This window comes from Sciurus vulgaris (assembly GCF_902686455.1).
Source record: "Sciurus vulgaris genome assembly, contig: HiC_scaffold_633_arrow_ctg1, whole genome shotgun sequence".
NCBI lineage: Eukaryota > Metazoa > Chordata > Mammalia > Rodentia > Sciuridae > Sciurus > Sciurus vulgaris.
The window spans coordinates 8,402,366-8,546,544 of record NW_027632389.1 but is presented as its reverse complement, the minus strand read 5'-3'; the positions used below and the strand labels follow the sequence as shown (position 1 = coordinate 8,546,544).

The 144,179-nt window shown below is 36.0% G+C and overlaps 2 protein-coding genes and 1 long non-coding RNA gene across 3 annotated transcripts; all 3 read left to right on the top strand.

The window, feature by feature from the left end:
• Positions 1–45,032: 45,032 nt before the first annotated feature.
• Positions 45,033–105,149, top strand: LOC306652887 (uncharacterized protein; the record flags this gene model as incomplete). The annotated part of the gene is made up of 6 exons (XM_079125524.1): positions 45,033–45,273; positions 89,517–89,590; positions 97,064–97,109; positions 101,976–102,049; positions 103,224–103,343; positions 105,105–105,149. Exons 2-6 carry the CDS (start codon positions 89,534–89,536, stop codon positions 105,147–105,149), a joined length of 342 nt encoding a protein of 113 aa, XP_078981650.1. The 5' UTR covers positions 45,033–45,273; positions 89,517–89,533.
• On the top strand, positions 56,903–115,742 carry LOC306652875 (uncharacterized protein; the record flags this gene model as incomplete). The annotated part of the gene is made up of 7 exons (XM_079125521.1): positions 56,903–57,045; positions 64,566–64,611; positions 69,495–69,568; positions 70,743–70,794; positions 72,620–72,718; positions 77,162–77,253; positions 115,665–115,742. The coding sequence occupies exons 1-7, from the start codon at positions 56,989–56,991 to the stop codon at positions 115,740–115,742; spliced, it is 498 nt and encodes a 165-aa protein (XP_078981647.1). The 5' UTR covers positions 56,903–56,988.
• A 7,873-nt stretch (positions 115,743–123,615) lies between these two features.
• On the top strand, positions 123,616–136,326 carry LOC306652878. The gene is made up of 3 exons (XR_013761565.1): positions 123,616–123,843; positions 124,888–125,047; positions 135,426–136,326. It is a non-coding gene; the product is annotated as an uncharacterized lncRNA (long non-coding RNA).
• Positions 136,327–144,179: the final 7,853 nt, after the last annotated feature.

The window sequence follows — 144,179 nt, the reverse complement described above, 5'->3', positions numbered from 1 at the left end:
GGAATTTCCAGGAGCTCTGCAAAGTAGGCTTGAAAGGTTTAACTTGCTGTTTATCCCTCTTTTTCTGTAAGCAATGGATGGTAAAATAATATTGAGATGTAGATGGGCCCTTGGTGATCTCAACATTGGAAAACAGGATTGAATGACAATAACACCCTGTAAAAACATTTTTAATATAATTAACTATATTTTTGTGACCCTTAATTCTAAGTGGGAGATGATAGATTCACCATGGCCCTGACAGCACTCAGGATGGCTGCTTTCCCCACCCCACTTTGCTTAAGAAGACCTGAGCCCAGCTGTCACCCTGCACTTATCTTTAAAATCCTACAGTGTTTATCCTATAAATAAGAACATATTCATGAATATATATATAAATATTTATATAAATAAATAAATATATATATATTATAAAGCATGCATATGATCCAGAATTACTATTTTAATTCTGAGGCAGAGAAGTAAAAATTTTAATGCCATCCTCAATAACTTTGTGAGAACCTCTTTCCAAATATAAATAGAAAGGGGCTAGGGATGTAGCCCATTAGTACAGTACATCTGGATTCTATCCCTATCATATTTGCACATAAAAATTTACATTACTATGTACATATACAGGATAAAAAAATCAATCTGTATAAAATATATGATTCATTTAAAAGGTGTATCATTTATACAAACAAGTAAAACCATATCAAATTGTATTAGCAATAGAAACAAGAATAAGCATATCTTAATTCCAACAATGTCCTAATTTGTGAAGTAATGGAAATTGTCAAATATTCATAAAATATAGACAAAAATAAAACAGTGTTACATGAAGTGAGGAAACCTCTCCTACAACATAAAATGTAGTCTACAAAATGAAAGAATAAAACGAAGGAAAATTTAACCAATCATGGATATATTATTTACAAATGCTTTAATATAACTACAATCTGCAACTATGACTACATACCACAAAAGAGCATTTATTGTGAAACTTGGCTTTCATTTCACAGAAAATCCATAGCAAACATTTATTTATAAAGAGCACATGTAAGTGAATTTTAATGAATAAATATATGAATATTAAACTGCTTTAGGATATTAATTTATTAAAATGGCTTGACCTAGAAGTTTCCAAAAATGTGCATATTATCACCTGGAAACCCAAGAAAAACAAAATATTTCAGGTCATGCTGTTGCTCTCTAGCAAAGGGGAGCTGGGTGGTTAATTTAAATGAACTGCGACATCACTGTAAACACACAGAAAATTGTAAGATTTTTGAAACATGATAAACATAGGGCAGTACATATTCAATGATAACAGGAGAAATAAACCTAAGGTTCTGAAAAATCTTTTCTGCCAAATAACTTCTCCATCAACATTTTAAAGTTTGGATTCTTCCTTAAACTTGGGTATGGAAAACCGCACCTTCTTTGCCCGGCTGCTCCAAGCGGCTCCGCAGCTGCTTCTCTTACGGCCTGACCAGTGGGAGGAAAGACACATACACTTCAGAGGTTCATGAAGCAGCTTCTGCTTTATTCAAATAGCACCCTCAATATATAAGCAGTCTCATGCATAAGCAATTGTAACCAGATATATCCATCCGATTCTGTAAAAGGTAAGCGATCACTCACTCAAGCATACATGTAAAGTATATCTGTCCATGTGCTAGGCAGCTGAAATGATTATCATGCAGCCAATTGTAAATGCTTCCTGCCGTTCTCCAGGCATAATCAGGATGCCGTTTGCTCTCTGCCAGTAGCCATCTTTCAATGCACGTGGTGTTACCCTGGGCCTCGGGTTTTGCCCGCCACAACTCCCCCTTTCTGTTTATAAAAGGACCGTGCCTGTCTTAGGTTGTCCACAGCACAGCAACATCCTTACCTGTCATTGGACAATGAGGCTCTAGCCCTCATTTCCTGTCTTAGGTTGGGATGATCTCCCCATGAATCTTACCCATCATTGGCTACTGGTCCAGCATATTTAACCAGACTTGGGGGGATGGGCCAGCATCAATTGCAACAAGAGCTTGGTGAATAATGGCTGTTTCTCTGCGTGGATGTATATGCATTTTGTATATGCACAAGACAGATACAACACACAATAGACCTCCCACAGACAAAAACCCAAACCATTCTTTTCCCCATAGAACAGCGGACTGCAGAAATGTGGCCAATTGTTGTGAAAATAGGGGGATATAGAATAGAGGAGTTGGTAAGGGGTACAGGATAGGGCCACATTTTCATTATCCCCCATAGTTCATGCTAGTCTCCTTCATTAACTTGGCGAGAATTCACCAGCATCATCAGCGGGAGAAGTCTCCTCATCTTCTTCCTGTTTTTGGATCTCTGTTAAGGACTTGACCAATCTCTCCGGCACCCAAATTGGCAATTGTGCATCCTGTGGGAAAACACAAACAGACCCTCGGGTCCAGATTAATAATGGATTTGGGCCTTTCCATTGTCCTGATAGAATGTCCTTCCAGAGCACTTGAGGTAGATGCTTTTTATTAGGCTCTGAATGATGGTCAGCAGCCGATCGGCCCTCAGAATCAAGATTTAAAAAATTTATAATGAACAAGACAACAGACAATTTGTCTTTTGGGGATCTGTATGATGCCCCTATTCCCCCTTTTGGTTTAAAAAGCATGTTTTTAAGCATTAAATGGGCACACTCAACAATGCTTTGTCCAGTAGGATTATAGGGAATTCCTGTGTTACGTTGAATACCAAAGGTGGAACAAAATTGTTTAAAGGCCTGGGACGTATATCCAGGACAATTATCTGTTTAATTTATTTGGGAACTCCTAGGATGGAGAAAGAGTGTAAACAGTGAGTTATTACATCTTTGGTTAATAGGTTCTTTTTGGGTGACTTTAGGAAAACTTATAGGATGTTGACTCCAAAATTGGAGAAGATCAGATGGCAAATGATTGTCAAACACAGCAGGAGTAGTAGTAAAGACTACAGCCCATGAATTTGAATTATTAATAAGATATTGTATCTGATCAGTAGTATATGGAGTATTGATACTTGAGAGAAGCGATCCAAAGGTGGAAAGGGATACTTTTAATGCCTTAAGGATTAATTTTGTCAGATTCAGTAAACAAGGCTAAGACCTTGTTAGGGGCATAATTCATGTGAACCCATAGAATAGGACCCTTTTGCCAAAACACTCCTGTGGGTAACTTATTTGTGGCCAAGACAATGAATGATAAAAGCTTAGTTAGGTCAATATGATCAAGATGAGCCTTTTCCATAGCTGTTTCAACAAGCTTGAGAACTGTTTGAGCCTTAGGGGTAAGCACTCGCTTAGAAAGAGGGTCAGAATCACCTTTAAGAATATCAAACAGGGGGCCCAAACTTGAGGTGGGTAAATGAAGGTAAGGTCTAATCCAATTAATATCACCCAAAAGTTTTTGAAAATCATTTAAAGTTCTAAGCTCATCCACCTGAATGGTAAATTTTGTGGGTTTAACCATAGTTTGATTTATGATAGATCCCAGGAAGTTTTTGGTGTCTGTGATTTGTACTTTATTAATGGCAATATGTAGGCAGGCACCATCTTTCAAGTGACTTTAGTAAGGAATTATAACATTGCTCTAAGACAGGTTTTTCCTTATGAGCTAGTGAAATATCATCCATATAATGATAGATTAAAAGTTGAGGGTTTGCTAGGCATATAGGGTCAATAGCCTTGCCTACACATATTTGACACATGGTAGGGCTATAGGCCATGCCTTGCGGGAGGACTATCCATTCATATCTTTTATTAGGAGAGTGATTATTAAGTGAGGGCACAGTAAATGCAAACCTCTTGGTGTCTGAAGAATGTAACGAAATGGAAAAGAAACAATCTTTTATGTCAATTACAATGGAGGGCCAATTAACTGAGATAGTCGATAAAGTAGGCAATCCTAATTGAATAGGTTCCATGGACTCCATTATAGAATTTACTGCTCTTAGGTCATGGAAGAGCCTCCATTTTCCTGATTTCTTTTTTATTATAAATATTGGTGTGTTGAAAGGAGAGGTGGATGGTTTCACGTGTCCGGTCTCTAGTTGTTCGTTAACCAATTGCCTGGCCGCTTCCAATTTGTCTTTTGAGAGGGGCCACTGAGGGACCCAGACAGGTTTATCAGATTTCCATGTTATTTTAATTGCTTCAGTGGCCCCTAATGAAAATCCAATCCCTTTCTACCTTGTTTTGGAGTAACTAAAATGGGTGAAGTAGGTCCTTGACTATTTTTCCCAAGACCTTTATCCATAGGTGCCTTGGGCTAACATCATTTGATTAGCTTTTGGATTACCAAATGGGATCTTGGATGTGAGATGTAAATCCATCTGTTCCATGATATCTCTCCCCCATAAGTTTACCAGGAGATGTTCAAGGATAAAAGGTTGGACGACACCACTATGACCTTCTTTATCCTTCAATTTTAATATGGCTGCACTCTTGTTAGGATTGGAAGCTATACCCAATCCTCCTAAATCTGATCTGCCTGTTGTAGTGGCCAGGCTTTTGGCCATTCTGTAAAATTTTGATAATACTTTTGTCAGCCCCAGTATCTAATAAGCCCCCAAAACTTTTGCCTTCTATCACTAACTTTATCATAGGCCTATCTTTTAAACCCCATGTTCACATGACCATATTTTGGCCAGTAGAACCTAACCCTTTATTTCCCCTAATAATATTTTTGATGGATATTATCATAGCAACTGGGTAAGACCAACAATTGTGCTATGTGATCACCCTGAGCTATTATTGCTACACCTCTTCGTGAAGAAGCAAGGATTTTTATTTCTCCTGTAAAATCAGGGTCTATAACTCCAGGGACAATATTTAATCCTTTTAAAGCAGAAGAATTCTTCCACAGAACTAGTCCCACTGTTCCTTTAGGTAATGGGCTGACAGCCAAAGTAGGTATTGGCTGTAATCCCATCTCTGGAGTTAATACTGCTGTGGCGGAGGCACAGAGGTCCAATCCTGCGCTTCCTCTTGTTTGTCCAATTGAGGAGTCCAGGGGTAATGGGTCTGAGGCACAGACTGGATAGCCCCATACCCGTATATTTCTGGGCCCCGAGGCTGGAGGCCCTGATTCCCATTTCTTGGAGATATAGGGTTACTATCTTTATCTCTAGTTGATTTACAGTCACTTGCCCAGTGTTTCCCCTTTTTATATCAGGGACATAGTTTTGGCACAGAACCTTGGGGGCAGTCCTTTTTCATGTGTCCAAATTGTTTACATTGATAACACTGTTGGCCTGGACGGGAACTGGTACTCCCTCTAAGACCCTGTGCAAATGCTGCAGTCATCACCTTGAATAAAAGTCTCATTAATATCCCTACAGGGCTTTAAGTAGGCTCCAAGGTCTTTACTTTTCCAAAGTCTTATTGCCTCTTTACACCATCTATTTTCCTGTTCATAGGCAAGCTGTTTGACTAAGGGATCACCTGGTCCACATCTCCAAATATACATCCTGCTGTTTGAATCACTCTGTCTACAAAATCAACATAGGGCTCATTATGACCTTGAATAACTTTAGATAACTGTCCTTGAAGATCACCAGCACCTGAAAGTATTCTCCAAGCTTTAGTGGCAGCAGCATTAATTTGTTGATACACACCAGGGTGGAAATTAATCTGATTACCTTGCCCTTCATATGGTCCTTGGCCTGTCAGCATGTTTAGATTCCACTGAGGATTGCCCGCAACTGCATTACGGCAGGCAGTATCAGAACATAACTCCTGGTTAGCCACCTTCCACATGAGATATTGTCCCCCAGATAAACATGCCTTTGCTAAATTACCCCAATCAGTCAGAGTGAGATTTTGACTTGCAACATTCTCTAATAAAGAAATGGCAAATGCAGCTTGTTCTCCATAGGACATAACTGCCTCTTTTAATTGTTTCATTAATTTTATATCTAATATTTGATGATATCTCTGATTGTTTTGATCTTCAAATACTGGGAGTATTGGGAACACTGATTGAGATTCTACATCAGCCCACTGTCTGGGGGCCTCCCTTGTGCAGCAAGTACATGTGCCCTTACAACTTGAAAAAGAGTGATGATCTGGATTACATGCCAGAGGGCATGGCATGGTAGGGGTTAAATGCCACTGAGGTAACTTCTTTTCCGACTCTGCTTCAGATTGCTCCTGTTCCTCAGAGTCTGAACATCTACTTTCTCTTTCAGAAGCTTGATTTGATTGTTCTTTTTCTACAATTTCTAATATCTTTTCCCCTTCTCTTAACTGTTTTTGAGATTTTGGTTTTTTGGAAGTCAGACAAAAATGAACTAATGTACACATCACTAGAACAACAACAAACAGAAACCAAACAAGAAAAGGTAAACAAACAGCAATTTACACATATTTGTTATGGGATGTCCTTTGCTGTCTCTTGGGACAGTCTTTCAATATATTCTCTCTCTAGGAGAATCTTCCGTTAATATTCCCTCTCTAGGAGAATCTTCCATTAAAACCTTAAGGTGACCATTTCCTCAAATAGGGAAACCTTCTTGTTAATTACGCTAGTGAAACTGTCTTTTATTTATCTGAGCACTCACCAATTCCGAGTTTGATCCTGGGAATTGGTCCGGGCCACCATTTACAGAAAACTTCGGCTTCTTTGCCTGGCTGCTCCAAGCGGCTCCACAGCTGCTTCTCTTACTGCCTGACCAGTGGGACGAAAGACATGTACACTTCAGAAGTTCATGAAGCAGCTTCTGCTTTATTCAAATAACACCCTCAATATATAAGCAGTCTCATGCATAAGCAATTGTAACCAGACATGTCCATCCAATCCTGTTAAAGGTCAAACGATCACTCGCTCAAGCATACATGTAAAGTATATCTGTCCATGCGCTAGGCAGCTGAACTGATTATCATGCAGCCAATTGTAAATGCTCCTGCCATTCTCCAGGCATAATCAGGACGCCATTTTCTCTCTGCCAGTCACCATCTTTCGATGCATGTGGCGTAACCCTGGGCCTCGAATTTCACCCGCCACACTCTGGGCTTCTCAACTATGTCTTCTTATAAGTGTAGGGCACAATATTTTATAACACTGTATACTCTCAGTATCACTTTTCTAAAGTGAAGGATATATAACCTACCAATAAATGGACAGATTAAAGATTAAAAGGAATGTCACTAACATTTTATTTTTACCAAAATGCCCTGTTTTTCTTGAAAGCACAAATCTGAAACTAATTCTTATACAGAAATTCCCAGAAGATATTCATCAAGGGAAGAAAATTAAACAATCATAATTAATTTAAAATTGATGGGAATTTATGCATACCCAGGAAGTCCAAGTTTCTGTAATTCTCTAACATCACATCTTTATATAAGTTTTGTTGAGATGGCTGAAGGAATTTCCACTCCTCTTCAGTGAAATCAATGGCCACATCACTGAATGTCAACACTTCCTGAAATAAAAATAGGTCAATAAATAGTACAGAAGAGAAGGTAGCAGCCTGAATTTCATCTGACAGTGCCTGTGGACGGTGGATTGACTGGAGGAGACTCTCAATGCATCAGGCCTTGGACTGCCCAGAGAACCTCTGTTGAAGAGGTGATTTTCCACTGTTAGCTTGCAGACCAACTGCAGACCACCAAGGGATCACCAGTTGCCTGTTGCCTGGAAGCTCATTGCCACAGTACCCACAGGTTTGTTACATGTGGCTGCCACAATTTTGAGGCAATAGGCAGGACCTATAGGACCTGTGGGTGGACTGACAAAGCCCATCTGCAGGACCCCTCAGCCCAATTGACTGCACCCTGACAAAGGAACACCCAGACCAACTGACCACACACCACCTCTGCAACCCCTGAACCACACAGACCACACTCTGCTCCAGGACCCCTTCGAACCAGCCACACCCTTTCTCTATGACACCTGGCCAACTACACCCATACACTGAGCTGCAGCTCCCCTTTTGTCAGCATACTTGTAAGCCAGTGTGGCCATCTTGGATTATCCGAGAAGTGGAAACTTCCATTTTTAGGTGGGACAAATCCAATCCTGAGACATCTGCTGGAAACTGGAAGCTCATTGTCATGTACCTCTCATGCAGCAGGCTACTGAAGAATGGGAGATTTGAATAATATATAAATGTTATAGTGCAGGATTTTTTTCTCCTTTTTGAAAAATTGTAAGTTTTTGTTTCTTTACTTTTCTGTCTCTACTTTCCTTTCATTTACTTGTTTTATCAAAGTGTTTTTCTCCCTTTTGTCATGCTAACAACCAACTTTTTTTGATTGCACTTTCACACTTTCTATGATCTAGACCTTCTATATGCTCTTTTCTTATCCCATTAACAGTTACATCCTACACCCCTCCCCATCCTCTTTGTCCTCCATTAGAAACTGCAGACCTTATTGCAAATCTATCTGTTATATTGTAGATAATAATTGAACTCATTCTCTCTTTTTATTATGACAATATTTGTAATGTCTTCAAAGGGGCTATTTGATTTAGAGCTCCATATTATCTGTACTGGGTGCTGCTAATATTCATCTCTTCCTTAAAGAATAGGTTTTGGAAACCTATAGGGTTACTACAAGCCTATAGTGGGGAAACTGCATCACCAAAGATCTGTACTGCTATAGGGGAAGATACATGAACAACATGAAAAAACAAGGGAAGAAAATGTTCTAAACAAACCTAGATTCTATATTCAGAGAACCCAGTGACAGCATGGTACATAAAATGTCAGAAAAGGATTTCAGAATATGCATAATTAAAATTTATGAATCAAGTGATGAAATAAAAGAGCAAATGCAGGCAATGAGTGATCACTCCAATAAGCAGTTGAAAGAGCAAATGCAGGAAGGAAAAGATCTCTTCAACAAAGAGATAGATATTTCCCCCCAAAAAAACAGAAATCCTTGAAATAAAGAAAAAAATAAACTAAATTAAAAAACTCAATGGATATTATCACCAACAGACCAGGTCAATTAGAAGAAAAAACTTGATAATGAAGACAAAATATTTAATCTTGAAACAAAGTTAACCAAACAGAGAAGATGGTAGGAAATCATGAGCAACATCTCCAAGACTTCTGGGACATCATGAGAAGACCAAATTTAAGAATTATTGGAATTGAGGAAGGCACAGAGATACAAACCAAAGGAATTAACAACCTATTCAATGACCGGATATTAAAAAAAATTCTACAGCCTGACCCCTGCACCAAGGTCAGGCACCATCACATTTTGGTTGTGGTTCTGAAGCAAGTGGGCAGGTGAGTCAGGTGGCCTGCATCTCAGAACTAGCCCTCAGACACCCAAACCACCTGCATTGCAGAGCAAGGCGGCAGGCAGGCAGCCTGCCCAACCAAGAGCCAAGGTCAGACACAATCACTGAGCAACCTCACCTGAACCCAGCATCGAGGTCAGGGACATCACTGAGTGACCCCACCTGACCACCACACTGAGGTCTGTCACCATCGTGAAGCAAGCCAGCAGAAGAACCAGCCCACCTGCATCATGGAGTTAGCCAGAGTCTGCTTTATAGGCTGGTGCAGGCATTTTTAATTATTCCTGAGTGCATGAACATCATCATTGGAAGGGCAGCTCCCTTCCTGAGACAACTACAGGTGACTAGAGGACATTTGACAAGATCCAGGAGTCAAGAACAGGAGGTATTGAGAGACTCGGGACCAACTCAGAGCCACCGGGTGAGTCTCTCCCACTGGGCGATCTCCCCAGATGGGGAAGTAGTCCCAAAATGCAGGAAACATTGTGGAGTAGAGTGACCAAGTGAGACTCCCCTGCTGGAGCCTTGAACCCAGTCAACTAGGAGAATTGCAGAGGAGGCCTGCACAGCCAGAGGCATCAATGAAGAATGAGGGTCCGAGGCCCAGGTGGTTGCTTCAGTCCCCAAGGAACATAGCAGAGGAGGGCTGCTCAGCAAGGGAGTCCCTCACAGGGCCAGGCTCCCCAGCCCAAGGGGTAGGTCAAAACTCCTGGGAACACTGCAGAGGAGGTCTGCCCAGTCCAGGTGGTAGTTCTGGACTGAAGGGAACTTCTGGGAGGAGAGCTTCCCAGGGAAACTTTCACACTGGGTGAGTTTTCCCCACTGGGTGAGGCTTTCCCACCAGGGCAGTAGAACCAAAGACACAGTCCCAGGTCAGACATGCCCCAGTCTGCAGTCTAGTCCCCCTTTGGCAGACCATCAGTCAACAAGTGGAGGGGCCTCTGCCCCTGAGAGGAAATATACCCCACCTGAAGACCACCACCCCTAGAGGGGCAGCTTCCTTGTGGAGCACCACATTATCAAGTTCCTAGAAGACATCAGGCTACTGAAGGCTAAGAGGTTAGTTATTGGAAATCTAGAGCGACAATATTAGTCAATAGAGGAAATCTACAATATCCTGAAGTTTCATTATGAGAGGGGTAGATACCTGAGCAATATGAGAAAACAAGGGAAGAAAATGTCCCCAAAAACCTAGATGTTACAGCAATAAAATCCAATGACAGCATGGCAGAAGAAAGGTCAGAAAGGGAGTTCAGAATGTACATTATTAAAATGATCAGAGAAGCAAATGATGAGATGAAAGAGTAAACGCAGGCTTTGAATGATCACACAACTAAACAGTTAAAAGAGCAAACACAGGAAGCAAATGATCATTTCAATAAAGAGTTAGAGATACTGAAAAAATACAGACAGAAATCCTTGAAATGAAGGAAACAATAAACCAAATTAAGAACTCCATAGAAAGCATAACCAATAGGATAGAATACCTGGAAGACAGAACCTCAGACATTAAAGACAAAATATTTGAACTTTAAAACAAAGTTGACCAAACAGAGAAGATGGTAAGAAATCATGAACAGAATCTACAAGAATTGGGAATATCATGGAAAGGCCAAATTTAAGAATTATTGGGATAGAGGAAGTCACAGAGAAACAAAGCAAAGAATGGACAATTTACTCAATGAAATAATATCAGAAAACTTCCCCAAACTGAAGAATGAAACGGAAAATCAAATACAAGGGGCTTATAGAACCTCAAATACACAAAATTACAATAGACCCACACCAAGGCACATTATAGTGAAAATACCTAACTTACAAAATAAAGACAGAATTTTAAAGGCTGTGAGAGAAAAAAAAATCAAATTACTCTCAGGGGAAAACCAATACAGATATCAGCAGATTTTTTCAACCCAGACCCTAAAAGGTAGAGGGGCCTGGAACAGCTTTTTTCAAGCTCTGAAAGAAAACAGATGTCAACCAAGAATCTTACACCCAGCAAAACTTATCTTCATATTTGATGACAAAATAAATTCCTTCCATGATAAAGAAAAGCTAAAAGATTTTACAAACAGAAGGCCAGCACTACAGAACATTCTCAGCAAAATATTCCATGAGGAAGAGATGAAATTCAATGATGTAAATCAGCAAAGGGATGAATTATTCTAAAGGAACAGCCAAATAAATGAGAAAGCAAGTCGTGTCAAAAAACAAAATGAGCCAAAAGAACGGGAATACAAATCATATCTCAATAATAACCCTGAATGTTAATGGTCTTAATTCATCAATCAAAACACCTATATAGACTGGTAGACTGGATTAAAAAGAAAGATCCAAGAATTTGCTTCCTGCAAGAGACTCATGTCATAGAAAAATACCCACAAACTAAAGGTGAAAGGATGGGAAAAAACATACTAAGCACAAGGACACAGCAAAAAAGCCAGAGTTCCCATCCTCATATCAGATAAAGTGGACTTCAAGTCAAAGTTAGTCAGAAGGGATAAAGAAGGACATTTCATACTGCTTAAAGGAAGCATAAATTAGCAAGACATAACAATCATAAATATCTATGCCCAAAACAGTGGCTCTCCATAAACATCAAACAAATTCTTCTCAATTCCAGAAATCAAATAGAATACAAAACAATAATACTAGATGATTTTAACACACATCTCTCACCACTGGACAGATCCTCCAAACAAAAATTGAACAAAAAAAAACATAGATCTCAATAACACAATAAATAATTTAGACTTAACAGACATATATAGAATATACCGTCCAACAAAGAGCTAATACACTTTCTTCTCAGCTGCACGTGAAAACTTCTCTAAAATAGACCATGTGTTATGCTACAAAGCTACGGTTAGCAAATACAAGAAGTATTCTTTCAGATCATAATGGATTGAAATTTGAAATAAATGAGAGAGTAAAAAACAGAAACTATTCCAACACTTGAAGATTAAATAATAAACTATTGTATGATGAAGAGATAACAGACTACATCAGGAGGGAAATTAAAAATTCTTAGTGGTAAATGAGAAAGAAGAAACATCATATGAAAATCTCTGTGACACTATGATAGCACTACTTGGAGGAAAATTTATTTCATGGACGTATTCAGCAAAGGATGAAAAAAATCAACATATAAATGACCTAAAACTACGGTTCAAAACCCTAGAAATAGAAGAATAGAGCAACACCAAAAGTAGTAGAAGACAGGAAAATGTTAAAATCAGAGCTGAAATCAATGAAATTGAAACAAAAGAAACAATCAAAAAATTGACAAAATAGGTGATTCTTTGAAAAAATAAACAGAGTGGATAAACCCTCAGCCACACTAACAAAGAGAAGGAGAGAGAAAACTCAAATTACTCAAATTCAGAATGAACAAGAAAATATCACAAAAAACATGAGTGAAATACAAAACATAATTAGAAGCTATTTTGAAAATCTATACTCCAACAAAATAGAAAATCTTTAAGACATCAACAGGTTTCTAGAGACATATGAGTTACCTAAATTGAACCAGGAGGAAATACACAATTTAAATAGATCAGTTTCAAGTAATGAAATAGAAGAAGTCATCAAAAGCCTACCAAAAAAGAAAAGTCTGGGACCATATGGGTTCTCAGAAAAGCTCTACAAAACCTTTAAAGAAGAGGTAATTCCAATAATTCTCAAAGATTTCATGAAATAGAAGAGGAGGGAACCCTCCCAAACTCATTCTATGTAGCCAATACCACCCTGATACATAAACCAGACAGAGACACAATGAGGAAAGAAAATTTCAGACCAATACCCCTAATGAATATTGATGCAAAAATTCTGAAAAATCTTAGCAAATCACACACACACAAAAAAAAAAAAATTAAAAAGATAGTGCACCACAATCAAGTGGATTTTATCCCAGGGATGCGAACTTGGTTCAACATTTGGAAATCAGTAAATGTAATTCAACATATCAACAGACATAAACTCGAGAATCAAATTATTATTTTGAATAGATGCAGAAGAAGCATTTGATAAAGTACAATATCCCTTCATGCTCCAAACTCTAGAAAAAATAGGGATAGTGGGAACATTCATTAACATTGTAAAGGCCATCTATGTTAAGCCCATGGCCAATATCATGCTAAATGGTGAAAAGCTAAAAGCATTTCCCCTAAAAACTGGAACAAGGAAGGGATGCCCTCTTTCACCACTTCTATTCAACATTGTCCTTCAAACTGTTGCCAGTGCAATTAGACAGACCAAGGAAATTAAAGGAATACAAATAGGAAAAGAAGAACTCAAACTATCCCTAATTGCTGATGACATGAGTATATATTTAGAGGAACCAGGAAATTCTACCACAAAACATTTAGAACTCATAAATGAATTCAGTAAAGGAGCAAGATATAAGATCAATGCTCATAAATCCAATGCATTTTTATACATAACTGATGAATCTTCAGAAAGAGAAGTTAGGAAAAATACCCCATTCACAGTAGCTTAAAAAAAATTGAAATACCTGGGAATCAATCTAACAAAAGAGGTGAAAGACCTCTACAAGGAGAACTACAGAACACTAAAGAAAGAAATTACAGAAAGCCTTAGAAGATGTAATGATCTCCTATGTTCTTGGTTAGGCAGAATTAATGTTGTCAAAATGGCCACACTACCAAAAGTTCTATACAGATTCAATGCAATTCTAATTAAAATCCCAATGATGGACCTTACAGAAATAGAGCAAGCAATCATGAAATTCATCTGGAAGAATAAGAAACCCAGAATAGCTAAAGCAGTCCTTAGCAGGAAGAGTGAAGCAGGGGGTATCACAATACCATAACTCAACTATACTACAAAGCAATAAAAAAAAAAAAAAAAAAACAGCATAGTATTGGCACCAAAATAGACAGGTAGATCAATGGTAGAGAATAGAGGACATGGACACAAACCCAAATAAATACAATTTTCTCATACTAGACAAATGTGCCAAAAATATGCAATGGAGAAAAGATAGCCTCTTCAACAAATGGTGCTGGAAAAATTGGAAATCCATATACAACAGAATGAAACTAAAACCCCTATTGCTCACCATGCACAAAAATCAACTCAAAATGGATCAAGGACTTTGGAATCAGACCAGAGACTTTGCATCTCATAGAAGAAAAAGTATATCAAATCTTCAACATGTCAGCTTAGGACCAGACTTCCTTAACAGGACTCCCATGGCACAGGAAATAAAAGCAAGAATCAATAACGGGGATAGATTCAAACTAAATAGCTTTCTCTCAGCAATGAAAACTATCAGCAATGCGAAGAGAGAGCCTACAGAGTGGGAGAAAATCTTTGCCACTCATACTTCAGATAGAGCACTAATATCCAGAATCTATAAAAACTCAAAAAGCTCTACACCAAGAATACAAATAACCTAATCAACAAAGGGGCTAAGTAAATGAACAGACACTTCACAGAAGATCTACAAGCAATCAACAGATATATGTAAAAATGTTCACCATCTCTAGTAATAACAGAAATGCAAATCAAAACTATCCTAAGATTCCATCTCACCCCAATTAGAATGGTGATTACTAAGAATACATGCAACAATGTGTTTTGGGAGGATGTGGGGAAAAAGGTACACTCATACATTGCTGGTGGGACTGCAAATGAGTTCAGCCACTCTGGAAAGCAGTGTGGAGATTCCTTAGAAAACTTGGAATGGAATCACCATTGACCCAGCTATCCCACTCCTTGGCCTATACCCAAAGGACTAAAAATCAGCATACTACAGAGATACAGCCACGTCAATGTTCATAGCTGCTCAATTTGAAATAGCCAGATTGTGGAACCAACCTAAATGTCCTTCACTTGATGAATGGATAAAGAAACCCTGATATATATAATGGAATATTTCTCCACCATAAAGAATAATAAAATTATGGCATTTGCAGGCAAATGGATGAAATTGGAGAATATCATGCTAAGTGAGATAAGCCAATGTCAAAAAACCAAAGGACAAATGATCTGGGTGATAAACCGATTCTGACACATAACATGGGGTGGGAGGGGGCAAGAATGGAGGAAGGAGAGACTTTATAGAGTGGAAAGAGGGGTGGGATGGTTGGGGGAAGAAAAAATAACAGAATTAATCAAAAATTATTACACTAGGTAAATGTATGAATATACAAATGGTATGCCTCTTCATGTATAAACAGAAAAACAAGATGTATCCCTTTGTTTACAATAAAAATAAATTTTAAAAAGAAATAAAATGCAATATTGAAAATACAATATTTTAATCTATTAATAAATATTCAGTGTATGGTGTTGTAACTTTAAAACTCTGTTATGAAGCATGATCTAACATTTATATGTCTAAGAATTTATGTAGGTATCATTTATACTTGGAAAAGAATATTCAATAAAGTCAAATCACCATAAATTAGCAAAATAAGAAAATTCTCCAAACCTGAAGAATGAATGTGGAAATAAAATGGAAGAGAGTTATAGAACACTAGATGCACAAAATTACAACAGATCCACACAAAGGCATATTATAATGAATATGCCTCATATACAAAATAAAGATAGAATTTTGAAGGCTACAAGAGAAAAGCATCAGACTACATATAGGGGTAAACCAATATGGATACCAGCAGATTTCCCAGCCTAGACCCTAAAAGTTAGAAGGGCCTGGAACAATATATTTCAAGCTGTGAAAAAATGTAGTTGCCAACAAAGAATCCTATTCCCAGAAAAAGTAACCTTCACATTTGAAGATGAAAAAAACTCCTTCCATGATAAACAAAAGTTAAAAGAATTTACAAATAGAAAGCCTGTGCTACAGAACATTCTCAGCAAAATATTCCATGTGGAGGAAATGGAAAACAGCAATGTAGGTCAGCAAAGGGAGGAATTACCTTAAAGGAAAAGCCAATCAAAGGATATACCAAATCAAGTTAAAAACCGAAAATAAACCCAAATGTCTGGAACTACAAATCATATCTCAATAATTACCCTGAATGTTAATGATCTAAAGTCATCAAAAATCAATAAAGGGACAAGGGGACTAAACAGATCTTTCACGAAGAATAGAGAAATGTTCAACAAATATTTCAAAAATTGTTCAACATCTTTAGATATTAGAGAAATACAAATTAAAAGTGCCCTGAGATTACATCTCAATCTGTTCAGTATGGTTAGTATCAAGAATATAAGGGGCTGGAGATATAGCTCATTTGGTAGAGTGCTTGCCTCACAAACACAAGGCCCTGGGTTCAAATCCCTAGCACCACAAAAAGACAAAAAAGAAAAAAAGAATATAAGTAGCATGTGTTCATGGGGATATGCAGAAAACAGAATGCTCACACATTGCTGTTGGGACTGCAGATTGTTGTAACCCCTCTGGAAAGGAGTATGGATGTTCTTAAAGAAATGTATCCACCATTAAAATGAGAGAACCCACTACTTAATATATACCGAAAGGACATTAAATTCAGCATGCTACAGTGACACAGCCACATTAATATTTATAACAGTACAATTTAAAATAGCTAAGTTATGAAAGCAACATAGGTGCTCTTCACCAAATGAATGGATAAAGAAATTGGGGCATATATACACAATGCATTGTTAACCAGCCATAAAGAATAATGACTCCATGACTTTTACAAGTAAATGGATATATCTGAAGAATATTATGCTAAGTGAAATAAACCAATTCTCAAATCCAAAGGTCGATTTTTTTGCTGATACATAAAATCTAAACCACATAAAGTGGGGAGGGTAAGAAAAGTTGTAAGATTAGACAATGGTGAAAAAAAAAGGGGGAGGAGAATAGAAATAGAAAAGACAGTAGAAAAATCTAACATAAATTTCCTGTGTATACATGTAAAAATACGTGTGTTCAACCATCATGCCCACCCACAAGACAATTGTCATTCTAATTAGAATATATTCCATGCTTGTATAGATTCATGAAAATGGATTCTACTGTCATGTAGAACTAAAAAGAACAAATAAAATTAAATAAAACTGACAATTGTTTGAAAAGCTAGATGTTGATCCTGTTATAAACATTATACAATATATACATGTACCAAAACTTTATTGCATAAATATGTATAGTTTTTATTTTTTATATTAAAATAAGTTTAATTTGAAAAACAGAACAAAATATTCAAATGGGATTTTTGTTGGTATTTGATATTTTAATAACATGCATAAATACCATAAAATATTTGAACTCAAATTCACTAGTAAATGTTTCCTTCATGTGGTCAACCTCATTGCCTTTCAAAAGTTTCTCTAATCCCACTGCGGTCTTGTAATTGCTAAAGAAATTGTTATATTTTCAGAAAACACAGCTCCATCCCAGAACTATTGAATCAGATTCTTTATTTCAGTAATCTCTGATTCATGGTTGTACAATTATATCTGAAAATTCCCTGCACTTTGATTCATTGTACACAAACGGGGTACAACTTCTCATTTCTATGGTTGCACACAATGTAGATTCACACAGTTCATGTAATGATACATATACATAGGGTAATACTGTCTCATTCTACTATATTTTCTTAACCCACCCCTTCTGCCCCACTTTTCTCTACACCATACAAAGTTTCTTCATTCTTCTTTCCCCCACTATTCCTCCTTATTATATATCCTCATTCACTAATAAGAGAAAACATTCAAACTTTGTTTTTTGGGGGCTTGGCCTATTTCACTTAGCATGATAATTTCCAACTTCATCCATTTACCAGAAAATGACATAATTTTACTCTTCTTTATGTCAGAATAATATTACATTGTGTATATATACCAGTTTCTTTTTCCATTCATCTATTGAAGGTCATCTCAGTTGGTTTCACAACCTAACTATTGTTACTTGAACTTCTATGAACATTGATGTGGCTACATCACTGTAGTATGCTGATTTTAAGTATTTATGTATAAAATGAGAAGTGGAATAGCTGGGTCAAATGGAAGGACCATCCCAAGTTTTCTGAGGAATCTCCATATTGCTTGTCAGAGTGGCTGCACCAATTTGCAACTGTACCAGCAATGTATGAGAGTGTCTTTTTTGCCACATCCATGCCAACACTATTATTGCTTGTGTTATTAATATTAGCCATTCTAATTGGAGTTCGTTGAACTCAGGGTCATTTGAATTTGTGTTTCTCTAATTACCAGGAATGATGAGCACTTCTTCATATATTTGTTGATCACCTGTATATCTTCTTCTGTGAAGTGTCTTCCCAGTTCCTCAGCCTATGTATTGATTTGTTTATTTGTATTTTTGGTGTAAAGTTTTTTAAGTTTTTGTACACTTTGGAGATTAGTGCTCTATCTGAAATATGTGTGGAAAAGATTTCCTCCCACTCTATAGCCTTTCTTTTAACATTATTGATTGTTTCCCTTGCTGATTAAAAAGCTTTTTAGTTTGAATCTATCCCATTTATTGATTCTTGCTTTTATTTCTTGCACTATGTGGGTCTTGTTGAGAAAATCCTGTCCTAAGTCACCATGATGGAGATTTGGGCCAAATTTTGTTCTATTTGGTGAAGGGTATCAGGACTAGTTCTTAGATCCTTGGTCCATTTTGATTTGAGTTTTGCACAGGGTGAGAGATAGGGTTTTAATTTCATTTTACTGCATATGGATTTCCAGTTTTGTCAGGACCATTTGTTTAATAGTCTATCTTTTCTCCATTGCAAGTTTCTGGTAACTTTGTCTAGTATGAGATAACTGTACTTATGTGGGTATATCTCTGTGTCTTCTATCCTTTATCATTGGTCTTCTTGTCTATTTTGGTGCCAATACCTTGCAGTTTCTGTTACTCTTCCTCTATTGTACAGTTTAAAGTCTGGTATTGTGATACCTTATGCATCACTTTTTCTGTAAATGATTGCTTTTTGTATTATGGGTCTCTTGTTCTTCTACATGAATTTAATGATTGTGTTCTCTATTTCTATGGTAAATGTCATTGGGATTTTAATTGGAATTGTGTTAAATATGTATAACATTTTTGGAAGTATGACCATTTTGATAATATTAATTTTTAGTATCCAAGGTCATGGGAGATATTTCCATCTTCCAAGATCTTCTTCCATTTCTTTCTTTAATGTTCACTTTATTGTAGAGGTTTTCCACCTCTTTGATTACATCGATTCCCACATATTTTATTTTTTGAGCCTATTGTAAACACAATTATTTCCCTTCTAGTTATTACATTGCTTATGAATTAAAATGCTTTAGATTTATGCATGTTGATTTTCTATTCTGCTATTTTGGTGAATTTATTTATTAGGTCTAAAAGTTTTCTGGTGGAGTTTTTTGATACTCTAAATATAGAATCATATCATTGACAATTAGTGACACTTTTAGTTCTTCTTTTCCTCTTTGGGTCCATTTAATTTCTTTTTTCTGTCTAATTGCTCTGGCTAGTATTTCAAGGATGATATTGAACAGAAGTGGTGAAAGAGGGTATCCATGTCCTTTTCAAGTTTTTAAAGGGAATATTTCATTTTTTCTCCATTAAAAATGATGCTGGCTATGGACTTAGCATAAGTTGCCTTTACAATGCTGAGGTGTTACTACTGTCCCTATATTTCTTATTGCTTTGACTATGAAGGGGAATCTTCTGATCTCTTAATTTGATGTTTCAAAGCATACTACACTCTCATACTTTCTAAATGCAGGTCTTTAAATTTGCAGTTATTTTTTGGACTTTGAATTCTTTTGGTGCATGCACACATGTCCTTAAAATAGAGCCAGATTTTCTCATAAAGTTTATGTAACCTTGAATAACACCTGTTGCTGGGCTCCATGTGCTACTTGTTGGATGTAGGCAGGTATTTATAAACATGAATTCAAGTAGTTCCAAGCCTCTTACTCATAAAAAAAAACAAAGCCTTTTTTTTTTTAAACAAGTTTCTCACTTTTAAATGGTCATTGGTGGATCTGGGGTTGTGGCTCAGTGGTAGAACACTTGCCTAGCATGTGTGAAGCATTGGGTTCAATTCTGAGTGCCACATACAAATAAATAAATGAAATAAAAGATCTGTCAACATCTAACAAAGGATTTAAAAAATGTCATTGGTATTAACATATCTGACACATATAAGCATATTCCTTTCTTCCTTAGGTAGAAAATTTATTAAATAAAATCTTGTGACATATTGATTTAGTAAAGCCTTGCCACTTTTCTTGAATATGTGTTTAATGTCATTAAGTATGTCATCTGGAGACTGGGTGTAAATCAGTGGTAGAATGTTTGCTTAGCATGCATGAGGCACTGGGTTCAATACCCAGGATCACCCAAACACACACACATGCAAAGAGAAAGAGAGAGAATAAAACAAATTCTTGTGAATAATCTATTAAAATAATTTTATTTTAAAAAATAGAGATATTTTATTTTCTTGTAATTTTTCAATGAACCTCTAAAGACACATACTTCAAGAGTCCAAACTGAGTAGGAAGTCTAACAGTAAGTAATCCTAGGGTATCCCTGCCTGTCCTTGTTATCTTCAAGGGACCAGAACAAGAGAAGAATCAAGCCACCCAGTGAGAGGCACTGACCATTCCTGGTTATCACCTCTAGGTGGGTGAAAAGGTTCAGGCATCCACTGATTGACTCCTTTCCTTCTGTTTTTAAGTAGTTCCAATGGATTCCATAATCAAGGAGCTCAAGATCTTCCCTACATTATTTTTTTCTCATATTGATTGACTTTAATTATCAGAATGATTTGTACATTTCAAGCCTCAATACTTGTTTTAGGGTAAAAAACAAGCCAGAGGACTTCCTTCATCTAGGCTCTGTCTGTACACCAAATAAGCTGAGAAGGGGGACAGATGTCCTGATAATAACCCAAAACAGTCAATCTGATATTCCAATAACAGAGAACAGGAAGATGTTGCTATAATGCAAGTAGTTTCCCACTGTACATCATGGAATGTGGGCTGCCACACACTTTCTAAACACCAAATGGTTGAATTTTATACCAAAGTTCAGTGATTTGAACATCCATCTGTGAACCTGAATAATGGATCACCCAGATCCCAAATTATACACATTTTATTTTAACAATTAGATAATTTCATCTGGTAGCCACAATTGGTTCCTTTCAACCTACATGTTAGAAGGTAATGTGACAAATAGGCTTTTTGAAAGGGTCCATATATTTCTACATTAGGTATCATCACTCACCTCAGAGCTAATGTATTTTGAAAGTTCTACCTGGTTTTGAAGTACAAATTCCCATTAGATTTTCTTTCATAGGGTCTTGGTTGAGGTATAGTAAAGAAGAAGAAAATGATGAAAAATTTACTTAAGAAATAAAGAAAACATGCTGATGATTCATTTTCTCTCAGAAACAAGATGATTCCCTTTCCTGTTTTCAAGGTTTGCTATGGCAATTCCAGAAAGTCCTAAATTCACTTTTAGTTCACCTTATTTTTTATATTTTTATGTGTTTTAATTAGTTTATGCATGACAGTAGAGTGTACTTTGCTACATCATATATAATGGATATGATTCTCATTCTTCTGATTCTACATGTTGAATACCACCATCATACTGTTACATATGTACCTGAGGTAATAATGTCTGAGTCACTCCACTGTCCTTACTACCCCATACCCCCTCCCCTTCCTTCACTCCCCTCTACCTAAAGTAACTCTGTTCTTCCCTAGCCACCCCTCATTGGGAATTAGCATCTGCATATCAGAGAAGACATGCAGCTTAATTTTTTTGGATTGGCTTATTTCACTTAGCATGATGTTCTCCAGCTCCATGCATTTATTGCCATAATTTTATTCTTTTCTGAGGCTGAGCAATATTCCATCATGTACATTCATACATATATATGTATATCACATTTTTTAATCCATTCTTCTGTTGATGGGCACCTAGGTTGGTTCTACAGTTTAGCTGTTGTGAATTGAACTGCTTTAAACATTAATATGGCTTTGTCACTGTAGTATGCTGATTTTAACTCCTTTGAGTATAAACGAAGGAGTGGGATAACTGGGTCAAATAGTGCTTCCATTCCAAGTTTTCTGAGAAATCTCCATACTGCTTTCCAGAGTGGTTGCACCAATTTGCAGTATCATTGGGAATGTATCTTTTCCCCCACATCCTTGCCAACATTTTATTGTTGCTTGTATTTTTGGTAATTATCATTCTGACTGGAGTGAAATAAAATCTTACAGTAGCTTTGATTTGCATTTCTCTAGTTGCTAAAGATCTTGAATATTTTTCATATATTAGGTGACCATTCATATTTCTTCTTCTGTGAGGTGTCTGTTCAGTTCCTTTGTCCATTTATTGATTGGGTTATTTTGTTTTTTTTGGTGTTAAGTTTTTTGTGTTCTTTATGTGTCCTGGAGACTAGTGCCCTATCTGAGGTGCTTGTGGTAAAGATTTTCTCCCAATCTGTAGGCTCTCTCTTCATGCTATTGATTGTTTCCTTTGTGAGAAGAAGCTTTTTAATTTGAATACATCCCATTTATTGATTCTTGAGTTTACTTCTTGTGCTTTCAGAGTTAGTCCCCCTTTTTAAAAACAATAATGATCTATATATGTTCCTCAGGGTTGTGTTTGAAAAATAGAGGATGTGTTACAGTATCTGACATGCTTGTAATTTAGAGGGTATGCATTAAAATTTACATAGTTCTTTTTTCGAGGAAGCCAAGCTCTGTGGTTCCCTGAAACACAGGTTGCCTTAGCGACTTCCCTGTTGCATATGACTCATTCTGTCCCAGATTTGGTCCACCTGTTTAGAGGATCACATACCTATTAGAACTAACCTTGATGCTCTTCTCTGTAGAAGTTTACTAGTAAGGAATTTTTATGACCCTACCTGTGTTATTCTTATCATTATGAATTTTGTGTTATAAACAGTTTTAATAAAAACAGGACATGTAGTATACCCACACAATTGGGATGGATTAAACTAGTGAACTACTTGGCTCACTTAGAATCTTATTTTAAAATCTACTCTCATCTAAAATTCCTTCTTAGAGACTTTTATGTCTCCTGTAAAGGGTTAAAAGAAATTTAAAACAATCAAGTGCTCAAAGTTTGACAGATGTTTGCAGCACTGTGTGTGATTTCCTGGTGGTCTACCACAGAAACAGTGCTCATGGTCAGAGGTATAACACCCCAGTGAACATATATGTCAGCCCTTTAGGGAATTTTGCCATTCAGAGGGCAAAAATGAATCATTTTTGTGATGTATCTTAAAAGTAACTTAAAAAAATAATTTTTAGGGAATTGTTAGGTGCATCGACATAAGAAACACATAATTTGGAGAGAAAAAGGAAGAAATTAACAGAGAAGCAAATTTATGGGGAAAATGTTTAATCTAACTTTTGTAGAGAAATATAAGTCACTATTTAAGCATGTCAGTACCATTAAAGATTATAATAAAATAATATTCATCAAGGTCTTATGTGACATACACTCAAGTTATCTTTTTCATCCAGTTATCTCATTTAATCCTCAACGGTAATTTTACAAGTTAGAAACCATGACTATGCAAATTTTCAGAAAACATAATGTGAAAATAAGCAGTATATATAAATAACCCAGTCCTGTACCCTAATAAGTAATCCAGAGTTCAGACCGTAGGCCAGCTTCACTCTCATCAGGCTATGCTTTTGTACACAGTACTACCAACAACATGAATTCAAGAAGTAAATCACTGCTTATGTTTTTTCAAAGTTCCACATTTTAACTTTCAGAGTTATCATTCAACAATCTAGTTTTCTAAAATTTGGACAAAGAATATATTTTGTTTGGAAATAATAATGCTTCCTGTTCTTCCAATTATTTAGAAATCATTTTTCAGTCAAAAAATAAATTTGATATAATTTTTTTTTAATTTTTAAATTTTAATTCATAGTACAGAAATGGGGTACAACTTCTGTTTCTCTGGTTTTACATGAAGTAGATTCACACCATTTGCATAATCAAACACATACATAGGGTAATGATGTTTGTCTCATTCTCTTATTTTCCTTCCCCTGTCCCCACCCCACCCCACATTTCCCTCTCCACAATTCATTCTTCCTCCATTTTTGTCTTCCCCCTCCCCATTATGTATCATTATCTACTTACCAGAGAAATCATATGGCCTTTGTTTTTTTGGGATTGACCTATTTCACTTAGCATGGTATTCTCTAACTCCTTCCATTTATCTTCAAATGCCATAATTTTTTCTTCTTTATGGCTGAATAATACTCCATTGTGTATGTAAGCCACAGTTTCTTTATCCATTCATCTATTGAAGGGCATCTACTTTGGTTCCACAATCTAGTGATTGTGAATTGAGGTGCTATAAACATTGATGTAACTGTGTTACTATAGTATGCTGATTTTAACTCCTCTGGGTATAGGCCAAGGAGTGGGATAGCTGTGTCAAATGGTGGTTTCATTTCACATTTTCTAAGAACTCTCCAGAGAGATTCTGCTTTCTGGAGAGGCTGCACCAATTCACAACCCAACCGGCAATGTATGAGTGTACCTTTTACCCCACATCCTCACCAACACCTCTTATTGCTTACATTCTTGATAATAGCCATTCAAATTAGGATAAGATAAAATCTTAGGGTAGTTTTGATTTTCATTTCTCTTATTACAAGAGTTGTTGAACATTTTTCATATATATTTTGATTGCTTGTAGATCTACTTCTGTGAAGTGTCTGCTCATTTCCTTAGCCCATTTATTGATTGGGTTATTTGTATTCTTGGTGTCAAGTTTTTTGAGTTCTTAATAGATTCTGGAGATTAATGCTCTATCTGAAGTGCATGGGGCAAAGATTTTTTTCCCACTCTGTAGGCTCTCTCTTCACATTGTTGATTGTTTCCTTTGCTGAGAAAATCTTTTTAGCTTGAATCTGTCCCAATTATTGATTCCCACTTTTATTTCTTGTGCTTTGGGAGTCATGCTAAGGAAATCTGGCCCTAAGCTGACATGATGAAGATTTGGACTTACTTTTCTGTTTATTTGATGAAGGGTCTCTGGTCTAATTTCTAGGTCCTTGATCCATTTTGAGTTGAAATTTGTGCAGGGTGAAAAATAGGGGTTTAATTTCATTTTACTGCATATGGGTTTCCAGTTTTCCCAGCACCATGATCTAATTTGTTATTAGACTAATTCAGAAAAATGTTGGAAATTTTTGGGAAGATTCATACATGAAATAGATTCCCTTACTTTTATTTAATAATAATCAATTAATAGAAATTACTAACTGTTTATTTTAAATTTTACAATAATTTTTGTTGAATGGAATGATCATGTTTTGGCTGAAGAAGTGCCAATTCATTCCTTAACTGGCTTAAATTAACCTAGACATAATTAATTCCTCATTATAATTTTATCCATTTTGGAGAAAGAGAGAGCTGATTTAGTTTTTAAACACTTTATTTTTAGTTCCTCTTTAATTTTCATGCAACTTGTGTAAAACCTAATCCATCCCCTATAATGTTCTTCTAACTTATTCTACAGTTTTTTTGGGATTCAGAATTACAATCATGTTCCTGAATTTCTGAGTAACCTTGGGTAATGTAGCATGTTTTCCCCTGTATGAAATTATGGTTGTTTTCTAGAGAACACTGGAAAGTTATTTATTCCTTCTTTTTAAATAAATTGAGTATGTCATTGTTTCCAGAGAGACTACTTACAAAAATACTAATGCAAATGAAGCTAATTGAAATACAGTGTATCTTGTTCATTTCACTAATAAAAATTGATACCGATATTCTCATTGTATTATTTTAATCTTTCAGCTAGTACCAGCATCATTAAAAATGCTATTTATTGGGGCTGGGAATATATCTCAGTTGGTAGAGTGCTTGCCTCACATGCACAAGACCCTGGGTTCAAATCCCCAGCACCACAAACAAAAAATGCAATTTATTGCCACAGGCCCACCTTTCATCAAATTCCTTGTTAGCATTTTCAGGCTTTTCTCTAACACAATTCAGCTTACTGGTGGTTTTGAGAAAACTTTCCTGTTTCTTTCTAAATCATGCCCATTTCAGGTCCAAAGTACAGTAATATGATCAAAGACTATCAGAGGAAATTTACAGACTCTCCAAGGTATCCTGTGTTTGTTAGCAGAGGTCAAGAGCAAGCTCCATGGTCACCAGCATACCCAGCCTCACTACCAGTCCTTGCCTTGAGCTGACTGGCAGTCATATCAACATGCCCTTGCTATGAGTTATATTCCCCAGGAGACAGACCCTGGGATAAGAGTTTCTTTGTGCATTGTTCTGGTGTGATCTTGAGAACATTCTCTTGAGCTAAAAGGGAAGTAGATTTGGACAGAGGAAGAAGCCAAACTTCAGGGCAGTAATACAGTTGAATTGCAATTGGGACTGAGTCTGCTGCCCATCCTGCAGAGAGCTTGGTGCTAGATTGCCCTCCAGTTTGTCCTGCCTTCAGGCTTGGTGAAGATGAGCTGTACCCTGGAGTATGATTTGGGGTTGAATGACTCTGATGGCAAATCTGAGAAATGGATTCTTCTGAGGTCTGTCAGATCCCAGTGCTTTTAGCAAGGAAGAAAGTGAATACCCTTATCCTCAAGGGAGAAATGGGAGTGGCATACCATGGTATTTGCTGTAGTCTGTATTCCCACAGCTTGAATCCAATTGCTGTGTATCTTAAGTTCATTGTCTACCTGCTCTCCTGTCCTCTCCATCCCTGCCCAGCACTTCTGATTTACTTGGTGGCATAATTCACATCTTTCACTGAAGCATCTGAGCCCCTGGCCACCATGACCTTCAGATACTCTGGGTGATGACCTATTGATTTGCTATCAATTTTGGCCAGGAACATTTAGGAGACACCTTGGTGTGCCACTTGGGTGCCAAATATATACTTTCCTGTTCCCAGAATCTAGTAACAGCCTTACTGCTTCCAGTGATCAGTGTCAGTGACTTCATCAGGGAAGGTATCTTAGCATGAGGAGTCCAAGTGAAAGGTAGTCAGAGCTTAAAGTTTAAGAGGACTCTTATAGCATCTCCTGGTGCAAACCTCACTTTGGAAATCAGACTCTTTAGAACCACAGAATTTAAACTGGGGTGTAGAAAATGTACAAATTATACAAGTTGGTCACTGGGAGTCATGGTAAAAGAAATTACTTCTAATTCAACCTTTTAGTTCCATGTATTCAAACTGTTGAGGACAAAGCATTTTATAATGTTGCCTTCCAGGAAGGCACTTGATCTTGACAGTGTATCACCTCTAATCTAGTGTTCCAGTCATGTCCCTCCATCCCTCCATCAGGGTATCAATTTATGGACTGTATAATGTTCCATCCTCTTCATGAAGTTTGTGATTGTGTTCCCATAGTTATTTTTGTAAATGGGTTTCTGGTCCAATTAATTGGATGAGGACTTGTTTGTACATAAAACATTCTAGATGCCCTCACACAGTACTGGCTGAGGATCTGAAGGTGGGGAAGGCAAACTCATACCTTGATATGTTGATCCCAGCCAAAGTGAATTGCTGGCCCTCCTAGAGTGGTCCTATGGCTGGTTAGTTTTCTTAAAAAATGGATTATATTAGAGGAATCAAGATATGTTTCTTCTGGCAACAGATTAGACATGGCTGTGGGACTAACATACTGATTTTAATGGGAGTTTGTGCTGTTGGGTGTAACCAATATCTCAATCCCTCCATTAATGCTACTCCATTATTGACTCTTTTGTCATTCCTGGGAAGGCTGAAGACAGGCTGGTCATCATGTCTGGATAAAAATTCAGTGCCTTTTCCATGGTGTGTTTGTGTGTGTGTACTCTCTGGCAAGTGTTACCATGCAAGATTAAGACCTTCAAACTCCATACTAACTCTTACCAATCCAATAACCTGCTATTGCCTCAGACCTCCCTTTCCCTGACCTTCCAGATATTCCACTCATCTCCTTGTTCCTGACTGAAAAGAAGCTATTGATTTTCCTCAGAGACCCACATATTTTATTCCCTTGGCCAGTTTTTTCTCCATACACAGTGGAGAACCACATGCACTCCTTCACTGCAGCTCTGCCTATCAGAATTTCTTTTCTCTGCAACTTCACAGCCCTCTGTAACTGTCCTACAAACCACTTGCAGATTCTACTGGACTCTGAGGCAACTATTTACAAACTGAGATGTACATTTTCTTCCTGGGTCGCTGGTAGGGAGAGCCCCACACATACCTCATCTGTGGCAGTTGAGGGTGGTTGAGGGTGAGGTACCATCTCCCCTGCCAGTCAAGAATGACTCACTTGTACCCTCTAGACTGACTCTTGGATCCCCCATCTTAGGATGGATTTCTTCTGTTCTGCTTGACATTATGACCTGAGGACCTCATAGAATTTGATCCATGGTGGTAAACTCTGACTTCATTGGGAGGGATTCCTTCTCTACTAGAACTGTGTTTCTAGTTGTAGTGTTCTCTGCTGCATATGACAGGGTTTGATTCAGTACCCTGCAAGTCTTCATTGTGGTTCTGCTGCCCAATGCTAGCTTATCCATCTCCCTTGTCTCTCAATGCACAGAGAAGCATTCTCAACTGTGGAATATGCAAATCCCATAACCTAAAAAGGCCAGTTTGACAATGGGTTTCTTGTCAGTGTTGGGAAATAAAAGATGCCATGATTTGTCCTTTTTTGTAAATGGGCACCTGTTAGATTGCTGGGGCCATAAGCACTTCATCAACTGAATCTTTGTTAGATATATATTATACCTCTCAAATGCAGATATCTTTCCAAGGCCTCCAAAATACTTACCACTTCTTGCTTCTCTGTTCTCATCAGGGTAATACCATCAACATAATTTTTTTTCTTTATTCTTTATTTTTGTTCTTTTTAGTTATAATGACAGTAGAATATAATTTTAGTTACTTATACAAACATGGAGTACATTTTATTCTATTAGGATCCCCATCTTGTGGTTTTCTATGATGTACAAATTCACAGTGGGATATTTACACATGTACACAGGAGAGTATGTCAGAATTGCTCCTTGGTCTTCTCTGTTCCCATCCCTTCTCCCTTCCTCTAGTGCCCATTTATATAATCTCCTGAACTTCTCCCACCCCCACACTTCTGTGTTAGCATCCACATATCAGAGAGAACATTTGACCTTTGGTTTTTGGGATTGGCTTATTTTGCCTAGGATAATAGTCTCCAGATCCATTTTTCAGAAGATGTCAAAAACATTCTTTTTTTATGACTGAGTAACATTCCATTATATATGTATGCCACATTTTGTTTATCCATTCATCTGTATGAGCATACATTATAACTGTGATGATCTGAGGGATGTCCAATTATACAGGTCCCTTCAGAGTGCATGAAAATGGACAGCTGGGTTAACACAGCAAGATTGTAGATCAACTATTGCTTCCTTATCACTGGAAGGTTAACTGCTCCAGATTCTGCTTCTTCTAGGGATGGAGAACACCTGTGTCATGTCAAGGTCTTCAAACCATGTCAAAGTTATCCAAAATCTTGAGACCAGAATTGTTTTGGAATTTGGGGTATCTTGGGATATTTACATATTCAAAGGAATATGCAGTATTTGGGGATGGGACCTAAGTTTAAACACAGAATTCACTTGTTTTATAAATAGCTTATACAGACAGTCTGAATGTGATTTTGTACTAAGGTTTACATTTTGATTATGACCTGTCATAATGTTACATTTTGATTATGACCTGTCACATGAGATCAGATGTGAAAATTTCCATTTAAAGTGGAATATTGATCCTTAAAATGTTTCTGATTTGGGGGCATTTCAAGTCTCAGATTTATGGATTTGGGATGCTGCACCTGTATTTGAGTCTGTGTTAATCTCCTAAGGCCAGAATCCTGCATTGTGGCATAGGAGCTACAGTTGGAAACATTACTTGTTTTGAGTTTGTCATTGTCCACTGTCAACTTCCTGAGTCACTTATAGGGTCCACACTGGTGAATTACATGGAAAATGATGTAGACAAACAGCCTCACATCCTCTGATTTTTACCATTCCCTCCAGAATACCATGTTTTGAATTTACTACTTGGATCATTTGAAGGAAGAAGTTATAGAAAATTCCATTTATGTTTCCCACTTTATGAACTCTTATACTAGCCAAGAAGCCAGAACATTTCGGTTCCCATTATACCTACAAAGATGTGGCATGTAAATGAGAGGTGGGTGTATAGAACCAAGAGAGCATCTGGGACGGGACTTCTTTTGTGACCTGCCATTATACTTGGCCACTCGAACAGTCTGCTATGGAGCTTCTGTCCTTTGGTATCAAATTAGATACTGTAGAACCATCTTGAAATGTTTGCCCAATCTTTTCTACCCAGGGCACTTTTTCTCCAAGTACATTGCCATAGATCAAGTACATTGCCTTTAGGTGAAAGGATTAGCAGGGATGATTGCTACATAGACTTGACTTGCTGTTGGAGGGAACTCCCTTGAGGTGAACTAGCCTCTCTTTTAGTCCTTGCTTCTGAGACTAAGAACTGCATCAGGTCCAGAGAGTTGGCAAGAGATCATGTCTCTTTATGGTGTGAGTGCCCTGGCCCTTGTAAAATCACTAGTCCAAGGATTACTAGTTCTGTGCCCACTTCTTTCTTACTGTCTGACAGTAAGAAAGAAGTGGCAGTTCTGGAAATCCTACAGTAGAGTGAACCAGTGTTTCTCTAGGCTTTGAAAAAACAATCTATCTACATGGTAGTATGTCTCCCAGGTCCTTGGTGGAGTGTTAATTCCTATGACATGAGAGATGTCTTCTGCACGAGCTTTCCCTTATCCAGCCTAATGCTTCACTCCTTGATCCAGCACTCCTGGGATCCAGCCAATATGTTCTCCCTCAGCTCCTGCTATGAGTATTACCTAGAACCTGCATGTGTATAGACTATTTCTTCCCTTCACAAGCCAAATGATGTTTTATGTTGACCTTGGTTTTTGTTCAGAAGGCAAGGAGGGGAGATGGAAGTGCTTATTATCTTGCACAATAGAAATTTCGGATCATCAGTGTGATGTGAGGAGAAAAGACCCTTCTGGGACTCAGAAGATCCAGGTCACTCTTAGGATTTAGTATTTTTGAGTGTGTCAACCAAAATGTCCCTATCCTGCTTCCTTTTGCAGTGATCATGTATATTCAGCATGTTCCACAAAGAACATCTGACCTCCAACCCTCCCAAATCTTGAGTCTTGGAGTTTTTCCTCAGCAGTGTAAACTACACAGTTTCAACTCTAAACCTTGCAGTCATTTCATTTTCTCTTCCAATGCACCTCTAGCCTCTCAATAATTCCATTTCTCTTCATTTTCCAAATTTAGAGTCTAGCTACTCTCACTACCCCAATGGCCACCACCATAGTCAGCATCACCCATCACCTCTCACCTGGATTTTTGGTATACTCCCTCATCACTTTCCCTGCCTCTGACCCCTTGTGGCCTACAGCCTCCTCCCAATACAGAAGCCAGTGTCACCCTACTAACATGTAAACCAGTACGTATCACTCTCAAAATGATACAAAGCTTTCCCATATCACTCAGGGTCAAAGCCCCTAATGAGGTATGTATTTCTCAACACTGTTTGAACCTGTTATTTCTCTCACCTCACGTCTTGCAGTTCCCCACCAACTCACTCTGCTTGAGGCCTCTGTGCTGGTCCTAATATGTGTTCAAACAGTGTGACCTCAAGAACTCTGTACTGAGTATTCCTTCTGCATACAATTCTGTGCCCCAGTCTTTCCATATGCTTTCTCCCTTATCACCTTTAGATCTGGACTAAAATTTAATTATCTTGATGGGGCTTTTCCTGATCCCCATCTGCTGTGGTTTGGATCTGGTTTGGGTCATCCCAAAGTCCTCATGTTAAATATTTGGTGCCTAGCTGGTGCTTATTGAAGGTGGCAGAACTTTGAAGCAGTGGGCCCTGCTAAAGATTTTTACCATGGAGGTGTGTAACCCAGTCAGGAGATAAAGTTTGGCCACAGTGCTGCCACAGTACACATTCCCTTGCCGCAGGCCTGTAAACAGTGGTCTAACCAGTCATGGAAAGAAACCTCCAAAACAGTCAGCCAAAATGAACCTCTGCTCTTTGTAAGTGGATGACCTCAGGTATTCAGTTACAGTACCTAACATAAAGCTGACCAACATGCTATCTGAAATTCTGACCCATTTTTACCACACATTCCCTGAGCCTTCTTTATTTTTTTTTTTACAAAGTACTTATCTTCAAATTTTATGTTTCCTTTTTCTGTATAAAAACTCTAGGAAGAGAATCTTTTTTCAGCTTTAATCAATGTTTTACCTTTATTTAGCACTAAATATCCATTTAGTAAGTGAGTACTTTCTTAAGTATATAACCTGAACATATAGGAAGGACTGTGAATGTAAGTTGAATGTGTGAATAATTCTTGAGTTTTGTTTTACCAAGAGGTATGCAAAAGCAGTAAAAAAAAGAATCAGTTACACCAATTAATAATCACTATCAAAAATAGACATTTTATTTGTTTTGTTTTTTTCTTAAAGAATCATGGTATGGGAAGTAAATGTATTCAGACATGTTTTCTTACTTAAAATAATTTACAGATTGGGTAATTATGCTAAATGTAGCATGGAAATCATTTGAGAACATAGGCAAAATAAACTCTTAACTAAAAAGTCACTTCTCTTTAATCGTACTGTATTCTTTACTTAATGCATGAAAGATGTCATTCTATTCCTAGGTCAAAGAAAATGTCCCACACCAGTATCTCAACATAATAGTATGTTATCCTGTAAGAAAAAAAAAGAAAGCTCATTTGTAATTCTAAACCAAATAAATTTCATGAGTGGGTTTCATTTATGGCCTCTACAAATACAACTGATCATTTAGAAAACTTTTTATAATTGGCTGTGATCATTTACTGAATTAAGTGATGACTGTTTAAAGAATTATTGAATACTATGATACAGTTAACTTGAAGAACAGTCTTAAATTATAATTAATAATCCAGAATTTAGGTCCAGACTGGCTGGGTTCTAATGTAGATTCCCCCACTAATGGCTGCTTGATAATTAATAAAACAACCCCCTAATCTTCAGAGATAATAACCCCAACCTCAGAGTTATAAGAATTCAGTAAATTGACACATGCAAATAATTTAGAAGACTAGTTGGCACGTTGGGTTTGCATTCAAAAATTCAAAAAATTCAGAATTAAAAATACTTAGAAAATAATTGTAGTTGTACCAAATCTGTACAGACTGTTTTTCTTACTAATATTCCCTAAACAATGGAGTCTGAAAACTGTTTACATAGCATTTATATTTGGTATTATAAGTAATCTAGAGATGATTTTAAATATATTGAAGAATAAGATAGTTTATATGTAAATTACTTGTAACTTTATATAAGACTTCAGAATATAGATATTTGGGAGGGGAGGGGAAGGTTCCTTGAACCCATCTCTTAGAAATAACAAAGACAACTGTGCTCACTTACTCTTTCCTGAGGATCATCAGCTCCACCGGGTTACACACCCACACTTGATGTCTGGTCCTTTGACTTTGACTCTGTAAGTGCTGCTGGCAATCAAAGGAACTTTCAGTTCACATTATCCAATGCTGCAAACTGACCTGCTAATTAATTTTCAGTAGGTTTTTGGTTGAAATAAAACCCACATGCATAGAAATACACAAATTATATATGTATAGCTTTATGAATTTTTGCGAGATGAACACAACCATGAAATCACCACCAAAAACAAAGACATGAAACTTTTAGCAACCCAGAGGTTCCTTCATGATAAACCCGGTCACACCTTACTGAAGTAGCTGATTGCCTGTCTTTTCCACAGAGATTAACAGTGCTGGTGTGCTCCATTTAGACTCATGTATTGTTCTTCTGTTGTCTGGATTCTTTCAACTGTAAGTTCATGGAATTAATTTGTGTTATTCTGTTGGCTTTTCCTCATGCCTAAGCATCAGGTGTTCTAATAGTTTACAAAGTTCCACCCATTTTCCTGTCAAAGGACTATGTGATAGTTCCCATTTTGGACAGCATGTTCAGATAATTCAGCCTGGAGTCCCCCAGCACTGGGCGAGGCTTTCAGCTCCTGCATCCCACCCCCTAAAAATAGATATGCAAAATGCAGAACTGTTGCTCTGGCCCAGCCCAGCCAGCAGCTGCACCTGCCCAGGTCCAGGGTACCCAGCAAGCACTGGTGTGGGCAGCAGAAGAGGGGCTCCCTGATGGACCCCAACTGGCTTGTGGGTGTGGGGGGTGTGGAGGGGCTCCCAGGTGGATCCCTGCTCGTCCTGCACAGTGTGGGCAGCTCCTAGCAGCGCACACATTGAGAGGATCAAGGTCCAAGGGCCACCAGCTGCAGCAGGGGGGTGGGGGAGGGGAGCTCAGCGTGGCGGGCAGTGCAGCACTTTTCCCCTAAGGGGACACTTTAAAACGACCATCATGGGAAAGCCCAGAACACTTTAGACCCTTTAGCGAGGAACCTCCAAAAAAGCGTCTTGAAATTCTTCCTGCCAGGCATGACTCTGACCTAGAAAAGTAAGCTGACAATGCCCAGTACCGGGAAGCCCAGTCCCTGGGATGCAGCGGGGATGCTGAAGCACCTGCATCCCCGGGACCTCCACAGCGATTCACCCTTGACTATGCAGTGCCAGCATGCTCGCAGGCATCCCCACATGGGCAGGAGGGCGGGAGGAAGGGCTTTGCTCTGGCGGGTTCTTCTCTCCAGAGGCGCCTCGGGGCCCTAGAGCAGAGCTCAGTGGTTTGGGGTTCCCGACAGGGCAAGTTCAGAGTGGGCGGAGCCACGTGGGGATGCACCCAACCCGCCGGGGCCTTCTGCATGCTCATTTCCGGGTGCAGGAGCAGGAACCGTCCCCCGCTTGATCACTCCCGGAGGGCCAGAGCTGTTGGGGCGTTGGCGTCTGGCTGCATCACAGCTGGAGGAGACCTAGTACCTGGATCATGTGTGAGACCGCACTCTGCCTTCCTATCAGGTCACTGCTCTTGGGTAAAGTCTCCACCCTCTGAGAAGGCCGCCTCCCTTGTCAGGCCGCCCTGGGGTAAGGCCTCCACCCTGTGCGGGGCCTTGGTGGGTGTGTCCTGGGGCAGCGGAAGTGTCTTTGGAGACCGACCCCAGGGGTCTGGGCCTTGAAGTCGGGGATCCTAGATAAGGAGGCCTCTGGGGTTGGACATAGCTGGACTGGACTCCAGGGACTCCGGGTGCTCAGCCAGTCCTGCACCTGGGTCTGGGCTGAGGACAGGGAGCCCAAGGACCTGGCAAAGGCCAGGCTGAGAGTGCTCGGTCTGTCCTGCGGCTGGGGTCTGGAGTGGGAACCTGAGACGCCAACGCTGGCATGGCAGACCCCTGCGCCCCAGCCTTTTCAGATCCTCCAGTGATTCTCATTTTGGTTTTGTTTTGTTTTTAATACGTTTTTAGCTGTCGATGCACGTTTGTTTTATTAACTAATTTATATGGGTGCTGAGAATCCAACCCATGGCCTCGCACATGCTAGGCAAGTGCTCTACCCCTGAGCCACGACCCAGCCCTACTTTGTTGGTTTTGAAGGAAAAGAATCCAAAAGACCTAGGGCTCTGGATGCCTGGGGCTGGGAAGGGACTCAGAACATTGAGAGCAGGTGCTATGTTTTCTACCTTTTTCTGGTTGTGTGAGTGAGTGTACATCTGTTGGTGATCAGTGCTGTACCTATTCTATTGCTTGGGATGCTGTAAACACCAGCTTAGGGAGGACCCAGGAGTAGAACTCAGGATTTTCCTTTCAGTTATTACTTGTTTCCGTATTTCCGGTCTTTATTTTTGAGAAATCATAACTATGTTTTGAACAAATTAGAAGAATTTGGGATAGGGAGGAATGCATTTTTAAGAATAGTTGTTTTTTTTTCAAAGTACTGTAAGCTCTTTAAGAAAAAATGAAGCTGCCAAGAAAGGAATCAACTACCCTTTCCCCTGTCCCCTCATATTTCCTGTTTTACTGGGTAACCAGACTTAAAGTGTTTTTGTCATTCAGGGTTTTTTTTTTTTTTCCATGTTTAGTATATTTTATTCATATATAGTATATTCTTTTATTGGCCAACTATAACCACAAATATCCCTCATTTTTATTAACATGCCTCATTCTTTTTAAAAGCTGCACAACTGTGAAGTTATTATTTTTTTTTATTGCTGAGCTTGGATTATGTTTTTTATCATCAGTTGTTTTTAAAAGGCTAATATTTTGAAACATAACATGGTGAACTTTCAGAATTTCCAAGACCAGATGTGATACTATTATATGAAATGGGCTGAGTAATCTGTTTACACAAATCTTAATGGTCAGTTTACATGTGGCTGGATGCCTTCATAAAGAAGGTTACTAAAGAATTTACTTTTTTTGAGTACTTTTTTTCTAATTTAGCATATGGTCAGATGAAAATATTTAATCCCTTGAATATAACGTGACCAATTTTTGAAAGACAGGTAAAGCAGAAAACCAGTGGTGGTATGGGAGAAGCACCTGGTTTAAATATTTTTAAAGCAAGCCATAGATAGTTAACCCAGAAGTGAAAGGATGTTACTATACTGCTTTGTATTAAGACAGGAACCAAATCCCTGTTGCATTCTGTATTTTGTGTGCAGAGAACTGCAGGCTTTGTTGGTTTAATTGCTACATTGTGTTTTTAAAGATGTACTCTTGTGTTCATGTTAGTGCTAGATTTCTGAAATTTCAAGAGAAGCAGAACTGAGTAAATCATAAACAGCTACTTCTAAGCACTTATAGTCTGAAATCTTACTCTAAATTGTGTAGCATTTTATGTGGGAACTGTTCTTGAAAAGATTCCAAAACATCCATAGCATTTTAGTTCTTATTCTTGATAATAGTAGTTTTCCCATAATACCAAAAGAAGTAGCATTTTTCCTATTCTATAGATTAGTAAACATGCTCAAAGAGATTAAATTGTTCAAGATATTCTCATTTATTTTAAGTGATACAAAAAAGCATTTACCTCCAGGGAGATTCACAGGAATCTCAAAACATTAACATTTTGAGAAATTTGAATCTGCTACATATAGATTAGTGAATGCCTATAGTAAAGAAAATATGTGGACCACTGTCTTGTATAGAATCTTTACTCATGCATGTTGGGGGCTGTGCCATGTTGGCGGCGCCAGGATGGTGCCTGATCACATCGGCAGCGAGGAGGTTAGTTGACATAAGCACACTCAGGTGATTTTCTCGTCCATGCACACAATGTATGCGCATGTGTTCTCGAGCACTAATTGCCTGCTCGAGCGTCTAACCTAATCTTTGTGTAAGAGGCATGGCCCTGCTCTCCACGTCCTGGAGGTGATATAAGCGTAGGCAGCACAAGACAGAGATATAGCAGCCATTAGAAGCAACCAGAGGGAAAGGCACACAGCGCAGCAGTAGCCAGAGAAGAAGACACACCACAGCAGCCATTAGAAGCAGCCAGAGGGAAAAACACAGCAGCGAGTAGGGGCAGCTGCGGAAGGCAGATTGTGGAACGGAGAACTGAGACGCATCACTAGGGGACCTTAGGTAGACACACCCTTAGTTCACAGGATGCAGGACTTTAAGGCGTGGCAGGCCTCTCTCCTTCTAAGCTCTAAGAAAAGCCTGTCATTCTTTCAAAGTTTCTCTCTTAAGCAAAGTTTCTTTCTCTCTGATAAGCGGGGTCTCTCTCTCTCTCCTCTCAAAGCAAGTAACAAGCAAAAAACAAAGTCTCTCTCTCTCTCCTCTCAAAGCAAGTAAACCTCATTTCATCTATCCTCTATAAACAAGCAAGAAAGCAGTGCACCAAAGAGAAAGATAGAAGTGCCTCAGTTTCCACTCCACCACCCATAAGACCTGTGCAAGTTGTTGCTGCAGGCGGTGACAAATATCCACAGATTTTGGAACCGCAAAGAGCCAGCAACAATGCAGAACTGAATTTTGGTAATTACACACTAAATAAACCCTTGTGGTAGCTTTTCACTATCCAAAAAGTAAGTTCAGTAATTAGAATGAACTCAAGTTTCAAGCTTGAAGTTTATGTTTAGGCACAATTTCTCACAGTGGTCTAAGATATCAAAAATGCGGAGTTTTTAAAATGGGAACAGTATGTTTGCATTGCTTGACAATTATACCAAAAGGTGATGGTCTGTTGTGTTTCAAGTTGGTACTTAAGTAAAATTGAGAGTCAGGGCTTTCATGTTCTTGAACAGTTTATCTCTGGTGCCATTGTTATTTCAGTTAGAGGACTTTAGGCCATTTTAAGAGTATGACCATGCATTATGTATAAGCAAAAATGAATTCCTGTTTTCATCAAGCAATGATGAAAGCATCTTTATTGCTACACTTCCTTGCAGGATCTTTAGTTCTTCACCTGTTTCCTGAATGAGAAATGGGAGATGTAGGGATGAATTTAGTCAGCTAGTGTACTTATTTAAGATGAATTGTGTTCATTTCCCCATGCAGAACAGTGTTCCACTAAAGAGTAAAGGACAAATATGGTTTGGGTAGTCTGGTAGGTAAACAATGCCCCTTCTTTCCCCAGTAGGTCCATGTCCTAATCCTCAGAAGTGAATGTGTGATCTTTTGGTAAAGAGAAATTAAGGATGCAGATAAAGTATGGATGCTAATCAGCTTACAGTAAGGTAGAAAGATTATTGTGGATTATCCTGATGAGCCAAGTATAACCTCACATGTGTCCTTAAAAGTGGAAGGAGAAACAAAGTTGACAGAACCAGAGAGAGAGCAGAATGAGAAGGACCCATTTCTACCTGTCTTTGGAGTTGGAGGATGACTGTGAGCCAGAGTCAGACATTGCAGTGCAAGGGAACATTCTTCCCTGGAGTCTCCAGAAAGGAAGAGTCCTGCTGTGACACCCTTACTTTTAACAATCCAACAAGACCTGTATCAGACATCTGATGTACATAACTGTAAGATAAAATACACTGTGGTTTTAAATCAGTAATCAATTTGTTAAGGCAGAGATAAAAGGAGCAGAGGTAAGGATGTTGAAACAATTTGGTTGTTTAGGTATCTGGTATCCTCTTAAGGTGTGAGAACTCAGATCATCTTGAAGTTCATTACAGTAATCTAGGAAAAAAATGTTAAGGATAGTGACAGAAAGGGATTTTCACAAAGGCCAGTGAACGTAACAAAAGGTGGTTTGAAAGTTGAGGCAGGCCATGTAGAGGGTTTTGGTTTCAGATATACTAAATTTGTTTGTGTGTTTTGATATTAGGGAATTGAACCCAGTGGGATTTTACCACAGAACTACATCCCCAGCTATCATTTTTTTTTTTTTTTTTTTTTTTTAGACTGGGTCTGGCACCATTTCCCAGGCTGGCCTTAAATATGTGATCCTCCTGCCTCAGCTTCAGTTGCTGGGATAACAGACATGTACCACCAAGCCCAGCATCAGATACTCAATTTGAAGTGATGGTGGGGACCTGCTTCCCTATGAAATTAATTTAGAAACTTACTAAAACTTCATTGAATGCACTAGACAATTTGTGCTAATAGGTTAATGTTTCAACCAGTAAAGCAGGAGATAAACACACACACACACACACACACACACACACACACACACACACACCTACATTAAAATCTCAGAGGTAATATGTTGAGGGAGGAAAGGACAAAATTAACAGCCATGTAAATAACTCTGACAAACCAAAACTGGGGTTCTTATCAATTTCTTTCCAATTTGGTTGAGAAAGAGCCTAGTACTTGAAGAAGTTGTGTGTATTCATTTTTCTCAGTAGGACTGTGTCTGAGTTCATTCTAAAAATATTAAAAAAGTATTTTCATTCTAGGCTCAGGTGAGAGAGATGACAAAAATGTCACTGGGCAGCAGACATTATTAAAACTTTTGCTGTATTTAAGAGTACTTTTGTTCCTCTACAACATTACCTTCTGCTCAACACCAAAATAAACACATTCTCCTGAGTGACACAGGCTGTCTTTCTGGCAGTTACCACAGTTCCATAGTGTTCATTGTATTATATTTGATCACAGTAACAAAAGTGTGTGGTTTATTGTCATTGACTGTTACTGTGTTCCAAAATTGTTTTTTTTTTTCTGCTGAATAGGTGATATAACAAATTAAAAGAATCCCTTAGTGCCTATTTATATATTTGGTTTTCATCCTGTGCTCCTACAACCCTGGAATTACTTTTTTCCCCCAGAATTCTTTTTAATTGTCTTATTATCTTCAACTTGAAATGTTACTGTCAAGAAAAAAATAATACTTACTAATTTTAACCCTTGAATTTTTTTTTAGGAATTTCCCTGCCCTTTTGAATTTCTGTATTTAACCTGCCTATCTTGCCTATTTGATTAAGGGATTTGTTAATGGATTTTTTTTTATCCTTTTCTATGTGTGTTAACAATTTTAGAGGTTTATAGGGGAGAAACATGGACAGCGGAATGATCTTATGTTTCAGTTAACAAACTATTCAAGCTGCTTGCAGTAATTGAAATTCCTGAAGCATCCTCCTTTTTAAAACTTTGACCGTGGGGTGAATTTCCAGGTCAAGAACTAAAGGACGGTGGTTTTGATAGCTGTTGCCCTCAGTAGTCTTAGTCACTGCTGGCATGTGACTTCTTTGAGATCAGAATGGATAAGTTTTTAACAGAGGATACCTGTTGACAATCGTTTATAATTTTTCACAAAACTAAGATAAACTCCCCTTTTCTCTCCAAAAGGAAGTGAGTGTTTGTGTAATGTAGCAGTTAAAGTCAAACTTGGGGAAGCGTAAATGCTTTGGCTTAGCAAATATTGTATTGTATTTTCAGATCATTTTATTGCCAACCACTGTCTTTCTGGTGTTCAGGATTTTGCTACTCTGGGTCCAGTGAGGAAAGGGAAGTCACACAGTAATGAGAACAGAGAATATTTAATTTAAAGAATTACTATCACAAGCTGTTGCCTTGTAAGAAGTAAAGAGAGCTGTGAAAAATAGTAGTAATTGATGCCAGTGCACCCTGTGCTTGTAGGGCTGTGATTGAGTAACCAAGCAAGCAGCCCTCATAGGATTTGAGATGCAGGCCTCATTGGAGAGGGCTCATCTATGACTCATTGGACAACAGAGAAAGGGTTTTGATGGAATTTGCTATAACATCACCCTCTCTGGTACCAGGGAAACATGTTTATAGGTGGTATTTCAGCAAGACATGTGTTCTACAGACTTGTAGCCTCAGGAGGGAAGGTGCAGAGGAAGCTGTGAACTGTGGTGCAGAGCAGGAGCCTGGTGCTGGAGACACCTGCCAAACAGTGCCCTAGATGGAAGCTGAACTCTTCTCTCCTGCAGTGTCTTTGGTGCCATCTGCTGAACATTATCCATCAGTTGACATTGGTACAGAAACTAGAATAGTTTTTCTTTGTACCTATTTCCTGGTTTAATCACTGTAGCAAATTGCTGTTCTAGGCTTTTCCTGAAGTACATGTTTGTAGCTTTTACACTCTCTGCCATCCAGAAACAACTTCTTGGAAGTGAAGTGTTGTTAGACTCCTTTGGTCTTAGAGTCCACTCCTGCCTTTGTTGTTCCCATTTAGCTGATAATGGTAATTTCCCTACTTTGTACCCTCTCACATTTTTAAATGTACAAAGGGAGTCATAGTCCTGGACCAAATTTTGGGGTATTTTTTTCTTATAAATATAGTGATAAGATTAATGGCTCTTTTTTATTAGCCTTAGGAAGTATCCCACAGTTCCTTTGGCTTATTTTAACATAAGGTTTTTGTTTTTGTTTTATACAGCAGACTAAAAGAAGTCAATCACTTTTCATAGCTTAGCTTTTATTTTATGATGTGTTTAAAATCAGTCAGGGTAGTATGGTCATGAACTCTGTCAGAATGTCCTTCAGTGAGTAGGTCTGTCTAATGAAAACATAAACTAGGTAATTTTATTGTTTTCTTATTTGTAATTATTTTTCTTCCTTTGCCCAAATATTAAAGTGCCATATTTGCATTATAGTCAAGGAAAATTCATGGATGAAGATGCTTTCAAAGTTTTATGATGGGGTTCAAGTGTCAGTAATATAGTGTGATATTTTTGACTAGCTCTCATTTTGTTGCTGTTTCTACCATAATGTAACACAAGAATTCAGAAACAAACAAAAAATAGCTCACATAACCTTATGCCAGCTGGGTTTTATAGGTCAAGGGAATAATTTAGACAAGAATTAGTGTACATACCTAGGTTGTTTTCAGGTTGATATTCTGAACACATTTTTAAAATCTCTTGGGCATTTTACCAGTATTTTTGTATTCTTTATATTTATAGTACTTATAAAAACTGTTTAAAATATTTGCTATTCTCTGAAATATACTGTGGTTTAACACTATGAATAATTCAGAAGAGAATATATTGAGTCTCTTTCCTCCTGCTATGTTTCTGTATCTTTCTGTACATTTTCATGTTAATAATCTCACTAGTTAGCCTGAGGACACTGAAATATCAACTCTTCCAACTTTATTTTGGACTCTAACCCCTCTACCAAGGGAGATATTCTGTAAATAAAACTTGAAATTGTGCATAACCTCCAACATCTTGTGAGGAGTGATGACTACTGCATCAGGGAGGTACCACATATCCAATGGGTTCTGATCTCTCACAGAGAGTGGCAAAATTGGGACACCCATAAGAGCTTTTTTCCTTAGGAAGATATTTTAATACCCAGCAGGGTGCCTTCAACTGCCTGCATGGTGGTAATTGGGGTAAATATTCCAAATGATTCTCATCAGAGTGAGTTGACCATGCCTAGTGATCTTTCTCATGTCTGTGGTACTGCATGCAGTCTTTTTTCTACCAGTCTTACTGCTGGCACTTGATGTCACTGAGCTGCAGACACTATGATGCCATAGCAGTGCCATGAGCCTCTCTCCTTAACATACGCCACAGGACCATGCTTTAGCAGTCCAGATCTCTCAGCAGGAGTGTGTCTGCATTTCTCTATTACTCCCACCTTGATACTGGTTAAGGGTGCCTCCCAAATATTGTTTTTTGCTGAGTTCAGTTTTTAAAAGAAAAAAAAAAAAAAAAGAAAGAAACTGGGTATTTTTCTGATTTCCCAGAAAGAAAGACTAGATAAAGTATCCTGAATGAAGAGACTCCTGAACACATACTCTGATCATTCCTGGAAGGTTTGGAAGTACATCAAATTTTCCTTGACATCTCAGGGAAAATCCAAGTCTCTCCTTTGCTGAAAAGATTGTATTTGGACTTAGAGTAATCTGCATAACTTTCTGATGTTTTGCTATAAAATATCATCCTTCTATATAATTAGGGAGACTCTGATGCCACAACTTTTACATTTTGGAAGCACTTAGGGCACTGTTTTTATACAGTATATGTGGATCCATTTTGATATTAGGGCATAGAATGAATAATTAATTTGCTCAAAATTAATGCCAAATATATCCATGTGTTTTCATCCATTCTTCTCCTGGTGGGCATTTGACATTATTTCATAACATTTTCTAAATGTTTTTAATTGTTGGTAAACACAATACTTTTATTTCTTTTCTCTTCTTTTACTAGTGTCATGCTGAAGATCAAACCCAGTGCCTTGCACATGCTCAGCCAGTGCTCTACCACTGAGCCACAACCCCAGCCCTCATTTTATGACTATTTAATGGTGATTTCCAGAACCACATGCATTGAATTTCACGTATCATCTGTGCATATTGATACAAGAATATTAGAAATATGAGCAAGGATCAGGAAAGCTGGATGTCATGGTGGTCATATTCCTAGTATTCTGAGGACTCTCCAAACTGCTTTCAAAAGTGGAAGTCCCCATTGTATTTCTCCCAGTATATGATTGTTGTTTTATCCCTCAAACCTCTCTAGTACTTATTATATTAAGACTTGTTAAGTACTAATCTGGTGGGGTGAGCAGAAATGTGAATAGAGTTTTGAATAGTATTTCCCTGAATGTTAAAAATTTTGATGGGTTTTTAATGTGTTTGTAGACAATTTGTATTTCTTGTTTTGAGAATTTCCTTTCTTCTGTTTTCCTCCATTTTATACTTGGAATGGTGATATTCTCCTCAGCTCACTAGGCAGAATATTCCTCTCTTCCTCTCATCTAGTTTTCCCCTGGGCCATGTGCATTCTGTTTCTCCTATGAACACATTTTTTTTTAAAGATCACTATTTCTAAGTTTCATCCAGTCACAGGCTCTCTGAAGTGTCCTTTTGTTATTTCCACACAGCTTGTCTTCTTTTTCATCAAGCAACCACACACCAGTTCAAATGACTCCTACCTCTGTAAATGGACCATTATTCAGAGATCCATGTCAGCTTTTGCTCTGAAATGCATCTTAGAATTTTCTTCAATGGAAGCATTGCATTCTGCACCCAAATTCTGTGTGCTATTGTGTTCAAATTCAGTACACATTTCCTTACTATATTTTTCTTTTCGTGTAACACTTTATCATTCCTACACAAGGCGACAGAATTGAAAATCTCTCCTCCAATTGAGTATCATAATTTAAGACTAAAATTTTGACCATCCTGTGTTTAAAAAGTTGAAGCTGTATAACATCAAGTGCAATTCTTAAAACAATTTCAAAGAAGATTTATACAGCGTTTGTAGAATTGCGGGGTCATAACAAAGTTGACTGATTATCCATGGTACTTGTTTTGGATATATGTACATCAGTGCATTTGTTGAGAAGAAGTACATTTCCTAGGTCCCTCATCCTGATTTACTCCAAAAATAGCCAGATGAACATAAGAGCTCATAGTATGCCTCAGTGCCTAGGATAGTGTAACTTACAGGAAATTTTTCTTGCTCAAAATGCATTAATCTAATTTCCAATTGCAATGATTTCACCCTGACATATATGGTGATGAATTAAGAGTGTTGATGAAATCTTTGTGCTACTCATTATTGACATTTCTTTTACACAGAGTATCTGGGAGCAACATCCAAAGGTGTGCAATTCTGACATATCTGGTGGATCTGATTGAGGAGCAAAGAGCATCATAAATGGACATGTAGAAGGTAAGAACCACAAACGATGCAAAATATTTTGGTGAGACTATGGCCTTAAAACATGACCATTAATATATTTTATTTGTTCCAAGAATGTACCCATGAGATGGCTAGTAAGGACAAAGAAATATATTGTCATACCTTATTATGTTTCTGCCACAGGTTAAGCTGTTGGTACTGATAAATAAATTGAGCTGTGAATTGCATTTTGTTACATGCTTCAATCAAAGGAAAGTTGAAATAAAGAAAGGGAGAGAAGAAGAGGGAATGAACAGTGAGAAAGGCATTGATTCCTGGGAGACAATAATGAAAGAAGGAGCAATTGTACTTAGCAGCTAGAAGGACATTCAAGTCACATATGAGCAGGGAAAAGAGAAGTGTTTTTAAAGTGAGGGAAACATGTGAGTTTCCAGGTCCAAATTTGAATGAGGGGTAGAGTAAAACTCCCAACCTTCCTGACTTAATTGCACTTGGAAAGGAGTTGAGAAGAGAAGGAATGATTCCACATTGCTACATTTATTTACCACAAAAGATTATCCATGTATACAATCTAATGACAAAAAATATGTAGCTACTGCCTATGAAAAATTTGTAGGGGATAAACATAAATTATGAAAATAGAAAAAACTTTCAATGATTATGAAGTAGTTCACAAATCCATAGGTATCTGAAATTCACTTTGGAAAAGCTTACAGCTCCTTCTAAACCTTGATTTGAGGAAGACATCCTGGGGAGAAACCCAGAGCTATATTCAAGTTAATGTAGACATCGTGGAAGCCAAACAAGTTCTTACTGGAACTCTGAAACTGCAATGAATCATCTCATAGGGCGATGTTCAGAATGTCATTCTGACTCAACAGGTCTTTGCTTTTAGGATTTCTTTATATTCTAAGGTGATTCCAATGATCTGGTTGTGCAGACAACATTTTTTTTTTTATCCATAATGAGAAGGTCCCTTTGGTGTTATTTTGAAGAATAGTACTAGATCTCAAACATAAGAACACAAGCAGCTCACATGCCAGAATAAATATTGCTATAATTCTGAGCATATCTCTTGGGTAGTATGAAGAGTGCAGAAGACAGAGATTTAGAAATCATGTTTTTTAAAATTTATTTTTATTGTAAGTGAGTGGGATACATGTTGATTCTCTGTACATGGAGTAAAGGCATACCATTTGTGTATATATTTACATAGGGTAATGTTGTTTGATTCATTCCGTTTTATTTTTTCCCTAATCTCCCACCCCTCCCACCCCTCTTTTCCATCTATAAAGTCCCTCCTTCCTCCATTCTTGCCACCACTCCCCACATTATGTGTCATCATCCACTTATCAGCAAGATCATTCATCCTTTGTTTTTTTGAGATTGGCTTATCTCACTTAGCTTGATATTCTCCAGTTTCATCCATTTGCCTGCAAATGCCATAATTTTATTATTCTTCATGGCTGAGTAATATTCCATTGTATAAATATACCACAGTGTCTTTATCCTTTCATTAATTGAAGGGCATCCAGGTTGGTTCCAAAATCTGGCTATTGTTAATTGAACAACTATGAACATTGATGTCGATGCACCTTTGTAGTATTCTGCTTTTAAGTCCTTTGGGTTATAGGCCAAGGAGTGGGATAGCTGGGTCAAATGGTGTTTCCATTCCAAGGTTTCTGAGAAATCTCCACACTGCTTTCCAGATTGGCTGCACTAATTGGCAACCCCAACAGCAATATATGAGTGTACCTTTTTCCCCACATCCTCTCCAACACCTATTGTTGCTTGTATTCTTGATAATAGTCATTCTAATTGGAGTGAGATGGAATCTTAGGGTAGTTTTGATTTGCATTTCTTTTATTACTAGAGAAGTTGAACATTTTTTCATATGTTTATTGATTGCTTGTAGATCTTTTTCTATGAAGTGTCCTGCTCATTTCCTTATCCCATTTGATGATGGGATTATTTGTATTCTTGGTGTAGAGTTTTTTGGGTTCTTTATAGATTCTGGAGATTAGTGCTCTATCTGAAGTATGGGTGGCAAAGATTTTCTCCTACTCTGTAGGCTCTCTCTTCACATTGCTGATAGTTTCCTTTGCTGAGAGAAAGCTTTTTAGTTTGAATCTGTCTCAGTAATTGATTCTTGCTTTTATTTTTTGTGGTACGGGTGTTCTGTTAAGGAAGTCTGATCCTGGGTTGACATGTTGAAGATTTGGACCTACTTTTTCTTCTATAAGATGAAGGGTCTCTGGTCTGATTCCAAGGTCCTTGATCCATTTTGAGTTGAGTTTTGAGGAGGATGAGAGATAGGGGTTTAGTTTCATTTTCCTGGATATGGATTTCCAGTTTTTCCAGCACCATTTGTTGAAGAGGCTATCTTTTCTCCATTGCATATTTTTGGCACCTTTGTCTAGTATGAGAAAATTGTATTTATTTGGGTTTGTGTCCATGTCCTCTATTCTGTCCCATTGATATACCTGTCTATTTGGGTACCAATACCATGCAATTTTTGTTACTATTGCTTTGTAGTATAGTTGAAGTTCTGGTATTGCAATACGCCCTGCTTCACTCTTTCTGCTAAGGATTGCTTTAACTATTCTGGGTTTCTAATTCTTCCAGATGAATTTCATGATTCCTTGTTCCATTTCTGTAAGGTAAATCATTGGAATTTTAATTGGAATTTCTTTGAATGTGTATAGCACTTTTGGTAGTATGGCCATATTGACAATATTAATTCTGCCTATCCAAGAACATGGAGACATTTCCATCTTCTCAGGTTTTTGTTAATTTCTTTCTTTAGTGTTTTGTTGTTCTCATTGTAGAGGTCTTTCACCTCTTTTGTCAGATTGATTCCCAAGTATTTTATTTTTTTTGATGCTATTGTGAATGGGGTAGTTTTCCTAACTTCTCTTTCTAAAGATTCATCACTTATGTATAAAACTGCATTGGATTTATTAGTATTGATCTTATATCCTGCTACTTTACTGAATTCACTTATAAGTTCCTAAATTTTTTTGTGGAATTTCCCAGTTCCTCTAAATATATAATCATGTTATCAGCAAATATGGATAGTTTGAGTTCTTCTTTTCCTTTTTGTATCCCTTAAATTTCTTTGGTCTGTCTAATTGCTCTAGCTAGAGTTTCAAGGAAATATTGAATAGAAGTGGTGAAAGAGGATATTCCTGCCTTGTTCCAGGTTTTAGGGGAAATGCTTTCAGTTTTTCACCATTTAGAATATTAGCCTTTGGCTTAGAATAGATAACCTTTACAATATTAAGTAATGTTTCCACTATCCCTATTTTTTCTAGTGTTTTGAGCATAAAGGGATGCTGAATTTTATCAAATGCTTTTTCTGCATCTATCTAAATAATCATTCTATTCTTGACTTTAATTTTGTTTGTATGGTGAATTACATTCATTGATTTACAGATGTTGAACCAACCTTGCATCCCTGGGATAAAACCCACTTGATCATGGTACACTATCTTTTTAATATATTTTTGTATGTGATTTGCTAAAGCTTGGTTGAGAATTTTGTGTTGCTGTTCATTAAGGATATTGGTCTGTAATTTTCTTTCCTTGAAGTGTTTCTCTCTGGTTTAGGTATCAGGGTGATATTGGCTTCATAGAATGAGTTTGGGAGAGTTCCCTCCTCTTCTATTTCATGGAATACTTTGAAGTGTATTGGAATGAGCTCTTCTTTAAAGGTTTTATAGAACTCGGCTGAGAACACATCTGGTCTTGGACTTTTCTTTGTTGGTAGGCTCTTGATGACTTCTTCTATTTCACTACATGAAATTGATCTATTTAAGTTTTGTATGTCCTCCTGGTACAGTTTATGTAATTTATATGTCTAGAAACCTGTTGATCTCTTTGAGATTTTCTCTTTTGATGCAGTATAGATTTTCAGAATAGCTTCTAATTATATTTTGTACTTTACTCATGTCTGTCGTGCTGTTTCCTTATTCATTCTGAATTTTAGTAGTTTGAGTTTTCTCTCTTCTTCTCCTTGTTAGTGTGGCTAAGAGCTTATCAATTTTGTTTATTTTTTCAAAGAACCAAATATTTATTTTGTTAATTTTTTCTATTGTTTCTTTTGTTTCAATTTTATTGATTTCAGCTCTGATTTTAACTATTTCCTGTCTTCTCCTACTTTTGGTGTTGATCTGTTCTTCTTTAACTAGGGCTTTGAGCTGTAGTGTTAAGTCATTTATTTCTTGATTTTTACTTCTTTTATTGAATACGACCAATGAAATAAATCTTCCTCTAAGTACTGCTTTCACAGTGTCCCAGAGATTTTGATATGATGTGCCTTTTTTCTCATTTACTTCTAATATTTTTTTAAAATTTTCCTCTTGATGTCTTCTGTTATCCATTCATAATACAAAATCATATTATTTAATCTCCAGGTGTTGGAGTAGGTTCTCCTTTTTATTCTGTCATTTATTTCTAATTTCAATCCATTATGATCTGATAGAATACAAGGAAGTGTCTCTTGCTACTTCTATATGCTAAAATTAGCTTTATGGCATAAAATATGGTTTATTTTAGAGAAGGATCCATGTGCTGCTGAGAAGAAGGTTGGATGGTATATTCGATATACATTCATTAAGTCTAAATTATTGATTGTGTTATTGAGATCTATGTTTTTTTTTTTTATTCAGTTTTTGTTTGGAATATCTGTCCAGTGGTGATAGAGGTGTGTTAAAATTGCCTGATATTATTGTGTTGTGGTCTATTTGATTTCTGGAATTGAGAAGGATTTGTTTGATGTACATGAATGAGCCAATGTTCAGGGCATTTATATTTATGATTGTTATGTCTTACTGATTTATGCTTCCCTTAAGCAGTATGAAATGTCCTTCTTTATCCCTTCTGACTAACTTTGGCTGGAAGTCCACATTATCTGAAATGAGGATGGATACTCCAGCTTTTTTGCTGTGTCCATGTGCATGACATGTTTTTTCCATCCTTTTGCCTTTAATCTGTGGTTTTCTCTTTCTATGAATGAGTATCTTGCAAGCAGCATATTGTTGGATTTTTATTTTTAACCCTATCTGCCAGTCTATGTCTTTTGATTGATTAGTTCAGGCCATTAACATTCAGGGTTATTATTGAGATATGATTTGTATTTCAGTCATTTGATTCATTTTTGTTTTTTGACACGACTTGGTTTCTCCTTAATTGGGCTATTCCTTTAGGTTAGTTCCTCCCTTTGCTGATTTGCTTCATTGCTTTTCATCTCTTCCTCATGGAATATTTTGCTGAGAATGTTCTGTAATGCTGGCTTTCTTTTTGTAAATTCTTTTAGTTTTTGTTTATCATGGAAAGATTTTATTTCATCATCAAATCTGAAGGTAAATTTTACTGGGTATAAGATTCTTGGTTGGTATCCATTTTCTTTCACGGCTTGAAAAATGTTGTTCCAGGCCCTTCTAGCTTTTAGGGTCTGTGTTGAAGAATCTGCTGATATCCTTATTGGTTTCCCCATGAATATAATTTGATTCTTTTCCCTCATAGCCTTTAAAATTCTGTCTTTATTTTGCATGTTAGGTATTTTCATAATAATGTGCCTTGGTGTGGGTGTGTTGTAATTTTGTGTATTTGGAGTTCTGTTAGCCTCTTGTACTTGATTTTCCATTTCATTCTTCAGATTTGGGAAATTTTCTGACATTATTTCATTGAATAGATTGTTCATTCCTTTGGTTTGTTTCTCTGTGCCTTCCTCTATCCCAATAATTCTCAAATTTGGCCTTTTCATGATATCCCATAATTCTTGTAGATTCTGTTCTTGATTTTTTACCGTCTTCTCTGTTTGGCCAACTTTGTTTTCAAGATTAAATATTTTGTCTTCAATGTCTGATATTCTGTCTTCCAGGTGTTCTATCCTATTGGTTATGCTTTCTATGGAGTTTTTAATTTGGTTTATTGTTTACTTCATTTCAAGAATTTGTTTGTTTTTTTTTCAGTATCTCCAACTCCTTATTGAAATGATCTTTTTCTTCCCATATTTGCTCTTTTCACTGTTGATTGGTGTGATCATTTAATGCCTGCATTTGCTCTTTCATCTCATCCTTCAATGACTGCATTTGATCTTTCATCTCCTTGTTTGCTTCTCTGATTGTTTTAATTATGTACATTCTGAACTCTCTTTCTGCCATTTCTTTTGCCATGCTGTCATTGGGTTTTATTGATATAGCATCTAGGTTTGTTTGGTACATTTTCTTCCCTTGTTTTCTCACATCGGTCAGATATCAGTGGGACGCTGAGATATTGCAGATTTCCTCTATTGGCTTATAGTGTCCCTGTAGATTTCTATCATATCACCTCTTAACCTTCAGTAGCCTGAAGTCTTGGAGAAAACTGATAATGCAGTGCTTCAGAAGAAAGCTACCCCTGGCCTGCTAGTGGGTGTGGAATTGTGGGATGGATGTGCTTGGAAAGCCTCTCACTAGGCATGCCTACTCCAAGAAGCCTGCTGTGGATTGGGTCTGCCACTGGATGGAGGCGGGCTGCCCGGGAAAGTCTCAGGCCTCCATGCCCTGGTTCAAGAAGCTGCCTGTGGATGGGACCATGGCCACCACTGGGGACTGGGTGTGAAAAACTTTTCACTGGGCAGGTCTGTTCAGAGAAGCTGACTGTGGCCTGGGCCTGCCACCAGCTGGAGCTGGGCTGCTGGGGAACCACTCTCGCCACCCTGCCTTGGTCTGAGAAGCTGTCTGGGGACAGGGACCCACCGCTGGGTGCGGGACTTGAGGTTGGTTGTGCTCAGAAAGTCTCTCACTAGGCGGGTCTGCTTGGTGAAGCTGGCTGTCTGCTGGGCCTGCCGCTGGATGGAGGCAGGCTGCTTGGGAAAGCCTCTGGCCCTCCTGTCCTGGTCTGAGAAACTGCCTGCAGACCTGACCAGGGCTCGGAGCTTGGGGGTGGTTGTGCGCAGAAAGCCTCTCACTGGGTGGACCTACTCTGAGAAGCTGGCTGTGGGCCGGGCATGCCGCTGGATGAAGCCAGGCTGCTTGGGAAATCCTCTGGTCCTCCTGTCCTGGTCTGAGAAGCTGCTTGCAGACCTCACCAGGGCCCGCTGCTTGGGTCTGGGTGTGTGCAGAAAGACTCTCACTGGGTGGTTCTTCTCCAAGAAGCTCCCATGGAACTGGCCAGCTGCCAGATGGAACCGGGCTGCTGGAGAAATCCTCTCGCTGCCCTGCCCTGCTTCGAGAAGATGCCCACTGTCCTGGCCTGCTGCCTGGGCCGAGCTTCACCCAATGGGAGTGACTCATCGAGTGTCTCTGAGTTTGTCCTAGTCTCCCAATACCTCCCCTTCTTGAATCCTGAGTTCTGGAACACCAGGAGATGCAGTCACCATCTAGTTTGCTATCTTGAAACCCCTTCTAGAAATCATGTTTTAAGATAAATTTTCTTCTTTGACAGGCAAGAAGGACTTGGGATACTGCATTCAAAGAATCCAAAATAGAAAGTATCAAGTACCTAGCTCTAAAGGTTTTTTTGAAAAAGCTAAAGGGAAGGGGAAATGAGGGAAAAACCAAAGATATTAGCTAGGTAATTTTGGAGGGGATAAATGAGGAAACTGAAAGAATGTGATTCACTTCTATCAGGGTACCTGCATTAAAACCAAAGGTGAGATGATTGCTGGTCTACAGATGATTGAAACCAGTAGGGACTAGAAGAAATTTCTCCTCCTTACATAACAGGCCCACATTCATATGAGTGGCAAACATATCAGTTATTCAGATGAGAGGCCTAGCATTTTGAAGCTTTGGTTGTTTTAAAGACAGCTATTATTTCATTATTATTGGGGCTTCTTCTACTATTACTACTATTTCTACTAGTACTTCTACTACTAGTACTACTACTACTACTACTACTAATCTACCACTGCATTGGAAAGAATCCATATCCTCGGTTATGTCAAAAATGCAATCTCTTGGGGTGCGAAATTCTGATCTCTAGGTATCTAGTTTTCTGCTCATCCAGCACTTTCTGAAAATATTTGAAATTAAATTTATGTATGCTATACCAGACTCATTTTCACCAGAATTCTTGATGAAATTCATTCCTTTATTCCTCAAACACCAAGACTAATACTCATAGTGTATATACCAAAGACTTTGAAGCAAAATACTTAACTGGTATGTGTCAAATCTGTGAACTTTCAGAACACATTTTGCTTTGTATTGGCTTTTCTGAATTCTTTATTCTTTATCATGTGTTTTTTGTTTTTGTTTTTCTTTTTCTTTTTAGATGTGGAACCTGTATCTGTGCACAAGGGAGGAAAAAGATACATGAAATGGCTTAAACCAGAGGATTCAGACAAGAAGGTATGCCACTGTCCCACTTGGGTATGAAAAAGACAACAGTACATATATTAGCTTTGGTTCCAAAAGCATATGTCTGATCTAATTAGTTCAGAAAAACCTGTCTGATGAGAAATGGATTCTTTTCACAACTTTGGACTTTTTGATAATAAGACAAATGAGGTACAGGTTGCATGCTTACAATAAAATGGATCAAACAATTCTGACAGGTCACTCCACATATGTGCTACCATCTTATTACTCCAACTTTGATGTTGAACTTCTCAGGTTCCTTGCTTGCTTCTCTGTATACAGATGTCTTTTGTCTCTAGCATTCTGCATAATCACATTGGTATTTTACCCTTCCCTAAGTATTCATGGTCATTGCAAAGGTGTTCTTACCATTGGAAACTTAACTGCAGCTTTTACTAAAGCTATAATTCTTATATTGATTTAGTATATTTCAGTCATGTGGTTATATTCAACAAAAATCCCCAAACAAATAAGAAACCCAAAGCTAATGAAATCTTTATCAATTCTCTCTGAAATCCATATCACTCAGGCTAAGCTGCATATTCATTCAGTAGGAATATGAGGTGGCATTGATATATTCCAGTTTTTGTAAGTATATATTTAATTTTCTTTTCTGTATCTAAGGACTTACATGCTTCCTGTGATGTAATTCATCATCTACTTTTATGTTTCATTAATAACTGAATGCTGGGTGAAATACAAAACATTTACAAAATATCTTGTCTCCAGGTTGTAGGACATAAAGCCTACAACCAAAATCAAACATACATTTCCAAAAAATGGAAATAGGAAGAAGGGAACAAGGAAACTGAAATCAGTTAACTTTTGCAGTGTGACTTCTATGAAAATACCTATATTAAAACCTTTGAAATGATAGGCAAGTTCTCACTCATGATTTACATGTTTTCTGCAATGCATTGGGAGGATTTGCCCCATCAGGTCTGTGTTGGTGTTTGCATCCATGTTTCAAAATATTTCTGTAAATGTCTGAGGAAAAGGTGTTTTAAAATACCATATCATAGACTTTCTACAAATAAACTTCCCAAATTGGAGTTGTTACACCAGTTACCTGGATTATGAGACTGATTTGCGTGACACCCAAGTTTTATAGATAGGCCCAGGGGAGCAGAGTTAGATTCCAGAATCCTGAGACCATAAGGAAACTTTTTTTTTGAAACCAGGATGTCAAGTCCTGTCTGTAACTTAGGAGAAACTCATTTATAAGATACTGCCTACAATACTATGACACCCAGTGTACTGACTGAATGCATTAAAACTTTTGCTATGGTTCATATGCCATTTTATTTCATGACTTTGATAACCTTTCTGTTCACCTTGTAGCAAGAAATGATAAAATGTATGATCTTATGTACTTTCATTTATCACTTGCTTGTAAAATGAACACTTACTGTTGAACACTCTTTCCTGAAATTTTGACTCAGAACAGTCAATACATAATACTTCCACACACCAAGGGAGTATTTTCTCATCACTCTTTGACTTGATGTTTGTTATCCTCTCCATGGTGATGACAAATCCAGATCCTTCTGGAGACATGCCCTCCATTCAGGACTGCATCAAACCAGTAGTGCATGGTTACATTCTCATCATTCATCTCCATTCATGAGCATGTGCCTGAAGTTCTAATGCTCACACAGTTTAGATTGGTCCAGTTATGTATGCATATGTGGCATGTTACTATCTTTGGAATGTGGTTTTCCAAATACCTCAAAATTTCTAGGCATCTTTCACAGTACAGTTGTGCCTAATCTGCATCTTTAGTCCTTTCCCTGCCTGTACACTCCTCTGGAAGTTTTCACCAATTCCTATATCATCAGACAAAGACTGTGCCATTTAAGCCTGTCTCTATGCCATGCTACATTCTTCCACACCATTACCATTTTCTGCCTCTGCATGATATCCTCACTCCTCAAGTCTGCATTCATTCCTACCTCTAAAATAGGAACTATCCATTAACCTGCTATGGTCTCAGAATCATACCTCACACTCAATTTTTTTTGCAAAGTGTTCACACCAATGTGATATAAAAGCATCCCCTGGCACTCCAGGACCTAATGGAATAGAGAGAAAATGGAATAATTTACAGATCAAGTGGTTATTCCCCAGTACAAAAGAGGGTCCATGTGTGAGGTAACACTAGTAAAGGAAAACCAGTGTATGTCAGGAGTAGCAGGCACTATGATTGATGCTTCCAATCATAGTGAGTGAATACTAAAAGAAGAAATGAAGAAAAAGGAAAGAAAAGGCACATGCAGTTCACTGGTAAAAGTGGAACAGTGACCATTTGTTGTTGTTGAATTCCAAAAATGCTGTGCAGTTTTTCTTGAAAAGTTACTATTATGACAAAGATATAGTAATGAGTGTGAATATTTTTTTATTCATTTTTTCACATATTTAGAGACTTCATTTAGATTCTTTGTACACAAATAGGTACAAATTTTTGTTTCTATGGTTGTGCATGATGTAGATTCATACCATTTTTGTAATCATATGTGTGCATAGAGTAATGATGTCTGTCTCATTCCACCATCTTTCATACCCATGCACCCCTTTCCCTCTCACTTCCTCTATGTAATCTAAAGTTTCTCCATTCTTCTCTCACCTCCCACATCCCCATTTCCACTATGTATCATCATCCCCTTACCAGGGAAAACTTTCAGCTTTTGTTTTTTTGTGACCAGCTTATTTCTCTTAGCATGTTATTTCTCAATTCCATATATTTATGTACAAATGCCATAACATTATTCTTCTTCATGACTCAATGATATTCCATTGTGTATATATGTCACCATTTCTTTATCCATTCATCTGTTGAAGGGCATCTAGGTTGGCTCTTGTTTCCATTGTAATTTTAATATATTTTTTTCTGTAAAATTGTCCTTTTTCCTTGAATGGATGGACTTTTGAGTCATCATATGCATTGAACATGATGAACTCTAGTGTCTCAGGAGTATTGGGTCTGCCTAATTACTCCCTAAATAACTCAGTATACCCTGAGAGAAGAGGGGCACATCTCTATTTACAGATTCTTAGGAGGCTGAGGCAGGCTGATTACAGGTTTAATGTCAGCCAGGGAATTTGCAGACCGCCTGTCTCCAAATAAAAAAAGACTTGGGATTTGAAGTAGTGACACAGTTCTCTGCAAGGATCCACCTGTGCCTTTGTACAATCTCTAGCCCCCCCACAACAATCCAGAAGTTCCAAACAACATAAACATTCACCTAAAATTAAATTTAATTTAAAATTATAATTGTGAAAATAAAATTTTAGAAATATTACTATTATCCTTTCTTATGTGGCCAAATTTTCACTCATTCTAACAGTTTAAAGTAGCTTAAGTACATCTTTATGTTTATCAACAGAGTCATATTTGGACATGTTATCAGCAGAAGAGCAGGAGCGGCTTGATGGCATGGGACATAGCCAGCCATGGGTATGTAAATTGTCAATTTAAATTTCTTGTCAACTTATTTGCTTACAGAAAGGAGATTAAGCCAAACAAAACATAGCAAAATATGCATAGTATATTTCTAGTATGTATATTTTAAATGATTTTTATAAGGCCAGACAATGAAGAGAAGCAGTAGAAAATAACAATGTATACCTCACTGAAAAAAAGACCTTAGGGACAATAAATTTATCATAATAAATTCTGAAAAGAAATGACATTGAAAGTACTGACAGTAAGCAGAGACTGAAGAGGAGATGAGAATGAAATTCAAGAAGGATAAGAGTAGAAGGGATTTAAAATAAGAAAAAGAGATCAAGGACCCTAAAACAAGGAATGAATGAACATATCTGAAAAAAATCAGATATATCATGAGAAAAGAAATAAGTTGGGAAACCCAAAGATAAAACAAACCAAAGATGAAAAAGACACACTTTAAGGCTCTGAAATCTTCCCATTTCCCTGGTACTAATGTAACTGAAATAAAGGGACCTCTTTCTAGGATTTCTAATTTTGGAAACATATAGCTTTTATAAAGCAAATATGATCCAGCAGTTTTCTTTTCTGCTCTGGCTCAATCAGGCCTTTCCTCATGGTGGAGAGCACAACTTAGCTTACCTGCTTTCTTCCCCCTCACCCCACCCAGAGAATGCTGAGGTACCACTGCAAATGTTAGAGGAAATGCAATCTCAGTACTGGGTTTTGTATTGAATGATGTGGGTCTCCTTAATGAAGAAATTTCCTGATAAACCCTCTAATCTGTGGAAACTGTGGAGTAGTCTGTAATGCATTTCTTCTTTAACAAGCCACTGTTTCTGGTTTCATCTGATCACAGGCTCTCCATAGTGGCTTTCCAGTGTTTACCCACAACCCATCCTTTTGATCATGCAGCCACAAAACAGATCATTTGACTGCCATCTCTGAAAAAATAGTCAATAAGCACTGTATGATGCTGTGCTGCTACACTTTTCCCTTGGGATTTCTTTTTTATTTCATTTTATTATATTTTGGTTCATTGCAAATAAATGGGGTACAAATTTCCTTTATCTGGTTGTACACATACATGTACATAGGGTAATGATGTTTGTCTCATTCTTTTGTTTTTATTCCCCTACCACACCCCATCCCTCCTTTTCCTTCCTCTATTCTTGCCTCCTCCTCACCCCACATTATGTATCATCATCCACTTATCAGAGAAATCATTCAGCTTATGCTTTTTTGGAATTGGCTTATTTCACTTGGCATGATATTCTCCAACTCCTGCAATTTGCCAGCAAATGTCCTAATTTTATTTTTTATGAATGAATAATATACCATTGTGTATATATATCACTGTTTCCTTATCTATTCATTTATTGAAGGACATCTACCATGGTTCCACAATTTAGCTATTGTGAATTGAGCTGCTATAAACATTGATGTAGCTGTATCACTGTAGTGTGCTGAGTTTCATTCCTCTGGGTATCGTCCAAGGAGTGGGATAGCTGGTTCAAATGGTGGTTCCATTCCAAGTTTTCTAAGGAATCTCTATACTGCTTTCCAGAATGGTTGCACCAATTTGCAACCCCACCAGCAATGTATGAGTGTACTTTTTCCCCACATCCTTGCCAACACTTCTTGTTGCTTATATTCTTGATAATAGCCATTTTAATCAGGTGAGATGAAATCTTAGGATAGTTTTGATTTGCATTTCTTTTATTACTAAATATGTTGAATATTTTTCATATATCTGTTGATTGCTTGTAAATCTTATGAGAAGTGTCTGCTCATTTCCTTAGGCAATTTGTTGATTGGATTATCTGTATTCTTGGTGTAATATTTTTTGTGTTCTTTATAGATTCTGCAGATTAGTGCTCTATCAGATGTATGCATGGTAAGATTTTCTTCGACACTGTAGGTTCTCTTCACATTGTTGATTTTTTCCTTGCTGAGAAAAAACTTTTTAGTTTTAATCTATGCCAATTATTGATTCCTGTTTTTAATTAATTAATTAATTAATTAATTTATTTATTTATTTATTTATTTTTTTTTTTTTTTTTTTGTGCTTTAGGAGTCCTGTTTAGGAGGTCTGGTCCTAAGCTGACATGATGAAGATTTGGACTCAATTTTTCTTTTATTTGGTGCAATTGGTGCAAGTTCTCTGGTCTAATTCTGAGGACCTTGCTTCATTTTGGGTTGAGTTTTGTGCAGTGTGAGAGATAGGGGTTTAATTTCATTTTCCCAGCACCATTTGTTGAAGAGGCTATCTTTATCTACTATGAGATAACTGTATTCATGTGGGCTTATCTGTGTGTCCTCGGTTCTGTACCATTGATCTACTTCTCTTATTTTGATGGCAATACCATGCAGTTTTTGTTAGTATTGATCTGTAATATAGTTGAATTTCTGGTATTGTGATAACATCTGCTTCACACTTCCTGCTAAGAATTGCTTTAACTATTCTGGGTTTCTTGTTCCTCCAAATGAATTTCATAATTGCTTTCTCTATTTCTATGAGGTCCAATATTGGAATTTTAATTGGAATTGCATTGAATTTGTATAGCACTTTTGGTAATATCACCATTTTGACAATATTAATTCTGCCTATCCAAGAACATGGGAGCTCTTTCCATCTTCTAAGGTTTTCTTTCATTTCTTTCCATAGTGTTCTGTAGTTATTGTAGGTATTTTACCTCTTTATGTTGATTCCCAAGTATTTTATATTTGAGGCTATTGTGAATGGGGTAGTTTTCCTAATTTCTCCTTCAGAGGATTCTCACTTATGAATACAATTTCATTAGGTTCATGAGCATTGATTTTATATTCTGACACTTTACTGAATTCATTTATGCGTACTAGAAGTTTTCTGGTGGAATTTTTTGGCCCTCTAAATATAGAATGATATCATTGGCAAATAGGGATAGTTTGAGTTATTCTTTTCCTATTTATATCCCTTTAATTTCTTTTGTCTGTCTAATTGCTCTGGCTAGAGTTTCAAGGACGATGTTGAATTGGTGAAAAAGGGCATCTATGCCTTGTTCCAATTTTCAGGGGAAATTCTTTCAGTTTTTCTCCGTTTAGAATGATGTTGGCCATGGGCTTAGCATAGATAGCCTTTACAATGTTGAGGCATATTCCTACTATCCCTATTTTTTCTAGTGTTTGGAGCATGAAGGGTTACTGTATTTTATCAAATTTTTTCTCTGTATCTGTTGAAATGATTATAATTCCTAATTTAAGTCTGTTGATGTGGTGAATTACATATATTGATTTCTAGATGTTGAACCAAGCTTGCACCCCTGGGATAAAACCCACTTGATCATGGTGCACTATCTTTTCCATATATTTTTGTATGCAATTTGCTAAAATCTTGCTAAGAATTTTTGCATCTATGTTGTTTTAGGGATATTGGTCAGAAATTTTCTTTCTACAGTGTTTCTCTGTCTGGTTTTGGTATCAGGGTGATATTAGCTCAATAGGATGAGTTTGGAAGTGTTCCCTCATTTTCTATTTCATGGAATACTTTGGAGAGTATTGAAATGAGTTCTTCTTTGAAGGTCTTGTTGAACCTGACTGAGAATCCATCTGTTCCCTGACTTTTCTTGGTTTGGTAGGCTTTTGATGACTTCTCTCATTTCATTGCTTTAAATTGATCTATTTAAATTGTGTATGTCCTCCAGATTTAGTTTGGATATATCATATGTTTCTCAAAATGTTTTGATGTGTTCGAGATTTTTTATTTGAGTATAGATTTTCAAAGTAGCTTCTAATTGTGTTTTGTATTTCAGTAGTGTCTGTCGTGCTATTTCCTTTTTCATGATGGATTTTAGTAATTTGAGTGTTTTCTCCTTTTCTTCATTTGTGTGGCTAAGGGTTTATCAGTTTTGTTTATTTTTTCAAAGAATCATTTTGTTTTGTCAATTTTTTGAATTGTTTCTTTGGTTTCAATTTCATTTATTTCAGCTCTGATTTTAATTATTTCCTGTTTTCTACTAATTTGGTGTTGATCTGTTCTTTTTCTAGGGCTTTGGTCTATAGTGGTAGGTCATTTATTTGTTGACTTTTTCTTCTTTTATTGAATGTGCTCTATGAAATAAATTTTCCTCTTAGTACTGCTTTCTTAGTGTCCCAGAGATTTTGATATGCTGTATTTTTGTTCTCATTTTCCTCTAAGACACTTTTTAATTCCCCCTGATGTCTTCTGTTATCTATGCATCATTCAATAGCATGTTATTTAATCTCCAGATGTTGGAGTAGTTTCTGTTTTTTATTTTGTAATTGATTTCTAATATCATTCTTTATGATCTAATAGAATATAAGGGATTATCTCTAATTTTTGTATTTGCTAATAGTAGCTTTGTGACATAACATATGGTCTATTTTAGAGAAGGATCCATGTGCTGCTTAAGGAAGTGTTTTCACTCATAGATGGATGGAATATTCTACATGTCTGTTAAGTCTAAATTATTGATTGTGTTATTGAGTTCTATGGTTTTTTTATTCAATTTTTGTTTGGAAGTTCTGTCCAATTGTGAGAGAGTTGTGTTAAAGTCACTGAGTATTATTGTGCGTGGTCTATTGTGAAGGATTTGTTTAATGTACAAGGATGTACCATTGTTTGGAGCATAGATATTTATGATTGTTTTGTCTTGCTGATTTATGCTTCTCTGAAGCAGTATGAAATATTCTTCTTTATCCCTTTTGACTAACTTTGACTTGAAGTTCACTTTATGTGATATGAGGATGAAAACTCAACTTTTTATTACTGAGTCTGTATGTGTGGTATGTTTTCCCCCATCATTTAACCTTTAGGCTGTGGGTATCTATTTCCATGAGATGAGTCTCTTGAAGGCAGCATATTGTTGGGTCTTTCTTTTTAATCCAATCTGCCATTCTGTGTCTTTTGATTGATGAGTTTAGGTCATTAACATTCTAGGTTATTATTGAGATATGACTTGTATTCCTGGTCATTTTGGCTATTTTTTTGTTTTTATCTTGACTTGGTTTCTACATTAATTGGCTATTTCTTTAGAGTAATTCCTCCATTTACTGACTAACATTGTTGTTTTTCATTTCTTCCTCATGAAATATTTTGCTGAGAATGTTCTGTAGTGCAGGCTTTGTATTTGTAATTTCTTTTAGCTTTTGTTTATCATGGTACAATTTTATTTTATCTTCAATTCTGAAGGTTAGTTTGGTGGCAGAATATTCTTTGTTGGCATCCATTTTCTTTCAGAACTTGAAATATGTTGTTCCAGACCCTTCTAGCTTTTAGGGTCTGGGTTGAGAAATCTGCTGATACCTGTGTTGGTTTTTACCCTGTATGTAATCTGATAATTTTCTCTTGAAGCCTTTAAAATTCTATTTTTATTTTGTACGTTAGGAATTTTTATTATAATAAGCCTTGGCGTGGATCTATTGTAATTTTGTACATTTGATGTCCTGTAAGCCTCTTATATTTGATTTTCCATTTTTTTCTTCAGATTTGGAATGTTTTCTGTTATTAATTCATTGAAGAAATTATTTATTCATTTGATTTATATCTCTGTGCCTTCCTTAATCCCAATAATTCTTAAATTTGGTCTTGTGATATCCCATAATTCTGAAGGTTCTGTCTATGATTTCTTACCATCTTTCTCCTCTGTCAACTTTGCTTTCCAGAATATTTTGTCTTCAATGTCTGAGGTTCTGTCTTGCAAGTGATCTAGCCTGTCAATTATGCTTTCTGTTGAGTTTTTAATTTAGTTTTTTATTTCCTTCATTTCAAGGATTTCTGTTTTTTTTTTTTTTTTTTTTTTTTTTTTTTTTTTTTTAAGAATCTCTCTTTATTGAAATGATTTTTTTGCTTCCGGCATTTTCTCTTTTAACTGTTTATTGGTGTGTTCATTCATTGCCTGCATTCGCTGTTATCTCATTGTTTCCCAGATAATTTGAATTATATACATTCTGAACCCCTTTCTGACATCTTCTGCCATGATATCATTGAATTCTCTTGATATCTATCTAGGTTTTTTGGGACACTTTCTTCCTTCATTTTCTCATGTTGTTCATGTATCTTTCCCTCTAGCAGTGTGAATCCAAGCCATGGCAGTTTCACCCCTACAGACTTATAGTGTCCCTGTAGGTTTCTAATACCTCACCTTGAAGTGAGAGATCAAATTAGCAGCACACAATATAAACAATATTCATTCTTAACCCAAAGAGTCCCTATTAAGATATTAACCATGTTGTCTTATTAAACAGAGGTGATGAGTTCAATTATTGTTTACAACATAACCAATAGGTTTGCAATAAGGACCACAATTTCTAATGGTGGACAAAGCAGATGGGGAGGGGTGTAAAATATAACATTAATGAGATAAGAAGTTGGTCTATAGAGGTGCTATGTGGTAGGAATAGTGAAAGTGGAATTAAAAGAAATTAGTTGTTAGCATGGGAAAAGGGAGAGTCTCCAAGGAAACAGATAGATAAAAGGAAAGTAGAGAGAGCATAAAAATATATTATTAAAACATAGTAAGAGTAGGAATAATAGTTATACTAGAATAATCATAATGTTACTAATAAAAAATTCTACAATAAGACTATTCTGTAGAGTTCAAACCTCTTAGTCTTCAGTAGCCTGATGCCTGAGAGGAACTATATAATTTGGTGTCCCACAAAATGTGCTGCTCCACTAGGGCTGGTGGTCTCCAGATCAGGAATAATCCATGTTAGCAGGCAGAAGTGAACCCATGTGTTTACAGATGGTCAACCACAGCACAGACGCTAAACTGTGCAGGGCATGGGTGCCAAACTGCAGACTGGGGTGGGTCTCAGTGCTGGGCTTGGTGGCTGGGCCATGGAATTCCTTCTAATTCTTTCTTCAATGAAAATGTTGCATACTTTACTCAAACTCAGTGTGCTCATATGTCCAATTAAATGTAGATGTATTTCCTGTGCTAAATACACTTTAATGTGTATTTGACTCAGTAAATATTTTGTTGAAAGTCACTAAATTTTGAAAGGCCCTAATGATTTAAATGAAGCAAGTGAAGCAGTGTTTCACTCTTACACAAAGTGACAGAACTGAAACTTTCTTATCACATCAATTATCATATTTACCTCTAAAAATTTGGTCCTCTGGTATTTAAAATGTTGAATGCTGTATAACATCAAGTATATTTCACAAAAGAGATTTAAATATATTTTCTACTGTGTTCATACATTTTCTGAGGAGTGCAAAATGGGCTACTTAAACACTGATGTAAGATATTTTAGATATATCTGCTTAAGTGAGTTTGTTATCAGGGAACACATTTCCTATTTCATCCATCTTGATATATCCCATCAGTAGCCAGATAAAGAGAGAAACTCATTTTCATCTGGAGTGTATTAGAAAGTATCCTTTTTGGAAAATATGGTGCAAAAAATATAATAATTTTAATTTCTAATTTCTGATTCTCATGATTTCACAAGTAGAAACATGGTGATTTCTAAAGTGATGATTAAATCTATATGCATCTAATTATTGCCATTATTTTTACCAGAGTGGCTCTGAGCAACATCCAGGGGTATGTGCTTCCTGTATATCTGGTGAGTTTCATCCAAGAGCAAAGAAGGGAGCAAATAGACATGTAGAATATATGAGCCATATTTGATTAAAAATACTTTAAAGTGAATGTGCCTTAAATAATAAAAAATAGTATGTTGTAATTATTTAAAGACAGTTCCTATAAAATATCATAAGAAAAATGGAAGAAAATATGAGGCATAACTATTAGGCTTCAGCCCCAGGTTAAATTGGGGGTATTGCTAAAGGAACTGAACTTTGAGTTGCATTTGACATATGCTTCCATCACAGGAAAATTAGAAATTAGGAAAAGGAGAGAAAAGGAGGGAATGAAGATTGAAAATCTTAAGGAGAACAAAGAGTTGAAGAAGGTAAAAAAAGCAGTGAAACTCAGTGGAGTGTTTGAAATTCAAGCCACATATGGGAAGGGAAAAGAGGAGAGTTTTTAACTATGGGAAGAATTTGTTTCAAGTTCCAAAGATGAGTGAAGGAGAGAGTCAAACTTTCTCACATTTCCTGGTTTAGTCATAGTTGGGAAATAAATTGAGGAGAGAAGAAGTGATCCCAAAGAGCTAAGTAAGTTCATTTGCCATAAATGATTAGGAATATATACAATTTAATGATATGCAACATGTTTCTACTACCTAGGACAAAAACAGTGCAGACACAGCAAATGGAATAATAGAAGTATGAATTGTTATGGAGCATTCCCCAGAAAGATTTCTAAAATTCACTTTGGAAAGATTACATATACTTCTACATTTTATTTGAGGGGTCAGCCTAGGGAGGAATTGAGAGCTACATTCAAATTAACCTACACAAATTGAAACCTGACAAATTCACACTGGAAATCTGAAACTGTGAGAAATCATCCCTTCAAGACCATGTTCAAAAGTTCATTCTGACTCAGCAGGTCTTTGAATCTACATGTCCATTAAATTCTAAGGTGATTACAAAGATCATGGTTCACAGACAACATGTTTTGGAGCCAGGGAATGGATGTCATTTTGGGAAATAAAAAGGAAAAGGTATCAGTTTCTACAGTTCAGGACAGAAGCAGATTAAGGCCAAGCATAAATCTTTCTTTCATTCTGAGAGTATTTCTTGGGAATTGGAAAAGACTCAAAAGACAAAGATCAAGAATTTACATAGCTAAGATGAATTTTCTAAGTTGGCAGGCAAGGAAAAGTGGAGCTAATTCAAACGAAGAATGTAAAATCGAAAGAATCAAGTCCACAACTCTGGGAGTTCCATTTTAAAAGCTAAAGAGAAAGGAAAATGATAGGGGACTGAAGCAGTTTGGGGAAAATGAGGAAATGGAGATAATGCTACTCAACTCTATTCAGTTTATCTGTCTCAAATCTAAGTGAAACTTTTCCTGGACCAGAGATAATTCAAACCACTAGGGACTGGAAGAAGCAGCTACAAATTTCTCCCCTTTATATCTAGTAGGCACCAACATAGGTAAGGTGTCAATATGAGTCATTCAGATGAGCAACCTAGCATTTTTGAAGCTTTGGTTTTTAAATGCAGCTAATATTTTGATTGTTCCTATTTTCAATCATATTAATATTACCGTATTTATCAATTAGTGCATTGCAGTGAAACCATGTTCCTTGGATGTGTCAGGAATGTATAGTATTACTAGAAAAATTCTGATATATAGGTAGAAAACAATGTGGTCAACTAGCCCTCTGATGAAAATACTTGAAAAGCTCCCAAGTTTATGTCACACTAGACACATTATTTTAAGCAGAATGCTTTATGTAGTTTATCCCTCAAATAACAACACTGTTACTCTTAGAGTACATAAAAATTTCTTTGAAACTCAATAGTTTATTGATATCTGATAATTCTGCAAGCTTCAGAATGCATTTTTGATTGCTTGTATGAACTCTGTTTTCTTGTACATTTTCTTATAGATATGAAAACACTCATTTCACACAAGAAATGGAAATGAAACTTGATGTTGGATAAAACAGAGGATAGAAGAAAAGAAGATGCACCACTTTCTCACTTGGGTATAAACAAACACAAACATGCAGATGCATATTTGTTGTTATCGTAAACACATATATCTGAGCTAATTAGTTCAGAAAACTCTCTTGGATGAGCAAATAAGTGTACCTTTCCCTGGAATCTCATCACAATTTGGACTTATTGATTATAAGGTAAATGGGGGACAGAATATGTACTTATTATTAAATGGATTAAGTGACTGACAGGATTCAATTGAGATATGTGCTGCCACATTTTAATTTAGCTTTGACATTGAATTTATAAGGAAACTTTTTTCCTCCTCTGAATAAAAATCAATGTGCTCTTCAGCATTCTCATTTTGACATTGGTATACTTACTAATGTCTTTGTATTAATGGTCATTGCAAAAATTATTTTACTAATGGGAAATTAACTGCCAATTTAACCAAATATTCCTGATTTTGAGTTAGTACATTTGAGACTTGTAACTTTATGAAATACCTATGTGATTTAGCTAACTCTTTTGCTATAAAATAAATCCATGGTTGCTGGATAACATTCTTTCCAGAAATATTTATGAGTTGTAAATCAAGAATATACCTGCACCTAGCAATGAAGTGTTTGCTCATATGTCTATGACATATTTTATTTATTGTCTTCTCAATGGTGAACAATGAGAGAGAAACTTTAGCCTGCTAAGAATTTGCTCTCCCACTGAGGTTCTACCACAGATCTCTCAGATTCTCCAAGGGTTTGTATATATTTGAAATTGCACAAAAGTGTTTATAGGATCCTAAAAGAGTTCCCTCAACATAGGAAGACATTGCCATAGGAGATACTGCATGGTAAATGAAAGCAACATTCATAGTTGCTGCATTTTATTACACAATGCATTTGAAACCTTGAGTTCCAATTAAGACCAGAATCTCACATTTATGTAAACCAGCTTCTTATTTGTTCCTTTAATTAACTTTCATTCAACACAGGTCACTGGACATTTTCTATCCTCTGTATGTCTGGAAATACTCCCCCAGTCAGGCTGCAATCAACACCTAGTGCACTGCTCCAATTCTCATTACACATCACAATTCATATACATGCCCCTCATGTCCACCTGCTTGTATCATTGAGGTTGGTCTGGTTCTTTATGCATATACTGCATATGTGACCATCATTTGTATATAGAACATGGATGTCCAAGCATCTTGACTTTCCAAAGACTCTTTCATAATAAAAAAATTGCCTTACTCTGTATTCTGAACACTTTCTTTGCCTGCTATGCCCTCTACCAGTTCTCCTCACCAATCCCTGTAAGGAGATACTTTCCCAGACACTTTCCATTTAAACCTGGCCTCAATGTACAGCCTTTCATGCTCTCAGCATTTTCTGTCACTGGCTAAATTCTCACTATTTTTTTCACCTTTGAAGTGGGCATTTATCTTTACCACTACAAAGGACTGCATCACTGACATTATTTTTCTCCTTTGGATCTTACCGTACACTCAATTATGGGGAGAGACATGTAGTGTCTCCACAAGTTTTATACTGAAGTATTGGACTAGTAAAATTATTCCTCAATGATGTCAATATGTACTGGGTTCAGAGGGGCACACATGTACTTACATGTACTTGAGTGGTTGAGGCAGGCTTCTCTCAGGTTTCTAGCCAACCAAGAAATTGATTGACAACTTTTCTCCAAATATAATCACATGGGTTTAAATTTTCTATGAATCTTTCCTGTATACAAATTCTGCCTCACTCTGTATCTTGCTCCCTTTCTCTGCTTGAGCCATCCTCTGTAAGTTCTCCTTCCCAATTCATATATCATCAGATAAACCCATTCCATTTAAAAACTTTACTATACACAGCCTTTCATACTCTCTGCATTTCTTGCTTCTGACTGATAACCTCACTTTTGAAGTCTCCATTCATCTCAATCTAGAAAAGACTTCATTCCTGGCAACTTTTGTCTCCACTACCTCTTACTACAAATTCAAATTTGAGGGGAAATAAGTAAAATTGTTGACAGCAACATGAAGTAGAATTTGTCCCATTAAGTCCAGGAATTGATAGAGTAGAAAGTAAAAGGAGTGTTCACAGATCCCATGTTTATTACCCAGTATGATAACTGGGAGTATTTAAGATAGCCCTATTGAAAACATGCAGATTCTGATAGGAATAAAAGGCTTAATCATGGAAACTTAATCTTGGAAGTTTTCCAAGAAAGTGACTTCTAAAATTTTAAGGTAAAGAAATCCAAAGAAATGTATAAAAAAAGCAAAAGGAGTTCATTGATAAAGATGTTAATGTGATTACTTTTTGGGACACTAAAGATGGGGTTAAATGGATTTTTAAAATTTAATATTTGAAGGAAGAGACAGTAAACGGTGTGATGTTTCATGTTTCACTGGAAATTGAGTATTTTTTTCTCTGAAATATTCTTTCACCTTGAGTGGGTCAACCTGTGAGTTATTATAGGTCTTATACATGGCATGGTGACACCTAGTGTCTCACAATGATGTTCTAAAGTATTGGATCAGTAGAACTACATCCCTATGATGTACTGTGCTCAGAGGGGCATGCCTGTAATTGCAGGTCCTTGAGAGGCAGATGTAAGCCCCTGTCAGGTTGTCAGCAAACAAGGAAATTAACAGACATTCTGTCCTAAATATGAAGACATGGGGTTTGAAATAATTCCTATGGTGCTTGATAGGATACACATGTTCCTGCATGAAGTACAAAGGGCCACATTCCAACAATTAAGTATTTCAAATAATGGCTATATTCACCTAAACACATGCTTAATTTAAAATTATCATCGGGAAAGTAAAATTTTAGAATTATATTTACTGTTCCTTTTTATTTGGATAAATTTTCTTTAACATTAATATTATAAGGTAGTTTAAGTAAATCTGTGCATGTTTCAGAAGAGTCACACTTGGATATTTCAAAAGAGGAAGTGGAGGAGAGACTCCATGGCACTGGATTTAGCCAGCAACAGGTATGCATACGTGTCATTTTGAATTCCAAATATCTTCTTTCTTTTGTTTTCTGGAGGTAAATTAGGGCAAATAACATAACCTAATACACTTTGGGCATCCAACATCACAATTTCATATTTAATTGTATAACATGTAAGTGGTCATGAATCTGAAAATAGTTTTAGAAATCAAGGTGAATTAATGGTAAACTTTGTGCAAGAAATTGGACCAATATTTTAGAACACTGTTTGGTTTTGAACTGTGTAACATCCTTAAATGATGAGAGATAAATTAGAGACTGACAAGTAGTCAGTTGACACTAGAAATGTACATAAATGTAATGACCACTGAGCAGATTCATGTAAAATCATCTTCATTTCCAAAGGATCACCACTGAATTTCACATGACCTGCCATCCATGCCATAGTTAAAAAATCATATTCCATGATTTCCAGTGTCTTGATTAAAGAAGATAAAAGCTGTAAAACAGACACATACCTTCTTGTTAATAGAACCAAAACCATTCAGGATACATACTTTACTGATAATTTATATAAAATATCTATCAGGTTTATGTTCTTTCCCTTCAAGAATGCAAAAGAATTACTAAACATATTTAACTTACCTCTTTACACAATGTTATACTAAAGTACTTTGATGCATTTGTTGGGATGTTATAAAATATTGGAGGTATCATTTTGCCACCTGGTTCTTATGTTGTATGTGTCAGCCAGTGGAGGACTTGCATGCCTTTCAGTGGATTTCTCTTACACAGCTAAACATGAGTTCTTGTAATATGCAGGTTTGTCATGGAGATGGGTCTGGTGCATTGTTTATATCTGAGCATCATATCTGAAAATGAGCATGATACACATGCTAGTTTCATTCAGTATCTCTGCAAGGAGAAAGAATACACTCAATCAATGATCACAGCTCACAGAAAAATATTTACCATGAGTAAATAAAATGTATGTATTAAATGATCTCAAGAACACCACAAAATAAGGAACTGAGTGGGAAAGCTCAGCTTCATTAACACTGCATATGCTTGTGTCTCCTGTGCAAAGTATTGTTGCATATAATTAAATGGTCTTATTTCCAATTCCAATGATTTCACATATATGACAATGGTGATGTCCAAAGAGCGATGATTAAATCTACATGAAAGTAATTATAACTATTATTGTTTTCCAGAGTGACTCTGAGCAACATGCAGAGGTGTGTGCTTTTTGTGGACATGCAGAAGGTAAGAACCACATAGGATCCAAAGTACCTTGCAGAGAATATTGCCAAAAACATGGGCACTACTATATAGTAAATGCTCAAAGAGTGTGTCTGTTACCTAGCTATTGAACAAAAAAGTACGTAAGGAGTGGCATAACATATTAGGTTTCATCCACAGATTTAATTGTGGGTATTGCTAAGAAGAGAATGGTGAATTTCCTTTAAGATATGCTTTATCTCTGGTAAATTGGAAATAAGGAAAAGGAGAGAAAAAGAGGAAAGGAAGACTGAGAACTGCAGTAAGTACACAGAGTCAAAGAGGAAAAAGAATCAATGGTTCTCAGGAGAGGTTGGGAAATTCAAGCCCCCATATGAGAAGGGAAAGGAGCAGCTTTTTTTCACACTGAGGGAAGAACTTGTGAGTTTCAAGTTTTCAAGATGAATGAAAGAGAATATAGATCTGTCTCAACCTTGGTGAGTTTTTCACAGTTGGAAATGGATTGAGGCATGAAGACCTGATCTACAAAGCTAAGTTCATTGACCAACACTGAGTGGGGATATATAAAATCTAATGATTGCAACATGGTGCCACTGTCTGACAAAAAAATACATGATAGAAACAGCAAATGGAAAATTAGAAAGATATATGAGTAGTCAGGGGAATCCCCCAAATCCACAGGTATCTAAAATTTACTTTGGAAAGATCCTTCAAAAATTTAATTTGAGGGAACACCAAGGGAGGACTCAGAGCTGCATTCTCATTAACATAGATAAATTGGAGGCTGGCAAAGTTCACACTGGAACTGTAAAACTGTATGGAATCGACTCTGGGACCATGTTCCAAAGCTTCTGACTCAGCAGATCCTGGCCTCAATATGTCCATTACATTATAAGGTGATTCCATTGATCCTGGTCTACAGAAAACACTGTTGCTAGAGAATGGATGTCCTTTTTGGAAATACACAAGAACATTTTTTTGGTTCCTACAGTTCAGGACACAAACACATCAAGTGCAAGCATAAATCTGACTTTCATTCTGAGCAGGTCTCTTGAAGACTGGGAGCAACTCAGAAGATAAGATGGCAAAAGTATATGACTAAGATTTATTTGTTAGTTTGGCAGGTAAGAAGGAGTGGCAAGAATGAAAGATGCAAAGACACAAGCTCCCACCTCAGATTTTTCTTTGGAAAACCTAAAGGGGAGGGGAAATGAGAGAGGAACCAGGAATAATGATGAAATGGAGAAAATGTTCCTCAGCTCTTTTCACCTTGTCTGCTTTCAAATGCAAATCTGGTGTAGAGATGATTGGAACCCATGGGGGCTGCAAGAATCAGTGCATTCCACAGCTCCTAATTTGTCCCCTCCTTATCTAACAGACACCACAATGTGTGAGGCTTCCATATGTGTCATTGAGGTGAGCAAACTTGGATTTTTGAAGTATTCAGTGTTTAAAAGAAGACTAATTTTTCTTTGGTACTCTTCTTACAATCATCATTAATTGTTTTGTTTCCATCAGTACTTTATTGGTGTGCTATTGGAAAACCAGGTCTTTCGCATGCCAGAATAGCAGGATATTAGTGAGATATCTTTGGAACTAAAGAAAGCAAATGATATCACCTGAGAGACTTGAGCAAATACATGAAAATCCACTCCAGATTGATTTTTAACCAGAAGCCAGTAAACAGGTTATTCCTAAAACACCATCACTGTCACTCTTAATGAATTTACCATTTACTATGAAACACAAGAGTTCATTGATATCTGATAATTCTGCAAGATTTCAGAACACTTTTGTTTTGGACTGCTTTTCTGAACTCTTTATGCATTATCAAACTTTTTTTTCACAGATATGGGACCATGCACTTTACACAAAAGAGCAAAAAGAAACTTGATGGTGGTGAGACAAGGGGACACAGGAAAAGTAGATGCATCAGTTGCCAGCATGGGTATGAACAAACACAAACAACCAAATGTGTATTAGCAGTTATTCTAAACACATATCTAAGCTGAGTAGCTCAGAAAACTCTCAGATGGATAAAAGAGTGTACCTTCCCCTGGAATCTCATCACAACTTTGGACTTAGTAATTACAAGGCAAATGATAAACAGGAAATGTGTTTATGATAAAATGGATTAAATGATTCTGAGAAGATTCACTTAAGTTGCCAGCTGCCACATTTTCATACTCCTTTGGCATTGATCTTCTCTAGGTCCCTCACTCCTCCTCTGAATACAGATCACTCTGCCCTCCAGTATTCTCTATCTTGCCCTTAGTATATATGCCAATATCTTTGTGTTAATGGTCATTGCAGACTGGTTTTACCATTGGATACTTGACTGCAAATTTTTCAAAACGTCTGTTTCTGACTCTGATTCAGAACATTTGAGTCTTGCAGCTTTTGTCAGCACATATATATTTATTTTTTGCTTTCCTGTAAATTGCATCTCTTATTTACTGAAGAACGATCTATCCAGAAATTTTGACTAAAATTTATAAGTTGAGAATATCCTTGGACAGAGCAATGAAATGTTTGCTCATATTTCTTTTTTTTTTATTGTAAACAAATGGGATACATGTTGTTTCTCTGTTTGTACATGGTGTAAAGGCATACCATTTGTGTAATCATAAATTTACATAGAGCAATGTTGTTTGATTCATTCTGTTATTTTTTCCCTTGCCCCCACCCCTCCCACCCCTCTTTACCCTCTATACAGTAGTTCCTTCCTCCATACTTGCCCCCCTCCCTAACCCTAACTCTAACCCTAACACTAACCCTTCCCTCCACCCCATTATGTGTCATCCTCCACTTATTAGGGATATCATTCGTCCTTTGGCTTTTTGAGATTGGCTTATCTCACTTAGCATGATATTCTCCAATTTCATCCATTTGCCTGCAAATGCCATAATTTTATCATTCTTTATGGCTGAGTAATATTCCATTGTATATATATACCACAGTTTCTTTATCCACTCATCAATTGAAGGGCATCTAGGTTGGTTCCACAGTCTGGCTATTGTGAATTGAGTAGCTATGAACATAGATGTGGCTGTATCTCTGTAGTATGCTGATTTTAAGTCCTTTGGGTATAGGCCAAGGAGTGGGATAGCTGGGTCAAATGGAGGGTCCATTCCAAGTTTTCTAAGGAATCTCCACACTGCTTTCCAGAATGGCTGCACTAATTTGCAGCCCCACAAGCAATGTATGAGTGTACCTTTCTCCCCACATACTCGCCAACACCTGTTGTTGCTCGTATTCTTGATAATCGCCATTCTAATTGGGGTGAGATGGAATCTTAGGGTGGTTTTGATTTGCAGTTCTCTTATTACTAGAGATGTTGAGCATTTTTCCATATGTTTGTTGATTGCTTGTAGATTTTCTTCTGTGAAGTGTCTATTCATTTCCTTAGCCCATTTGTTGACTGGATTATTTGAATTCTTGGAGTAGAGTTTTTTGAGTTCTTTGTTTGCTCATATTTCTTTGACATGTTTTGTTTGTTTATCTTTTCAATGGTGAACAATGAGGGAGATCCTCTTGCATGCTAATCAATTTTTCTCCCACTGAGACTCTCCCAGGGTTCTCTCTAATTCTTATGTGTGTTATTAATTTGCAAGTTCAAGTTGCACAAAAGTGCTCACCAAGATCCTAAATGAGTTTCCTCAAAATAGAAAGCTATTTCCCTAGAAGGAACTACATGGTAAATGAAAGTAACATTCACAATTGCTCCATTTTTTTTACATGATAAAGTGGAAACTTTGAGATATGATCAGGAGCAGTGTTTCACATTCCTGTGGCCCAACTTCCTTTTTTTTTTCTTTAATTAGACATCATTCTACACTGGTAACTGTGTAGAATGATGAAAGTTTTCTATTCTCTGTATTTTGGAAACATTCCCTCCAATCAGTCCAGCATCTACTTCATAGATTACTGATTTCTTCTCATTATTCTTTACCATTCATGCCTATGGTCTTGATGTTTACCTGCTGGTAGTTTTTAAGATGATCCTGGTCTTTTGCTTTTACTGCATATAGGACCATCAAGTCTGTTTAGAACGTGGAAGTCTCTTCACCTTCACTTCTATAGGTAATTTCATAATAAAAATTCTGCCTCATCTGTATTTTTAACCCTCTCTCTCTGCCTACTAAATCGTCTCTCAATTCTCCTTACCATTCCCTGTATGAATGGCCTCTGTCCATTTTAACCCTGTCTCTATGTGCAAACTTTCATGGTTTCAGCATTCCTTGTCACTGGCTGACCACCTCACTACTGAAGCATCCATTCATGTCTATCTCTAGCAAAAAGTTAATGCTGTCTTCTTGCATCTCCTCTGGCTCTTAGCACAAATAAATTATGAGTAGAGACATCTAGTGTCTCCCAAGTGGACTTCTGAATTATTGTTTCAGTAAAATTACTTCTCAGTGATATCAGTATGTCCTTGGTTCAGAGTGACACACCTGTAGGTGTAGCTACTTTAGGGCTGAGACAGTCTCCTCTCAGGTTTCCAGTCTACTAGGGAATTTACAGACACCCTTTTTTCAAATACAAATAAATAGTATTTGAAAGAATAGCTACAGAACTTGCCAAGGAAACACATCTCTGGGTAAAATACACAACAATAAAAAATTTCAAACCCTAGATGTATTCACCTAAAACTTACCTTAATTTAAATCTTTCACATTCACTAAAATTTTTCTATGTTCTCTATTTCTGGAAACATTATCTTCAACCAGTCATGCATCAATGTTGTAGATCACTGATGCCTTCTCATTATTCATCTCCATTCATGCTTGTGGCCTGATGTCCACCTGCTTGTAGCATCTAGGTTGATCCTGCTCTTCAGGCATATGCTGCACATATGACTATCAGCTCTCATTGGAACTTGGATGTCCAAATATTTTACATGTCCTATGAATCTTATTTAATAAAATTGTGCCTCACTCTGCATCTTGTTCATTCTCTCCCTGCACCATCCTCTGGAAGTTCTTTTTCCAATCCCCATATCATCAGATAAAACCATTGCATTTAAGAACTTTCTGTGCACAGGCTTTCATTCTCTCAGAATTTTCTGTCTCTGACTAATAACCTCAATTTTGAAAGCTCCATTCATCTCCATCTAGAACAGAATCATCCCTAGCACATTTTAACTTCTCTACTCTTTCCACAAACTCAAATGTGAGGGGAAATAAATAAAACTCTTGAGAGAAACATGATGTAAAAGGGATCCCCTCAAGTCCAGAAAATGAAGAACTAGACAGAAAAAGAAACGTTTATAGGTCCTATGTATATTGTCCAGTATGGAACCTGGAAAATATCTGAGGAAACCCTAGGGAAAGTACAACCAGATTATACCCAGAATAATGGACATAATCATGGAAGATTCACAAGACTGATTCCTGTTAGAAAAAAAAAAAAGAAAATCAAAGAAATGTAGGAGAAAAACAACATGGATTTCATTTACAATGGTGTAAATGTGTTCATTTATGTGGGACACAAATATGATGTCCAAGATTTTTAAATTTTATTGTTTGAATGAACAAATAGTAAACTGTGTGATGTGCCTTTGTTCCCCTGAAATTAATTTTTTTTCTGAGATATTTTCTTTCACCTTGAGCAGATCAACCTGTGAGTTATTATAGATTTTGTACATGGTGACACACAGTGTCTCCCAATGGTGTTCTGAAGTATTGGATCAGTAAAGCTACACCTCAATGATGTCTATATGTACTGGTTTCAGAGGATCATACCTCTAATTGCAGGTCCTTGAGAGTCAGAGACAAACCCCTGTCAGGTTGCCAGAAAATGAGGGAATTTACAGATCCTCTGTCATCAAATATGAAGATATGTGGTTGAAATAATTTTTCTTGCGATGATACACATTCAGTACATAAAATGTGCAGACCCACACACATACACTAATAAAATATTTCAAATCATAGTTATATTCTCCTACAATTGTGCTTAATTTATTTTTTAATTTAAAATATTTTTTCATTTTTACAGAACACATTCTGATTTAGTGTATATAAATGGGGTGTATTTCTATGGTTATACATGATGGAGATTCACACCATTCATGTAATTATACATGTACATAGGATAATGATGTCTGCCTCATTCCACCATCTTTCATACCCCCACCCCCTCCCACCTCTCATTTCCCTCTATATAATCCAATATTTCTCCATTCATCTCTTAACCCCCCATTGTGTATCATCATCCACTTAATAAGGGAAAATATTTGGACTTTTGCTTTTTGGGACTGGCTTATTTCACTTTCCATGATAAGCTTAATTTTAAGCTATCACTTGAAAAATAATATTTTAGGATCATAGCTACTATTCCTTTTCATTTGGATAAATTGTCATTCACATTATATTTTTGTTATTTTAAGTATATCTGCATTTTTCAACAGAGTCACTCTTGGACATGTCATCAAAGAAAGAGAAGGAGTTACTTGATGGCACTGGATTTAGCCAGCAACAGGTATTCACTTGTGTCAATCTAAATTCCCAATTTCTTCCCATTTTTTTGCTTCCAGAATGTAAATTAGGACAAACTTAGTGACCTCATAGAATATTCTTTAGGCATCCAAACTTCGCAATTTTATTTTAATAATAAAATATTTAACTGGTCATGAACATGAAAATAGTTTCAGGAACCAAGGTGGATTAATTTTATACTTTATGCAAGCAATTGCACTGATGTTTTTGAAATAATATTTGCATTTTCTTCTCTGTGATATCCTTAAATTATGGCTAAATTGGAGACTTAGGGATAAGCAGTTGAAACTAGGAACATACATAAATGCAATGACACTTGAAACCATTCATATAAAAACAGTTTCATTCTCAAAGTCTCAAAAATTGATGTCACATTACCTGTCATCCTTTCCAAAGTTAATGGTATAATTCTCCATGGATTCTACTGTCTTTTTGGAGGAAGCTGACAGGGTAAAATTGGACACATAAGTGCATGTTAACAGAATCAAAATCATTAAGAATGATTACTTTTCATTAAGAATAATACTTTTCTGTTATTTGAAAACATTATCTATTTAAATTTCTTTTCCTGAAAGAAATGAATGAATTAAATGAATTAATTAAACATTTATTATACCTATTTGTTCAGTGTTGCATCAAAGACCTTGAATGAAATTATTGGAAAATTATGACACATTTAAAGTGTCTTTTTGCATACTCTTTCATGTGGTCTGTTAGTGGGTGGAGGATTTACATGCTTTTGCACAGATTTATCTTCTACTGTTACTTGTGCTTCCTGATAGTGTGTATGTTTATCATGGGGATGTGTCCTGGGCAAATTTTATACCTGAGTATCAAATCTGAAAATGAGCATGTTCTACATGGCCATTTCACTCACCAGCATTTCCATATGGGGATAAAATAAAATCCAACAATGATCACAGCTTAAAGCAAACATTTATCACCTGTAAATAAAATGTATATTTTAAATGATCTCTAGAACACCACAAAATGAAGAGATTTGGTAGGAAAAATAATTTTTACCTGGCAAAATGAGACTTTTGTTAAAATTAAAAATTTTAAGACATATTTTAAAAAGGAATGAGAATGAAAGGCATGGGAGTAAACAGAAACAGAAAAAGAAATGAGCAGGAAATTCAATAAAAATTAAGAAAAGAAAGGATTTAAAATGAGATTTTAAAAGGTTTTTGGATAGTAACAAAAAAAATTGAATGAATTTCTCATCTAAAAGAATGATCCTCCCAAACTGGACCAGTAGGACATACACAATTTAAACAAATCAATATCAAACAGTGAAATACAAGAAGCCATCAAAACCCTGCCAAGCAGGAAAAGCCAAGGATCAGATGGATTCTCAACTGAGTTCTACAAGATGTTCAAAGAAGAGCTCATTCCAATACTTCTCAAAGTGTTCTAGGAAATAGAAAATGAGGGTACCCTACCAAACTCATTCTATGAAGCTAATATCACCCTAATACCCAAATCAGACAAAGACATATCAAGAAAAGAAAATTATAGACCAATATCCTTGATAAATATAGATGCAAAAATGTTTAACAAAATGCTAGCAAACCATATCCAAAAACATATTAAGAAGATAGTGCACCATGACTAAGTGGGGTTCATCCTGGGAATGCAAGGTTGGTTCAACATTTGTAAATCAATAAATGTAATCCATCTTATCAATAGACTTAAGGATAAGAATCATATTGTTATTTCAGTTGATGAAGAAAAGCATTTGAAAAAATAAAACACCCTTTCATGCTCAAAAATAGAAATAGTAGGAAAAAATAGAGATAGTAGGAACATACCTCAACATTGTAAAGGCTGTTTATGATAAGCCCATGGCCAACATCATTCTTAATGAAGAAAAACTGAAAGCATTCTCTTTAAGAACTGGAACAAGACAGGGATGCCCTCTTTCACCACTTCTATTCAATATTATCCTTGAAATACTAGCCAGAGGAATTAGACTAAAGAAATTAAAGGGATATGAGTAGGAAAAGAGGAACTCAAGCTGTCACTATTTGCTGATTCTCCATTTAGAGGATCTAAAAAACTCCTCCAGAAAACTTCTAGACCTCATTAATGAATTCAGAAAAATAGCAGGATATGAAATCTACACGCATAAATCTAAAGCATTTTTATACATAAGTGATGAAACATCTGAAAGGGAAATGAGGAAAACAACTCTGTTCACAATAGCCTCAAAAAAAAAAAAAAATACTTGGGAATTGGTCTAACCCAAGAAGTGAAAGAGCTGTACAATGAAAAATACAAAACATTAAAGAAAGAAATTGAAGAAGACCTTAGAAGATGGAAAGATCTCCTGTGTTCTTGAATAGTCAGAATTAATTGTTGGGGTGTCTGGAATTCCATCCAGTGCTTGACAAAGATCCTCTGGAGGATGATTGCAAAGGCTCATCCTAAGAGGAATTGTGGGATATTTTGCTCCAGAGCATGGTGTGTTTTCTGCTGTGTTTTTCTGATAATATATTACTTATTTCAGTCTGAACAGAGTGCTTAAGGGGATGAGGGGAATACAACAAAAATTCCAGAAAATATTACCTACAATCTGAAAAACAATGGGTTTTTTTTACCACTAACAAAATTAAAAATAATTTTGCAGCCATGCAATGAGTCCCTGAAAGCCTCTAGAGAAAATAGTTATAGATCTGCCTTTGTCTCCAACAGGCTGGTTAAATTCTGACGATGGTGGTGGGGTAAAAGAATAAAGTTTCACAACATTCCTTCCTTCCTACAAAGAATTGGTCACCCCTATAATAAATGTTGGTGCACAATGCCCTGTTCTTGAAAAAAAGAGCTACATAAGACAGTGTATTGGCCACGAGAACCACTGCGATCACTGCCTTTCTATAGCCCTTAACTCAGCAATTTAGATATTAACCAGATAGAGTTGGTCACATGAGATTACTTGTCTATTGCTTTAACCAGGAGAATAATAAGAATAGTCTTAGGTCACATAGAGTTTAGATATTAAGGAAATAAACATTGTATTAGCTCATTAACATAGTTAGATAATTGTAAAACAATTGTGATTAGGTAAGGATAATCTGTAAGGTTGCTGTTTTCTGCCTATGCTTTGGAAACTTCTTTAATATTAACCACAAGACTGCCATTATAGCCTGAAGAAAAATGTATATAAACCTAGCCTTCCCCAGAATAAAGTGGGAATGATTGCACCAGAACTAGAGTCTGTGTCTTTCATTCTCCATCCATCACTGATGCTGTCTCCCCACACCCCATTTACCTGTGTGGAACCCATGGACTCCTGCTAGGGCTGGACCTCGGCAATTAATATTATCAAAATGGCCATGCTTCCAAAGGTGCTATACAGATTTAACACAATTCCAAAAAAAGCCCTGTGACATTTCTCATAGAAATTCATATGGAAGAACAAGAGACCCATAATATCCAAACAACACTGGGCAGGAAGGATGATGCGGGAGGTATCACAATACCAGGCCTTAAACTCTACTATGGAGCAATAGTAACAAAAATGGCATGGTATTGGTACCAAAATAGACAGATAGACCAATGGTACAGGATAGAAGACATGGAGACATACCCACAAAAATACAGTAACCTCATGGTAGACAATGGAGAAAAGATAGCCTCTTGAACAAATGGTGCTGGGAAAATTGAACATCCATGTGCAGTAAAATGAAATTAAACACCTATCTCTCACCCTCTACAAAATTCAACTCAAAATGATTCAAGGATCTAGGAATTCGACCTGAGACCCTTCACCAAATAGAAGAAGCAGTAGGCTCAAATCTCCATCACGTTGGCTTTGGACAAGATTTCCTTAACAAGACACCCAGAGTGCAAGAAATAAAAGCAAGAATCAATAAATGGGAAAGATTCAAACTAAAAGTTTTTCTCAGCACAGAAAACAATCAGTAATGTGAAAAGAGAGCCTACAGAGTGGGAGAAAATCTTTTCCACACCCACTTCAGACAGAGCACTCATCTCCATTGTTTATAAAGAACTTACAAACTTTACACCAAAAATACAAAGAACCCAGTCAATAAATAGGCTAAGGAACTGGGCAGACACTTCACAGAAGAAGATATACAGGTGATCAATAAATACATGAAAAAGTGTTCATCATCCCTAGCAATTAGAGAAATGCAAATTAAAACTACCCTAAGATTTCATCTAACTCCAATTAGAATGCCTATTATCAAGAACATAAGCAATATTAAGTGTTGACAAGGGTGTGGGGGGAAAGGCAAACTCATGCATTGCTGGTGGAATTACAAATTGGTGGAGCCACTCTGGAAAGCCATGTGGAGATTCCTGAGAAAATTTGGAATGGACCCTCCATTTGACCCAGCTATCCCACTCCTCGGTTTATACCCAAAGGACTTAAAATCAGCATACTACAGTGAAGCAGCCACATCAATGTTCATAGCAGCTCAATTCACAATAGGTAGATTGTGGAATCAACCGAGATGCCCTTCCATAGATGAATGGATAAAGAAACTGTGGTATATATACACAATGGAATACCACTCAGCCATAAAGAAGAATAAAATTATGGCATTTGATAGTAAATGGATGAAGTTGGAAAATATGCTAAGTGAAATAGGCCAAACCCAAAACCAAAGGCTGAATGTTTTCTCTGATAAGTGCATGACAATATATAACAAGGGGGAGTGATGTGGGAAGAGAAGAATGAAGGAACTTTGGATGGTGTACAAGAAAATGGGGTGGGGGATGGAAGTATAGTAGAATGAAACAGTTTTACCCTATGTATATGTAAAATTACATGAATGATGTGAATCTACATTGTGTACAACCATAGAAATCAAAAGTTGTATCCTGTTTGTGTACAATAAATCAAAATGCAGTCTGTAAAAATAAAAAAAGATTTTAATAAAAAAAGAAGAAACAATGAGAAAAATGAAATAACTTCAAAATCCACTACAAAAAACAAACAAAAAAAAAATCAATGACATAAACAACAAAAAACTGAGATTTCTCTTGTACTAGTGCTATAGAAAAGAAGATCCAGGATTTCCTACTTGACAAACATAACTTTTTGGGGTTTCCTGTAGTCAGACATAGTCAGATATTTTCCAGCTATTTATTTGCTCTAGTCCCAAAAGGCATATATTGCTAGTGGCATGAATAAACTAATCTCCTCTGCTATTTGTTTCCCAACCCACCCAGGAAATGTTGAGGGATCTTTGCAATTTGAAGAAAACACACACCCTCCATATCATTCATGTATACAGAGATATTGATCTTTCTAAGGTGGGATATTCCCAAAAACATTCTGGTCCATGGAGCCAGGTAATACAGGTCCCACTGATGGACTCCTGCTGTCAGTGATCTGCAGGTGGAAAAAAATCCATGTGTTTGAGGGTTTCCATGCAGCCAGTTGGAGCATGCCAGTCATGGCCTGCTTGCCAAATCTGATTTCTTCTAGGAACTGCAGAAAAATATATCACATGACACTGCTTCAGTACTCCTTAATCCTTCTCTCCCTTGAATTTTCAAAAACTATTCTCCCTCAATATTCTTATTCTAAACCACCCTTTTAAAGAGTAAGTGTTCTGTGGACTTCTACTCAAATAACTTTTCAAAAGACACAACACATTTCTGATAAAATTTTCAGCTCATTCCAGACCACCACTATCCTGAGACCATATGATCAGGATGAACACCCACCATTCTGTGAAGAGATTTGGCTGTATGTCTTGGAAGTGCAAACAAGCTGTGGTTTCTGATCTCTCCCTGGCAATTACTATCACAGAGCTGCAAGCAATATGTTTCAATGAAAGTGCCCATGATGTTTTAATCTTTCGGCAGACCACAGGACCAAGCTCTAGTTGATCAGAGCTCTCAGCAAATATCTGACTCAGTTTATCTTTTATAATCACCTTAATCTTGTGAATGCCTCCAAAACCACACTTTATGTCAGAGATCTGTCTTATAAGTTAATATGTAATGTATGTTTTTTTTTTTTTTTTCTGATATCCCAGGGCAAATACCTATATAAAATAACAAGTGAAGGGCTCCAACATGCACATTCTAATTCTGCCCAGAAGTTATGGCAGTATTTTGAATTATGCTTCATATCATTGCAAAATTCCAAGTCTCTCCTTTGCTAAAGATGTTGTATTTCAATTGAGAGGAATCTGCCTTAATTTCCTATCTTGCACTAAAATTAGTTCCTTTATGAATATAAGGAGATTTTGCTGTTACAACCTTTATAATTCTCAAATTTTTGGCCTTTTCATGATATCCCATAATTCTTGTAGATTCTGTTCTTGATTTTTTACCGTCTTCTCTGTTTGGCCAACTTTGTTTTCAAGATTAAATATTTTGTCTTCAATGTCTGATATTCTGTCTTCCAGGTGTTCTATCCTATTGGTTATGCTTTCTATGGAGTTTTTAGTTTGGTTTATTGTTTACTTCATTTCAAGAATTTCTGTTTGTTTGTTTTTTTTTCAGTATCTTCAACTCTTTATTGAAATAATCTTTTTCTTCCCGTATTTGCTTTTTTCACTGTTGATTGGTGTGATCATTTAATGCCTGCATTTGCTCTTTCATCTCATCCTTCAATGACTGCATTTGATCTTTCATCTCCTTGTTTGCTTCTCTGATTGTTTTAATTATGTACATTCTGAACTTTCTTTCTGCCATTTCTTTTGCCATGCCGTCATTGGGTTTTATTGATATAGCATCTAGGTTTGTTTGGTACATTTTCTTCCCTTGTTTTCTCACATCGGTCAGATATCAGTGGGACGCTGAGATATTGCAGATTTCCTCTATTGGCTTATAGTGTCCCTGTAGATTTCTATCATATCACCTTTTAACCTTCAGTAGCCTGAAGTCTTGGAGAAAACTGATAATGCAGTGCTTCAGAAGAAAGCTACCCCTGGCCTGCTAGTGTGTGTGGAATTGTGGGATGGATGTGCTTGGAAAGCCTCTCACTAGGCATGCCTACTCCAAGAAGCCTGCTGTGGATTGGGTCTGCCACTGGATGGAGGCGGGCTGCCCGGGAAACACTCAGGCCTCCATGCCCTGGTTCAAGAAGCTGCCTGTGGATGGGACCATGGCCGCCACTGGGGACTGGGTGTGAAAAACTTTTCACTGGGCAGGTCTGTTCAGAGAAGCTGACTGTGGCCTAGGCCTGCCACCAGCTGGAGCCGGGCTGCTGGGGAACCACTCTCGCCACCCTGCCTTGGTCTGAGAAGCTGTCTGGGGACAGGGACCCACTGCTGGGTGCGGAACTTGAGGTTGGTTGTGCTCAGAAAGCCTCTCACTAGGCGGGTCTGCTTGGAGAAGCTGGCTGTGGGCTGGGCCTGCCGCCGGATGGAGCCAGGATGCTTGGGAAAGCCTCTGGCCCTCCTGTCCTGGTCTGAGAAACTGCCTGCAGACCTGACCAGGGCTTGGAGCTTGGGGGTGGTTGTGCACAGAAAGCCTCTCACTGGGTGGACCTACTCTGAGAAGCTGGCTGTGGGCCAGGCATGCCGCTGGATGAAGCCAGGCTGCTTGGGAAATCCTCTGGTCCTCCTGTCCTGGTCTGAGAAGCTGCTTGCAGACCTCACCAGGGCCCGCTGCTTGGGACTGGGTGTGTGCAGAAAGACTCTCACTGGGTGGTTCTTCTCCAAGAAGCTCCCATGGAACTGGCCAGCTGCTGGATGGAACCGGGCTGCTGGGGAAATCCTCTCGCTGCCCTGCCCTGCTTCGAGAAGATGCCCACTGTCCTGGCCTGCTGCCCGGGCCGAGCTTCACCCAATGGGAGTGACTCATCGAGTGTCTCTGAGTTTGTCCAAGTCTCCCAATACCTCCCCTTCTTGAATCCTGAGTTCTGGAACACCAGGAGATGCAGTCACCATCTAGTTTGCCATCTTGAAACCCCTTCTAGAAATCATGTTTTAAGATAAATTTTCTTCTTTGACAGGCGGACTTGGGATACTGCATTCAAAGAATCCAAAATAGAAAGTATCAAGTACCTAGCTCTAAAGGTTTTTTTGAAAAAGCTAAAGGGAAGGGGAAATGAGGGAAAAACCAAAGATATTAGCTAGGTAATTTTGGAGGGGATAAATGAGGAAACTGAAAGAATGCGATTCACTTCTATCAGGGTACCTGCATTAAAACCAAAGGTGAGATGATTGCTGGTCTACAGATGATTGAAACCAGTAGGGACTAGAAGAAATTTCTCCTCCTTACATAACAAGCCCACATTCATACGAGTGGCAAACATATCAGTTATTCAGATGAGAGGCCTAGCATTTTGAAGCTTTGGTTGTTTTAAAGACAGCTATTATTTCATTATTATTGGGGCTTCTTCTACTATTACTACTATTTCTACTAGTACTTCTACTACTAGTACTACTACTACTACTACTACTAATCTACCACTGCATTGGAAAGAATCCATATCCTCGGTTATGTCAAAAATGCAATCTCTTGGGGTGCGAAATTCTGATCTCTAGGTATCTAGTTTTCTGCTCATCCAGCAAATTCTGAAAATATTTGAAATTAAATTTATGTATGCTATACCAGACTCATTTTCACCAGAATTCTTGATGAAATTCATTCCTTTATTCCTCAAACACCAAGACTAATACTCATAGTGTATATACCAAAGACTTTGAAGCAAAATACTTAACTGGTATGTGTCAAATCTGTGAACTTTCAGAACACATTTTGCTTTGTATTGGCTTTTCTGAATTCTTTAATCTTTATCATGTGTTTTTTGTTTTTGTTTTTCTTTTTCTTTTTAGATGTGGAACCTGTATCTGTGCACAAGGGAGGAAAAAGATACATGAAATGGCTTAAACCAGAGGATTCAGACAAGAAGGTATGCCACTGTCCCACTTGGGTATGAAAAAGACAACAGTACATATATTAGCTTTGGTTCCAAAAGCATATGTCTGATCTAATTAGTTCAGAAAAACCTGTCTGATGAGAAATGGATTCTCTTCACAACTTTGGACTTTTTGATAATAAGACAAATGAGGTACAGGTTGCATGCTTACAATAAAATGGATCAAACAATTCTGACAGGTCACTCCACATATGTGCTACCATCTTATTACTCCAACTTTGATGTTGAACTTCTCAGGTTCCTTGCTTGCTTCTCTGCAGACAGATGTCTTTTGTCTCTAGCATTCTGCATAATCACATTGGTATTTTACCCTTCCCTAAGTATTCATGGTCATTGCAATGGTGTTCTTACCATTGGAAACTTAACTGCAGCTTTTACTAAAGCTATAATTCTTATATTGATTTAGTATATTTCAGTCATGTGGTTATATTCAACAAAAATCCCCAAACAAATAAGAAACCCAAAGCTAATGAAATCTTTATCAATTCTCTCTGAAATCCATATCACTCAGGCTAAGCTGCATATTCATTCAGTAGGAACATGAGGTGACATTGATATATTCCAGTTTTTGTAAGTATATATTTAATTTTCTTTTCTGTATCTAAGGACTTACATGCTTCCTGTGATGTAATTCATCATCTACTTTTATGTTTCATTAATAACTGAATGCTGGGTGAAATACAAAACATTTACAAAATATCTTGTCTCCAGGTTGTAGGACATAAAGCCTACAACAAAAATCAAACATACATTTCCAAAAAATGGAAATAGGAAGAAGGGAACAAGGAAACTGAAATCACTTAACTTTTGCAGTGTGACTTCTATGAAAATACCTATATTAAAACCTTTGAAATGATAGGCAATTTCTCACTCATGATTTACATGTTTTCTGCAATGCATTGGGAGGATTTGCCCCATCAGGTCTGTGTTGGTGTTTGCATCCATGTTTCAAAATATTTCTGTAAATGTCTGAGGAAAAGGTGTTTTAAAATACCATATCATAGACTTTCTAAAAATAAACTTCCCAAATTGGAGTTGTTACACCAGTTACCTGGATTATGAGACTGATTTGCTTGACACCAAAGTTTTATAGATAGGCCCAGGGGAGCAGAGTTAGATTCCAGAATCCTGAGACCATAGGAAATTTTTTTTTGAAACCAGGATGTCAAGTCCTGTCTGTAAGTTAGGAGAAACTCATTTATAAGATACTGCCTACAATACTATGACACCCAGTGTACTGACTGAATGCATTAAAACTTTTGTTATGGTTCATATGCCATTTTATTTCATGACTTCGACAACCTTTCTGTTCACCTTGTAGCAAGAAATGATAAAATGTATGATCTTATGTACTTTCATTTATCACTTACTTGTAAAATGAACACTTACTGTTGAACACTCTTTCCTGAAATTTTGACTCAGAACAGTCAATACATAATACTTCCACACACCAAGGGAGTGTTTTCTCATCACTCTTTGACTTGATGTTTGTTATCCTCTCCATGGTGATGACAAATCCAGATCCTTCTGGAGACATGCCCTCCATTCAGGACTGCATCAAACCAGTAGTGCATGGTTGCATTCTCATCATCCATCTCCATTCATGAGCATGTGCCTGAAGTTCTAATGCTCACACAGTTTAGATTGGTCCAGTTATGTATGCATATGTGGCATGTTACTATCTTTGGAATGTGGTTTTCCAAATACCTCAAAATTTCTAGGCATCTTTCACAGTACAGTTGTGCCTAATCTGCATCTTTAGTCCTTTCCCTGCCTGTACACTCCTCTGGAAGTTTTCACCAATTCCTATATCATCAGACAAAGACTGTGCCATTTAAGCCTGTCTCTATGCCATGCTACATTCTTCCACACCATTACCATTTTCTGCCTCTGCATGATATCCTCACTCCTCAAGTCTGCATTCATTCCTACCTCTAAAATAGGCACTATCCATGAACCTGTTATGACCTCAGAATCATACCTCACACTCAATTTTGTTTGCAAAGTGTTCACACCAATGTGATATAAAAGCATCCCCTGGCACTCCAGGACCTAATGGAATAGAGAGAAAATGGAATAATTTACAGATCAAGTGGTTATTCCCCAGTACAAAAGAGGGTCCATGTGTGAGGTAACACTAGTAAAGGAAAACCAGTGTATGTCAGGAGTAGCAGGCACTATGATTGATGCTTCCAATCATAGTGAGTGAATACTAAAAGAAGAAATGAAGGAAAAGGAAAGAAAAAGCACATGCAGTTCACTGGTAAAAGTGGAACAGTGACCATTTGTTGTTGTTGTTGAATTCCAAAAATGCTGTGCAGTTTTTCTTGAAAAGTTACTATTATGACAAAGATATATTAATGAGTGTGAATATTTTTTTATTCATTTTTTCACATATTTAGAGATTTCATTTAGATTCTTTGTACACAAATAGGTACAAATTTTTGTTTCTATGGTTGTGCATGATGTAGATTCATACCATTTTTTAATCATATGTGTGCATAGAGTAATGATGTCTGTCTCATTCCACCATCTTTCATACCCATGCACCCCTTTCCCTCTCACTTCCTCTAAAGCTTCTCCATTCTTCTCTCACCTCCACCTCCCCATCTCCACTATGTATCATCATCCCCTTATCAGGGAAAACTTTCAGCTTTTGTTTTTTTTTTTTTTTGTGACTGGCTTATTTCTCTTAGCATGTTATTTCTCAATTCCATCTATTTATGTACAAATGCCATAACATTATTCTTCTTTATGACTCAATGATATTCCATTGTGTATATATGTCACCATTTCTTTATCCATTCATCTGTTGAAAGGCATCTAGGTTGGCTCTTGTTTCCATTGTAATTTTAATATTTTTTTTCTGTAAAATTGTCCTTTTTCCTTGAATGGATGGACTTTTGAGTCATCATATGCATTGAACATGATGAACTCTAGTGTCTCAGGAGTATTGGGTCTGCCTAATTACTCCCTAAATAACTCAGTATACCCTGACAGAAGAGGGGCACATCTCTATTTACAGATTCTTAGGAGGCTGAGGCAGGCTGATTACAGGTTTAATGTCAGCCAGGGAATTTGCAGACCTCCTGTCTCCAAATAAAAAAAGACTTGGAATTTGAAGTAGTGACACAGTTCTCTGCAAGGATCCACCTGTGCCTTTGTACAATCTCTAGCCCCCCCCCCAACAATCCAGAAGTTCCAAACAACATAAACATTCACCTAAAATTAAATTTAATTTAAAATTATAATTGTGAAAATAAAATTTTAGAAGTATTACTATTATCCTTTCTTATGTGATTTTTTCTTATGTGAATGATTTTCACTCATTCTAACAGTTTAAAGTAGCTTAAGTACATCTTTATGTTTATCAGCAGAGTCACATTTGGACATGTTATCAGCAGAAGAGCAGGAGCGGCTTGATGGCATGGGACATAGCCAGCAATGGGTATGTAAATTGTCAATTTAAATTTCTTGTCAACTTATTTGCTTACAGAAAGGAGATTAGGTCAAACAAAACATAGCAAAATATGCATAGTATATTTCTAGTATGTATATTTTAAATGATTTCTATAAGGCCACACAATGAAGAGAAGCAGTAGAAAATAACAATGTATACCTCACTGAAAAAAAGACCTTAGGGACAATAAATTTATCATAATAAATTCTGAAAAATGACATTGAAAGTACTGACAGTAAGCAGAGACTGAAGAGGAGATGAGAATGAAATTCAAGAAGGATAAGAATAGAAGGGATTTAAAATAAGAAAAAGAGATCAAGGACCCTAAAACAAGGAATGAATGAACATATCTGAAAAAAATCAGATATATCATGAGAAAAGAAATAAGTTGGGAAACCCAAAGATAAAACAAACCAAAGATGAAAAAGACACACTTTAAGGCTCTGAAATCTTCCCATTTCCCTGGTACTAATGTAACTGAAATAAAGGGACCTCTTTCTAGGATTTCTAATTTTGGAAACATATAGCTTTTATAAAGCAAATATGATCCAGCAGTTTTCTTTTCTGCTCTGGCTCAATCAGGCCTTTCCTCATGGTGGAGAGCACAACCTTAGCTTACCTGCTTTCTTCCCCCTCACCCCACCCAGAGAATGCTGAGGTACCACTGCAAATGTTAGAGGAAATGCAATCTCAGTACTGGGTTTTGTATTGAATGATGTGGGTCTCCTTAATGAAGAAATTTCCTGATAAACCCTCTAATCTGTGGAAACTGTGGAGTAGTCTGTAATGCATTTCTTCTTTAACAAGCCACTGTTTCTGGTTTCATCTGATCACAGGCTCTCCATAGTGGCTTTCCAGTGTTTACCCACAACCCATCCTTTTGATAATGCAGCCACAAAACAGATCATTTGACTGCCATCTCTGAAAAAATAGTCAATAAGCACTGTATGATGCTGTGCTGCTACACTTTTCCCTTGGGATTTCTTTTTTATTTTATTTTATTATATTTTGGTTCATTGCAAATAAATGGGGTACAAATTTCCTTTATCTGGTTGTACACATACATGTACATAGGGTAATGATGTTTGTCTCATTCTATTGTTTTTATTCCCCTACCACACCCCATCCCTCCTTTTCCTTCCTCTATTCTTGCCTCCTCCTCACCCCACATTATGTGTCATCATCCACTTATCAGAGAAATCATTCAGCTTATGCTTTTTTGGGATTGGCTTCTTTCACTTGGCATGATATTCTCCAACTCCTGCAATTTGCCAGCAAATGTCCTAATTTTATTTTTTATGAATGAATAATATTCCATTGTGTATATATATCACTGTTTCCTTATCTATTCATCTATTGAAGGACATCTACCATGGTTCCACAATTTAGCTATTGTGAATTGAGCTGCTATAAACATTGATGTAGCTGTATCACTGTAGTGTGCTGAGTTTCATTCCTCTGGGTATTGTCCAAGGAGTGGGATAGCTGGTTCAAATGGTGGTTCCATTCCAAGTTTTCTAAGGAATCTCTATACTGCTTTCCAGAATGGTTGCACCAATTTGCAACCCCACCAGCAATGTATGAGTGTACTTTTTCCCCAGATCCTTGCCAACACTTCTTGTTGCTTGTATTCTTGATAATAGCCATTTTAATCAGGTGAGATGAAATCTTAGGATAGTTTTGATTTGCATTTCTTTTATTATTAAATATGTTGAATATTTTTCATATATCTGTTGATTGCTTGTAAATCTTATGAGAAGTGTCTGCTCATTTCCTTAGGCAATTTGTTGATTGGATTATCTGTATTCTTGGTGTAATATTTTTTGTGTTCTTTATAGATTCTGCAGATTAGTGCTCTATCAGATGTATGCATGGTAAGATTTTCTTCGACACTGTAGGTTCTCTTCACATTGTTGATTTTTTCCTTGCTGAGAAAAAACTTTTTAGTTTTAATCTATGCCAATTATTGATTCCTGTTTTTAATTTTTTTTTTTTTTTTTTTTTTTTTTTTTTTGTGCTTTAGGAGTCCTGTTTAGGAGGTCTGGTCCTAAGCTGACATGATGAAGATTTGGACTCAAATTTTCTTTTATTTGGTGCAATTGGTGCAAGTTCTCTGGTCTAATTCTGAGGACCTTGCTTCATTTTGAGTTGAGTTTTGTGCAGTGTGAGAGATAGGGGTTTAATTTCATTTTCCCAGCACCATTTGTTGAAGAGGCTATGTTTATCTACTATGAGATAACTGTATTCTTGTGGGCTTATCTGTGTGTCCTCGGTTCTGTACCATTGATCTACTTCTCTTATTTTGATGGCAATACCATGCAGCTTTTGTTAGTATTGCTCTGTAATATAGTTGAATTTCTGGTATTGTGATAACATCTGCTTCACACTTCCTGCTAAGAATTGCTTTAACTATTCTGGGTTTCTTATTCCTCCAAATGAATTTCATAATTGCTTTCTCTATTTCTATGAGGTCCAATATTGGAATTTTAATTGGAATTGCATTGAATTTGTATAGTACTTTTGGTAATATCACCATTTTGACAATATTAATTCTGCCTATCCAAGAACATGGGAGCTCTTTCCATCTTCTAAGGTTTTCTTTCATTTCTTTCCATAGTGTTCTGTAGTTATTGTAGGTATTTTACCTCTTTATATTGATTCTCAAGTATTTTATATTTGAGGCTATTGTGAATGGGATAGTTTTCCTAATTTCTCCTTCAGAGGATTTTCACTTATGAATAAAATTTCATTAGGTTCATGAGCATTGATTTTATATTCTGGCACTTTACTGAATTAATTTATGCATACTAGAAGTTTTCTGGTGGAATTTTTTGGCCCTCTAAATATAGAATGATATCATTGGCAAATAGGGATAGTTTGAGTTATTCTTTTCCTATTCATATCCCTTTAATTTCTTTTGTCTGTCTAATTGCTCTGGCTAGAGTTTCAAGGATGATGTTGAATTGGTGAAAGAGGGCATCTATGCCTTGTTCCAATTTTCAGGGGAAATTCTTTCAGTTTTTCTCCATTTAGAATGATGTTGGCCATGGGCTTAGCATAGATAGCCTTTACAATGATGAGGCATATTCCTACTATCCCTATTTTTTCTAGTGTTTGGAGCATGAAGGGTTACTGTATTTTATCAATTTTTTTCTCTGTATCTGTTGAAATGATTATAATTCCTAATTTAAGTCTGTTGATGTGGTGAATTACATATATTGATTTCTAGATGTTGAACCAAGCTTGCACCCCTGGGATAAAACCCACTTGATCATGGTGCACTATCTTTTCCATATATTTTTGTATGCAATTTGCTAAAATCTTGCTAAGAATTTTTGCATCTATGTTGTTTTAGGGATATTGGTCAGAAATTTTCTTTCTACAGTGTTTCTCTGTCTGGTTTTGGTATCAGGGTGATATTAGCTCAATAGGGTGAGTTTGGAAGTGTTCCCTCATTTTCTATTTCATGGAATACTTTGGAGAGTATTGAAATGAGTTCTTCTTTGAAGGTCTTGTTGAACCTGACTGAGAATCCATCTGTTCCCTGACTTTTCTTGGTTTGGTAGGCTTTTGATGACTTCTTCCATTTCATTGTTTTAAATTGATCTATTTAAATTGTGTATGTCCTCCAGATTTAGTTTGGATATATCATGTTTCTCAAAATGTTTTGATGTGTTCGAGATTTTTTATTTGAGTATAGATTTTCAAAGTAGCTTCTAATTGTGTTTTGTATTTCAGTAGTGTCTGTCGTGCTATTTCCTTTTTCATGATGGATTTTAGTAATTTGAGTGTTTTCTCCTTTTCTTCATTAGTGTGGCTAAGGGTTTATCAGTTTTGTTTATTTTTTCAAAGAATCATCTTTTTGTTTTGTCAATTTTTTGAATTGTTTCTTTGGTTTCAATTTCATTTATTTCAGCTCTGATTTTAATTATTTTCTGTTTTCTACTAATTTGGTGTTGATCTGTTCTTTTTCTAGGGCTTTGGTCTATAGTGGTAGGTCATTTATTTGTTGACTTTTTCTTCTTTTATTGAATGTGCTCTATGAAATAAATTTTCCTCTTAGTACTGCTTTCTTAGTGTCCCAGAGATTTTGATATGCTGTATTTTTGTTCTCATTTTCCTCTAAGACACTTTTTAATTCCCCCTGATGTCTTCTGTTATCTATGCATCATTCAATAGCATGTTATTTAATCTCCAGATGTTGGAGTAGTTTCTGTTTTTTATTTTGTAATTGATTTCTAATATCATTCTTTATGATCTAATAGAATATAAGGGATTATCTCTAATTTTTGTATTTGCTAATAGTAGCTTTGTGACATAACATATGGTCTATTTTAGAGAAGGATCCATGTGCTGCTTAAGAAAGTGTTTTCACTCATAGATGGATGGAATATTCTACATGTCTGTTAAGTCTAAATTATTGATTGTGTTATTGAGTTCTATGGTTTTTTTATTCAATTTTTGTTTGGAAGTTCTGTCCAATTGTGAGAGAGTTGTGTTAAAGTCACTGAGCATTATTGTGTTGTGGTCTACTGTGAAGGATTTGTTTAATGTACAAGGATGTACCATTGTTTGGAGCATAGATATTTATGATTATTTTGTCTTGCTGATTTATGCTTCCCTGAAGCAGTATGAAATATCCTTCTTTATCCCTTTTGACTAACTTTGACTTGAAGTTCACTTTATCTGATATGAGGAGGAAAACTCCACTTTTTATTACTGACTCTGTATGTGTGGTATGTTTTCCCCATCATTTAACCTTTAGGCTGTGGGTATCTATTTCTATGAGATGAGTCTCTTGAAGGCAGCATATTGTTGGGTCTTTCTTTTTAATCCAATCTGCCATTCTGTGTCTTTTGATTGATGAGTTTAGGTCATTAACATTCTGGGTTATTATTGAGATATGACTTGTATTCCTGGTCATTTTGGCTATTTTTTTGTTTTTAACTTGACTTGGTTTCTACAGTAATTGGCTATTTCTTTAGAGTAATTCCTCCATTTACTGACTAACATTGTTGTTTTTCATTTCTTCCTCATGAAATATTTTGCTGAGAATGTTCTGTAGTGCAGGCTTTGTATTTGTAAATTCTTTTAGCTTTTGTTTATCATGGTACAATTTTATTTTATCTTCAAATCTGAAGGTTAGTTTGGTGGCAGAATATTCTTTGTTGGCATCCATTTTCTTTCAGAACTTGAAATATGTTGTTCCAGACCCTTCTAGCTTTTAGGTTCTGGGTTGAGAAATCTGCTGATACCTGTGTTGGTTTTTACCCTGTATGTAATCTGATAATTTTCTCTTGAAGCCATTAAAATTCTATTTTTATTTTGTACATTAGGAATTTTTATTATAATAAGCCTTGGTGTGGTTCTATTGTAATTTTGTACATTTGATGTCCTGTAAGCCTCTTATATTTGATTGTCCATTTTTTTCTTCAGATTTGGAATGTTTTCTGTTATTAATTCATTGAAGAAATTATTTATTCATTTGATTTGTATCTCTGTGCCTTCCTTAATCCCAATAATTCTTAAATTTGGTCTTCTTGTGATATCCCATAATTCTGAAGGTTCTGTCTATGATTTCTTACCATCTTTCTCCTCTGTCAACTTTGCTTTCCAGAATATTTTGTCTTCAATGTCTGAGGTTCTGTCTTGCAAGTGATCTAGCCTGTCAATTATGCTTTCTGTTGAATTTTTAATTTAGTTTTTTATTTCCTTCATTTCAAGGATTTCTTTTTTTTTTTTTTTTTCAGAATCTCTCTTTATTGAAATGATTTTTTTGCTTCCGGCATTTTCTCTTTTAACTATTTACTGGTGTGTTCATTCATTGCCTGCATTTGCTGTTATCTCATTGTTTCCCAGATAATTTGAATTATATACATTCTGAACCCCTTTCTGACATCTTCTGCCATGATATCATTGAATTCTCTTGATATCTATCTAGGTTTTTTGGGACACTTTCTTCCCTCATTTTCTCATGTTGTTCATGTATCTTTCCCTCTAGCAGTGTGAATCCAAGGCATGGCAGTTTCACCCCTACAGACTTATAGTGTCCCTGTAGGTTTCTAATACCTCACCTTGAAGTGAGAGATCAATATTAGCAGCACACAATATAAACAATATTCATTCTTAACCCAAAGAGTCCCTATTAAGATATTAACCATGTTGTCTTATTAAACAGAGGTGATGAGCTCAATTATTGTTTACAGCATAACCAATAGGTTTGCAATAAGGACCACAATTTCTAATGGTGGACAAAGCAGATGGGGAGGTGTGTAAAATATAACATTAATGAGATAAGAAGTTGGTCTATAGAGGTGCTATGTGGTAGGAATAGTGAAAGTGGAATTAAAAGAAATTAGTTGTTGGCATGGGAAAAGGGAGAGTCTCCAAGGAAACAGACAGATAAAAGGAAAGTAGAGAGAGCATAAAAATATATTAATAAAACATAGTAAGAGTAGGAATAATAGTTATACTAGAATAATCATAATGTTACTCATAAAAAAATCTACAATAAGACTATTCTGTAGAGTTCAAACCTCTTAGTCTTCAGTAGCCTGATGCCTGAGAGGAACTATATAATTTGGTGTCCCACGAAATGTGCTGCCCCACTAGGGCTGGTGGTCTCCAGATCAGGAATAATCCATGTTAGCAGGCAGAAGTGAACCCATGTGTTTACAGATGGTCAACCACAGCACAGATGCTAAACTGTGCAGGGCATGGGTGCCAAACTGCAGACTGGGGTGGGTCTCAGTGCTGGGCTTGGTGGCTGGGCCATGGAATTCCTTCTAATTCTTTCTTCAATGAAAATGTTGCATACTTTACTCAAACGCAGTGTGCTCATATGTCCAATTAAATGTACATGTAATTCCTGTGCTAAATACACTTTAATGTGTATTTGACTCAGTAAATACTTTGTTGAAAGTCACTAAATTTTGAAAGGCCCTAATGATTTAAATGAAGCAAGTGAAGCAGTGTTTCACTCTTACACAAAGTGACAGAACTGAAACTTTCTTATCACATCAATTATCATATTTACCTCTAAAAATTTGGTCCTCTGGTATTTAAAATGTTGAATGCTGTATAACATCAAGTACATTTCACAAAAGAGATTTAAATATATTTTCTACTGTGTTCATACATTTTCTGAGTAGTGCAAAATGGACTACTTAAGCACTGATGTAAGATATTTTAGATATATCTGCTTAAGTGAGTTTGCTATCAGGGAACACATTTCCTATTTCATCCATCTTGATATATCCCATCAGTAGCCAGATAAAGAGAGAAACTCATTTTCATCTGGAGTGTATTAGAAAGTATCCTTTTTGGAAAATATGGTGCAAAAAATATAATGATTTTAATTTCTAATTTCTGATTCTCATGATTTCACAAGTAGAAACATGATGATTTCTAAAGTGATGATTAAATCTATATGCATCTAATTATTGCCATTATGTTTACCAGAGTGGCTCTGAGCAACATCCAGAGGTATGTGCTTCCTGTATATCTGGTGAGTTTCATCCAAGAGCAAAGAAGGGAGCAAATAGACATGTAGAATATATGAGCCATATTTGATTAAAAATACTTTAAAGTGAATGTGCCTTAAATAATAAAAAAATAGTATGTTGTAATTATTTAAAGACAGTTCCTATAAAATATCATAAGAAAAATGGAAGAAAATAGGAGGCATAACTATTAGGTTTCAGCCCCAGGTTAAATTGGGGGTATTGCTAAAGGAACTGAACTTTGAGTTGCATTTGACATATGCTTCCATCACAGGAAAATTGGAAATAAGGAAAAGGAGAGAAAAGGAGGGAATGAAGATTGAAAATCTTAAGGAGAACAAAGAGTTGAAGAAGGTAAAAAAAGCAGTGAAACTCAGTGGAGTGTTTGAAATTCAAGCCACATATGGGAAGGGAAAAGAGGAGAGTTTTTAAACTATGGGAAGAATTTGTTTCAAGTTCCAAAGATGAGTGAAGGAGAGAGTCAAACTTTCTCACACTTCCTGGTTTAGTCATAGTTGGGAAATAAATTGAGGAGAGAAGAAGTGATCCCAAAGAGCTAAGTAAGTTCATTTGCCATAAATGATTAGGAATATATACAATTTAATGATATGCAACATGTTTCTACTACCTAGGACAAAAACAGTGCAGAAACAGCAAATGGAATAATAGAAGTATGAATTGTTATGGAGCATTCCCCAGAAAGATTTCTAAAATTCACTTTGGAAAGATTACATATACTTCTACATTTTATTTGAGGGGTCAGCCTAGGGAGGAATTGAGAGCTACATTCAAATTAACCTACACAAATTGAAAGCTGACAAATTCACACTGGAAATCTGAAACTGTGAGAAATCATCCCTTCAAGACCATGTTCAAAAGTTCATTCTGACTCAGCAGGTCTTTGAATCTACATGTCCATTAAATTCTAAGGTGATTACAAAGATCATGGTTCACAGACAACATGTTTTGGAGCCAGGGAATGGATGTCATTTTGGGAAATAAAAAGGAAAAGGTATCAGTTTCTACAGTTCAGGACAGAAGCAGATTAAGGCCAAGCATAAATCTTTCTTTCATTCTGAGACTATTTCTTGGGAATTGGAAAAGACTCAAAAGACAAAGATCAAGAATTTACATAGCTAAGATGAATTTTCTAAGTTGGCAGGCAAGGAAAAGTGGAGCTAATTCAAACGAAGAATGTAAAATCGAAAGAATCAAGTCCACAACTCTGGGAGTTCCATTTTAAAAGCTAAAGAGAAAGGAAAATGATAGGGGACTGAAGCAGTTTGGGAAAACTGAGGAAATGGAGATAATGCTACTCAACTCTATTCAGTTTATCTGTCTCAAATCTAAGTGAAACTTTTCCTGGACCAGAGATAATTCAAACCACTAGGGACTGGAAGAAGCAGCTACAAATTTCTCCCCTTTATATCTAGTAGGCACCAACATAGGTAAGGTGTCAATATGAGTCATTCAGATGAGCAACCTAGCATTTCTGAAGCTTTGATTTTTAAATGTAGCTAATATTTTGATTGTTCCTATTTTCAATATTATTAATATTACCGTATTTATCAATTAGTGCATTGCAGTGAAACCATGTTCCTTGGATGTGTCAGGAATGTATAGTATTACTAGAAAAATTCTGATATATAGGTAGAAAACAATGTGGTCAACTAGCCCTCTGATGAAAATACTTGAAAAGCTCCCAAGTTTATGTCACACTAGACACATTATTTTTAGCAGAATGCTTTATGTAGTTTATCCCTCAAATAACAACACTGTTACTCTTAGAGTACATAAAAATTTCTTTGAAACTCAATAGTTTATTGATATCTGATAATTCTGCAAGCTTCAGAATGCATTTTTTGATTGCTTGTATGAATTCTGTTTTCTTGTACATTTTCTTATAGATATGAAAACACTCATTTCACACAAGAAATGGAAATGAAACTTGATGTTGGATAAAACAGAGGATAGAAGAAAAGAAGATGCACTACTTTCTCACTTGGGTATAAACAAACACAAACATGCAGATGCATATTTGTTGTTATTGTAAACACATATATTTGAGCTAATTAGTTCAGAAAACACTCTTGGATGAGCAAATAAGTGTACCTTTCCCTGGAATCTCATCACAATTTTCACTTATTGATTATAAGGTAAATGGGGGACAGAATATGTACTTATTATTAAATGGATTAAGTGACTGACAGGATTCAATTGAGATATGTGCTGCCACATTTTAATTTAGCTTTGACATTGAATTTATAAGGAAACTTTTTTCCTCCTCTGAATAAAGATCAATGTGCTCTTCAGCATTCTCATTTTGACATTGGTATACTTACCAATGTCTTTGTATTAATAGTCATTGCAAAAATTATTTTACTAATGGGAAATTAACTGCCAATTTAACCAAATATTCCTGATTTTGAGTTAGTACATTTGAGACTTGTAACTTTATGAAATACCTATGTGATTTAACTAACTCTTTTGCTATAAAATAAATCCATGGTTGCTGGATAACATTCTTTCCAGAAATATTTATGAGTTGTAAATCAAGAATATACCTGCACCTAGCAATGAAGTGTTTGCTCATATGTCTATGACATATTTTATTTATTGTTTTCTCAATGGTGAACAATGAGAAACTTTTGCCTGCTAAGAATTTGCTCTCCCACTGAGGTTCTACCACAGATCTCTCAGATTCTCCAAGGGTTTGTATATATTTGAATTGCACAAAAGTGTTCATAGGATCCTAAAAGAGTTCCCTCAACATCGGAAGACATTGCCATAGGAGATACTGCATGGTAAATGAAAGCAACATTCATAGTTGCTGCATTTTATTACACAATGCATTTGAAACCTTGAGTTCTAATTAAGACCAGAATCTCACATTTATGTAAACCAGTTTCTTATTTGTTCCTTTAATTAACTTTCATTCAACACAGGTCACTGGACATTTTCTATCCTCTGTATGTCTGGAAATACTCCCCCAGTCAGGCTGCAATCAACACCTAGTGCACTGCTCCAATTCTCATTACACATCACAATTCATATACATGCCCCTCATGTCCACCTGCTTGTATCATTGAGGTTGGTCTGGTTCTTTATGCATATACTGCATATGTGACCATCATTTGTATATAGAACAGGGATGTCCAAGCATCTTGACTTTCCAAAGACTCTTTCATAATAAAAAAATTGCCTTACTCTGTATTCTGAACACTTTCTTTGCCTGCTATGCCCTCTACCAGTTCTCCTCACCAATCCCTGTGAGGAGATACTTTCCCAGACACTTTCCATTTAAACCTGGCCTCAATGTACAGCCTTTCATGCTCTCAGCATTTTCTGTCACTGGCTAAAATCTCACTATTTTTTTCACCTTTGAAGTGGGCATTTATCTTTACCACTACAAAGGACTGCATCACTGACATTATTTTTCTCCTTTGGATCTTACCGTACACTCAATTATGGGGAGAGACATGTAGTGTCTCCACAAGTTTTATACTGAAGTATTGGACTAGTAAAATTTATTCCTCAATGATGTCAATATGTACTGGGTTCAGAGGGGCACACATGTACTTACATGTACTTGAGTGGTTGAGGCAGGCTTCTCTCAGGTTTCTAGCCAACCAAGAAATTGATTGACAACTTTTCTCCAAATATAATCACATGGGTTTAAATTTTCTATGAATCTTTCCTAATACAAATTCTGCCTCACTCTGTATCTTGCTCCCTTTCTCTGCTTGAGCCATCCTCTGTAAGTTCTCCTTCCCAATTCATATATCATCAGATAAACCCATTCCATTTAAAAACTTTTCTATATACAGCCTTTCATACTCTCTGCATTTCTTGCTTCTGACTGATAACCTCACTTTTGAAGTCTCCATTCATCTCAATCTAGAAAAGACTTCATTCCTGGTAACTTTTGTCTCCACTACCTCTTACTACAAATTCAAATTTGAGGGGAAATTAGTAAAATTGTTGACAGCAACATGAAGTAGAATTTGTCCCATTAAGTCCAGGAATTGATAGAGTAGAAAGTAAAAGGAGTGTTCACAGATCTCATGTTTATTACCCAGTATGATAACTGGGAGTATTTAAGATAGCCCTATTGAAAACAAGCAGATTCTGATAGGAATAAAAGGCTTAATCATGGAAGTTTTCCAAGAAAGTGACTTCTAAAATTTAAGGTAAAGAAATCCAAAGAAATGTATAAAAAAAGCAAAAGGAGTTCATTGATAAAGATGTTAATGTGATTACTTTTTGGGACACTAAAGATGGGGTTAAATGGATTTTTAAAATTTAATATTTGAAGGAAGAGACAGTAAACTGTGTGATGTTTCATGTTTCACTGGAAATTGAGTATTTTTTTCTCTGAAATATTCTTTCACCTTGAGTGGGTCAACCTGTGAGTTATTATAGGTCTTATACATGGCATGGTGACACCTAGTGTCTCCCAATGATGTTCTAAAGTATTGGATCAGTAGAACTACATCCCTATGATGTACTGTGCTCAGAGGGGCATGCCTATAATTGCAGGTCCTTGAGAGGCAGATGTAAGCCCCTGTCAGGTTGTCAGCAAACAAGGAAATTAACAGACATTCTGTCCTAAATATGAAGACATGGGGTTTGGAATAATTCCTATGGTGCTTGATAGGATACACATGTTCCTGCATAAAGTACAAAGGGCCACATTCCAACAATTAAGTATTTCAAATAATGGTTATATTCACCTAAACACATGCTTAATTTAAAATTATCATCAGGAAAGTAAAATTTTAGAATTATATTTACTGTTCCTTTTTATTTGGATAAATTTTCTTTAACATTAATATTATAAGGTAGTTTAAGTAAATCTGTGCATGTTTCAGAAGAGTCACATTTGGATATTTCAAAAGAGGAAGTGGAGGAGAGACTCCATGGCACTGGATTTAGCCAGCAACAGGTATGCATACATGTCATTTTGAATTCCAAATATCTTCTTTCTTTTGTTTTTAGGAGGTAAATTAGGGCAAATAACATAACCTAATACACTTTGGGCATCCAACATCACAATTTCATATTTAATTGTATAACATGTAAGTGGTCATGAATCTGAAAATAGTTTTAGAAATCAAGGTGAATTAATGGTAAACTTTGTGCAAGAAATTGGACCAATATTTTAGAACACTGTTTGGTTTTGAACTGTGTAACATCCTTAAATGATGAGAGATAAATTAGAGACTGACAAGTAGTCAGTTGACACTAGAAACATACATAAATGTAATGACCAATGAGCAGATTCATGTAAAATCATCTTCATTTCCAAAGGATCACCACTGAATTTCACATGACCTGCCATCCTTGCCATAGTTAAAAAATCATATTCCATGATTTCCAGTGTCTTGATTAAAGAAGATAAAAGCTGTAAAACAGACACATACCTTCTTGTTAATAGAACCAAAACCATTCAGGATACATACTTTACTGATAATTTACATAAAATATCTATCAGGTTTATGTTCTTTCCCTTCAAGAATGCAAAAGAATTACTAAACATATTTAACTTACCTCTTTACACAATGTTATACTAAAGTACTTTGATGCATTTGTTGGGATGTTATAAAATATTGGAGGTATCATTTTGCCACCTGGTTCTTATGTTGTATGTGTCAGCCAGTGGAGGACTTGCATGCCTTTCAGTGGATTTCTCTTCCACAGCTAAACATGAGTTCTTGTAATATGAAGGTTTGTCATGGAGATGGGTCTGGTGCATTGTTTATATCTGAGCATCATATCTGAAAATGAGCATGATACACACGCTAGTTTCATTCAGTATCTCTGCAAGGAGAAAGAATACACTCAATCAATGATCATAGTTCACAGAAAAATATTTACCATGAGTAAATAAAATGTATGTATTAAATAATCTCAAGAACACCACAAAATAAGGAACTGAGTGGGAAAGCTCAGCTTCATTAACACTGCATATGCTTGTGTCTCCTGTGCAAAGTATTGTTGCATATAATTTAATGGTCTTATTTCCAATTCTAATGATTTCACATATATGACAATGGTGATGTCCAAAGAGTGATGATTAAATCTATATGAAAGTAATTATAACTATTATTGTTTTCCAGAGTGACTCTGAGCAACATGCAGAGGTGTGTGCTTTTTGTGGACATGCAGAAGGCAAGAACCACATAGGATCCAAAGTACCTTGCAGAGAATATTGCCAAAAACATGGGCACTACTATATAGTAAATGCTCAAAGAGTGTGTCTGTTACCTAGCTATTGAACAAAAAAGTAGGTAAGGAGTGGCATAACATATTAGGTTTCAGCCACAGATTTAAATGTGGGTATTGCTAAGAAGAGAATGGTGAATTTCCTTTAAGATATGCTTTATCTCTGGTAAATTGGAAATAAGGAAAAGGAGAGAAAAAGAGGAAAGGAAGACTGAGAACTGCAGTGAGTATACAGAGTCAAAGAGGAAAAAGAATCAATGGTTCTCAGGAGAGGTTGGGAAATTCAAGCCCCCATATGAGAAGGGAAAGGAGCAGTTTTTTTTTCACACTGAGGGAAGAACTTGTGAGTTTCAAGTTTTCAAGATGAATGAAAGGGAATATAGATCTGTCTCAACCTTAGTGAGTTTTTCACAGTTGGAAATGGATTGAGGCATGAAGATCTGATCTACAAAGCTAAGTTCATTGACCAACACTGAGTGGGAATATATAAAATCTAATGATTGCAACATGGTGCCACTGTCTGACAAAAAAATACATGATAGAAACAGCAAATGGAAAATTAGAAAGATATATGAGTAGTCAGGGGAATCCCCCAAATCCACAGGTATCTAAAATTTACTTTGTAAAGATCCTTCAAAAATTTAATTTGAGGGAACACCAAGGAAGGACTTGGAGCTGCATTCTCATTAACATAGATAAATTGGAGGCTGGCAAAGTTCACACTGGAACTGTAAAACTGTATGGAATCGACTCTGGGACCATGTTCCAAAGCTTCTGACTCAGCAGGTCCTGGCCTCAACATGTCCATTACATTCTAAGGTGATTCCATTGATCCTGGTCTACAGAAAACACTGTTTGTTGCTAGAGAATGGATGTCCTTTTTGGAAATACATAAGAACATTTTTTTGGTTCCTACAGTTCAGGACACAAACACATCAAGTGCAAGCATAAATCTGACTTTCATTCTGAGCAGGTCTCTTGAAGACTGGGAGCAACTCAGAAGATAAGATGGCAAAAGTATATGACTAAGATTTGTTTGTTAGTTTGGCAGGTAAGAAGGAGTGGCAAGAATGAAAGATGCAAAGACACAAGCTCCCACCTCAGATTTTTCTTTGGCAAACCTAAAGGGGAGGGGAAATAAGAGAGGAACCAGGAATAATGATGAAGTGGAGAAAATGTTCCTCAGCTCTTTTCACCTTGTCTGCTTTCAAATGCAAATCTGGTGTAGAGATGATTGGAACCCATGGGGGCTGCAAGAATCAGTGCATTCCACAGCTCCTAATTTGTCCCCTCCTTATCTAACAGACACCACAATGTGTGAGGCTTCCATATGTGTCATTGAGGTGAGCAAACTTGGATTTTTGAAGTATTCAGTGTTTAAAAGAAGATTAATTTTCCTTTGGTACTCTTCTTATAATCATTATTAATTGTTTTGTTTCCATCAGTACTTTATTGGTGTGCTACTGGAAAACCAGGTCTTTCGCATGCCAGAATAGCAGGATATTAGTGAGATATCTTTGGAACTAAAGAAAGCAAATGATATCACCTGAGAGACTTGAACAAATACATGAAAATCCACTCCAGATTGATTTTTAACCAGAAGCCAGTAAACAGGTTATTCCTAAAACACCATCACTGTCACTCTTAATGAATTTACCATTTACTATGAAACACAAGAGTTTATTGATATCTGATAATTCTGCAAGATTTCAGAACACTTTTGTTTTGGACTGCTTTTCTGAACTCTTTATGCATTATCAAACTTTTTTTCACAGATATGGGACCATGCACTTTACACAAAAGAGCAAAAAGAAACTTGATGGTGGTGAGACAAGGGGACACAGGAAAAGTAGATGCATCAGTTGCCAGCATGAGTATGAACAAACACAAACAACCAAATGTGTATTAGCAGTTATTCTAAACACATATCTAAGCTGAGTAGCTCAGAAAACTGTCTCAGATGAATAAAAGAGTGTACCTTCCCCTGGAATCTCATCACAACTTTGGACTTAGTAATTACAAGGCAAATGATAAACAGGAAATGTATTTATCATAAAATGGATTAAATGATTCTGAGAAGATTCACTCAAGTTGCCAGCTGCCACATTTTCATACTCCTTTGGCATTGATCTTCTCTAGGTCCCTCACTCCTCCTCTGAATACAGATCACTCTGCCCTCCAGCATTCTCTATCTTGCCCTTAGTATATATGCCAATATCTTTGTGTTAATGGTCATTGCAGACTGGTTTTACCATTGGATACTTGACTGCAAATTTTTCAAAACGTCTGTCTCTGACTCTGATTCAGAACATTTGAGTCTTGCAGCTTTTGTCAGCACATATATATTTATTTTTTGCTTTCTTGTAAATTGCATCTCTTATTTACTGAAGAACTGTCTATCCAGAAATTTTGACTAAAATTTATAAATCGAGAATATCCTTGGACAGAGCAATGAAATGTTTGCTCATATTTCTTTGACATGTTTTGTTTGTTTATCTTTTCAATGGTGAACAATGAGGGAGATCCTCTTGCATGCTAATCAGTTGTTCTCCCACTGAGACTCTCCCAGGGTTCTCTTTAATTCTTATGTGTGTTGTTAATATGTAAGTTGCACAAAAGTGCTCACCAAGATCCTAAATGAGTTTCCTCAGAGTAGAAAGATATTGCCCTAGAAGGAGCTACATGGTAAATGAAAGCAACATTCACAATTGCTCCATTTTTTTTTTACATGATAAAATGGAAACTTTGAGATATGATCAGGAGCAGTGTCTCACACTCCTGTAGCCCAGATTCTTTTTTTGTTCTTTAATTAGACTTCATTCTATACTGGTCACTGAAAGTTTTCTATTCTCTGTATTTTGGAAACATTTCCTCCAATCAATCCAGCATCTACTACATAGATTACTGATTCCTTCTCATTATTCATCAACATTCATGCATATGTTCTTGATGTCTACCTGCTGGTAGTTTTTAGGATGATCCTCGTCTTATGCTTTTAATGCATATAGGACCATCAGGTCTGTTTAGAACATGGAAGTCTCTGTACCTTCACTTCTATAGGTAATTTTATAATAAAAATTCTGCCTCATCTCTATTTTTAACCCTCTCTCTCTGCCTACTAAATCGTCCCTCAATTCTCCTTACCATTCCCTGTATGAATGGCCTCTGTTCATTTTAACCCTGTCTCTATGTGCAAACTTTCATGGTTTCAGCATTCCTTGTCACTGGCTGACCACCTCACTACTGAAGTATCCATTCATGTCTATCTCTAGCAAAAAGTTAATGCTGTCTTCTTGCATCTCCTCTGACTCTTAGCACAAATAAATTTTGAGTAGAGACACCTAGTGTCTCCCAAGTGGTCTTCTGAATTATTGTTTCAGTAAAATTACTTCTCAGTGATATCAGTATGTCCTTGGTTCAGAGTGACACACCTGTAGGTGTAGCTACCTTAGGGCTGAGACAGTCTCCTCTCAGGTTTCCAGTCTACTAGGGAATTTACAGACACCCTTTTTTCAAATACAAATAAATAGTATTTGAAAGAATAGCTACAGAACTTGCCAAGGAAACACATCTCTGGGTAAAATACACAACAATAAAAAATTTCAAACCCTAGATGTATTCACCTAAAACTTACCTTAATTTAAATCTTTCACATTCACTAAAATTTTTCTATGTTCTCTATTTCTGGAAACATTATCTTCAACCAGTCATGCATCAATGTTGTAGATCACTGATGCCTTCTCATTATTCATCTCCATTCATGTTTGTGGCCTGATGTCCACCTGCTTGTAGCATCTAGGTTGATCCTGCTCTTCAGGCATATGCTGCACATATGACTATCAGCTCTCATTGGAACTTGGATGTCCAAATATTTTACATGTCCTATGAATCTTATTTAATAAAATTGTGCCTCACTCTGCATCTTGTTCATTCTCTCCCTGCACCATCCTCTGGAAGTTCTTTTTCCAATCCCCATATCATCAGATAAAACCATTGCATTTAAGAACTTTTCTGTGCACAGGCTTTCATTCTCTCAGAATTTTCTGTCTCTGACTAATAACCTCAATTTTGAAAGCTCCATTCATCTCCATCTAGAACAGAATCATCCCTAGCACATTTTAACTTCCCTACTCTTTCCACAAACTCAAATGTGAGGGGAAAGAAATAAAACTCTTGAGAGAAACATGATGTAAAAGTGATCCCCTCAAGTCCAGAAAATGAAGAACTAGACAGAAAAAGAAACGTTTATAGGTCCTATGTATATTGTCCAGTATGGAACCTGGAAAATATCTGAGGAAACCCTAGGGAAAGTACAACCAGATTATACCCAGAATAAGGAACATAATCATGGAAGATTCACAAGACTGATTCCTGTTAGGAAAAAAAAAAAAGAAAATCAAAGTAATGTAGGAAAAAAACAACACGGATTTCATTTACAATGGTGTAAATGTGTTCATTTATGTGGGACACAAATATGATGTCCAAGATTTTTAAATTTTATTGTTTGAATGAACAAATAGTAAACTGTGTGATGTGCCTTTGTTCCCCTGATATTAATTTTTTTTCTGAGAAATTTTCTTTCACATTGAGCAGATCAACCTGTGAGTTATTAAAGATTTTGTACATGGTGACACACAGTGTCTCCCAATGGTGTTCTGAAGTATTGGATCAGTAAAGCTACACCTCAATGATGTCTATATGTACTGGTTTCAGAGGGTCATACCTGTAATTGCACGTCCTTGAGAGTCAGAGACAAACCCCTGTCAGGTTGCCAGAAAATGAGGGAATTTACAGATCCTCTGTCATCAAATATGAAGATATGTGGTTGAAATAATTTTTCTTGCGATGATACACATTCAGTACATAAAATGTGCAGACACACAAACATACAGTAATAAAATATTTCAAATCATAGTTATATTCTCCTAAAATTGTGCTTAATTTATTTTTTAATTTAAAATATTTTTTTCATTTTTACAGACCACATTCTGATTTAGTGTATATAAATGGGGTGTATTTCTATGGTTATACATGATGGAGATTCACACCATTCATGTAATTATACATGTACATAGGATAATGATGTCTGCCTCATTCCACCATCTTTCATACCCCCACCCCCTCCCACCTCTCATTTCCCTCTATATAATCCAATATTTCTCCATTCATCTCTTAACCCCCCATTGTGTATCATCATCCACTTAATAAGGGAAAATATTTGGACTTTTGCTTTTTGGGACTGGCTTATTTCACTTTCCATGATAAGCTTAATTTTAAGCTATCACTTGAAAAATAATATTTTAGGATCATAGCCACTATTCCTTTTCATTTGGATAAATTGTCATTCACATTATATTTTGGTTATTTTAAGTATATCTGCATTTTTCAACAGAGTCACTCTTGGACATGTCATCAAAGAAAGAAAAGGAGTTACTTGATGGCACTGGATTTAGCCAGAAACAGGTATTCACTTGTGTCAATCTAAATTCCCAATTTCTTCCCATTTTTTTGCTTCCAGAATGTAAATTAGGACAAACTTAGTGACCTCATAGAATATTCTTTAGGCATCCAAACTTCACAATTTTATTTTAATAATAAAATATTTAACTGGCCATGAACATGAAAATAGTTTCAGGAACCAAGGTGGATTAATTTTATACTTTATGCAAGCAATTGCACTGATGTTTTTGAAATAATATTTGCATTTTCTTCTCTGTGATATCCTTAAATTATGGATAAATTGGAGACTTAGGGATAAGCAGTTGAAACTAGAAACATACATAAATGCAATGACACTTGAAACCATTCATATAAAAACAGTTTCATTCTCAAGTCTCAAAAATTGATGTCACATTACCTGTCATCCTTTCCAAAGTTAATGGTATAATTCTCCATGGATTCTAGTGTCTTTTTGGAGAAAGCTGACAGGGTCAAATTGGACACATAAGTGCATGTTAACAGAATCAAAATCATTAAGAATGAGTACTTTTCTGTTATTTGCAAACATTATCTATTTAAATTTCTTTTCCTGAAAGAAATGAATGAATTAAATGAATTAATTAAACATTTATTATACCTATTTGTTCAGTGTTGCATCAAAGACCTTGAATGAAATTATTGTAAAATTATGACACATTGAAAGTGTCTTTTTGCATACTCTTTCATGTGGTCTGTTAGTGGGTGGAGGATTTACATGCCTTTGCACAGATTTATCTTCTACTGTTACTTGTGCTTCCTGATAGTGTGTATGTTTATCATGGGGATGTGTCCTGGGCAAATTTTATATCTGAGTATCACATCTGAAAATGAGCATGTTCTACATGGCCATTTCACTCATCAGCATTTCCATATGGGGATAAAATAAAATCCAACAATGATCACAGCCTAAAGCAAACATTTATCACCTGTAAATAAAATGTATATTTTAAATGATCTCTAGAACACCACAAAATGAAGAGATTTGGTAGGAAAAATAATTTTTACCTGGCAAAATGAGACTTTTGTTAAAATTAAAAATTTTAAGACATGTTTTAAAAAGGAATGAGAATGAAAGGCATGGGAGTAAACAGAAACAGAAAAAGAAATGAGCAGGAAATTCAATAAAAATTAAGAAAAGAAAGGATTTAAAATGAGATTTTAAAAGGTTTTTGGATAGTAACCAAAAAAAAAAAAAAAAAAAAAACAAATGAAATAAATTTCTCATCTAAAAGAATGATCCTCCCAAACTGGACCAGTAGGACATACACAATTTAAACAAATCAATATCAAACAGTGAAATACAAGAAGCCATCAAAAGCCTGCCAAGCAGGAAAAGCCAAGGATCAGATGGATTCTTAACTGAGTTCTGCAAGATGTTCAAAGAAGAGCTCATTCCAATACTTCTCAAAGTATTCTAGGAAATAGAAAATGAGGGTACCCTACAAAACTCATTCTATGAAGCTAATATCACCCTAATACCCAAATCAGACAAAGACATATCAAGAAAAGAAAATTATAGACCAATATCCTTGATAAATATAGATACAAAAATGTTTAACAAAATGCTAGCAAACCATATCCAAAAACATATTAAGAAGATAGTGCACCATGACTAAGTGGGGTTCATCCTGGGAATGCAAGGTTGGTTCAACATTTGTAAATCAATGAATGTAATCCATCTTATCAATAGACTTAAGGATAAGAATCATATTGTTATTTCAATTGATGAAGAAAAGCATTTGAAAAAATAAAACACCCTTTCATGCTCAAAAATAGATATAGTAGGAAAAAATAGAGATAGTAGAAACATACCTCAACATTGTAAAGGCTGTTTATGATAAGCCCATGGCCAACATCATTCTTAATGAAGAAAAACTGAAAGCATTCTCTTTAAGAACTGGAACAAGACAGGGATGCCCTCTTTCACCACTTCTATTCAATATCATCCTTGAAATACTAGCCAGAGGAATTAGACTAAAGAAATTAAAGGGATATGAATAGGAAAAGAGGAACTCAAGCTGTCACTATTTGCTGATTCTCTATTTAGAGGATCTAAAAAACTCCTCCAGAAAACTTCTAGACCTCATTAATGAATTCAGAAAAATAGCAGGATATGAAATCTACACGCATAAATCTAAAGCATTTTTATACATAAGTGATGAAACATCTGAAAGGGAAATGAGAAAAACAACTCTGTTCACAATAGCCTCAAAAAAAAAAAAAAATACTTGGGAATTGTCTAACCAAAGAAGTGAAAGAGCTGTACAATGAAAACTACAAAACATTAAAGAAAGAAATTGAAGAAGACCTTAGAAGATGGAAAGATCTCCTGTGTTCTTGGATAGTCAGAATTAATTGTTGGGGTGTCTGGAATTCCATCCAGTGCTTGACAAAGATCCTCTGGAGGATGATTGCAAAGGCTCATCCTAAGAGGAATTGTGGGATGTTTTGCTCCAGAGCATGGTGTGTTTTCTGCTGTGTTTTTCTGATAATATATTACTTATTTCAGTCTGAACAGATTGCTTAAGGGGATGAGGGGAATACAACAAAAATTCCAGAAAATATTACCTACAATCTGAAAAACAATGGGTTTTTTTTACCACTAACAAAATTAAAAATAATTTTGCAACCATGCAATGAGTCCCTGAAAGCCTCTAGAGAAAATAGTTATAGATCTGCCTTTGTCTCCAACAGGCTGGTTAAATTCTAACGATGGTGGTGGGGTAAAAGAATAAGGTTTCACAACATTCCTTCCTTCCTACAAAGAATAGGTCACCCCTATAATAAATGTTGGTGCACAATGCCCTGTTCTTGAAAAAAAGAGCTACATAAGACAGTGTATTGGCCACGAGAACCACTGTGATCACTGCCTTTCTATAGCCCTTAACTCAGCAATTTAGATATTAACCAGATAGACCTAGTAGAGTTGGTCACATGAAATTACTTGTCTATTGCTTTAACCATGAGAATAATAAGAATAGTCTTAGGTCACATAGAGTTTAGATATTAAGGAAATAAACATTGTATTAGCTCATTAACATAGATAATTGTAAAACAATTGTGATTAGGTAAGGATAATCTGTAAGGTTGCTGTTTTCTCCCTATGCTTTGGAAACTTCTTTAATATTAACCACAAGACTGCCATTATAGCCTGAAGAAAAATGTATATAAACCTAGCCTTCCCCAGAATAAAGTGGGAATGATTGCACGGGAACTAGAGTCTGTGTCTTTCATTCTCCATCCATCACTGATGCTGTCTCCCCACACCCCATTTACCTGTGTGGAACCCATGGACTCCTGCTAGGGCTGGACCTCAGCAATTAATATTATCAAAATGGCCATACTTCCAAAGGTGCTATACAGATTTAACACAATTCCAAAAAAATCCCTGTGACATTTCTCATAGAAACAGAAAAAGCAATCATGAAATTCATATGGAAGAACAAGAGACCCATAATATCCAAACAACACTGGGCAGGAAGGATGATGCGGGAGGTATCACAATACTAGACCTTAAACTCTACTATGGAGCAATAGTAACAAAAATGGCATGGTATTGGTACCAAAATAGACAGATAGACCAATGGTACAGGATAGAAGACATGGAGACATACCCACAAAAATACAGTAACCTCATGGTAGACAATGGAGAAAAGACAGCCTCTTGAACAAATGGTGCTGGGAAAAATGAACATCCATGTGCAGTAAAATGAAATTAAACACTTATCTCTCACCCTCTACAAAATTCAACTCAAAATGATTCAAGGATCTAGGAATTCAACCTGAGACCCTTCACCAAATAGAAGAAGCAGTAGGCTCAAATCTCCATCACGTTGGCTTTGGACAAGATTTCCTTAAGAAGACACCCAGAGTGCAAGAAATAAAAGCAAGAATCAATAAATGGGAAAGATTCAAACTAAAAGTTTTTCTCAGCACAGAAAACAATCAGTAATGTGAAAAGAGAGCCTACAGAGTGGGAGAAAATCTTTTCCACACCCACTTCAGACAGAGCACTCATCTCCATTGTTTATAAAGAACTTACAAACTTTACACCAAAAATACAAAGAACCCAGTCAATAAATAGGCTAAGGAACTGGGCAGACACTTCACAGAAGAAGATATACAGGTGATCAATAAATACATGAAAAAGTGTTCATCATCCCTAGTAATTAGAGAAATGCAAATTAAAACTACCCTAAGATTTCATCTAACTCCAATTAGAATGCCTATTATCAAGAACATAAGCAATAATAAGTGTTGGCAAGGGTGTGGGGGAAAAGGCAAACTCATACATTGCTGGTGGAATTACAAATTGGTGGAGCCACTCTGAAAAGCCATGTGGAGATTCCTGAGAAAATTTGGAATGGACCCTCCATTTTACCCAGCTATCCCACTCCTTGGTTTATACCCAAAGGACTTAAAATCAGCATACTACAGTGAAGCAGCCACATCAATGTTCATAGCAGCTCAATTCACAATAGGTAGATTGTGGAATCAACCGAGATGCCCTTCCATAGATGAATGGATAAAGAAACTGTGGTATATATACACAATGGAATACCACTCAGCCATAAAGAAGAATAAAATTATGGCATTTGATAGTAAATGGATGAAGTTGGAAAATATGCTAAGTGAAATAGGCCAAACCCAAAACCAAAGGCTGAATGTTTTCTCTGATAAGTGCATGACAATATATAACAAGGGGGAGTGATGTGGGAAGAGAAGAATGAAGGAACTTTGGATGGTGTAGAAGAAAATGGGGTGGGGGATGGAAGTATAGTAGAATGAAACAGTTTTACCCTATGTATATGTAAAATTACATGAATGATGTGAATCTACATTGTGTACAACCATAGAAATCAAAAGTTGTATCCTGTTTGTGTACAATAAATCAAAATGCAGTCTGTAAAAATAAAAAAAGATTTTAATAAAAAAAGAAGAAACAATGAGAAAAATGAAATAACTTCAAAGTCCACTACAAAAAACAGACAAAAAAAAATCAATGACATAAACAACAAAAAACTGAGATTTCTCTTGTACTAGTGCTATAGAAAAGAAGATCCAGGATTTCCTACTTGACAAACATAACTTTTTGGGGTTTCCTGTAGTCAGACATAGTCAGATATTTTCCAGCTATTTATTTGCTCTAGTCCCAAAAGGCATATATTGCTAGTGGCATGAATAAACTAATCTCCTCTGCTATTTGTTTCCCAACCCACCCAGGAAATGTTGAGGGATCTTTGCAATTTGAAGAAAACACACACCCTCCATATCATTCATGTATACAGAGATATTGATCTTTCTAAGGTGGGATATTCCCAAAAACATTCTGGTCCATGGAGCCAGGTAATACAGGTCCCACTGATGGACTCCTGCTGTCAGTGATCTGCAGGTGGAAAAAAATCCATGTGTTTGAGGGTTTCCATGCAGCCAGTTGGAGCATGCCAGTCATGGCCTGCTTGCCAAATCTGATTTCTTCTAGGAACTGCAGAAAAATATATCACATGACACTGCTTCAGTACTCCTTAATCCTTCTCTCCCTTGAATTTTCAAAAACTATTCTCCCTCAATATTCTTATTCTAAACCACCCTTTTAAAGAGTAAGTGTTCTGTGGACTTCTACTCAAATAACTTTTCAAAAGACACAACACATTTCTGATAAAATTTTCAGCTCATTCCAGACCACCACTATCCTGAGACCATATGATCAGGATGAACACCCACCATTCTGTGAAGAGATTTGGCTGTATGTCTTGGAAGTGCAAACAAGCTGTGGCTTCTGATCTCTCCCTGGCAATTACTATCACAGAGCTGCAAGCAATATGTTTCAATGAAAGTGCCCATGATGTTTTAATCTTTCGGCAGACCACAGGACCAAGCTCTAGTTGATCAGAGCTCTCAGCAAATATCTGACTCAGTTTATCTTTTATAATCACCTTAATCTTGTGAATGCCTCCAAAACCACACTTTATGTCAGAGATCTGTCTTATAAGTTAATATGTAATGTATGTTTTTTTTTTTTTTTCTGATATCCCAGGGCAAATACCTATATAAAATAACAAGTGAAGGGCTCCAACATGCACATTCTAATTCTGCCCAGAAGTTATGGCAGTATTTTGAATTATGCTTGATATCATTGCAAAATTCCAAGTCTCTCCTTTGCTAAAGATGTTGTATTTCAATTGAGAGGAATCTGCCTTAGTTTCCTATCTTGCACTAAAATTAGTTCCTTTATGAATATAAGGAGATTTTGCTGTTACAACCTTTATAATTTTGAAAGTTTTAGGACACTGATGTCATACTCTTTGTGTGGATTCACTTTGATATAATGGTAAATCATGAAAAACTAATTTCCTCAAAATCAATCCCAAATATCTCCATTTTTAAAAATTCACTCTTCTGTTAATGGGAATCTGAGTTAGTTTCATAACTTTATAACTATGACTTGTAATGCTAAAACATTGAAATTTATATGTCATGTATGCAAACTGATTTTGCTACATTGGTTTGAAGGTCAAGGAATAGGAAATCTGTGTCATATGGCAATCATATTCCTAGTATCCTGAAGAATCTCCATACTGAGATTTCCAGAGAGGAAGTCTTAATTTTCATTCTCAAGGTGTAAGGTTGCACTTTTCTCCCCAATCCTCCACTGCACTTATTATTTGGATACATTAAAGAGAGGAGCTCAGCTTCAGCTGGAGTGCACAGGATGTTATCTCATATAGAAAGCTTTGTATCACCAAATGCAATGGTCTAATCTCAAATTCCAATGACTTCACATTTTTAAATATGAAAATGTCTAAGAGTGATAATCAAAACTATATGGAACTCATTATTGCCATTATATTTACCAGAGTGATTCTGAGCAACATAGAGAGGTGTCTGCTTCTTGTATATCTGGTCAGTTCCATCCAAGTGAAAAAAGAAAATAAGTGGATATATACAAGGTAAGAACCACAAAGGATACAAAATACCTTGGGGAGAATATCACCAAAAAATAGGGGCATTAGTGTATATAATTATCAAAGAGTGTGCCTGTTAAATAACTAGTAAGGATAAAGGAATGTAAGAAATGTCAAATGTTGTAAGGTTTCAGCCACAGGATAAATTGAGGGTATTGCTAAAGAATTGAATAATTACATTAAAAACACGTTTCTATCAGGTAAATTTGAAATAAGGAAAAGGACAGAAGAAGAGGCAATAAAGACTGAGAAAGGCAATAAGTACATGGGGTCAAAAAGAAAAAATCTGTGTTACTCAGAAGAGGGTAGGAAATTCAAGCCACATATGAGAAGCAAAAAAAGCAGTGTTTTCAAAATACAAGAAGAGTGAATGTGTTTCTAGTTCCAAGGTAGAATGAGAGAAACTTTCACAAGTTTCCTGAATTATTCCCAATTGGAAATAAAATGAGGAGTAAAGACCTGATCTTCATTTGCCATAAATGGTTAGGCATGCACAAATTTAATGACAAGCAGCATGTTTATACATGCTAGGACACTTATAGGGAAGAAATAGCATCTGGAATATTAGAAAGAAGCATGAATGTTTATGGAGCATTCTACAAATCCATATATATATATATATATATATATACATATATATAAAATTAATGTTGGAAATATTACAGATCCTTCTAAACTTTAATTTGAGTCAATATCCTAGGGAGGAAATCAGAACTACATCCAAATGAACATAGAGAAATTGGAATCAGCCAAAGTTTACACTGGAATTCTGAAACTGAAAGGAATAATCTCTTGGAGAACATGTTCAAAAGCTCATTCTGACTCAGCAGGTCCTTCTACGTGTCCATAATATTCTATTGAGATTACAGTGATTTGGGTCCATAGAAAATATGTTTGGGAGTCAGGAACTAGATGTCCATTGAGGACATATACAAAAACTGGTATAGATTCCTACATATTAGGACACAAGCAGATCAAGTGCAAATATAAATATTGCTTTCATTTTGAACACCTCTTGTAGAGTAAAAGGGACTCAAAATGCCAAGAAGAATAAAGAATATTACAAGAACAAATTTGATATATTGGCAGACAAGAAGGAATGGCAAAAATTCATACAATGTAAAATGGAAAGAAACAAGCCCCCTCCTCTACAAGTTCTTTTGGAAAAGCTAAAGGGAAGGGAAAATGATAGAGGAACACAAGAATTTTACTAGAAAATATTAAGTGGAGAGAATGCTTTTCAACTCTTCTTTGCTTTCAAATCCAAATGTCGTATACAGAAGATTGTAACCCATGGGGGCTGGAAAAATCAGGGCAACATATAGCTACCAATTACTCCCCTCTGTATCAAGTAGGCACCATAATGTGTGAGGCTTTCTTAGTGTTATTAGAATGAGTGACCTTGCATTTTTGAAGCAATCATTGTTTTAAAGAAGGCTAATAGTTTCATTCTTTTCATTCTTACTATTACCATTAATATTAATGTTTTTATCTTTTTGTTGTTGTTGCTTTGTTGAGAAACCATGTTTCTGGACATTTCATGAATGCACAGCATCACTGAGGATAAATTCTGAAATCTAGAAAGTAAATGTTTTAAACTGGGCTTTTTGTGCAAATACATGTAAAAGCTGTCTAGATATGCCACACAAATTCATTTTGTGGTGATTACTCCTCAAACACCAACACTGTTACTCTTAGAATATTTACCAATTTATTTGAAACAAAATAGTTTAATGATACTGAATAATTCTATAAGATTTAGAAACACTTTTTCTTTTGGATTGCCATGTTAGTCCCTTTTGTGTCTTATCCAACAGTTTTTTATAGATGTGGGACCACATTCTTAACACAAAAGAGGAAAAAGAAAATTGATTTTGGTTAAAACTGAGAACACAGTAAAAGAAGATGAAACAGTTTCCCACATGAGTATGAACAAACACTCATATGTGTATTAGCTGTATTTTAAACACGTATCTGAACTAATTGCTCAGAATACTCTCTCAGATGAGCAAACAAATTTACTTTCTCCTGAAATCTCATCATAACTTTGGAGTTATTAATTGTAAGAAAAATTAGGGACAGGAAACACATTCAAAAAAATGCATTAAATGATTCTGATAGGATTCACACAGATATGTGCTGCCACATTTTTAATTCAGCTTTGTCATTAAACTTCTTAGGGTCCTTTTTTTCTCTTGTAAACACAGATCACTGTGCTTTCTAGCATTCTGCATCTTGGCATGGATATACATACCAATGTCTTAGTATTAAACATCATTGCAAAACTGATTTTACCATAGAAAATTTTATGACAAATTTTACTAAGCCTGTATTCTTGATTTTAATTTAGTACATTTGAGTGTTCTGACTTTTCTCAACATGAAGGCTCAATAGAAAGAAGAAACCTAAAGGTAAAGTGGTCTTCACCAATGCTAACTCCCAGCACTAGGGCCCATATTCATTCAGTAGGAACATGAGGGTAGTTTTGTTATATTTAGGTTTCATTGAGTATATATCTCAATTTCTTTTCAGTACCTCAAGACTCACATGCTTCCCATAAAGTAATTCATCTTTTATATTTCTGTTACACTATTAAGTTCATGCTGGATGAAATGTAAAATGTTTGTGTAATATCTTGCCTCCAAGCATATCAAGCCGACAATTGAAAAGAAAGTTTCTCTTCCAAAAAGAGTAAATGGAAGAAGGAAGCATGGACACTCAAATCAGATAACTCTTGAGGTACAGCTTCTCTGGAAATCCTACATGAAAACTTTGGACTTCTCACATATGACATGGAATTTTTTCCACAATGGGTTGGGAGGATTTTCCCCAACATGTGTGTGTTGATGACTGCATGTACATTTCAAAATATGTTGTGTTTTATGCTCCATATTTTTTCATGTCCTTCACCACTGATGTGGTCAGTCTGCAGCAAGTAAGAATGGAATGTGTGATCATGTGCAATTTATGTTACTCCTTTTCTGTGAAATTAATCCATTATTTGCTAGAGAAGTCTTTCCAGAAATTTTGACTGAGAGGTATAAATCATGAAGGTACTTGCACATTCCAATGAAGTGTTTACTCATATTTCCCTCCAGGTTCTGTTTATTAATATTTTTCTCAAAGGTGTACACTGAGTGAGAAACTTTTGCCTGATATCCATTTGCTCTTTCACTGAGCCACTCCCATGGGCCTCTCTGATTCTATAGTGGATTTTGTACTTCCAAATTTCAAAAATTTGCTCACCAATTTCCTAAACAATTTCTTTCAACATAGGAAAATATTGCCATAGGAGAATCTGCATGGTAAATGAAAGCAACATTCATATTTGTGGTGTTCTAGTACACATCTCACTTGAAATCTTGAGTTTATTCAGGAGCAGAGTCTCATATTTGTGTGCTCAACATTCTTTCTTTATTCATGTAATTAATCTTCATTCTACACAGGTGACTGAAAATATTATATTTCCTGTATTTCTGGAAACATTCTCTACAATCAGGCCTGCATCAACTTCCTAGTGCACTCCTGCCTTCTCACTATTTATCTCCATTTATGCACACACCCCTCATGTTCTCCTGCTTGTAGCATTAAGTTTGTTTCTACTCTTTATGCATGTATTGCTTATATATCTGTTGGCCCTCTCTGGACCATGGATGTTCAAACATCTTACATTTTGTAGGAATCTCTCATAATCAAAATTCTGCCTCACTCTATCTTGATCCCTGTCTCTGCCTGCACTCTCTTCTGGCAGTTCTACTTACCAATTTCTATATCACCTTAAGATAACATTTCCATTTAAACCCTGTCTGTACATACAGCATTTTCTACCTTTGGTGAATAAACTCATTTTGCAGTCTCCATTTACCTCCGTCTCTGGAGAATACTTCATCCCTGGCACCTGTTACTTTCTGAAGCTCTTAATACATGCTCATTTATGTGTGGAAATAAATAAACCTATTGACAGTAATTTGATGTTAAAGCAGCCCCCTCAGTTATAGAAATTGATGGGCTACACAGGAAAAGAAATAATTTACATATCACCTATTTATTACCCAGAATGGATACTGAAAAATGTCTTCGGTAGCCCCAGGGAAAGTGAAACCTGTGTACGTCATGAATTACAGGCATAATCATGGAAGTTTCACAAGACAGAGTGATGGAATAATCCATACAAAGAAAATAAAATAGGAACGAACCATGCCTCTAACTCTAGATGTTTCTTTGGAAAACTTAAGTGAAATCTAAAGTTTGGCAGAAATATTAGATGTTAGGTAATTTTGGGTGGAACCATAGGAAACTATGATAATGCAATTTAGCTCTTTTCAGCATATACCCCTCAAACCAAAATCCCCCCCATACCTACCAGACTCCATGATGTACATGGCATCCATTTGAGTCATTGAGATGAGAATAATATCATATTTAAATCATTGTTTTCTTTTTAAAAGTTATTCTTAAATATCATTATTATTATCATTATGTTTACAATTATTATTTTATTGGTGCTTTCGAATGAAACCAAGTTCTTTGGCTTCAAAGTAATTCACTTTATTACCCAACAAAATTCTTGTCTATAGATACCTAATTTTTTGATCAGTCATCCCTTTTATTAAAAACTTGATAAGCTGTCAAGATAAGCCACAGCAGACTCAGTTTTCAACTCAAAGTTTTTATGAAGTATATTCCTTGAACAACAGGACTGTTACTATTACTGCATATACCACTGACTGAAATACAAAGCCTTATTAATGTTTGATAATTCTGTGAGCTTTTAGTTCCCTTTTTCCTTTAGATTCCTAAATCTCAAATCTTTCTGCCTCCTCATACATTATTTTTTATGTGGAGTGTGTATCTTTGCAAAAGAGTGGAAAGAAACTTGATGTTGGTTATACTGTAAGATACAGGAAAAAAAAAAAACAAAGTTTCCCATGTGGGTATGAAAAACAAGGACATGTTATTCCAAAGGCATATTTCAGAGCTAATTAGTTCAAAAAACTCTCTCTGGTGAGAAATTGTGTATACCTTCTTCTGAAACCTCATCACAAATTTGGACTTATTAAATAGCCAGACAAATGGAGAGAAGTTCTGTACTTGTAATAAAATGAATTAAATAATTCTTATCTGTTTCATGGAAGAGATGTGTGACTACATTTTTACTTCAGGTTTCATGGTAAACTTTTCAAAACTTTTATTCCTCTGAATAGGAATCACTGTGCTCTCCAGCATTCTGCATCTTTCCATTGTTATATATACCCTTTGCTATGTGTTTGTGGTCATAGAAACCATGATCTTAATGTTGGAAACATAACTGCATGTTTTACTAAACCTATATTCCTAATATTTTTTACCACATTTTAGACATGATAACAGTTAACAAAAGGTCCTTAACAAACACAGAAACTCCAAAGTTAATATTATCTTTATTATACATAACCACTGGGACTCAGCTCCACATTCATTGAGGAGAAAGATGAGGGTTTTTTTTTTAATATATTCAGATTTTGTTGAGTGTATATTTTCTTTGCTTTTCAGTAACTCAGGACTCACATGCTTTCTGCAAGGTAATTAATCTTCTATGATTATTTTATGTTATTAACTGGGTATTGAAGTGAATACATACTGTTTATGTAATATCTTGTCTCCAAGCACAGGAAGCCTACCATCGTAATCAAAGATTCTCTTCCATATAAATCAAAACTGAATAAGGTAGCAAGGACACTCAAATCAGGTAAATTATTGAAGTAAATTTTTTTCTGTAAAGTTAATTAAAAACATTGGAAATGCTGGCAGTTTTCCTATTCCTAATTCCCCCCCCCCCAACTTAATGAGAGGATTTATCCTCCAAAAGACCAAAGTCAATATTGGTATTCATGTTTTCTTCAATGATATATTCCTGCATAAGAAAGATTTTTAAAATTCAAACTTTTTCTCAGATTTCTTTGTCTTTCATTCTCCAATGTAATCCCTTTGCCATTTATGAATTCTCAAAGGTAAATTATCAGACCATAATCTTTAAAAAATAATATAGTTTTAAAATTCTTATTGCAGAGCTAGGCAATGATGAAAATTATATTCCCAGCTTCCTAAAAGATTTAGGCACAAATTTTACTACAGGCAGAATGTAGGGTTCAGTTTGGTAAATATAGAGAAGACATCTCTTAAAATAATTTAGTTTATTTCTAGTACAAGACCCAGCCTATTGAGTAATTACAATGAATATATGTTGTACTTTAGGTAACATTGCTTTTTTTTTTTTTTTCTTTTTCTTTTCCATGGAGGAGAGGATTGAAACTAGGCCTTTTCACATGCTGAGTAGTTGCTCTACCACTGAGATTGGCTGCCAGCCTTCTCTTTAAATTTGATGAACCTGTAAAATCCTTTTATCTAAATTGTTCAGAGAAAATACTTAAATGACTTCACTCAAAATAGGAAGATGTTTAAAGAAAAATCACAAGATAAGCAACTTAAACAGCTCAGGTGCTTAATATTGCATCTTATTTGATTCCTTTGGTTGGTACAATAACCAGGAGAGTCTCATTTTCCAGAGACCAAGAACTGATTTTTTTACTCAATAAATAAAACTTGATTCTTCACCAGGTTACTGAAAATTTTGTATCCGAATTGTCCTGAAAACATTTGTTTAGTTCAGGCCTGCATCATCTTGATTTTGCACTGATGCATGCTTATGCCCTCACCTTCATCTGCCCACATTCTGGGTAATCTATTTCCAATGTAATTCTCACATGAACCACTCTTTAGAACAAGAATGTTAAAGCATTTTACACTTATCTATCAATCTTTTATTACAATATTTCTTCCTAATTATCTTTTTCCCTTTCCTCCCTGTGCCCTTTCCTCTGGCATTACTCTTCAAGGATTCATGTATATTTAGAAGAATATAGACCCAATTTAATAGACATCTTCCTCAATTTCTAAGGCTTTTCAAGCTCTTATCCTCTCATATCCACTGGCTGGTAATCTCAGTTATTTTTTTCTCTGTTCAGGCATTGCTATTAAAGATTATCTCTGACATCAATTATCTACCTTAGCACTTATCAGTAACTCAAAAAATAATGAGTCAAATAAACACTAATTTCACAGAGATGACTTAAAAGATTATTTTCTCTTCCCAAGCAAAAGGGATTTACGTAAAGAACAATGTACAGTTTAAATCATAAGGATACAGTAGAAAAGTTGATAAGGTTCTAATGTTGGCTTGAGTAAAGAAAATTTATTGAGAGAAGTAGAGCACAAATCAAGTAAAGGTGCATGAAGCACACTGAATCTTTAGAGTAGAAAAATATTTGTCAAAATTTTGGGTAAAAGCATTTCAGATGAAGAACAGGGTGTTCACAATAAAGGAGTAAAAATTATTACTCACTTTGGAAACCATTAATGATGAACAGGAGTTGCTTAAGTTATTTTTATGGGGTAGAAAATTGTGAACAGTGTGAATTTCTGTTTTTATGTATTTTTAAATTTTGTGTATGAGAATTGTTCCATTTATATTGGCTAGGATTGTGGATGAATCTTTGAGGCATTTCTTTGCATTGAACCTGGTGATGTCCTCTTTCCCCAACAAGAGGATTTTTCAAGATTTGGGTAATCAAAAGTATTATCTAATGAAGACAAGATTTATTGTGCACAATTGAGCACATCCACAAGACTTCAAGCTGAACAAGAGAAGGGGTCTTATACCCTCTCTTTGATCTGTAGAACATAGTACAAATATGTTTTAGGTACTCTACATTTTTTCAGCATATGAATAATGCTTTTGAAAATATATAGTCCATCATATATGTAAGTTACTCATATATCTTTTTTGTTTTCTTCCTGATATAGATTCTATTATCCAATTGAGACATCTGAATACAGATTCTTCATTTCACATAATAACAAAACTTAAAAATATTCACTGCTCACAGTGTTCACTGCATGCAGAAATAATTGCAAAACTGGAAACTGAGCTTTGTGAACTTAAAAAGGAGTATTCTGAAGCAAAAACAGTGATATCAAAGGTTGCACAAGAAAGCATAGTTTTAAAAGAAGAACTCCAAAATTTGAGATATGTGTAAACTAGAACTCTTTCCTTTATAATACTGGTCCTTGGGGGAACATTTGTAACTTCTGACATATTTCTTGACATTTTTCAAGAGAAAAACAACATTTTACTCATGTGAAATATAAAATTTTAGTGAATAAGATAACAGTGTTAATCATCATTACTTCTAAAAATTAAATGACTATTCTTCCAAATCACAGTTTAATGGGTGTACTGACTCCTTACCTTATAGAAATTTATTTATTTATATAATTTTTGAGACACTAAGTTGCTTAGGGCCTTGCTAATTTGCTGAGGATAGCTTTGAACTTGAAATACACTTGCCTCAGCTTCCCTGGTTGCTGAAATTAGAGGCATGTGCCACCCTACCTGACTAGGAATCTATCTATATAATGATTAGAAATTTGGATTTTTTAAATTTTTACTTTTTCTTTTTATAGTACAATCAATATTTCAAGGAATGCCATTTAGAAAAATTATTTTCTACATATTTTTACTCTGAATATATTTTCAATGTACAATTACTTGAATAGAGAAACTTTTAAAAAAGGTATTTGATCAAGATTTCTAAATTGCTCTCAAGAAAACTTATGTTAATTTAAACATATCTCAAAGATAATAAAATGGGCATTTTTCACTGTCCAGAAACATGTTTCTAAACATTTGTAGTTTGTCTTCTGATGTTTGGGATCAAACCCAAGGGTTAGTTCAACTAAGTAGATAAGTTAGAGCTGAGCTAGACCCTCAGCTAGTTCTAAGGCTAGCTTACATTTAAAAATGAAATGGAAAGTGATTACTGATTATTTTAATCAAATTCACTGTAGTTTATAAATAAAATTTATTCTTTATTGAAAAAAATTATACTATTTTATTATTGGATTAAATATTAGGTTTGGTCTTGTTCCGAATGGAATTTCAAGTTGTTTATAATACAGAGTGTTCAACAAGGTAAGTCAAAAGTCTTACCATAAAAGAAACAAAAAGTTGAATAAAGTTACTTTTATCTGGAAAAGAAAATTTAAGGATAAATATTTTGTTACAGATGGACCTTAGAAAAAGAGAAGAGAAGAAACTATTATCTGTTATTTGAACAAAATAAGGACAAATTAAAAGAAAAGAAAATGAATATGATAAAGAAGTGAAAAAGAAACTTGAAATATCTGTTACAAAATCTGATGCAGAATTAAGTACTACAAGAAATAAGTTTAATCAGGTAAATGAGTTTTCAATAAAGTTTTAATTTTTTAATTTTATTTCAATGAACTTATTTTTTTTTATTGTAAACAAATGGGATACATGTTGTTTCTCTGTACATGGCACAAAGGCATACCATTTGTGTAATCATAAATTTACATAGAGTAATGTTGTTTGATTCATTCTATCATTTTTTTCCCTTCCCCCCACCCCTCCCACACCTCTTTACCCTCTATACAGTAGTTCCTTCCTCCATACTTGCCCCCCTCCCTAACCCTAACTCTAACCCTAACACTAACCCTTCCCTCCCCCCCATTATGTGTCATCCTCCACTTATTAGCGATATCATTCGTCCTTTGGCTTTTTGAGATTGGCTTATCTCACTTAGCATGATATTCTCCAATTTCATCCATTTGCCTGCAAATGTCATAATTTTATCATTCTTTATGGTTGAGTAATATTCCATTGTATATATATACCACAGTTTCTTTATCCACTCATCAATTGAAGGGCATCTAGGTTGGTTCCACAGTCTGGCTATTGTGAATTGAGCAGCTATGAACATTGATGTGGCTGTATCTCTGTAGTATGCTGATTTTAAGTCCTTTGGGTATAGGCCAAGGAGTGGGATAACTGGGTCAAAAGGAGGGTCCATTCCAAGTTTTCTAAGGAATCTCCACACTGCTTTCCAGAGTGGCTGCATTAATTTGCAGTCCCACCAGCAATGTATAAGTGTACCTTTCTCCCCACATCCTCGCCAACACCTGTTGTTGCTCGTATTCTTGATAATCGCCATTCTAATTGGGGTGAGATGGAATCTTAGGGTGGTCTTGATTTGCATTTCTCTTATTACTAGAGATATTTAACATTTTTCCATATGTTTGTTGATTGCTTGTAGATCTCCTTCTGTGAAGTGTCTATTCATTTCCGTAGCCCATTTGTGGACTTCATTATTTGAATTCGTGGAGTAGAGTTTTTTGAGTTCTTTATACATTCTGGAGATTAGCGCTCTATCTGAAGTATGATTGGCAAAGATATTCTCCCACTCTGTAGGCTCTTTCTTCGCATTGCTGATAGTTTCCTTTGCTGAGAGAAAGCTCTTTAGTTTGAATGTATCCCAGTGGTTGATTCTAGCTTTTATTTCTTGTGCTATGGGAGTCCTGTTAAGGAACTCTGATCCTAGCCCAACAAAGTGAAGATTTGGACCTACTTTTTCTTCTATAATCTGCAGGGTCTCTGGTCTGATTCCGAGGTCCTTAATCCATTTTGAGTTTAGTTTTGTGCATGGTGAGACATATGGGTTTAGTGTCATTCTGTTGCATATGGATTTCCAATTCTCCCAGCAAAATTTGTGGAAGAGGCTATCTTTTCTCCATTGCAAATTTTTGGCACATTTGTCTAGCATGAGAAAATTGTATTTATTTGGGTTTGTGTCCGTGTCCACTACTCTGTACCATTGATCTACCTTTCTATTTTGGTACCAATACCATGCCGTTTTTGTTACTATTGCTTTGTAGTAGAGTTGAAGATCTGGTATTGCAATACCCCCTGTTTCACTCTTCCTGCTAAGGATTGCTTTAGCTATTCTGGGTTTCTTATTCTTCCAGATGAATTTCATAATTGCTTGCTCTATTTCTGTAAGGTACGTCATTGGGATTTTAATTGGAATTGCATTGAATTTGTATAGCACTTTAGGTAGTATGGCCATTTTGACAATATTAATTCTGCCTATCCAAGAACATGGAAGATCTTTCCATCTTCTAAGGTGTTCTTTAATTTCTTTTTTTAGTGTTCTGTAGTTCTCATTGTAGACGTCTTTCACCTCTTTTGTGAGATTGATTCCCAAGTATTTTATTTTTTTCGAGGCTATTGTGAATGGGGTAGTTTTCCTAATTTCTCTTTCTGAAGATTCATCACTTATGTATAAAAATGCGTTGGATTTATGGACATTGATCTTGTAACCTGCTACTTTACTGAATTCACTTATGAGTTCTAAGAGTTTTCTGGTGGAATTTCCAGGTTCCTCTAAATATATAATCATGTCATCAGCGAACAGGGATAGTTTGAGTTCTTCTTTTCCAATTCGTATCCCTTTAATTTCTTTGGTTTGTCTAATTGCTCTGGCCAGAGTCTCAAGAATGATGTTGAATAGAATTGGTGAAAGAGGGCATCCCTGCCTTGTTCCAGTTTTTAGGGGGAATGCTTTCAGTTTTCCACCATTTAGAATGATATTAACCATGGAATTAGCATAAATGGCCTTTACAATGTTAAGGAATGTTCCCACTATCCCTATTTTTTCTAGTGTTTTGAGCATGATGGGGTGCTGTATTTTATCAAATGCTTTTCCTGCATCTATTGAAATAATCATGTGATTCTTGACTTTAAGTCTATTAATATGGTGAATTACATTTATTGATTTCCTGATGTTGAACCAACCTTGCATACCTGGGATGAAGCCCACTTGATCATGGTGCACTATCTTTTTAATATGTTTTTGTATGAGATTTGCTAAAATATTGTTGAGAATTTTTGTGTCAATGTTCATTAAGGATGTTGGTCTGAAATTTTCTTTCCTTGATGAGTCTCTGTCTGGTTTAGGTACCAGTGTGATATTGGCTTCATAGAATGAGTTTGGGAGGGTTCCCTCCTCTTCTATTTTATGGAATACTTTGAGAAGTATTGGAATGAGCTCTTCTTTAAAGGTTTTGTAGAACTCGGCTGAGAAGCCATCTGGTCCAGGACTTTTTTGTTGGTAGGCTTTTGATGACTTCTTCTATTTCAGTACTTGAAATTGGTCTATTTAAATTGTTTATGTCCTCCTCGTTCAATTTAGGCAATTCATATGTCTCTAGAAACCTGTTGATGTCTTCGAAATTTTCTATTTTGTTGGAGTATAGATTTTCAAAATAGCTTCTAATTATGTTTTGTATTTCAATCCTGTCTGTTGTGATATTTCCTTGTTCATTCCGAATTTTAGTGATTTGGGTTTTCTCTCGTCTTCTCTTTGTTAGTATGGCTAAAGGTTTATCAATTTTGTTTAGTTTTTCGAAGAACCAACTATTTATTTTGTCAATTTTTTGTATTGTTTCTTTTGTTTCAATTTCATTGTTTTCAGCTCTGAGTTTAACTATTTCCTGTCTTCTACTACTTTTGGTGCTGTTCTGTTCTTCTTTTTCTAGGGCTTTGAGCTGTAGTGTTAGGTCGTTTATTTGTTGAGTTTTATTCTTTTATTAAATGCGCTCCATGAAATAAATTTCCTTCTAAGTACTGCTTTCATAGTGTCCCAGAGATTTTGATATGATGTTTCTTTGTTCTCATTTACCTCTAAGAATTTTTTAATTTCCTTCCTAATATCTTCTGTTATCCATTCATCATATAATAGCATATTGTTTAATCTCCAGATGTTGGAATAGTTTCTGTGTTTTACTCTTTCATTTATTTCTAACTACAATGCATTATGATCTGATAGAATACAAGGTAGTGTCTCTATCTTCTTGTATTTGCTAACATTAGCTTTGTGGCATAATATATGGTCTATTTTAGAGAAGGATCCATGTGCTGCTGAGAAGAAAGTGTATTTGCTCTTGGTTGGATGGTATATTCTATAAATGTCCCTTAAGTCTAAATTATTGATTGTGTTATTGAGATCTATGGTTTCTTTGTTCAATTTTTGTCTGGAGGATCTGTCCAGTGGTGAGAGAGGCATGTTAAAATCGCCTAGAATTATTGTGTTATGGTCTATTTGATTTCTGAAATTGAGAAGGATTTGTTTGACATACATGGATGAGCCACTGTTTGGGGCATAGATGTTTATGATTGTTATATCTTGCTGATTTATGCTTCCCTTAAGCAGTATGAAATGACGTTCTTTATCCCTTCTGACTAACTTTGGCTTGAAGTCCGCATTATTAGAAATGAGGATGGATACTCCAGCTTTTTTGCTGAGTCCATGCGCATGGTATGTTTTTCCCCATCCTTTCACCTTTAGTCTATGGGTATCTTTTTCTATGAGGTGAGTCTCTTGCAGGCAACATATTGTTGGATCTTTCTTTTTAATCCAATCTGCCAGTCTATGTCTTTTGATTGATGAATTCAGGCCATTAACATTCAGGGTTATTATAGAGATATGATTTGGTTTCCCGGTCATTTGGTTCATTTTTTAAATTTTATTTATTTATTTGGTTGACACAACTTGTCTCCTCCTTTATTTGACAATTCCTTTAGGATAATTCCTCCCTTTGCTGATTTGCTTCTTTTTTTTTCATCTCTTCCTCATGGAATATTTTGCTGACAATGTTCTGTAATGCTGGCTTTCTTTTTGTAAATTCTTTTAGCTTTTGTTTATCATGGAAGGATTTTATTTCATCGTCAAATTTGAAGGTAAGTTTTGGTGGGTATAAGATTCTTGGTTGGCATCCATTTTCTTTCAGGGCTTGAAAAATGTTGTTCCAGGCCCTTCTAGCTTTTAGGGTCTGGATTGAAAAGTCTGCTGATATCCGTATTGGTTTCCCCTTTTATATAATTTGGTTCTTTTCTCTCACAGCCTTTAAAATTCTGTCTTTATTTTGTATGTTAGGTATTTTTATTATAATGTGCCTTGGTGTGGGTCTGTTGTAATATTGTGTATTTGGAGTCCAATAAGCCTCTTGAACTTGATTTTCCATTTCATTCTTCAGATTTGGGAAATTTTCTGATATTATTTCATTGAATAAATTGTTCATTCCTTTGGCTTGTTTCGCTAGGCCTTCCTCAATCCCAATAATTCTTTATTTGGCCTTTTCATGATATCCCATAGTTCTTGTAGATTCTGTTCATGATTTCTTACCATCTTCTCTGTTTGTTCAACTTTGTTTTCAAGGTTAAATATTTTGTCTTCAATGTCTGAGGTTCTGTCTTCCAGGTGTTCTATCCTATTGGATATACTTTCTATGGAGTTCTTAATTTTGTTTATTGTTTCCTTCATGTCAAGGATTTCTGTTTGGTTTTTTTTCAATATCTCTAACTCTTTATTGAAATGATCTTTTGCTTCCTGTATTTGCTCTTTTAACTGTCGATTGGTGCAATCATTCAATGCTTGCATTTGCTCTTTCATCTCATCGTTTGCTTCTCTGATCATTTTAATTCTGTACATTCTGAACTTCTTTTCTGTCATTTCTTCTGCCATGCTTTTATTGGGTTTTATTGATGTAACATCTAGATTTGTTTGCAGCATTTTCTTTCCTTGTTTTCTCATATTGTTCAGGTATCAGTGGACCGCTGAGATATTGCAGATTTCCTCTACTGACTTACAATGTCCCTGAAGATTTCTATATATATCCCCCCTTGGCCTTCAGTAGGCTGAAGTCTTGGAGGAAGTTGATAATGCGGTGCTCCACAAGGAAGCTGCCTCTCTAGGAGTGGTGGCCTTCATGTGGGGTATAATCCCTGCTAGTGGCAGAGGTGCCTCCACTTGTTGACCAATGTTCATCCAAAGGGGACCTAGGCTGTGGGTTGAGGCAAGGCCTGTTTGGGCCTGAGTCTCTAGTTTTACTGTCCTTGTGGGGAAACCTCACCCGGCAGGGAATACTCACCTCGGTGGGGAGGTCTCGCTGGTCAGTACCCTCCTAGAGGTTCCCCTCAATTTACAGCTACCGCCTGGGCTGGGCTGCCTTCCTCTGCAAAGTTCCCAGGGGCCCGGCCCTACCTCCTGGGCCTGGGAGCCTCACCCTTCACAGATGAATCTCCTTAGGCTGCCCCTCCTCAGAGAATCTGCCCGCTGTCCTGGAACCTTCGCTCCGCCCTAAGCATGTCTCTGTGCGGGTCTTCCACCCAGAAGCCTCCTAGATCCTGGGACCCTGCTCTGCACCTAATCACCTGGCTATGTGGCCCCTCCTCTGAGCAGCCACCTGGGGCCCCGTACAATCGCCCTGAGACCCAGAGACCCACCACACGTCTCTTCCCTCAGACAGCCGCCCAGTATTCCGGTGCGGTCACTAGGAGTCCAAGAAACTCACTGTGTGCCTCCACCTCCCACCAACCACCCGTAGACCTGGGCAATCAATCACTCCAAGTCGAAGTGACCCTCCCGGTTCCTCCTCCTTCTCCAGATAACCCCCCGAGTGTTCAGGAGTGGTCGCTCTGAGTGGCTCTGAATCCACGTGACCCGCAGCACGGGTCCTCTGAGCAACCGCCCGGAGCTCTGGTGCGGCCACTCAAGACCAAGCAACCCACTGCACTTCTCCTCCAGGCAGCCCCCTGTGTTCAGGAGCTGTCAGTTTAAGTCCAAACAACTCACCACTCGCCTTCTCCTCTGAGCAGCCGCCTGGAGCGCTAATGCAGTCACTGCGAGTCCAAACACCCCACCACGCTCCTCCTCCTCCTCCTCCTCCTACTCCTCTCACAGGCCCTGGGGTTCAGAAGTGGTCTAAGTCCAAATAGCTCACCACCCAGCCCCTCCTCTGGCAACCGCCTGTAGCTCTGGTGAAGTCACTTTGAATCCATGCAGCTGTGCTCCTCTTCCTCCTCCTCGTCCTCAGGGCAGGCCCCAGTGTTCAGAAGCAGTCGTTCTGAGTCCAAACAGCTCGCCGCGCAGCTTCTCCTCTGGCAACCGCCTGTAGCTCTGGTGCAGTCACTCCGAATCCACGTGGCCACCTTCCTCCTCCTCCTCCTCAGGGCAGGCCCCGGTGTTCTGAGTCCACACAGCTCTCCTCGCTGCTCCTCCCCTGGGCAGCCGCCGGAGCCCCAGTGGTTGCTCCGAGTCCCAGCGCTGTGCCGAGCGGCCTCCTTTATGGCGCTCCCAGTTGTCCGAGTTCACTGCTCCTGCGGGTGATGGGTGTCTCGCCAGCAGCTCTACTTCACAAAGTTTCCTGCGTTCCGGGACCACCGTCCTATCCGGGACGCCTTCCCAACGGGTGAGAGTCACCTGGCTGCTTTGAGTTGGTCCCAAGTGTCTCAATATCTCCTCTTTTGAATCCTGAGTCCTGGAGCAACATGAAATGCAGCCATCCTCTAGGCCGCCATCTTGAAAACTCCAATGAACTTATTTTTAATAACACTTTAGCATACTGTATGCAGCCATGTTTCACTTCATGATGGGGATATGATCTGAGAAATGCGCTGTTTGGCAATTTTACCAATGTGAAATCTCCATGTATGTACTTCCACAAACTTCAGATATCTCCCACAATGCCAGGCATTATAAACTTTCAGTATCTTCATTGTATATACAGTACATTTTTTCCCACAGCATTGAAATATGGGTGTGAGATTATTATCTAGATTTAAAACAAAATGCTATCTCACCCTGTAATTAAGTGATGACATGTGTGGCAATATTAATTATTGCAAAGTTTGGCATCTGGTAGATGTTCAGCATTTGTTTCCTGAATAAAACGTTAGGTTTAATCACTGACATAAATACTAACTTGGGGCTTTTTGTATTAAGATACAGAGTAAATAGATTTGAAACTAGTTAAATATTTAATTATTACTTCATGTACATATATGACTGTGTGACTGATGTGATCCTATAATATACTCAGAAAAAATGAAAGTTTACATTCTATTTATCTATGATCTATCAAAATTTATAAAGCATTCTATTGTCAGGCATGGCAGATTAGAACAAATAGTTTTTTTTTTTTTATTCAGGACTCCCATAGCACAAGGAATAAAAGCTAGAATCAACCACTGGGATAGATTCAAACTAAAAAGCTTTCTCTCAGCAAAGGAAACTATCAGTAATGTGAAGAGAGAGCCTACAGAGTGGGAGAATATCTTTGCCACTCATACTTCAGATAGAGCGCTAATTTCCAGAATCTATAAAAACTCAAAAAACTCTACAGCAAGAATACAAATAATCTAATCAAAAAATGGGCTAAGGAAATGAACAGACACTTCACAGAAGAAGATGTACAAGCAATCAACAGATATATGAAAAAATACTCAAAATCTCTAGTAATAAGAGAAATGCAAATCAAAACCACCCTAAGATTTCATCTCACCCCAATTCGAATGGCGATTATCAAGAACACAAGCAACAATAGCTGTTGGCGAGGATATGGGGTAAAAGGTACACTCATACATTGCTGGTGGGGTTGCAAATTAGTCCAGCCACTCTGGAAAGCAGTATGAAGATTCCTCAGAAAGCTTGGAATGGAACCACCATTTGACCCAGCTATCCCACTGCTTGGTCTATACCCAAATGACTTAAAATCAGTATTCTACAGAGATACAGCCACATCAATGTTCATAGCTGCTCAATTCATTATAGCCAGATTGTGGAACCAATCTAGATGCCCTTCAGTAGATGAATGGATAAAGAAAGTGTGGCATATATATACAATGGAATATTACTCCACCATGAAGAATGATAAAATTATGGTATTTGCAAGCAAATGGATGAAATTGGAGGATATCTTGCTAAGTGAATTAAGCCAATCTCAAAAAACTAAAGGACGAATGATCTCGCTGATAAGTGGATGAGGACATATAAGGGGGTGTAGGAGGGGTTAATGTTAGGGTTAGGGTTAGTTTTAGTGTTAGGGATAAGGAGGGTGGTAAGAATGGAGGAAGGAAGGACTGTATAGAGGGAAAATAGGGGTGGGAGGGGTGGGGGGAAGGGGAAAAATAACAGAATGAATCAAGCAACATTGTCCTATGTAAATTTATGATTTTTAATTAAAATAAATTAAAAAAATAAAATAAATTCTTTTTCACAATTGCATCTCTGCCTATATTTAAGGAATATTTTTATGACTTGAAAATTTTTTTCCTGTCTTTTTTGTAGTTGAAATTTGAGTAATTAATGTGTGATAAAAATTTATGTGTTTTAAAAATCTACTTGTTTTCAGTGGTTATTTATTTTAGAGATCTCACTCTTAATTAAGGTTTTTTACTTTCTATTCCCTGCTGGGATGAGGCCAAAACCTCCTAAGAAGAATCTCTATATTTCATCAGAACAGGTCCTTGAGAAAAGATGTTACAGGATGGGATTCCAGAAAAACATCTTTGCAAACAAAAACCTATTGACATGGCAAAAACTGAAATGATTTCTGAATTATTTTCCTCTGTTGTTTTCAAGTGTGTGTGGTATGTGTGTGTTTGAATATTAACTATTTCCATCATGGAGAATTATAGAGGATTTTAAACCCATATATGTATTATAACCATAAGTTGCATATTTAGGGAGTGTGGGTGGCATTTTTGTCCCATTGGCTTAGCTAATGTTTTTAATTCAACTCCATTTATCTGCAGTAGTCAAGTGGTGGCTTTCACAGTGGCCTCATTCAGAGAAAAGGCTTTTAATATTTTTCATGATAATTGATGATTTTTCAAGGATCTTAAATCCCTTGGTTCTAACAATATATCTTCTAGTTTGAGGAAATGGTATCACTTCCTTGATGTGTTAATGTAGTGATGTGCTTATTATTCACTTTATTAAGTCACAAGGAACAGTGTGGCCAGCACACTTTTTACTTTTGAGAAAAAGAAACCCTTTGCAGCAAGTAGTCTCCTGTTTTACACAGATCACTTTTGGAAAGAATGATGCCCCATAAAATGTACTTATAAATAATCTGCTGGTACTTGTTCCTAATAAGTTGGTCAGTTTCTCTTCATATTTCACACTTACATTTTAAACATCACTAAGAATAAATAGATTATAATGAGCAGAAACAGGGATCTTTTGCAGTAGAGTTTTACCTATTTTACCTTGTTTACCATTAGTATTTTGCAACACAAGCCTTCTCTGGTTGTATATACATTCACAAGGATAGAAATAACTGGCTTGGTGGGTGAGCACTAGAAGCAGAGGTGGAAGATCTAGAGACAGTCTCACAAATTGCCTATATTTTTGGCCTCACTGTTTCCAGACTTGTGTTAATTGATGAACATGGATATGCTTAATGTTCTTCCTAGTTTTCTCATATATTAATGTGTGCAATTCTCATAATTAACTAAAAAAATTTTAAACAACAGAATATATGTAGAATATTTTCAGGGAAAGAAATAGAAAAATTCTGTGTGCCCGAGTACATGTAGAGCTGTCTCTTACCACGAACTGGTCATATACATAAGATGTCAGAGAGTGAACAAATTTTCTTTTACATCCAAACTTAGTAGTCACTTATTCTATGCATTGTATCTAATGTACTTTATAACTTTTTCAATTTTGAGATTCTTTAATTGTAACTTCCTTTTACTCTCATGGATCCAACTTCTTGAATTAACTTTTTGAATTCTTGGGAATAAATACTTTTATATGCTCTGAAGATTAAACCTAATATTTCTCCAGTGGGATACCTATTTGTTTCAACAGTTTCATTGTACAAATATACAGAATGTTGTCTAATTTCAGAGGAAATTTTGATATGTCATTTTGTTTTATGCTAGCTAAATGTATTCTTGATTTTACTTAGGATTCTACTAGTGATATGACAGAAAACAAGCTATGGCATGAATATGACAGGATGAAGGATAGCTCTATGATGAGACTGGAAAGAAAATAAAATATCAGAACCAGAAAAAGAAATTCCTTGATATTACTGAAATTTTAAGAGAAAAGAGCAGTGAGTGACCTTCAAAGGATACACAGACTGAATGAGGAAACACTTACAAAAATATAATTCCAGCATAATGATCAGTTTGATATTCCAAAAGTGGAAAATGCAAAGCAAAATTTTACATGGGAGAGTGAGAAAAAAATGCAGAAAAAATGGAAATGGAGGTCAAATTATACCCTGCCACATTGGCTGCTGCCCCACATCATTGTGTTGAAAGTCAAACACCAAAAATACATCTAGAACTTGTTTTCCAAAGAGCAAGAGATGGGGGCTTTATTTAACAGGAAAAGAAGAATTTTGATGTATATAACTTAAAAGGTAGTAGTGATATTCCTTTCCAACAAGATTCAAAGTCTGAAACAAAAAACAGTGACCTTGAAAATGAGATTGGTCAGAAAAGAGATACCCTCAGAGTAAGGACTTTGATATCAGAACAAGGAAAAAGACTTCTAAAACAAACAAAGTGCCAAATGAAGGGGATGGAACACAAGTGTCAAAATGAATAAAGGAAAATGAGTGAATACAGCAGAAAGCAGAAATCTTCTATAAAGGAGAGATTATCTAAACTCCAAAGTAAAATTACACTGCTTCAACAGCTATTGCATGACCTTCACAAAAAAGAAGAAAAGCAAAGTAATGCAGTCATTAATATCCAAAACCAGTTTCATGATATTACAAAATGATTTCAAACTCAGACTGAAAGACACAAGCTCCTGCTAAAAACTAGAAATATAAAATTATTCAATGAAAATAATAATTTAAAGGAAAATGTCAATATAAATAAAAACAAAAGGAAGTATCAAGCCAGTAAACTGTTTCAAGTATCTTTGAAGGAATACTCAAAATGTTATTTGATTATGGTTAAATGTTGCATCTAGGTAAAGTAAAAATTCACATAAATATGTTTTCTGTCTCAACACAGAAACATAACCTGGTTTCCCCCATTTCCATCACAAATAAATCACCTGTGTTTGAAGTAAGAAGTCTTCCATTTTTATACTCTGATTCTTATACATTGTGTACATATTTCAAAAATATCACTCTGCCTCATAAATATATACAGTTACATGCCAATTAAACACTGAAGACTTAGTGCTACATAGAACTGATTTTAAAATTTAATAAAGGGGGCTGGGGTTGTGGCTCAGTGGTAAAGTACTCACCCAGCACGTGTGAGACCTTGGGTTTGATCCTCAGCACTGCATAAAATAAAATAAAGGTAATGTGTCTACCTACAACAAAAAAAATTTTTTTTTAATTTAATAAAGAAAAAATATCAAAAACCTTGAACCTAATAGATGTTTCATTTTGAGTAAAGAACTGTGAAGTTTTAAGAGGTTGAATTACAGATTTTTCATAGCCATATATGCTCAGTAACATATTCTCAGCAACATCTATTTTTGGTGCTGGTAATTGAATCCAAAGATTTGCACATGGTAAGCACATGCTCAACTAGGAATATACATCTCCATGACTTCCTGTTGCCATATTTTAAGATTGTGATAAAACATATGTGTGTATATATATATATATATATATATATACACATGCTTATACCTATATTCACTTAACATTTCTTTACAGATTTCCCAACTGTACTGAAATGCAGATGCTGTATTTTATATAAGATTTCTTTCACTAAAATTTTATATATTTCTAGTTGGTAATTTTAATTATATTCATGTCAATTTGATTTAAATGAGAAAATAATTGTCTAAAATAGCTGTTGACCTCTTAACTATTGAAAAGGACCGACTTGTTATTATCATTAATTGGGACAAATGTGATGAATCACAGCAACACCATAGTTTATTCAATCTAATTTATTGCATCTGTGCATGATAATTTGCTCATACTTTTCTTCAAAACTCAATTACTATCATGAAAAGAATAAAGACTCTTCTAGCACAAAGATAGTTACTCTCATCTATAGTTTATTAATTTGGCACTGAATTCCCATTTCCAGACTAATGAGAGTTGCAGGATTTATGTACAGCAGGAACAGTGTGAGGATGGGTGGTTTTATTTTAATAAATTCATGTACTAAGTAATTGGGAAATTACTTAGTAATTTGAAATACTAAGTAATTGTGCAATTCTCAAAGAATCCAAAAACCTATAGGAGGGTTATACTAGCAGACTCCTTATGGAGAAACAGCAGAGCCAAACTTCATATGGTTCTCTGTGTACAAGTTCTGTCCCAAGTCACCCTTGGATTACATATAATTGGGTATCCAACAAAAGCTTTATTAAAAGAAAATCTAGTAAATCCTACCTCAAACTGTGAGCCTTCATGTCAAAGCATTGAGGTCTAATTTACTGTGATTAATTACATTATGCTTCTCTTTTGGATTTCAGATTTGATTTCTTTTAATCTTGTTTTGACTTTGCTGAAATACTGAACTGTTTAATTGAGTCTTGAAAGTTAAGTAAAGGTCACATTATATTAAGAAAACACATTTTTTAATTTTTAAAAATGGCTGGAGATCTCATTTTTAAGAGATGCTTACTTGTTAACTGTATTCAATAAATAAAACTGAAGTGATAATTTGAACTTTCCTTAAATGCTGCATTTAAATTAGTTTTTAAAATGAATATCACTTTCTATAATTGAAGACAGCTGTTGATGTAATTGACATACCTTCTGCGTGATTTTAGTTTGTGCTTTTAACACTTTCATTTATCCTGCACCATCCCTAGGTTTCCACCCCTAATCATAAGTGTATGATGGGTACTCATAAATTTCACCAATATGAAAGTCTATAATGTAAAGGAATATTAAGTAATTTTATAAATTCAGTAAAGTAACACTAAAATTGTTTAATTTCTTCTTTTGCTAAAATGTTTTGACATGTTCTTCAATGCAAATATATCTTTGGTTGCTTTTATTCACATAATATTTATCATATTTTTGGTACAATATATTTATTACTGAACTGTTACTTCTGTTATAATATATTTCAAATATTTAAATTAAGCATGTATTTCATTTTGTAAAACAATGAGTTCTTAGATGATTCATATCTAAGATGGCAGTGATATCAAGAGACTTGGAAAAGCAATGACCATAAAGAAAAATTGCTTACACTCTTCCTATCTCCCATCTTATGTACATTAAGCACTGTCCCCAACTCTCTTGGGATGTAACAGGAACCTTGCATTTCCTTCATACTAAGGCTTCTTTGGGATGTTTAAGTTTTATTCCAAAAATGATGAAATCTATCTATTCAAGAGTTGATAATAAAACAATTTTCAACCACTTTGGATGCATTTTAAGATATTTTTATAATGTTCAAATATTTTTGATAGGTGGGAATATTACAGCAATGAAATATCTGTTTGAAAAGTATATAAATAAAAGATAGCATCTTCTTTTGATTTTGTGTCATTGCTAAACTATCAGTTTTATTACACCTTGGTTTAGAGCTTTGATGTTGTTTTGATGATTTTAATTCACATTAATTAGCAAATGCCTATTTTAAAAGAGGCTTCAGTCTTTTTGTTTTTTTATTTGGCTTTGTGTTCTAATAAAATCTTAGAAGAGCAAATATAAGCTTTATAAAACATCATTGCAGTGAACTAATTGAACAGGAACATTTAATACATAAATTTCAATGTCATAGGTTGGTGATACATATTTTAACACTCTATTAGCTTACATGAATACTTTTTGAAAATTTGGGAGAATCAGGTCTGAATTGCTTCAGAGTTATAAAATTGAATGTGTAAAAAGAAAATGAAAGTTAATATTTCTGTAATTTGTTAATCACAATGCAAACACAAGATCATCTCATTAGTTCTTACCAGAATAATCATGTGATTGATCGTTTTATAAGACAATGATGAATGAATGTGTAAAGGTAGACACAATGCAAAGGAAGATTTTGCGGTGTCAACTATTTTCCCATAACATTTCTGGAAGAAAGGAATGTTTATTATTTACTGCCTCTCAGGCTAGTTTATTTGAAATTTAATAGGTTGTAGATTTCACTGTGGGGCATTTATTTTTCAAATCATGCTAGCCTTAATGAGAATCTTTAGAAAACACTCTTCTATCAAGATACAGATATGTCTCTTTAATCACTGCAGCATGCCTTCAAATGTGAGGAAAGGAGAGGAGAAGAAAAAAGGCACCAGGGAGGAAGAGTGATCAAATTATTTATTGTCATCTTTGAAATTTCCATAATTAATACCACTACTATGTATAATTATATGCAACAGTAAGAATTTTGTTTAAAATAATTTCACTTAGCCAAGAAGAATGAGACTGGGAAATTTGTCAAAATTTTTTTTAAATCTAAAAAATGTAGTCATTAAACATCACATTATTATCATGTGTACTAATTATGTTCCATAATCTACTTTAGAACCTGCTTGGAGAATTAGTGAGAAAGTTGCTTTTATACAAAAAATAATTAAATAAAACCTGTATATGGTGACACTTAGCAAAATAGTTAGAATTATTTCCACACATTTCTAATCAAGCATATAAGCATTGAGCCAAATGTTTAAAAAATGTTGGTCCTAACTTCTGAAAAGAAATCAGTTACAATTGAAGAGCTATATATTTCTTTCAAATCTGGGTAGTCAACAAGGTAAAAATCCTAAGTTTGAAACTGCCTCTTTTTACACATCTGCCCTACTATGAAACTGTTGGCCTATACACTGAAAATATTCATGAAAAAAAGGCATCACACATTTTCTGGTGATTTATGGCAGAAAGCCCAGACTCACCTGGTAGCAGTTAGTCAATCATCTAAATCACCCTGTTCATGTCCTTGGCACTGGTTAACGTTTACCCTCAATAAAAGTTTGAAATTTCATAGCAAGAAAATTAAATACCTAAATCAGCTGGGTTCTTGTCAAGTTATTCAGGCTTCCCTTTTTCCGTTCACACTACTGTAATTTTGCTCTGGCTTCTACTTACACTGGACCACTTACAAGTGTTTTGTCTCATCTCTCACTGCATGTATCTCTTCCCATCACAATTTCTTTGTATTCTTCAGGTATCAATTGACACAGCACCTTCAGAGAAGGACCTCCTACACTGCCATAAAGTTGGCAAAGAATTCCCATCTCTGTGTTCCAGTAGTACCCCTTTCTCTACACATGATACTGCCCATTATTCTGTATGGAAATTTCCAGTAATATAATTGTTGAGAAGTGGGCCTTTTTTTTAAATCTTCATCTTGTCATCCCAGAGTTTGCCATAGTATCTTAGCACATAATTGTTGTATTCATGAAGGAGGGGTGAAAATTCTGAAGTTCTGATACTTAGTCACAGTGGCAATTCTGTGGGCAAACTCATAGTAATTTTGTAATGTGATCATATACAGGTGTTTTTCATTCTTATGAACAATGAAAAATTTTCAACATGTATTTCTGATTCATGCTTATGAAATCTTTGAGATAATAAATACAATTATTTTTCTCTCTACTTGCTACAGAATTTAAATCTTTACCAACAGAAGACTCTGCCTTTAGATTTACTAAAAAATCAAGACAAGACATGCTTGTGGAAGCATCACAAGAATACACAGAGGTTTGAAGCAAAAGTAGATATGATAGATAATATTGCATTTGCTAGATTATTGCCATAATATTTTTAAAACTTTTTTGAAAGAAAAATGTTTGTATCATTTATGTATGGCAAAATTCTCAAAATATGAAGCTATTTCTTTGCTTCTATAACAAAATTTAAAATGCAAGTGCACTTTAAATGTATTAATGTAAATGTATTATTGTATTACAAAATTTTTTGTTAACAAATATGAACCTAGAAATTTAGACAACATTGTATTGGTATGCCAATTACTGTAGTCACTAATGTTTTAAAGTATTAAAATTATATTGTCATTGAACTTGCATTATTTATTTTTTTATGTTAATAAAAAGAACCATTCTTTCCTGGTGAGAAATATGTTCTTAATGCTTTTTACCTTTTTTCTTTGTTTATATAATCTTGAAAAATAATAGTGAAGTTGCAGCTTCTAGTATAAAGTACTTTTTTTCCACTAAATGATTTTAGAATAAGTGACTGGCATACACCATCCTTTATGATATCATTAATATTTTCAACAAATCAGAACATGCTACACAACTACAGTACCACTTTCATAATGAAAAATTCAAAACTAATACATTTTACCATTATGCTTTCTACAGCTGAATCCTCAGATTATTTTCACATTTTGCTACTTGCCTGATTTTGCCTTTTATAACACAATGTTCCATTCAGCTACATAAAATATACATAATTTTGTATTTTATAGACACCTTCATATTCAAACGTACTTTATTCTTTCTTTAACCTTCATTAATGTGACTTTCTTAAAGGATTATGCTTGTAGGATGTACCTAAGATGACCTTTTCCCCTCCCTAACATGGATTTTTTTTTTATGATTGGAACAAGACTACAGTTTTGACAAGAGTATCACAAAAGTGATACTGTGATTTTTTTTTTCTTTAAATCTCATCAGGTGCCCTATAGTATTAATTTCTCCAATACTGCTGATAATAACATTAATTACTAATGGTGGTATCTGCTGTATTTCTCTTATGTGGGGTCATATTTTCCCTTTATAATTATTTATTGTTTTGTGGGGAAATAATTTGAGACTATGTAAATGTTATTCAGCCAACACACAGACCCATGGTTTATTTTACTGAGTTTACTGTTACTTGTTAATATTATAAAAATTTATTTTTCTGCAAAAGTGTTGTATTTGGACAAGTTCAGCTTTATAGAAGATTTGTAAATGAAACACAAAGAGTTCTTAGGAAGCATTTCCTCAAAATTAACATTTTTATTAACTTTATTTTCTACCTCTTGTTCTAATAAATCTAAACATAGATATATAAAAAAGTTTCTTTTTTTAACCATTTCTAAGTTGCATACATGATGCCTTTTTATTGCTAAATATTTGTATATCTATAAACAAAGAATTATTTATCCACAGTGTAATAATCAGACTAAAAACTGTTCATTATAAATTTTTAAACCACAAATCTTGTTCAGAATTATTTCAACAATGTTCTTTATAACCAAAATAAATACAAGCTTGAGAAATTTTAAGTTTCATTATTGTACTTGTTTCTTTTGCCTCTTTTATTCTGAGACATTTCCTTAATCTTTCTGGACTCTTCTTGGCATTTATGGTTTTGAAGGTGTATTTTGGTAACTCTGTAGATTTTTCTTCAGTTTAGGATCTTGTGATGTTTCCTCATGAGTGGATTCAAGTTATGCAATCTGATATGGAATATCACAAATTCAATGCCATGTTCTTACAAAGCAGTATATTCCTGCTGCACTGACAGATATAGCCAATAATTGGGAAAAGCCTCTGGGATGTTTAACATCTGCTAGGATATAAAGTTAACATCCACTCAAGAGTGAGTAAGTATCTGAGGCCCTCAATCACACAGCACAAGAAAATATGCAGTTACATAATGCAACTTGATTCTATCACTGGTCAATGTTGATTCATTGTTTGGTTAATGAATATCTACCAGGATGGTCCAATAGTAAATAAACAATTATTTAAACTTTGCATTGCACAAATATTTTGTGTGGGGATATATTGGACTCTGTAAATATTTGGTTGATCCTTAAAATTTTACCCACTAGAGTTATATTTCATTCATGATTCTTGTGTCAAATTTTGCTATCTTGGTGGTCAAATAATATTTTTAAAAATTCTTTCTACATAAATAAATACAACAAAACAACCAACAAATGGAGCAGAAGGGAAAGCTTATCAGTTTGTGAAGAAAATGTCCATTTTTGTAGTGTGACATGGGACATTTCAGGAATATTGATGTACAGGGTTCAATTGTGTTAACTGATTACAATTCATTTATTCACATACCAGATGATGGACTTTGAACTGGGTCCACATTAAAATTATGATAAACTGCTCACTATGAACAATCTAGAGTGAGTCTTCTTTGGCAAATATGTGTGCACATTTTTGTTGAGTTTAGCAATATGTTTTGAGACAAAACATAGGTCCACAAAGATTATATATACCATGAGACTTCAGTATGATAACTTTACAAACAATCACACTTCAGTATTATCCTTTACCTTCATATGATGTCATTTTTTAAAAATTTATTTTATTTACTTTGGTACCAAGGATTGAACTCAGGGGTATGTAACCACTAAGTCACATCCCCAACCCTTTCTTATATTTCATTTAGAGACAGAAATCACTTAGGGCCTTGATAAGTTGCTGAGGCTGGCTTGACCTCACAACCCTGCCTTAGCAACCTAAGATGCTGGGATTATGGTCATGTACCATCACAGCTGGTATGCTGCAATGTTTCAGTTAAAAACAGCTAAAAACAAAATAGTAAAATATTAGATCAATACATAAGTATACAGTATAAAATATTTTTACCTTGTGAATAAAACATAAAAATTATACATATAAGATACTGATTCATTTTCACCTTGGTGAATAGAAGGTGGGGAAGGAGAAGCAGGGATAAAACAGTATTCTAACTTACATGTTGTATGATTATGTCATGGGTAAGTATTATAAATATACAACTATAGTCTTGAATGGAACAAGATAAAGATGTGTTGTAAATTAAAGATTCTTATTT